The sequence below is a fragment of the Macrobrachium rosenbergii genome, chromosome 6 (assembly GCF_040412425.1).
Source record: "Macrobrachium rosenbergii isolate ZJJX-2024 chromosome 6, ASM4041242v1, whole genome shotgun sequence".
Lineage (NCBI taxonomy): Eukaryota > Metazoa > Arthropoda > Malacostraca > Decapoda > Palaemonidae > Macrobrachium > Macrobrachium rosenbergii.
The window spans coordinates 11047296-11191474 of NC_089746.1; the positions used below are offsets into that span (position 1 = coordinate 11047296).

At 39.0% G+C, this 144179-nt stretch overlaps 4 protein-coding genes across 7 annotated transcripts in view; 1 reads left to right on the forward strand and 3 right to left on the reverse strand.

The window, feature by feature from the left end:
* Positions 1–1043: 1043 nt before the first annotated feature.
* On the reverse strand, positions 1044–80180 carry LOC136839188 (uncharacterized). The gene is made up of 20 exons (XM_067104900.1): positions 80027–80180; positions 78276–78443; positions 74319–74548; positions 71243–71368; positions 70728–70893; positions 67229–67466; positions 63803–63987; positions 62434–62664; positions 27086–27167; positions 26110–26284; positions 25158–25325; positions 22771–23000; positions 17788–17913; positions 17301–17466; positions 14431–14672; positions 8752–8936; positions 4968–5198; positions 3998–4176; positions 2618–2786; positions 1044–1554 (listed from the first exon to the last, which is right to left on the reverse strand). Exons 6-20 carry the CDS (start codon positions 67311–67313, stop codon positions 1417–1419), a joined length of 2592 nt encoding a protein of 863 aa, XP_066961001.1. The 5' UTR covers positions 67314–67466; positions 70728–70893; positions 71243–71368; positions 74319–74548; positions 78276–78443; positions 80027–80180; the 3' UTR covers positions 1044–1416.
* Positions 80181–87086: 6906 nt separating this feature from the next.
* LOC136839798 (uncharacterized) lies at positions 87087–87740 on the reverse strand. The gene has a single exon (XM_067106128.1). It carries the CDS (start codon positions 87738–87740, stop codon positions 87087–87089), a length of 654 nt encoding a protein of 217 aa, XP_066962229.1.
* Positions 87741–114646: 26906 nt separating this feature from the next.
* Positions 114647–124659, reverse strand: LOC136839189 (U6 snRNA-associated Sm-like protein LSm5). The gene is made up of 3 exons (XM_067104901.1): positions 124534–124659; positions 118782–118978; positions 114647–115064 (listed from the first exon to the last, which is right to left on the reverse strand). The coding sequence occupies exons 1-3, from the start codon at positions 124568–124570 to the stop codon at positions 115032–115034; spliced, it is 267 nt and encodes an 88-aa protein (XP_066961002.1). The 5' UTR covers positions 124571–124659; the 3' UTR covers positions 114647–115031.
* A 4616-nt stretch (positions 124660–129275) lies between these two features.
* The window catches only part of trio (trio Rho guanine nucleotide exchange factor), a 1217727-nt gene continuing 1202823 nt past the window's right edge, over positions 129276–144179 (forward strand). For 2 of the 4 annotated variants that reach the window (XM_067104902.1, XM_067104910.1), the window contains exon 1: positions 129276–129446. In XM_067104902.1, coding sequence (XP_066961003.1) covers positions 129389–129446 — 58 coding nt within the window. In that variant the 5' untranslated portion in view covers positions 129276–129388. The remainder of the gene's footprint in view (positions 129447–144179) is intronic. The other 2 variants (XM_067104903.1, XM_067104904.1) reach the window with 1 other exon arrangement.

Consider the following 144179-nt stretch of genomic DNA (forward strand, 5'->3'; position numbering starts at 1 on the left):
CTTTTAAATACTATTCTTAAAAAAAATTTTTTTTTTCTTTGGTGCCGACAAAGCCTTGGGTTGTTGCATGATTATCGTTACCAGCACTTTAACAGCTAGAAATGAAAGATTTTTCCTTTTTAAGATCTTTGGAAGTTCGCCATTTGATGCATATGAATATAAACATATATAAATGGAACTATTGGTGAGTATTGTGGTGGCGGACAGGGGCCAGAGAAACAAACCCTTGAAAGCAGGCCTTCCAAGATATCTGCCTTTTTCATCAAACAATGACGGTAAATTATACATCTCCCAATAAATGCACCTCCGGCAGCTCAGAATATAGATGTCTCCCAATAACTCAATCCTGAATTGTTCAGAATATCAAATGTTGCAAATGACAAAATACTAAAGAGAAGCCGAAATGATACAGGAATTATGATTTTCAGTTTTTTTCAGGTGCTAAAGTTCACAGACAAAACTCATATAGCAATTCTGCGTAGCATTTCAATCTCTGTCATTTATAGCCTCTTGAAAACCTGCCTGTTAATTTTCCTTTTTGAAATTCTTGATGAATGCATTCAGTTGTGTTGACGCTTTCATGTGTTAATGGAAAATAGCCAAAATATTTTTTCATCGCCTTCAACCTCCAAACGTGTTTTATTATCGTTGTTTTGAACGATGCTATCAAGGTCTTTTAAATATACTCTGAGTATATTTAAAAGACCTTGGATGCTATATACTGCCACTTCTTCTTCTTCTTCTTCTTCTTCTTCTTCTTCGTTTGATGAAATAAATGGTGTTCCTTTTGCGTTGTTATTTATCACTTTTTATGTTTATTATTTCATCTTAATCACTTCAATTTATTAACTCACTGACAAATATATAAAAAATATCATTCATTTACATAACTACTAGAGTGAAAACAGTCACTTATGTATACAGTGCAGATGATTTTTCATATGACGCTTTAGACGCAGTTAGCACTGTATCTTGTTTTGCAGACTACCACACAAAGGCCCCATTTTCGAATGGAAAATGAAAACCTGCGTGATGCACGACAACATTTATTGCCCAGACAACAACAGTTGAACATAAGGTTTAAATTCATGTAAGAAATGGACAATCAAAATTTAACCAAACTTAACTCACGGCTCTATATTACCTGCTCACTTCATCGGTTCGTGTTAATAAACTAATCTCATAGCACTACATAAGAACAAAAGTATATCAGTACACTCAGTCCTCGAATGGTTCAGTTCTATATTCATGATATCAGTCTAATCAATTACAGTACATTTCATCTCGAAATGTCTCTCCGGAGAATGAGCAAAGTCCTACCTACCTACAAACATACATGGCTGAATGTGCGTACAGGTATTTGTGTTCAGGTATGACACGTTCACTCTGTCTTAACTCAGACTAAACCCCCGGCGCTTATTGGTTCTTTTCCTGGTACACGCTGTAGACGTGTTCGCCGATGAAAGCCAGAGTAGCAACGACACATCCCAGTAGAAGCACGAAGAAAATGCTTTGGAGGTGGTGTAGGCCTAAGACAACTCTGTCCTCTTTGTTCTGAAGAATGAAGGATAAAAGAATATAATTCTCAGAATAAAAAAAAAATGGTGACTAGGTTTCGAGTGAGACAGATACTCGGTTAACAAAATGTTTCCCTGAATACTATTCAGAATATACTATATTTCTCAGAATAAAACAAATGGTGACTAGGTTTCGAGTGAGACAGATACTCGGTTAACAAATGTTTCCCTGAATACTATTCAGAATATAATATATTTCTCAGAATAAAAAAAATGGTGACTAGGTTTCGAGTGAGACAGATACTCGGTTAACAAATGTTTCCCTGAATACTATTCAGAATATAATATATTTCTCAGAATAAAAAAAATGGTGACTAGGTTTCGAGTGAGACTGATACTCGGTTAACAAAATTTTTCCTTGAATACTATTCAGAATATATCTTTACAAAGCTCTTTGTATTTCAAAGACTAATTGATGGTCTTCTTTTAATTGTAATTTTGCAAATAGCAGTAAAAAGAAAATGACGAATACAAGCAGTAGTAGAATTACGAAAAAAAAAAACCCGCTCGAATACACAAAGGTGTCAAGCCAAAGTTATGTGAAGGGGCCAATTAGACAGCATTTATGATGAATTAGAAGCGGTGTCTGAGATGACAATTGCTCCATCGTCTACATTTTCAAAAGCAGTGAAGTTTTCAAGGGTTTTCTGTAAAAACAACTGGAATCTCCAACGGTTTTTCTGTGGCGAATATAACCTCTAAAACCCACATTTCAATGAAATCGTATATATCAAATAGTAAATGTTAATGAATTTTTTATTATTTTGACTGCCAAAAAAATTAATAATGAACTATCACGGTCTTTCTATCACGGTCTTTCAGTCAAAATAATACATTTAGTTTCACGTGATTTTACATCTTGTATTCGTGCGTTTAACCTCCATTATTACTTGACACCTGCGCGTGGAAAACAAAAGCCTATCCCAAACAATGAGGCACCACAAACATCAACACTAGTGTGTTTATGAGAACCTATGCACAAATTTAAGCACCAGACCCCTTCTTCTTCTTCTTCTTCCGCTTCCTCTTCTTCTTCTTACCTCCACATCACCGAGGAAAGGCTTCTCAGCCTTCTTATGGCAGTCGCCCCCTTGACAAGGCTCTACCTTCGGTTTCCCGAGCATTTCCTGCACCCACTGCTTTATGAGTCCAGCCTCTATCAGTCGCTGTTTCATCAGGTCGATGGCAGGCCGAAAAGGAGCGTTTTTCCTGCAGACAGATATTTTTCAAGTTTGTGAAAGCCAAAGCCACGGACCAGTTATATTTTTTTCCTCACAAATCTACGAGGAATTTGAAATCATCGACAGAAATTATTCCTTGCTGCCGGTAGACAATTTTCGAATGGATTTTCGTAATTTAGCAAAATAAAAAAGGTGCGGAAAACGCCACAGAAAAAAACTTAATTTAAACAAACTTGGAAATGTTTGCAAATGAGTCAGACAAGTTATACTGTAAAATTCTGATGATGAAAGACACTTGTGCAAAGAATTGACTGCATTTCATGAGAGCATTGTTACTAGTAGACTTGCCTTCACGCAATGCAGTATATCAATGAAAGTTTCCCAGCGTGTGTCGCAAAGCAAATTCAGTCAGATAAAGAGATTATTCAAATTGCTACAAAAAGAAACGATATATAATATATTGTTTATGTACTGAATACGACTGCATATACACATTACAATTCCAAGAACATTAATTAACCTAAAAAGGATTCACTATTGTGTGTACATGCAAATTAAGAGTCATATAAGCTTATTCACTCATTGGTGGTGTAACACCTTTTAACGGTTTTGTAGAAATAACCAGAATTCTTCCTATAATCATGCACATAAATAACGGGACTTATTATACAAATAAACGGCATTACTGAATGACTGAGGTGTTTACGCAGTCTGGCGGAGCAACTACTATGACAATCGACGCCGTAAAACTACAGAACATTATGCATGTTATGAACAAGAATATATTTTTTTTATGTGAATGAAACTAAAGTAGTTTCAATTGAATTGAACTGAAAATAGAATTTAGGCCCAAGGTCAAGCACTGGGGCATATGAGGCCATTAAGCGCTGAAACGGAAATTGACAATGAAAGGTTTGAAAGGTGTAACAGGAGGAAAACCTCGCAGTTGAACTAATGAATCAATTGTTAGGAGAGGGTGGAAAGTAAAATGGAACAAAGAGAATATGAAAGGAGGTACAGTAAAAGGAACGAAAAGGGTTGCAGCTAGGGGCAGAAGGCACGCTGTAAAGAATCTTAAGTAATGCTTACAGTGCACCGCATGAGGTGCACTAACCCCCCTACGGGATAAAGTAGTTTTAGCCAAACGAAATTCAGTTGTAAAATTCAACTCTGGCGCGGCGTTTGGCTCCAAAATGAGAAAGAGTCCAACACTTTTCTCAGTCCTGTCCGAACTCATACCTGAATGCCCATCCATAACCTCCATAGTTGAAGTACTCCGTCTTTCCGAAGTAAGTAGGAGCGTAACCGAACTTGTTTGTGTAGGACGTTGCTATGATGGACATGATCCGATACTTCCAAATGATGAGGACGTGGTTGCTGGTCAGCACACGTTTCATCTGCTCCTCGTAGCCTTGGATCTGGAAGAATGGAATATCTAATTTAGGCCGAAAGCCAAGCGCTGGGACCTATGGGGTCATACAGAGCTGAAGGGGAAACTGAGAGTAAAATGTTTCAAAGGTGTAACAGGAGGAAGACCTCGCAGTTGCTCTATAAAACAATTGTTAGAAGAGGGTGAAAAGTACAATGGAAGAAAGAATGTGAATGGAAGTACAGTAAAAAGAATGAAAGGGGTTGCAGCTAGGGGCCGAAAGGAAGCTGCAAAGAACCTTAAGTAATGCCTACAGTGCACCGCGTGAGGTGCACTGATGGCACTACCCATCTACGGAATGGATCTGGAAGAGGTTTAACGCTGTCATCATAATGCTGACGAAATGCATATGCGATAATCTTACAAACAGGGGTGAACTTTCAGTTACGACAATTAAATCACACTTATAAAAAATACTGGCCTAAACTCAAGGAAACACGACCAGATATCAAAGTGAGGAGATTTAGAATTCTTTTTGTAATGTTAGTCCTATCCTTTGAAATTGTCGTGAATGGAAAGACCGTCCAGTATCCACCAATTTCTGTCTTTAATCTGATATTCAGTTCTTCTGTTGAGTTTGTTAGAAATATAATGTCAACCTTTATTTTCCATTTATATTTTGTATATTGAAACTTCTGGTATCTATTGTCATGCAGATGACATAATTAAATTTAAGATAACTTCTATCATATATGTTCAGAGAGAGAGAGAGAGAGAGAGAGAGAGAGAGAGAGAGAGAGAGAGAGAGAGAGAGAGAGAGAGAGAGAGTTCAAAACTCACCTCCATTTTTTCATAGATTCTCTTTACTGTGGGATTCTCGTTCGTTTTGAACCACTCCCAAGCCGCATCGTGGGGATTCTCAAATCCCCACGTCCAACCGTCCTTCTGCAACAGTTCCTCGAAGGAGTCGATGGCACTCGACTTCCCAGGGACGGAAAGGTGAGCAATGAGGGCGGATTTGTACAACGTGGTAATGAGCGTGCAGTATATCCACCACCAGCTTACAAACACCTGGAAAACATCACTTATGGAAACGCTGGTCTACACACCGATGTACTTCCAAATGTATTGCAAGACCCTTGCCATTACTTTAACCGAATACCACAACTCGTTGTAGGAAGAGAATAAAATATGGAATTCAGACCAAAGGCCACGCGCTGGTGCTTGTGAGGTCATTCAGCGCTGTAAGGGAAATTGGCAGTAAAAAAGGGGTTGAAAGGTGTAACAGGAGGAAAACCTCGAGGCTGCAGTATGAAACAATTGTTAGGAGAAAGTGGGAAGTAAGATGGAAACGGAGAATATGAACGGAGGTACAGTAAAAAGGAATGAAAGGGGTTGCAGCTTAGGGCCGAAGGGGCGTTGCAAAGAAGCTTAAGTAATGCCTACAGTGCACCGCATGAGGTGCACTGCCGGTACTTTCCCCCTACGTGGTATAACAAAACAGAACGTTCAAAATGACTAGCAGGAATCTTTCATTAAATTTTCAGAAACAAGGACGGAAAAGCAATCTATTTCTTTATGAACTTGATGTTCGGCTTAGCTCACTTATGTAACTCAAATAATAGGATGTCTCTCATCAGAATCATGGCAGGCTTTGGGAATTCCTAAATTTTTTATGCAATGGTTGTTTATTGTTAAAAACTTTATAAAGATTTTTCGAAATGTGTTCTGCAATAATAATAATAATAATAATAATAATAATAATAATAATAATAATAATAATAATAATAATAGTATGGACGCCGTGGCAGAGAGGTTTAGATCATCTAGGAACTGGTTAAGCAACATTGGGGCTGGTCAGTCGTTGGATGGGTGACCGCTCTCCTCGGCGTTGATTCCTTGGGAAAGGATCTTTACCATAATTTCCTCAGTCTGCTCGGCTGTACATGAGTACCTATTCCCACCAGTATCACAGAAACAAATAACCTGGCACACGCAGGAGCATATGTAGAACTCATGGGGATACAAACACCAACACCACCATCACAACCAACCCAACAGAAATTAAAACAGCAACCGCCTTGGAAAAGGCGCCTGGAAAAACAAATCATGACGATGAGATCTGACTTGAGTAAACTGAAAGAGATGACAGAAAAGAGGCTAAGAAGCGAGAAAACTAGATAGGAACTGAATGAGAAATACAAAATACAGGAGAAGGGACTATCACCTGCCTACCAATAATGTGGAAGTTACTAACAGGTATCATCAGCGAAAGGCTATACAACTACCTAGAGGATACAAACACCATTCCCCACCAACAGAAAGGCTGCAGAAGGAAGTGTAGGGGCACAAAAGACCAGCTCCTGATAGACAAAATGGCAATGAGGAATAGTAAGAGAAGAACCAACCTAAGCATGGCATGGATTGACTACAAGAAAGCCTTTGACATGATACAACACACGTGGCTAATAGAATGTCTGAAAAATACAATGCACAGCTGGAATACAGTACTTACAAGCTCTGGGATAAGGCTAGCAAAGGTTAGCATCAGGAGAGGGACCTTTCAAGGGGACTCACTGTCCCCACTACTCTTCATAGTAGCTATGATTCTCATGACAAAAGTAACTGTAGAAGATGGATGTTGGGTACCAATTCAAGAAAGGAAGCAACAGAATTAACCATCTGATGTTCATGGACGACATCAAGCTGTATGGTAAGAGCATCAAGGAAATAGATACCCTAATCCAGAGTGTAAGAATTGTATCTGGGGACATCAGCATGGAGTTTAGAATACAAAAATGCGCCTTGGTCAACATACAAAAAGGCAGAGTAACAAGGACTGAAGGGATAAAGCTACCAGAAGGGAATAGCATCAATCACATATGTCAGACAGGATATAAATACCTGAGAATAACAGAAGATCATATAAAACACCAAGAGATGAAGGACACGATCAGGAAAGAATATACACAGAGACTTAAGGCGATACTCAAGTCAAAACTCAAAGCTGGAAACATGACGAAAGCCATAAACACAAGAACAATACCAGTAATCAGATACAGCGCAGGAGTAGTGGAGTGGACAAAGGCTGAACTCTGCAGCATAGCCAAGAAAACTAGGAAGCACATGACAATACACAAAGCACTACACCCAAGAGCAAATACAGACAGACTATGCTTAACAAGAAAGGAAGTGGGGAGAGGGCTACTAAGCATAGAGGACTGCGTCAACATCGAGAGCAGAGCACTGGGGCAATATCTGAAAACCAGTGAAGACGAGTGGCTAAAGAGTGCATGGGAAGAAGGACTCATAAAAGTAGACGGAGGCCCAGAAATATGCAGAGACAGGAGAATGAAAAACATAACAGACAAACCAATGCACGGACAGTACGTAAGGCAGACTAAAGAACTGGCTAGCGATGAAACATGGCAATGGCTACAGAGGGGAGAACTCAAGAAAGAAACAGAAGGAATGCTAACAGCAGCACAAGATCAGGCCCTAAGAACCAGATATGTTCTAAGAACAATAGATGGAAATAACATCTCACCCATAATCAGGATAAGTTAAGTATACCTTAGTTTTACCAGACCACTGAGCTGATTAACAGCTCTCCTAGGGCTGGCCCAAAAGATTAGACTTATTTTACGTGGCTAAGAACCAATTGGTTACTTAGCAACGGGACCTACAGCTTATTGTGGAATCCGAACCACATTATAACGAGAAATGAATTTCTATCACCAGAAATAAATTCCTCTAACTCGAGACCATAAACCACATAGCAAGCGAATGTCCGGCTCTTGCACAGAACAAGTACAAAAAGAGGCATGATTCAGTAGCAAAAGCCCTCCACTAGAGCCTGGGCAAGAAACACCAGCTAGCTTGCAGTGATAAACGGTCCGAACACTAGCCTGAGGGAGTGATACAAAACGATCAGGCAAAGATCCTCTGGGATTATGGTATCAGAACAGATAGGGTGATACGTGCCAATAGACCAGACGTGACGTTGATTGACAAAATCAAGAAGAAAGTATCACTCATTGATGTCGCAATACCATGGGACACCAGAGTAGATGAGAAAGGAAGAGAAAAAATTGATAAGTATCAAGACCTGAAAATCGAAATAAGAAGGATATGGGATATGCCAGTAGAAATTATACCCACAATCATAGGAACACTGGGCACGATCCCAAGATCCCTGAAAAGGAATCTGAAAAAAACTAGATGCCGAAGTAGCTCCAGGACTCATGCAGAAGAGTGTGCTACTAGAAACAGCGCACATAGTGAGAAAAGTGATGGACTCCTAAGGAGGCAGGGTGCAACCCGGAACCCCGCACTATAAAAACCACCCAGTCTAATGGGATGACTGACAGAACAAAAAAAAAAAAGAATTATAATAATAATAAGAATTAAAGGCCACAGTACCGTTAAAAATATTTATGCACAGAGTTAAATGTGAAAGTCTCTCCTTATTATTTTTAACTATGTGCATAAATATTTTTAACACTACTATGGTTTTTAATTTTCGACATTGTAGCCTCTTTACAGGGGTTCCTTGGTTCAATAATTAATAATAATAATGTCGTCAGTTCTTGGAACTGACATCAAATTTGGACAGGCAACTCACCTGTCCTGAGATGTTTTCAGGCACCATGGGAGGCGGTTCCTCAAACAGAATGCTCCAGGTGTCGAAGATATACGTTTCGAAGCTCCTGGCTTTCCCTCCGGATAATTTCTTCCAGCCTAGATGCAGACCCCAGTACACAAAACCAGCTGTTATGCTCGAGACCAGAACGGCAGCCCATAGGGATCCTGTGCCATTAAATACAGTGTATGATTTTATAATATTTTATATATATATATATATATATATATATATATATATATATATATATATATATATATATATATATATATATATATATATATATATATATATATATATATATACTGGTGTTTTGAAATTAGAGGCCCCCTCCACAGAACAAATGGAAAGTTGTGAAGTTTTCTGCTATAGCCTATCTCCAAGTACATTATTTTAAGTTTCTATTAACCTATTTTTCATTTTACATTTCTTGTATTTCCAGACTGAGTGACGGAGTTAGATACAGCCATGGCTAACGACTCGGAGGAAATCAGATGGATTGACCGAATCCGGGTTATAACCTTCAGAGAGCCCAGGGATGCTGGTGCATCCTTCATTTCACGTTCCTGGATAGCTAAATACATTAAAAGAGATGAATACTTTGTTAAAAGAAACTGGAACAAAACTCCATATGACTGTCATCGCGAAAAGAGTGAGAATCTTGGAAGGCCTGAAGTCCTTTCTCAGGAGTCAAAAGACGTCATAGCTAAGGCAGTGGGTAGACCAAGAAAGTCTTTACGTAAATTGGCGCTTGAACTAGAAGCAAAAAGGGGGAAAGAAGAGAAGTTATAGTGCTGTATATCGTGAGTTGAAAAAAATCTGGTATCAAGCCATTTCATGTTATCAGCAAGCCCAACATCACTCAGCAACAGAGAGAAGACCGTGCATGGTTTTGTGATTCATTTCTTAAAGATCGGGATGAAGCAGACTTTCTCCATGTTCCCGCATCAGATGAACTCTTCATTTACACAGTCAAGAAGCCAAATCATAAAAATGACATCATTTGGGATGCAAAGTTGGATGATATCAGCCATGATGTATGCTATCGCCAAGTTGTGAAATTTCCTGAATGTTTGGGAATTTTTCTCTGTTTCACAGCCATACGGTTAATGTCGATCATCAAAGAAAAAGGACAGTCATGGAATGGCAAATACTTCAGAGAAACTGTGCTTACTGGTGGAGTATTTCCTTTCCTCAAAGATCCTGAAAATGTCTTATCTGTTGAAGAAGTCACATTTTTGCATGATAAGGCACCATGTTTCAAGGCTCTTCAGACACAGGAGCTGCTTCGAAACAGTGGTATCGATTTCTTCTCGTCAAGTGAATTTCCAGGTAGCTCCCCTGACCTTAATGTGTGTGAAAACATTGGTAGTATCTTAAAGGATTGTGGTGAAGTGCGCACAGTGAACTATGATGGTATACTAAGCCTCGACGACCAGACACATATCCAAAAAAAAAGCGCGAAGAATTCGAGAAGTTAAGAGGGCATTGTGGCTATTAGAATTACATATGTGTCTGGTAAAAGTGACCAGTAGATTCTACATATATATTTCAGTCTAAAAAGCAATAAAAACGATTGCCCACTTGGCTACGATGGTGAGGATGGGTCTATTCCAGCTCTAATAAATATATCTGAAAACGACAGGTATATATATGAACGAGATGTAATAGACTTTTATCCTTCTCGTGGTCAGGTCGGCAACGTGACCTCCTTGTGGTTAAGGTGACCTGGGTTAGTCTCCCGCGACCGGCAAATCACAAGTCTCTTCAATTTCTTGTGTTTGGATGTCACAGCTTCGTAGTTACAAGCATATCCAAAAAAGCGCGAAGAATTCGAGAAGTTAAGAGGGCATTGTAGCTATTAGAATAACATATGTGTCTGGTAAAAGTGACCAGTAGATTCTACATATATATTTCAGCCTAAAAAGCAATAAAAACGATTGCCCACTTGGCTACGATGGTGAGGATGGGTCTATTCCAGCTCTAATAAATATATCTGAAAACGACAGGTATATACTCGTATATGTACGAGATGTAATAGACTTTTATCCTTCTCGTGGTCAGGTCGGCAACGTGACCTCCTTGTCGTTAAGGTGACCCGGGTTCGTCTCCAGCAAATCACAAGTCTCTTCAATTTCTTGTGTTTGGATGTCACGGCTTCGTAGTTACAAGCATATCAAAAAAAAAAAAAAAAGCGAAGAATTCGAGAAGTTAAGAGGGCATTGTGGCTATTAGAATTACGTATATATATATATATATATATATATATATATATATATATATATATATATATATATATATATATATATATATATATATATATATATATATATATATATATATATATATATATATATATATATATATATGTATATATATATATATATATATATATATATATATATATATATATATATATATATATATATATATATATATATATATATATATATATATATATATATATATATATATATATATATATATATATATATATATATATATATATATATATATATATATATATATATATATATATATATATATAATATATATATATATATATATATATATATATATATATATATATATATATATATATATATATATATATATATATATATATATATATATATATATATATATATTTACAATCATGAAGCTACAAATGTCGTTTAATATCAAATTCACGCTACCTCGAGAGTATCTCCGATGGAGAATTATCACCGAAGGGAATTTATATAAGTGATAAATGAACAGGTACCACTGGGACGCGAACCCTTGACATGGACCCATTCAACGACTCCAGTGGACGTTACCACCGCGCCACTGGAGTCGTTGAATGGGTCCATGTCAAGGGTTCGCGTCCCAGTGGTACCTGTTCATTTATCACTTATATAAATTCCCCTTCGGTGATAATTCCCCACCGGAGATACTCTCGAGGTAGCGTGAATTTGATATTAAACGACATTTGTAGCTTCATGATTGTATATAAATCACGGTGTGATAAAAAATTTCATATATATATATTTACATATACCAGTTAACTTAAATATGTAACGAAGTACTGTACTGACCAATATAGAAAAATATAGCGTAGAAAATTGCACTCTATTGCATGTGCCTGCACAAGCCCTCACCCTACGTGTGGTCAGGCGTTGAAGAGGTTGAGAGGCCCGATGTGGACCTCTGGACTACACAACCAACTGAGACAAGATAACTGTCTGACGGTAAAAGCTATACATACAAAGGGACAGTAGAGAAAAGGGTCAACTGACAGGGTCTTAACACTGTATTACGGTTGCATGGAATGGAATACAGAAATTAGGCCAAAGGACAAGTGCTGAGACCTATGAGGTCATTCAGCGCTGAAAGGGAAATTGAGAGTACAAAGGTCTGAAAAGTGTAACAGGAGGAAAACCTCGCAACTGCACTATGAAACAATTGTGAGGAGAAGGTGGACAGCAAGATGGAAGAAAGAGAATAAGCGTGGAGGTGTATGTAAAAGGAATAAAAGGAGTTGAAGCTAGGGGCCGAGGGGACGCCGCAAAGATCCTTAGGTAATGCCTACAGTGCGCTGCGTGAGGTGCACTGACGGCATCAGTCCCACACGGGGGTATTATGGTTGATATTTACATTATTCCATAGTTTCTCATTGAACGGGTTGGTATCGTTCTCGGATATCACTCTGCTGGGCCCGCGTTCGATTCTCCGACCGGCCAATGAAGAATTAGAGAAATTTACTTCTGGTGATAGAAATTCATTTCTCGTCATAATGTGGTTCGGATTCCACAGTCAGCTGTAGGTCCTGTTGCTAGGTAACCAATTGGTTCTTAGCCACGTAAAATAAATCTAATCCTTCGGGCCAGCCCTAGGAGAGCTGTTAATCAGCTCAGTGGTCTGGTTAAACTAAGATATACTTAACTTTACATTATTCCATATTCTCGCCCTGAATGAAGCAGTTTTGTATCACCCTTCAGGCAGTGTATTTGTGAAGGCAAATTGTGTGCTGTATCACCTGGACAGGGTGTCAGGGTGTCGAGGGAGGCAGCGATGTAGTTCATGGTCTGACGTAAAGATCCCGCCGGGCGCTGCCGATTCGTTCATGAAGAAATATGCTGAACGGTGAACGGTACCCTAAGTGAACTTTCAAAGCGGAAAACCGCAACGCTGATATGCTTACTAGGGATGAAAGATGTGACGTTTTTTAAATCTTTTTAAAAGTCTAAAGTCATCGCTGGTTCATGGCGTCAAATTTTAATCTGAACGGATGACTGTATACAAGTTACCAAACAATAAGGGATTTAAATTATTTCAATTTTACATCAAATAGAAAGCTAACGTTCTCATCCTAATACATTTACTTTTTTTAACCTACCGCGACGATAATGTATAAATAGCGGTGGCCTGAAACGTTGTCCTGAGAGAAATTTACATATGTTACAAGAGTTTCGTAGCCAACGCCTATCTCAACCGTTACGCCTTGATATCGTCTTTAAGGTCGTTAAAAAAAAGGCTAATGCCTTCTACTTAGGGCAACAACGCAAACAACCATCCCATCCTAACAACAATACAGTGTTACCATACACAGGGGGTGTAAAAAGGCCAAGGAGCATCTCAGTGAAAAAGTTTCTTTTCGTTTTATAAGCAAAGACCACAGGACTTCCCTTACAAACTTATACCAAAACAAGAGGGAACTGTGTTTATAACATCTCTTAGCATGGTTATATAAAACCCGATGCAAAGTGAGCAAGAAAGTCTAGGTCGCATAAACAGCCCGTTAATCGCCCCAATGTTTATTGGTACGCAAGAGAATTGGTTAGAAGAAACATTGGGAATTTTCATCCCTCTCTTCAAAGGCTCCTGACAGTACAAAGAAACAAACAAAAATTATAAAAGCAGCAGTCATTAATAAAGTATAATAAGAATTTATTCTCAGGCTAATGGAAGATGGATTAAGTGGATGACATCCTCCTGCAAAGAAAGTAAGACTTCCATCGCCCATTTATGAACCGGTAAACCATTCGTTCCCAAAAACGCACAGGCACAAGCAACCCCTCTCCCCCGGGACCGCTTCCACTCATAATAATATTATCATACTAACCGACTCCTCCCTCCGCTATTATTTTTGTATTCTTAGACTGCCTTGTACGGTCATTTTCGTTCATTCTAACCCGAAAAGAGATGTGGTATAACATGAGAGGTAGTGCAATTTTCCACACGTGTATCCTTCGTGCATGGTTGCATATGTGTGCGTGCACGCGAGATATAACACACACACATATATATATATATATAGATAGTATGTAAATATATATATATATATATATATATATATATATATATATATATATATATATATATATATATATATATATATATATATTATACTGTATATATTCTATATCAAAGTACTTCACCTTCTGTAGAGTGAAAATTAATGATGATATTAATAATGAATCTCGAAGGACGAAAATTAAACGTTACAAAGTATTTTATGAATTATGTAAAAAAAATGATTCACATATCAAAATTTTCAAGGAATTATTTAAAAATCGTATATATCAATCACAGCATAATTTAAAGAGATTAGTGTAACATTTACCATCTCTAATCGAGCCCTAACGCCAAGGGTCAATCGGCCCCTGGCCTCTATACTACCTTTGAGAGGCTGAATAAGTGCCAAGTAAGGCGGCCGAGGCCGTGCCTTGGCCATCACCATGACGATGGGCTCGGAAACGTAAATCCTGGAATAATCCACCACCTTCATACGGCCCGTCAAGTAACTGACTGACATGGCGAAGTCGGCCTTATGGTGCTGCAGAGTTCCGATCATTCCTGTCCAGTTTCCAGACTGGGTTGATGTCCCCCACTGCTCGTCCCAAGGCACCCGAATCTGGAATCTGTTTCGCGAGCAAGAAGTAAGATAATATCGAGTTATGCGATAGAATACTTATGAGGGGAAACAATACAATAAGACAATAGTGAAAGGCCTGTACAAGGTCTCTATATTGAGTTTTCTTACAGGTGGGGAGGACCTAAACTTACCTGACAACCTAACCTCATCTAGCCTTGTTTTGTGATCATGCATCCCACGGCGCAGTGGTTAAGACACTTATCACATTATTGAGAGAACTCTATACAAAACAATAAGGACACCCTCCATTAATCTCACTATGCCTCTCTTGACCTAAGGTGAAAATAATGTACTTAGTAGTTACTTGAATATTGTGGCTGCAGCTATGGTGGCAAAAGGCTCTCGGCTAGCTGCCTCATCCCTGGGAACTGGCATATAAACTGAAGGATAAGCGACTTCCAGAGGCTTCCCATATATATATGTATCTATAATTATATATATATATATATATATATATATATATATATATATATATATATATATATATATATATATATATATATATATATATATATAATATAAATGACTACCTTTCCCATTTAAAATGGTAACATCCTCAAGAACCAAAGTTATGGGGTTTTCATTTCACATATTATTCCTCTTCGCCACGCTTGCGTGGAATATCACAGTTTTGTTAATGAATAGAGTAATTATGAAACTTAAAACAAAAACAGGAAAAGAATACAATGAAAACTAATTGTTATAAAACATCCGGAATTGAGCAGCTAGTATTCAATGTATACAGTATACAGTATTGCAGTTAACAAAATTCATTAGTGCTGTTGGTGCTATCAATCAATGTGTATTCATAGTCCTAAAAAGGTTTATATAATGATAAATGCACTTTGTCAGATTTAAATACCACGTCACTTAGAACATAATTTCCAGATCAAATTGGGAGACATTCCCTTGCTTATGGAGAAGTCCAAATTTTTTGTCATTCTCTAAAATGTCTTAAGCCAACGATTACCAACCAAGGTTCTGCAGACCAAAATATTATCATGAGATCCGCAACAAATCGTTAAATAAATACGTACAGTATTACGAATGGCGGTGATCTGAATGTACGCAGCACGATTAGCAGTGGCCCGAATTTTATTCTCAGCTAACATTAAAGATTAAGACTTTCCTATTTTAGAGATTTCTCTGTTCTTTCTTCACAACAAGATCTATAATTCTCACAATTTTCCTTGGTATTTCAACATTTATACCCATGGTAACCGTAACAGGTCTTGCAAGGATTTTGCTTTTATTTAAATTTAACCTCTTCCTCTGTGTTTCGTTTCCTCTCTAAGGAAGAACGTCAGCTGTGTCCCTTTACACACGTATGCGCGCGCGCATAGGTTATTCGCCTCGGTATTAAACATGAACGTGACGTCATAAAGGCGTGACAAGGAGTGTGCAAACAATGATTCATGACATACGAAGGGGGTGGGTGGCGCGAGTTATCGATGTGGATAAGGAGATAAGGTTAATCTGTCTGGGAGAGATGACTGTTGTCCGCCAAAGTATTAATCTGTTTGGGAGAGATAACTGTTGTCCGCCGAAGTAAATATGACACAAATATTAGTTGAATTGAATAATGAACGTAGAATTTACGCCAAAGGCCAAGCACTGGGACTTATGAGGTCATTCAGTGCTGAAATGGAAACTGACAGTAAAAGGTTTGAAAGGTGTAACAAGAGGAATACCTCGCAGTTGCACTATGAAATAATTGTGAGGAGAGGATGGATAGCAAGATGGAAGAATATATCAATGGAGGTACAGTAAAAGGAACGACAGGGGTTGCAGCTAGGAGTCGAAGGCACGCTGCAAAGAACCTTAAGTTATGTCTACAGTGCACCGCATGAGGTGCACTAATGGCACTACCCCACCTACGGGGGCAAATACTAGTTGATTTCCGGGGTTAAGATCAATACTAAAGTGAAGTACCTTTCAGTAACTTTGTTACTTATCTTTATTTACAGCCTTTGGCTGAGCAAATATACTTTGACATTAATGCAGCCATATGAGAAATCTGGCATTTTTAGGTGTGCTTATCGAAATGATATTGACGCCTTTCATATTTCAGTTCGCTATCTGAATTTTTTTTATTTCGTTTACATAAACTGCAGACCAAAAGGCTGCATGAATGTGGAGTTTCTCTAAAAATTTACAATGGCTAAAGCTAAAACTGATGAATCTTTTAAAACTATCCACTCACATTCATTATAGCAGATTTATGCGAATGGTTAGCCAACAAAGCATTATTCAACTGATATTGAAACAGATAAGTGCTATCAATAATCAGTTCGTCCCTTCTTTGACAGAGTGTCGAATGTGCATTTTTTCAATTATTTGAGGTAACTGCATCGACGGTGATTTTGTCACCGGCTTCTTGTTTCAACGAAATTTTAAGTCTCTCTCTCTCTCACCATATTCTGAATGGTGAGAGGGTCAGACTTGATACCTTGCTGAAACAAGAAGTCGATGATGAAATCACCGTCGATGTAGTTACCTCAAACAACTGAAAAAATGCATACTCGACACTGCCAAAAACGGACGGACTAATATAGCGAATTTTCAATAAATAAGCATCGAACAAGGCAGATATCTCAAAAAGTTTTCTACCTACGTGAAATTTAAAGCCTTGGAGATGGCTAGGAGCATGCGCACATCAACCGAGTCCAAGGGCGTGACAGTAGTGGAACTTTCATTAGAATCCCTGACGAAGTCGACGAAGGGGTACCAGTCAAGGTTCACGATGTTTAGTCTGTGGCCCAACATGTTCTTGAAAGGTTCTGAGGAGAGAGAGAGAGAGAGGCGGAAATCACACCTAACTATCTCTTTTTGTCCCTTTTTAATTTAAAATTTATCCTTTTATACGTCTCAAATTTATAGAAATACTTTCTGGTCGAATATAAGTGATGTATTTTGAGCTTGTGTCGATAACCTCAAAGCTATTTTGATGTAGACCGATAATCACGATAAAATACGAATTTTTCATTTAGATAAATTAAGGATTTTTCATCACGATAAATAAGGTATTTTTAATCACGATAAACTAAAGATCTTTTTTCAGTGAACGCATGGGACTTAGGGATTTATCTTCAGATGCTTACCATCAAATAACCGATGCAATTTGAGCAGCCCCCTTGCGGGATTCCATTCCTGGACGGGGTAGATTCCCACCTCTCCACTGTTGCACAAGAAGCATCGTTTATAGACGGTTATCTCCTTCATCATCTCTGAAATGGAAAAGGGCGTATGACATCACATTGTCTTTTATTTGGCTTAATACTACTAATCGCTAGTTCACTCTTGGCTCTGTTCTTAAGAAGGCATTAATAGCTTCAATCCCTATGTTTTCTTTTGTTACATTAGCACCTCAACTTAACAGACACTTTGGGGGCATGTCCTTTCTGATAAGTAAACTTAACAGACACTTTGGGGGCATGTCCTTTCTGATAAGTCAACTTAACAGATACTTTATGGGCATGTCCTTTCTGATAAGTCAACTTAACAGATACTTTATGGGCATGTCCTTTCTGATAAGTAAACTTAACAGACACTTTGGGGCATGTACTTTCTGATAAGTAAACTTAACAGACACTTTAGGGGCAAGTCCTCTCTGATAAGTAAACTTAACAGACGCTTTGGGGGCATGTCCTTTCCGATAAGTAAACTTAACAGACACTTTCGGGGCAAGTCCTTTCTGATAAGTAAACTTAACAGACACTTTGAGGGCATGTCCTTTCTGATAAGTAAACTTAACAGACACTTTGGGGGCAAGTCCTTTCTGATAAGTAAACTTAACAGCCACTTTGGGGCAAATCCTTTCTGATAAGTTAACTAAACAGACACTTTGAGAGCATGTCCTTTCTGATAAGTAAACCTTAACAGACACTTTAGAGACATGTCCTTTCTGATAAGTAAACACTTAACAGTCACTTTGGGGGCATGTCCTTTCTGATAAGTAAACTTAACAGACACTTTGGGGGCACGTCCTTTCCGATAAGTAAACTTAACAGACGCTTTGGGGGCACGTCCTTTCGGATGAGTAAACTTAACAGACACTTTGGGGGCATGTACTTCCTGATAAGTAAATCTAACAGACACTTTGGGGGCATGTCTTTTCTGATAAGTAAATTTAACAGACACTTTGGGGGCATGTCTTTTCTGATAAGTAAACTTAACAGACACTTAGGGGGCATGTCTTTTCTGATAAGTAAACTTAACAGACACTTTGGGGGCATGTCCTTTCTGATAAGTAAACTTAACAGGCACTTTGGGGGCATGTCCTTTCCGATAAGTAAACTTAACAGACACTTTGGGGGCATGTGCTTTCTGATAAGTAAACTTAACAGACACTTTGGGGGCATGTACTTTCTGATAAGTAAACTTAACAGACACTTTGGGGGCATGTACTTTCTGATAAGTAAACTTAACAGACACCTTGGGGGCACGTCCTTTCTGATAAGTAAACTTAACAGACACTTTGGGGCACGTCCTTTCTGATAAGTAAACTTAAAAGACACTTTGGGGACATGTACTTTCTGATAAGTAAACTTAACAGACACTTTGGGGCATGTACTTTCTAAAAAGTAAACTTAACAGACACTTTGGGGCATGTACTTTCTGATAAGTAAACTTCACAGACACTTTGGGGCATGTACTTTCTGATAAGTAAACTTCACAGACACTTTGGGGGCATGTACTTTCTGATAAGTAAACTTCACAGACACTTTGGGGGCATGTACATTCTGATAAGTAAACTTAACAGACATTTTGGGGGCATGTATTTTCTGATATGTAAACTTCACAGACACTTTGGGGGCATGTACTTTCTGATAAGTAAACTTAGCAGACACTTTGGGGGCATGTACTTTCTGATAGGTAAACTTAACTAACAGACACTTTGGGGGCATGTACTTTCTGATAAGTAAACTTCACAGACACTTTGAGGGCATGTACTTTCTGATAAGAAAACTTAACAGACACTTTGGGGGCAAGTCCTTTCTGATAAGTAAACGTATTGAGGGCATGTACTTTCTGATAAGTAAATTTAACAGACACTTTGGGGGCATGTCCTCTCTGATGAGTAAACTTAACAGACACTTTGGAGACATGTCCTTTCTGATAAGTACTTAACAGACACTTTGGGGACACGTCCTTTCCGATAACTAAACTTAACAGACACTTTGGGGACACGTCCTTTCTGATAAGTAAACTTAACAGACACTCTGAGGGCATGTACTTTCTGATAAGTAAACTTCACAGACACTTTGGGGGCGCATGTATTTTCTGATAAGTAAACTTAACAGACACTTTGGGGGCATGTACTTTCCGATAAGTAAACTTGAAACAAAGACTTTGAGGGCATGTGCTTTCTGATAAGTAAACTTCACAGACACTTTGAGGGCATGTCCTTTCTGATAAGTACACTTAACAGACACTTTGGGGGCAAGTCCTTTCTGAGAAGTAAACTTCACAGACACTTTGAGGGCATGTCCTTTCTGATAAGTAAACTTAACAGACACTTTCGGGGCAAGTCCTTTCTGACAAGTAAACTTAACAGACACTTTGAGGGCATGTCCTTTCTGTTAAGTAAACTTAACAGACACTTTGGGGGCAAGTCCTTTCTGATAAGAAAACTTAACAGACACTTTGAGGGCATGTCCTTTCTGATAAGTAAACTTAACAGACACTTTGGGGGCAAGTCCTTTCTGATAAGTAAACTTAACAGCCACTTTGGGGCAAATCCTTTCTGATAAGTTAACTAAACAGACACTTTGAGAGCATGTCCTTTCTGATAAGTAAACTTAACAGACACTTTAGAGACATGTCCTTTCTGATAAGTAAACACTTAACAGTCACTTTGGGGGCATGTCCTTTCTGATAAGTAAACTTAACAGATACTTTGGGGGCATGTCCTTTCTGATAAGTAAACTTAACAGACACTTTGGGGGCACGTCCTTTCTGATAAGCAAACTTAACAAACACTTTGGGGGCACGTCCTTTCCGATAACTAAACTTAGACACTTTGGGGGCACGTCCTTTCTGATAAGTAAACTTAACAGAGACTTTGAAGGCATGTACTTTCTGATAAGTAAACTTAACAGACACTTTGGGGGCGCATGTACTTTCTGATAAGTAAACTTAACAGACACTTTGGGGCATGTCCTTTCTGATAAGTAAACTTAAAACAGACACTTTGAGGGCATGTGCTTTCTGATAAGTAAACTTCACAGACACTTTGAGGGCATGTCCTTTCTGATAAGTACACTTAACAGACACTTTGGGGGCAAGTCCTTTCTGATAAGTAAACCTAACAGACACTTTGAGGGCATGGCCTTTCTGATAAGTAAACTTAACAGACACTTTGGGGGCAAGTCCTTTCTGATAAGTAAACTTCACAGACACTTTGAGTGCATGTCCTTTCTGATAAATAAACTTAACAGACACTTTGGGGGCAAGTCCTTTCTGATAAGTAAACTTAACAGACTCTTTGAGGGCATGTCCTTTCTGATAAGTAAACTTAACAGACACTTTGGGGGCAATTCCTTTCTGATAAGTAAACTTAACAGACACTTTGAGGGCATGTCCTTTCTGATAAGTAAACTTAACAGACACTTTGGAGGCAAGTCCTTTCTGACAAGTAAACTTAACAGACACTTTGGGGGCATGTCTTTTCTGATAAGTAAACTTAACAGACACTTTGGGGGCAAGTCCTTTCTGATAAGTAAACTTAACAGACACTTTGAGGGCATGTACTTTCTGATAAGTAAACTTAACAGACACTTTGAGGGCATGTACTTTCTGATAAGTAAACTTAACAGACACTTTGGGGGCAAGTCCTTTCTGATAAGTAAACTTAACAGACACTTTGAGGGCATGTACTTTCTGATAAGTAAACTTAACAGACACTTTGGGGGCAAGTCCTTTCTGATAAGTAAACTTAACAGACACTTTGAGGGCATGTACTTTCTGATAAGTAAACTTAACAGACACTTTGAGGGCATGTCCTTTCTGATAAGTAAACTTAACAGACACTTGAGAGCATGTGCTTTCTGATGAGCAAACTTAACAGACACTTTGGGGGGCGTTTTCTTTCTGATGGGCAAACTTAACAGACACTTTGGGGGCATGTCCTTTCTGATAAGTAACACAGCCCCTTAAATAAGTAACAAAGAACCTACACTATAGCCTGCAGCTGAATATCTTCTAGATATCTTACTGCAAACAACAATTCCACGCAGTTCCTAACCCAAACTATTCTCTACTTTACATTTGGCATTCAATGCAAGAGAGATATCTAAACAAGTAAAAAATGCGCAGAAGTTTCTTCGGAGCAATCGAGTTTTCTCTACAGCGTATCAAGGCCACCGAAAATAGATCTATCTTTCGGTGGTCTATGTATAATGCTGTATGAGCCGCGGCCCATCAAACTTTAACTAGGGCCGGTGGTGGGCTTGTCTATATCGTTGCCAGATGCATGATTGTGGCTAACTTTAACCTTATATAAAAAAAAAACTATTGAGGCTAGAGGGCTGCAATTTGGTATGTTTAATAACTGAAGGGTGGATGATCAACATGCCAATTCGTAGCCCTCTAGCCTCAGTAGTTTTTAAGTGATGAGAACAATTTTAGGAGGCTGAAAAATTTTAACCCTGATCAGAAAATCACAGGGAGCTCCTCTGGCTCTTGCTACAGCACAATCCAGGCTTAGACAGTTCACTATGTAAAAAATAACAAAGGATCAAGTCGATTAACCATGTTACTACGACACAGCAAAATGGGTGGTATCAAGAAGTATGCAGGGAAAAAGCAAAAAAGAAAATTAGCCAAAATAAACTGTATTTACGAGCTGCTTCTCTTCTCTCTCTCTCTCTCTCTCTCTCTCTCTCTCTCTCTCTCTCTCTCTCTCTCTCTCTCTCTCTCTCTCTCTCCAAGACAAGGACGACAAGCAGTTGCTCTTCTGTACAAACATAAGCTGAACAATATGAAAACGGCCAGAATTTCTCATCTAAAGTAAATTGCCGTAAACACTCAGCATAAGAAAAGAAATCCACAGGTCGAAAAAGAACACTCAATATTCACTTTACCATTATCTTCAGGTGTCAGAGACAAAGGGCCGCGTTTGCCTACGACCAAGCTTTGCTTCTTGGTGGGATTATCACTGGCGCTCTCGTCGTCTTCCTGCAAAGCCAGGTAAAATGCTTGCACGGTGTTCCAAAGGGCCTTGTTCTTCAGGGTCTCCTGGACGAATTCTCTGGGGCCAATGAACAAGAGATGAGTATGCGGAATCAGAAACAGACGAATGCTCTCCAAGAATCTGGAACATGAAAAATCAACCAATAGCAACTTATACTTGTTACTGTTTCAAAAATATTCTAATTTAAAACTCGAAAATTGGGATTGTTTACCTTGCTTTCTTGGCCACACTGAATCAACTGTATCTTGCGTGCCCGACAAGTCGTAAACACTGATGAAACCAGTGATACATAGGCAGCCCTATAGTACAGAAACGACTGTAAAGAGGAGACTGAAAGAGCTAAAATACCCAAAATATTTTAGGACAACGATTACACGCCACTAAAACTAATAAATAGCACCTAGATGGACTTTGTCAATATACTTCTGCCTTAACTGCTAGAGTGTTTTTATTGTACATTCGTTGATAAATCCCAGATGATTTTATCAAGGATTGAGGCAATTCAAAAGTAATCTTACCATGTAATGATCTGACTTGAATGTTAAAGAATCTTTTATAATTCAAAGAGAAGCACAAATTGTTCTAAATATTAATCGGGGAATATATAAACTGGCCACCCTTTGTTGTTAAAAAGATATGCAAGTTTTAAAATATGACTTAGATCATTAGTAAGATATTCGTTTTATATATATATATATATATATATATATATATATATATATATATATATATATATATTATATTATATTTATATCATATATACATACATTATATATATACAAACGCACATTTGTGTGGATAAAACGTGTGCAATGGTAAAGAAAAAGTAAGCGCAGATGAAACTATAAAAATTAACTGGTTGCTTCCTTTTATAAAATCTAATAGATATAACAAATGATAAAAAATTCCACAAACATTTCCTTCATTGCACATCTAGACTCTTCCTAATTCCAGAATAAAGAACATGGCTTAAAAAAAATTAAATTTCAAGATAATTTACAAAAGAATAAAATTCAGTGAAGAAAAAAGGAATGAATACCTAAATTAAGATATTCTCTCTCTCTCTCTCTCTCTCTCTCTCTCTCTCTCTCTCTCTCTCTCTCTCATCTGCATCACTACATGAAAAATTATAAATTCATAAAACATTTTTTAGTAGCTGAACCAGAATATGATGCAACTGGTTAAGTTGCTTATCTGAGCAAAAGTCACAGCCTTGTCTACTAGTGGCACTTTTGAATTAACTTCAGTGTCAGTTCCATGAATTACGAAACTCACTGAACAGAACACACTAACGAAAGTAGCCTTTTCTATAATCTCCTTGGTATGGTAATCTCTAAAACCCCGGATGCATTTTCCCGAGATGTGAGCGAGTACCGGGACCTTTCCCAGAAAAAAGTGGGACACCATATCTTAAGAACCAACTACAGAATTTTCTTGAAAGTAGTCTCATTATGTTTCCCACACTCAAACTACAATGGAGCTACTAATGTAACCTAGCCTAACCCAACCTAACCTAGGGGCATGGCAAAAAATCGGGCTGGTGCAATACTAGCATACATCTCAGAAATTTGCGCACGGAATGAAGCTGAACTTCACATGATCAAAATTATTTCTACATGAATCCTACTCTATATTAGCATTACATTTAGGCATTTACTGCAACTGATACGTTCTGGAAAAGCTATACGTACTGAAATACATTCTGAAAAGCTGTACGTTCTGAAAAAGCTCTACTCTGTCATGATGAAATAAGCTTGATATAATCGAAGTTATTTCTACAGAAGCCTGCTTAGTTTCATTGCTAAATATATGCTGCAACCGATACATGTGAAAAAGATCTGTTTTTTAACGTAATAATAAAATTATTATTATTATTATTATCATTATTATTATTATTCAGAACCTGAACCCTATTCATATGGGACAAGCCCACAATGGCCACTGACTAAAAATTCAAACTTCCAAAGAATATGGCGATCATTAGAAAGAAGTAACAGGAGGTAAAGCGAAATACAGAAAGAAGAGGTGAGTTTTTGGAAAAGAAAAATTAATCAACAAATTAATAAATAAATAGATAAAAATGCAAGTAAATTATTAAAATGCAAGGAGAACTATCTGGGTAGAAATGCACTGCATCTTCGCAGGAACTTTTGAAGTTCCAATTGCACGACATCCTCAGTGTGAGGAATGAAGGACCTCTGGAACATACATCTGAAAAACTTTTGTCTCACGAGAAGAATATCATATCAGTACAGAATTTAAGTCCGTCGACCGTACCGTATAACCTGTGAAATGTTGGAGTTGCTGGTCATATCGATAACGAAAACACGACACAGGGCCTCCTTTTCACCTCGCTTGAGATCGAGCAAGAGTTCGTTCGTGGGGTCAAGGCTGACCAGCCGTAGGTCCAGAATTGCTTCGGGTATGTAAGCATCTCGGAGTGATCTAGAGAAGAAAGTGATATTTATCAGTAGAATAGAATAAAATACAATATAGAATTTAGGCCAAAGGCCAAGCATTGGGACCTCTGAGGTCATTCAGCCCTGAAAGGGAAATTGACAGTAAGAAAGTTTGAAAGGTGCAGCAGAAGGAAAACCTCGCGGTTCTACTATGAAACAATTGTTAGAGAAGGTAGTAAGGCAGATGGAAGCAAGAAAATATAAACGGAGGTACAGTAAAAGGAGAGCTTTATCAATTTCAAACACACAGCCAAGAGGAGCTTTAAATTCCTAAACGTATTGATATTTTTTTTTATAAATTATGGTGTTGCCAGTATTCATATCATTGGTGCGATTCTTTAACTTCATTGTAGATAAATTATCATTTTTAATGAAAGTACAAATGTATATCCCGGGAGACGTCACAAACATCAATCTAGTTAGAGTGATGTTTGTGACGTCTCACAAACATCACTCTAACTAGAATGATGTTTGTGACGTCTCACAAACACCACAAACATCATTCTAGTTAGAGTCACCAACGCATGACCGGGCCATCGGTGGACGCTCAATCCGCAACGTTGCAAATGTCTTCAGTCAGTATCTACTATATGGCAAAATATTCGACATCAGAGATACCTTTTATTACATAAACAGATCATATTATGTGTCAGTTGCTCTTTAGCTTCATGATTCCATTTAATAAAATAGTATGCTATCAGCTGCTTCACTTCACTCTGACGTTATTATTCGAGAAAATATAATTTCATAAAATGTTCTGTTACCTTTACCTTAAAACAGAATAAACAATGCTGTTGTCTCCTTCCTTCACAAGCAGGGTGTGACAACCATCCATGTACGTTTGATAAATCTCTCGCACCAGGAAGCCCAGATGGAATTCACCGCCGTTACTAACTCGAGGGAGCGGTCCTCCGGCCTCAAGTCTTCCTCCCGTTTCGAAGAAAACTGAGAGAAGAAGAAAAGTGCTCGGTCAGGCTGATGTTGATTCCCTCTGCGGACTAAATGACCGGTTTTTGGGGAAAGCCCATGAATGTTGATTGAAATGAGCGCTGTTTCTTGCTTATCGAGAATAGAATAGAATATAGAATTTTGGCCAAAGGCCAAGTGCTGGGACCTGCGAGAACATTCAGCGCTGAAAGTGAAATTGAAAGTAAGAAAGTTACAAAGGCGTAACAGGAGGAAAACCTGGCAGTTGCACTCTGAAACAACTGTTAGGAGAAGGTGGAAAGTAAGAGGGAAGAAAGACAATATGAACGGAGGTGCAGTAAAAGGAACGAAATGGGTTGCAACTAGGGGCGTGAGGAACGCTGCGAAGAACCTTAAGTAATGCCTACCGCACACCGCATGAGGTGCAATGACGGCACTACCCCCCACCCTATGGGGAGAGATGCTCTGGAAAGCCGATGAATGTTTATTGAAATGAACGCCGCTTCTTACTTATCGTACTGGAAAGAGCATCTACTCGCTCAAAGCTAACGATTATTCTTGATAATTAAGGAAAGACTGAAGAGTTGTATAGCTGCACTCTTATCGTGAAAAGGTTTTACTATTTCGTGAAGATAGTAAGCAATTAACTAATAACGTATTTTAACGCGTTTTCCTTTCATCTATTAGTACACAGAAACAGGGAAACAGAGATAGAAATTCACAGTTTCCAGTGTTAAGTTAGCACATCTATCTAACAGATTATACATATTTCAAGTATACTCATCAAGTCCGCCTCTATTCACGCATAATCTGTCTTACCTTTTCCCCGTGTTGCCAATTCGAGATGCCAAACACCTCTGTCCATTGAGCGACTGCGAAAATCAGCCCCATGCACAAGAGTCTGCAATATAAGAAGGCAAGAAATCAATTTACCTCAGAATAATAATAATAATAATAATAATAATAATAATAATAATAATAATAATAATGGTGAAGAAATCCACAGTGGTGTAAGTGTAAATATATATAGGAAATATATATGCAAAGTTTTTATTTAATTTCCAATATATATATTTACAACTACATCACTGTGGATTTCGTCACCTTATTAATGAATCATGATAACAAAGAAAGACTATGTTTTACATGACAAAATACGCTTTTTGTCGCCACACATTTTTTTCTCATAGAAGACTTCCGGTTCTCTGCATGCGTCCTTCTCCACCCTCGTTGTCACATACCACAATCAACTAACCACCAGGTCAAGCTCAACAGAGTCCGGGACCTTTCGCTTGTGAGGGGAACGACCTAACCACTGGATCATCAGTACCCAAGCTCTTATATATTAAGGAATATTTCTAAGTTACTTTACCATACATATAATATGTAAAGACCTGCAGGATAAGTTTGCTCAAAGATTTACCTTACAGCGGAATCTTAAGGAGCACATTCATGAGCAACATCTATGAACTGAACTGAATATAGAATTTAGGCCAGAGGCCAAGCGCTGGGACCTATGAGGTCATTCAGCGCTGAAAAGGAAACTGGCAGTAAGAAGGTTTGAAAGATACAACAGGAGGATGACCTCGCAGTTCCACAGGGTGGAAAGTCAGATGGAAGAAAGAATATGGACGGAGGTGCAGTAAAGGGAATGAAAGGGGTTGCAGCTAGGGGCCGATAGCACGCTGCAAAGACTTAAGTAATGCCTACAGTGCACCAAATGAGGTGCAATGACGGCACTACCCCTCTACGAGGAACATCTATGGTTAGATGTCAAAATTAAGTTATTATGACTACATACCATTCAGGCACTTAAAAATCATTAAAATTCTAATTCAAGTTGTAGTGCGTATGTATGGAAAAGAATTCTATGGGCAGTAAATACAGAAAACTGAGCATTATGTGCTTCACATGTGGGTATGTACGTACAAAAATTCATATCCCTTTAAGAAGAATGAAGTTCACATTTGTATATGACACAGATATGTAATATCTCGGTTGGCAATCGTATACATTTGAAATGAAGCTTCAGACTCTTTCCAGTCTTTTATTTTGATATTCAAACGAATCACTTGCACTTCCCGAATTCCAATGAAACTCCGCGCAGGACAAATATGTTTGGTTATTTCAACTGGCGCCACAAACCTTACCTTACCCTATATATTTCAGAATAAACAGTTTAACAATTTTACTCTAACGCTTTCCTTTAACGTCTCCAAAAAGTGAAGACTTCGAGCGGTACCGAGGCACTGCGCCTGATACAATTGCATACCCTTCTTGTAAAAAGTGACGAACAGATTCTGTATATTTATGTATGTATGTATGTATGTATGTATGTATGTATGTATGTATGTATGTATGTATATATATATATATATATATATATATATATATATATATATATATATATATATATATATATATATATATATATATATATATATATATATATATATATATATATATATATATATATATATATATATATATGTATATACAGAATCTATTCGTCACTTTTTTACCAGAAGGGTATGCAATTGCAACAGCTGCAGTTGTACGAGTACCTTTGCAATGGTCGGCAGTTATGGAAATACAAGGTAAGTTTGTAGCGCCTATTGAAATAACCAACATATTTGTCCGGCGCGGTGTTTCAGTGTACATATATATATATATATATATATATATATATATATATATATATATATATATATATATATATATATATATAGAGAGAGAGAGAGAGAGAGAGAGAGAGAGAGAGAGAGAGAGAGAGAGAGAATAATACATACAGTACAGTACAGCACACACACACGCACACACATACACGCACGCACGCACGCACTCACACACGCACATATTTTTTTAAGGCATATTTCTAATAGATAATGACAAAAAATACTGAATAAATTATTATTTACCTAATGATTTATTCAGTCTTTTACAGAAGATTTTGCTTGTTGTGATTAATATTAAATACTTTCTTTTCTGTTCTTTAGTAATAACGTAATTTCCTCAGATGTTAACTTACGGTTTTTGTGTTAATGTTCCGGTTTCCTTTTTGTCCCTCATTATGCTTATTAGCTTTGCTCTTTGCTGTTAGTTTCGTGTTTAATTATTTTCCATTATGCTTTCATCTACAATTTAAAGCTCATTGCTGTACTGATAATTATTATTTACAGATATATATTTTTTAAAGTATACTTTGCTACCGCGCTCCATTTTAGTCTGATTCTTGGCGTCTGGACTTTTCATCTCTGTTTTTAGCCCTGAAGATGGGATTTGCATCCAGAAACGTAGGTGATGGACATAAATAAAATTATAACTGAAAATGCTGCAGTTTCTGCTGGCCAAAGACTGTTCCTATTAAAGATTCGACTTTCTAGAAGCGACAATGCCAGCGTCATGGACATGGAGGTGGTTCGAAGGGGGAGGGGGAGGGGAAGGCCAAAATTCAGATGGAATACGCAAGATAGAAGATGGAGAAGGCTTACACGGAACAGCGACCCCATATAGAGGTGGGCAAAGGCTGATGACAAAGAAGGAGAAGATAACAACTAGATTGAAATCAAGGAGTGGGTGGATATAATTTTAGGATTACTTCAAGATTTCCGTACAGGTAGACAGCAGCGCGTTACCGTGAACGGGATCTTTCACGCTGTGCCTAGTTCTCCTAGAAAAATTGGAGTAGATTTGAATCCCCTTGAAGCTCCACGACTGTTGCGGTTACGGGCCTCGAAAGAGCGACGGAGAAAACCGGAACGATTTGAAGCTCTTCAAGGAAGCCAGAAGGCTTCACAGTTCCTGAACTTTCTTCACGGGAGCCAGAGGGCTTCACTGTTCCTGAACTTTTGCCACTGAGGACTCCCCGGGATTCCGGAGACAATATTCTGAAGACGAATAATAAGGAAAACTGTAGACACCCGAGGACTCTGAAGACCTACGCTTCTTTTTTGAGACACCTGAGGACTCTGAAGACTCACCCTGCTTTTTTTAAAACTAAAGCTAAGCTGTGTGTCTCTTAGTAAGCAAAATGTACACAGCAATTATGAATGGTTTGTGTAAATTTGATTTTGGGCTGTTGCACCCGAATATCGTTGCTTTATTAGGAGCTCTTATGGTGACTGTGATGTCACATTTGAACGTTGGAAAATGGATAAACAAATTTTATAAGGAATCTACTCTACAAGTGGACGAATTCATTCCCATGGAAACACATAACCAGAGGATCAAGGACCTCGCAACAAGATATGAAAAGAAACTGCAGGCACTCGAGGGAAAATTACGCCAAGACGAACATCATAAGAAACAAACGTCAACTTCATTCTCTTGTAGCCGCTCTAGTCAAGAAAACTCCAAGTTAATAGCTGACCTTAGGAGAGAAATTCATCAACTACAGAAGGAGAACGGAAATTTAAAGAAAGACTTGTCTGCAGCGGAGGAGATTGTGGAGGGAGTTATGCGAATCATGAAGTGCAGCATTTTCACCATGGGCGGGATGATGAACCCCTTCGCCATGCAGGAAAAATTGATACGTACCATCTGCGGATTCGTCCTCGGAAAAAGAAAGGAAATGAAAGACAAGAAAGAGGCGGGAGGCGCTGCAATAGCCTCTCCCTATGGCGATTATATGGGTCCATACGGGGCATATGACCCATTTCCCCGATATGATAACTATGGAAACTTAGTAGGTGGCCCTTCGTTCAACCCTTACATGCAATTTGGACCATCTGAAGGCTGGTGGCCTGGCCCTCAGGGCATGCGTCCTCCAGGTCCTCCATTTGGAGGGCCACCAATGGGAGGCCAAGGACCTCCACCACCCGGAGGGCCACCAATGGGAGGCCAAGGACCTCCACCACCCGGAGGGCCACCAATGGGAGGCCAAGGACCTCCACCACCCGGAGAACCGCCAATTAGAGGCCAAGAACCTCCACCACCCGGAGGGCCACCAATGGGAGGCCAAGGACCTCCACCACCCGGAGAACCGCCAATTAGAGGCCAAGGACCTCCACCACCTCAAGGACCACCACCTCGAGGACCACCGATGGGATACCAAGGCCCTCCAACACGTCAAGGACCGCCGATGGGATACCCAGGCCCTCCACCACCTGCAAGACCACCTTTCAGAAGCCAAGGACCTCCACTAAATGGAGAGCAACCAGTGAGAAGCTCAGGCCCGCCACAAAATGGTTGGCCACCACCAAGATATTAATAATGTCCTGATGAGACCTGCAGAACCACTATTAAAAACCCAAGGCCCTCCACCACCACCTGCAGGGTGTTTACCTAGGGAAGCAACTGTTGGTGGGACAGTTGCTTCTACTGGGTAAATACTACTGGCCGAACACCTAAATCTTCTCCAAAAAATGCTTCTGGAGAAGATATGTGAGCAGCCCTTGGGCGACAGCTGCATGGTCAAAGGTGTTTACCTAGGGAAGCAACTGTTGGTGGGACAGTTGCTTCTACTGGGTAAATACTACTGGCCGAACATCTGGATCTTCGCCAAAGCCTGTTTCTGGAGAAGATATGTGAGCAGCCCTTGGGCGACAGCTGCATGGTCAAAGGTGTTTACCTAGGGAAGCAACTGTTGGTGGGACAGTTGCTTCTACTGGGTAAATACTACTGGCCGAACATCTGGATCTTCTCCAAAGACTGTTTCTGGAGAAGATATGTGAGCAGCCCTTGGGCGACAGCTGCATGGTCAAGGTGTTTACCTAGGAAGCAACTGTTGGTGGGACAGTTGCTTCTACTGGGTAAATACTACTGGCCGAACACCTAAATCTTCTCCAAAAATGCTTCTGGAGAAGACATGTGAGCAGCCCTTGGGCGACAGCTGCATGGTCAAGGTGTTTACCTAGGAAGCAACTGTTGGTGGGACAGTTGCTTCTACTGGGTAAATACTACTGGCCGAACACCTAAATCTTCTCCAAAAATGCTTCTGGAGAAGATATGTGAGCAGCCCTTGGGCGACAGCTGCATGGTCAAAGGTGTTTACCTAGGGAAGCAACTGTTGGTGGGACAGTTGCTTCTACTGGGTAAATACTGCTGGCCGAACATTTGGATCTTCGCCAAAGACTGTTTCTGGAGAAGATATGTGAGCAGCCCTTGGGCGACAGTTGCATGGTCAAAGGTGTTTACCTAGGGAAGCAATTGTTGGTGGGACAGTTGCTTCTACTGGGTAAATACTACTGGCCGAACATCTGGATCTTCTCCAAAGACTGCTTCTGGAGAAGATACGTGAGCAGCCCTTGGGCGACAGCTGCATGGTCAAAGGTGTTTACCTAGGGAAGCAACTGTTGGTGGGACAGTTGCTTCTACTGGGTAAATACTACTGGCCGAACATCTGGATCTTCGCCAAAGCCTGTTTCTGGAGAAGATATGTGAGCAGCCCTTGGGCGACAGCTGCATGGTCAAAGGTGTTTACCTAGGGAAGCAACTGTTGGTGGGACAGTTGCTTCTACTGGGTAAATACTACTGGCCGAACATCTGCATCTTCTCCAAAGACTGCTTCTGGAGAAGATACGTGAGCAGCCCTTGGGAAACAGCTGCATGGTCAAAGGTGTTTACCTAGGGAAGCAACTGTTGGTGGGACAGTTGCTTCTACTGGGTAAATACTACTGGCCGAACACCTAAATCTTCTCCAAAAAATGCTTCTGGAGAAGATATGTGAGCAGCCCTTGGGCGACAGCTGCATGGTCAAAGGTGTTTACCTAGGGAAGCAACTGTTGGTGGGACAGTTGCTTCTACTGGGTAAATACTACTGGCCGAACATTTGGATCTTCGCCAAAGACTGTTTCTGGAGAAGATATGTGAGCAGCCCTTGGGCGACAGCTGCATGGTCAAAGGTGTTTTACCTAGGAAGCAACTGTTGGTGGGACAGTTGCTTCTACTGGGTAAATACTACTGGCCGAACATTTGGATCTTCGCCAAAGACTGTTTCTGGAGAAGATATGTGAGCAGCCCTTGGGCGACAGTTGCATGGTCAAAGGTGTTTACCTAGGGAAGCAATTGTTGGTGGGACAGTTGCTTCTACTGGGTAAATACTACTGGCCGAACATCTGGATCTTCTCCAAAGACTGCTTCTGGAGAAGATACGTGAGCAACCAACTGGGCGACAGCTGCATGGTCAAAGGTGTTTACCTAGGGAAGCAACTGTTGGTGGGACAGTTGCTTCTACTGGGTAAATACTACTGGCCGAACATCTGGATCTTCGCCAAAGCCTGTTTCTGGAGAAGATATGTGAGCAGCCCTTGGGCGACAGCTGCATGGTCAAAGGTGTTTACCTAGGGAAGCAACTGTTGGTGGGACAATTGCTTCTATTGGGTAAATACTACTGGCCGAACATCTGCATCTTCTCCAAAGACTGCTTCTGGAGAAGATACGTGAGCAGCCCTTGGGAAACAGCTGCATGGTCAAAGGTGTTTACCTAGGGAAGCAACTGTCCCACCAACAGTTGCTTCCCAGGTAAACACCTTTGACCATGCAGCTGTTTCCCAAGGGTGCCTCACGTATCTTCCAGAAGCAGTCTTGGAGAAGATGCAGATGTTCGGCCAGTAGTATTTACTTAGGTAAACAGCCCCACCAACAGTTGAAGCAACTGTCCCACCAACAGCTGCTTCCTAGGTAAACACCTTTGACCATGAGGCTGTCGCCTGCTGGCTGCTCACGTGCATCTTCTCCAGAAGCAGTCTTTGGAGAAGATCCAGATGTTCGACTGCCAGTAGTATTTACCTGCAGTAGAAGCAACTGTCCCACCAACAATTGCTTCCCTAGGTAAACACCTTGACCATGCAACTGTCGCCCAAGGGCTGCCTCACATATCTTCCCAGAAACAGTCTTTGGCGAAGATCCAAATGTTCGGCCAGTAGTATTTACTCCAGTAGAAGCAACTGTCCCACCAACAGTTGCTTCCCCTAGGTAAACACCTTTGACCATGCAGCTGTCGCCCAAGGGCTGCTCACATATCTTCTCCAGAAACAGTCTTTTGGCGCGAAGATCCAAATGTTCGGAAGTAGTCAGAAGCAACTGTTGGTGGGACAGTAGTATTTACCCAGTAGAAGCAACTGTCCCACCAACAGTTGCTTCCCTAGGTAAACACCTTGACCATGCAGCTGTCGCCCAAGGGCTGCTCATGGTCATATCTTCTCCAGAAGCATTTTTGGAGAAGATTTAGGTGTTCGGCCAGTAGTATTTACTTCCAGTAGAAGCAACTGTCCCACCAACAGTTGCTTCCCCTAGGTAACAGCCCTTGGCGACAGTTGCATGGTCAAAGGTGTTTACCTAGGGAAGCAATTGTTGGTGGGACAGTTACTTCTACTGGGTAAATACTACTGGCCGAACATTTGGATCTTCTCCAAAGACTGCTTCTGGAGAAGATACGTGAGCAGCCCTTGGGCGACAGCTGCATGGTCAAAGGTGTTTACGTAGGGAAGCAACTGTTGGTGGGACAGTTGCTTCTACTGGGTAAATACTACTGGCCGAACATCTGGATCTTCTCCAAAGACTGCTTCTGGAGAAGATATGTGAGCAGCCCTTGGGCGACAGCTGCATGGTCAAAGGTGTTTACCTAGGGAAGCAACTGTTGGTGGGACAGTTGCTTCTACTGGGTAAATACTACTGGCCGAACATCTGGATCTTCTCCAAAGACTGTTTCTGGAGAAGATATGTGAGCAGCCCTTGGGCGACAGCTGCATGGTCAAAGGTGTTTACGTAGGGAAGCAACTGTTGGTGGGACAGTTGCTTCTACTGGGTAAATACTACTGGCCGAACACCTAAATCTTCTCCAAAAAATGCTTCTGGAGAAGATATGTGAGCAGCCCTTGGGCGACAGCTGCATGGTCAAAGGTGTTTACCTAGGGAAGCAACTGTTGGTGGGACAGTTGCTTCTACTGGGTAAATACTACTGGCCGAACATTTGGATCTTCGCCAAAGACTGTTTCTGGAGAATATATGTGAGCAGCCCTTGGGCGACAGCTGCATGGTCAAAGGTGTTTACCTAGGGAAGCAACTGTTGGTGGGACAGTTGCTTCTGCGATAAATACTACTGGCCGAACATTTGGATCTTCGCCAAAGACTGTTTCTGGAGAAGATATGTGAGCAGCCCTTGGGCGACAGTTGCATGGTCAAAGGTGTTTACCTAGGAAGCAATTGTTGGTGGGACAGTTGCTTCTACTGGGTAAATACTACTGGCCGAACATCTGGATCTTCTCCAAAGACTGCTTCTGGAGAAGATACGTGAGCAGCCAGCCCTTGGGCGACAGCTGCATGGTCAAAGGTGTTTACCTAGGGAAGCAACTGTTGGTGGGACAGTTGCTTCTACTGGGTAAATACTACTGGCCGAACATCTGGATCTTCGCCAAAGCCTGTTTCTGGAGAAGATATGTGAGCAGCCCTTGGGCGACAGCTGCATGGTCAAAGGTGTTTACCTAGGGAAGCAACTGTCCCACCAACAGTTGCTTCCCTAGGTAAACACCTTTGACCATGCAGCTGTTTCCCAAGGGCTGCTCACGTATCTTCTCCAGAAGCAGTCTTTGGAGAAGATGCAGATGTTCGGCCAGTAGTATTTACCCAGTAGAAGCAACTGTCCCACCAACAGTTGCTTCCCTAGGTAAACACCTTTGACCATGCAGCTGTCGCCCAAGGGTTGCTCACACGTCTTCTCCAGAAGCAGTCTTTGGAGAAGATCCAGATGTTCGGCCAGTAGTATTTACCCAGTAGAAGCAACTGTCCCACCAACAATTGCTTCCCTAGGTAAACAGCCCTTGGGCGACAGTTGCATGGTCAAAGGTGTTTACCTAGGGAAGCAATTGTTGGTGGGACAGTTACTTCTACTGGGTAAATACTACTGGCCGAACATTTGGATCTTCTCCAAAGACTGCTTCTGGAGAAGATATGAGCAGCCCTTTGGGCGACAGCTGCATGGTCAAAGGTGTTTACGTAGGGAAGCAACTGTTGGTGGGACAGTTGCTTCTACTGAGTAAATACTACTGGCCGAACATCTGGATCTTCTCAAAAGACTGCTTCTGGAGAAGATATGTGAGCAGCCCTTGGGCGACAGCTGCATGGTCACAGGTGTTTACCTAGGGAAGCAACTGTTGGTGGGACAGTTGCTTCTACTGGGTAAATACTACTGGCCGAACATTTGGATCTTCGCCAAAGACTGTTTCTGGAGAAGATATGTGAGCAGCCCTTGGGCGACAGCTGCATGGTCAAAGGTGTTTACCTAGGGAAACAACTGTTGGTGGGACAGTTGCTTCTACTGGGTAAATACTACTGGCCGAACATCTGGATCTTCTCCAAAGACTGCTTCTGGAGAAGATATGTGAGCAGCCCTTGGGCGACAGCTGCATAGTCAAAGGTGTTTACCTAGGGAAGCAACTGTTGGTGGGACAGTTGCTTCTACTAGGTGAATACTACTGGCCGAGCATCTGAATCTTCTCCAAAGACTGCTTCTGGAGAAGATATGTGAGCAGCCCTTAGGCGACAGCTGCATGGTCAAAGGTGTTTACCTAGGGAAGCAACTGTTGGTGGGACAGTTGCTTCTACTGGGTGAATACTACTAGCCGAGCATCTGGATCTTCTCCAAAGACTGCTTCTGGAGAAGATATGTGAGCAGCCCCTTGGGCGACAGCTGCATGGTCAAGGTGTTTACCTAGGGGAAGCAACTGTTGGTGGGACAGTTGCTTCTAATGGAGTAAATACTACTGGCCGAACATCTGGATCTTCTCCAAGACTGCTTCTGGAGAAGATATGTGAGCAACCTTTAGGCGACAGCTGCATGGTCAAAGGTGTTTATTTAGGGAAGCAACTGTTGGTGGGACAGTTGCTTCTACTGGGTAAATACTACTGGCCGAACATCTGGATCTTCTCCAAAGACTGCTTCTGGAGAAATACGTGAGCAGCCCTTGGGCGACAACTGCATGGTCAAAGGTGTTTCTCTAGGGAAGCAACTGTTGGTGGGACAGTTGCTTCTACTGGGTAAATACTACTGGCCGAACATCTGGATCTTCTCCAAAGACTGTTTCTGGAGAAGATATGTGAGCAGCCCTTGGGCGACAGCTGCATGGTCAAAGGTGTTTACCTTGGGAAGCAACTGTTGGTGGGACAGTTGCTTCTACTGGATAAATACTACTGGCCGAACATCTAGATCTTCTCCAAAGACAGCTTAGGGAGAAGATACGTGAGCAGCCCTTGGGCGACAGCTGCATGGTCAAAGGTGTTTACCTAGGGAAACAACTGTTGGTGGGACAGTTGCTTCTACTGGGTAAATACTACTGGCCGAACATCTGGATCTTCACCAAAGACTGTTTCTGGAGAAGATATGTGAGCAGCCCTTGGGCGACAGCTGCATGGTCAAAGGTGTTTACCTAGGGAAGCAACTGTTGGTGGGACAGTTGCTTCTACTGGGTAAATACTACTGGCCGAACATCTGGATCTTCTCCAAAGACTGCTTCTGGAGAAGATATGTGCACAGCCCTTGGGCGACAGCTGCATGGACAAAGGTGTTTACCTAGGGAAGCAACTGTTGGTGGGACACATATCTTCTCTAGAAGCAGTCTTTGGAGAAGATTCAGATGTTTGGCCAGTAGTATTTACCCAGTAAGAGCAACTGTCCCACCAACAGTTGCTTCCCTACGTAAATACCTTTGGCCATGCAGCTGTCGCCCAAGGGCTGTGCACATATCTTCTCCAGAAGCAGTCTTTGGAGAAGATTCAGGTGTTTGGCCAGTAGTATTTACCCAGTAGAAGCAACTGTCCCACCAACAGTTGCTTCCCTAGAGAAACACCTTTCTCCATGCAGCTGTCGCCCAAGGGCTGTGCACATATCTTCTCCAGAAGCAGTCTTTGGAGAAGATTCAGGTGTTTGGTCAGTAGTATTTACCCAGTAGAAGCAACTGTCCCACCAACAGTTGCTTCCCTAGAGAAACACCTTTCTCCTTGCAGCTGTCGCCCAAGCGCTGTGCACATATCTTCTCCAGAAGCAGTCTTTGGAGAAGATTTAGGTGTTCGGCCAGTAGTATTTACCCAGTAGAAGCAACTGTCCTACCAACAGTTGCTTCCCTAGGTAAACACCTTTGGCCATGCAGCTGTTACCCAAGGGCTGCTCACATACCTTCTCCAGAAGCAGCCTTTTGAGAAGATTTAGGTGTTCGGCCAGTAGTATTTACCTAGTAGAAGCAACTGTCCCACCAACAGTTGCTTCTGTAGGTAAACACCCTTGGCCATGCAGCTGTCGCCCAAAGGCTGCTCACATACCTTCTCCAGAAGCAGCCTTTTGAGAAGATTCAGGTGTTCGGTCAGTAGTATTTACCCAGTAGAAGCAACTATCCCATCAACAGCTGCTTCTGTAGTTAAACACCTTTGGCCATGCAGCTGTCGCCCAAAGGCTGCTCACTTATCTTCTCCAGAAGCAGTCTTTGGAGAAGATCCAGGAGTTTGGCCAGTAGTATTTACCCAGTAAAAGCAACTGTCCCACTAACAGTTGCTTCCCTAGGTAAGCACCTTTGGCCATGCAGCTGCCGCCCAAAGGCTGCGCACATATATTCTCCAGAAGCAGTCTTTGGAGAAGATCTAGGTGTTCGGTAAACACCCTTGGCCATGCACCTGTCGCCAAAAGGGCTGCACACACATCTTCTCCAGAAGCAGTCTTTAGAGAAGATTCAAATGCTTGGCCAGTAGTATTTACCCAATAGAAGCAACTGTCCCACGAACAGTTGCTTCCCTAGGTAAACACCTTTGAACATGCAGCTGTCTCCAAATGGCTGCTCACTTACGAGTATCTTCTCCAGAAGCAGTCTTTGGAGAAGATCCAAGTGTTCGGCCAGTAGTATTTGCCAGTAGAAGCAACTGTCCCACCAACAGTTGCTTCCCTAGGGAAACACCATTGGCCATGCAGATGTCGCCCAAGGGCTGCTCACACATCTTCTGCAGAAGCAGTCTTTGGAGAAGATCCATGTGTTCGGCCAGTAGTATTTACCCATTAGAAGCAACTGTCCCATCAACAGTTGCTTCTGTAAGTAAACATCTTTGGCCATACAGCTGTCCCCAAAAGGGCTGCGCATATATCTTCTCCAGAAGCAGTCTTTGGAGAAGATTCAGGTGTTTGGCCAGCAGTATATACCCAGTAGAAGCAACTGTCCCAGTAGCAGTTGCTTCCTTAGGTAAACACCCTAGGCCATGCAGCTGTCACCAAAAGGGCTGCGCACACATCTTCTCCAGAAGTAGTCTTTGGAGAAGATTCAGATGTTTGGCCAGTTGTATTTACCCAGTAGAAGCAACTGTCCCACCAACAGTTGCTTCCCTAGAGAAACACCTTTGGCCATGCAGCTGTCGCTCAAGGGCTGTGCACATATCTTCTCCAGAAGCAGTCTCTGGAGAAGATTCAGGTGTTTGGCCAGTAGTATATACCCAGTAGAAGCAACTGTCCCACTAACATTTGCTTCTGTACGTAAATACCCTTGGCCATGCAGCTGTCGCCAAAAGGGCTGCACGAACATCCTCTCCAGAAGCATTCTTTGGAGAAGATCCAGGTTTTCAGCCAGTAGTATTTACCCAGTAGAAACAACTGTCCCACCAACAGTTGCTTCCCTAGGTATATACCCTTGGCCATTCAGCTGTCGCCAAAAGGGCTGCGCACACATCTTCTCCAGAAGCAGTCATTGGAGAAGATCCATGTGTTCGGCCAGTAGTATTTACCCAGTAGAAGCAACTGTCCCACCAACAGTTGCTTCCCTAGGTAAACACCTTTGACCATGCAGCTGTCGCCCAAGGGCTGCTCACATATCTTCTCCAGAAGCAGTCATTGGAGAAGATCCATGTGTTCGGCCAGTAGTATTTACCCAGTAGAAGCAACTGTCCCACCAACAATTGCTTCCCTAGGTAAAAACCCTTGGTCATGCAGCTGTCGCAAAAAGGGCTGCTCACACATCTTCTCCAGAAGCAGTCTTCTGAGAAGATTCAGGTGTTCAACCAGTAGTATTTACCCAGTAGAAGCAACTGTCCCACCAACAGTTGCTTCCCTAGGTAAATATTTGCCATGCAGCTGTCGCCAAAAGGGTCGCGCACACATCTTCTCCAGAAGCAGTCTTTGGAGAAGATTCAGGTGTTCGGCCAGTAATATTTACCCAGTAGAAGCAACTGTCCCACCAACAGTTGCTTCTGTAGGTAAACACCTTTGGCCATGCAGCTGTCGCCCAAGGGCTGCGCACATATCTTCTCCAGAAGCAGTCTTTGGAGAAGATCAAGGTGTTCAGCCAGTAGTATCCACCCAGTAGAAGCAACTGTCACACCAACAGTTGCTTCCCTAGGTAAACACCTTTGGCCATGCAGCTGTCGCCAAAAGGGCTGCGCACATATCTTCTCCAAAAGCAGTCTTTAGAGAAGATTCAGGTGTTTGGCCAATAGTAATTACCAAGTAGAAGCAACTGTCCCACCAACAGTTGCTTCCCTAGGTAAACACCTTTGGCCATGCAGCTGTCGCCCAAGGGCTACTCACATATCTTCTCCAGAAGCAGTCTTTGGAGAAGATCCATGTGTTCGGCCAGTAGTATTTACCCAGTAGAAGCAACTGTCCCACCAACAGTTGCCTTCCTAGGTAAACACCTTTGGCCATACAGCTGTCGCAAAGTGCTGCGCACATATTTTCTCCAGAAGCAGTCTTTGGAGAAGATTCAGGTGTTCGGCCAGTAGTATTTACCCAGTAGAAACAACTGTCCCACCAACAGTTGCTTCCCTAGGTAAACACCTTTGAACATGCAGCTTTTGCCCAAGGGCTGCGCACATATCTTCTCCAGAAACAGTCTTTGGAGAAGATTCAGGTGTTCGGCTAGTAGTATTTACCCAGTAGAAGCAACTGTCCCACCAACAGTTGCTTCCCTAGGTAAACACCTTTGACCATGCAGCTTTCGCCCAAGGGCTGCTCACATATCTTCTCCAGAAACAGTCTTTGGAGAAGATTCAGGTGTTTGGCTAGTAGTATTTACCCAGTAGAAGCAACTGTCCCACCAACAGTTGCTTCCCTAGGTAAACACCATTGAACATGCAGCTTTCGCCCAAGGGCTGCTCACGTATCTTCTCCAGAAGCAGTCTTTGGAGAAGATGCAGATGTTCGGCCAGTAGTATTTACCCAGTAGAAGCAACTGTCCCACCAACAGTTGCTTCCCTAGGTAAACACCTTTGACCATGCAGCTGTCGCCTAAGGGCTGCTCATGTATCTTCTCCAGAAGCAGTCTTTGGAGAAGATCCAGATGTTCGGTCAGTAGTATTTACCCAGTAGAAGCAACTGTCCCACCAACAGTTGCTTCCCTAGGTAAACACCTTTGACCATGCAGCTGTCGCCCAAGGGCTGCTCACATATCTTCTCCAGAAGCAGTCTTTTGAGAAGATCCAGATGTTCAGCCAGTAGTATTTACCCAGTAGAAGCAACTGTCCCACCAACAGTTGCTTCCCTAGGTAAACACCTTTGACCATGCAGCTGTCGCCCACGGGCTGCTCACATATCTTCTCCAGAAGCAGTCGTTGGAGAAGATCCAGATGCTCGGCCAGTAGTATTCACCTAGTAGAAGCAACTGTCCCACTAACAATTGCTTCCCTAGGTAAACACCTTTGACCATGCAGCTGTCGCCCAAGGGCTGCTCACATATCTTCTCCAGAAGCAGTCTTTGGAGAAGATCCAGATGTTCGGCCAGTAGTATTTACCCAGTAGAAGCAACTGTCCCACCAACAGTTGCTTCCTAGGTAAACACCTTGACCATGCAGCTGTCGCCCAAGGGCTGCTCACATATCTTCTCCAGAAGCAGTCTTTGGAGAAGATCCAGATGTTCGGCCAGTAGTATTTACCCAGTAGAAGCAACTGTCCCACCAACAGTTGCTTCCCTACGTAAACACCTTTGACCATGCAGCTGTCGCCCAAGGGGCTGCTCACATATCTTCTCCAGAAGCAGTCTTTGGAGAAGATCCAGATGTTCGGCCAGTAGTATTTACCCAGTAGAAGCAACTGTCCCACCAACAGTTGCTTCCCTAGGTAAACACCTTTGACCATGCAACTGTCGCCCAAGGGCTGCTCACATATCTTCTCCAGAAACAGTCTTAGGAGATGATCCAGATGTTCGGCCAGTAGTATTTACCCAGTAGAAGCAACTGTCCCACCAACAGTTGCTTCCCTAGGTAAACACCTTTGACCATGCAACTGTCGCCCAAGGGCTGCTCATATATCTTCTCCAGAAGCATTTTTTGGAGAAGATTTAGGTGTTCGGCCAGTAGTATTTACCCAGTAGAAGCAACTGTCCCATCAACAGTTGCTTCCCTAGGTAAACACCTTTGACCATGCAGCTGTCGCCCAAGGGCTGCTCACATATCTTCTCCAGAAGCAGTCTTTGGAGAAGATCCAGATGTTCGGCCAGTAGTATTTACCCAGTAGAAGCAACTGTCTCACCGACAGTCGCTTCCCTAGGAAACACCCTTGGCCACGCTGCTGTCGCTCAAGGGCTGCACATATATCTTCTCCAGAAGCAGTCTTTGGAGAAGATTCAGGTGTTCGGCCAGTTGTATTTACCCAGTAGAAGCAACTTTCCCATCAACAGTTGCTTCTGTAGGTAAACATCCTTGGCCATGCAGCTGTTGCCCAAGGGCTGCTCACATATCTTCTCCAGAAGCAGCCGTTAGAGAAGATTTAGGTGTTCGGCCAGTAGTATTTACCCTGTAGAAGCAAATGTCCCACCAACACTTGCTTCTGTAGGTAAACACCCTTACCCACGCAGCTGTCGGCCAAGGGCTGCGCACATATCTTCTCCCAAAGCAGTCTTTGGAGAAGATCCATGTGTTTGTCCAGTAGTATTTACCCAGTAGAAGCAACTGCCCACCAACAGTTGCTTCCCTAGGGAAACACCTTTGGCCATGCAGATGTCGCCCAAAGGCTGCGCACATATCTTCTCCAGAAGCAGTCTTTGGAGAAGATCCAGGTGTTCGGCCAGTAGTATTTACCCAGTAGAAGCAACTTTCCCATCAACAGTTGCTTCTGTAGGTAAACATCCTTGGCCATGCAGCTGTTGCCCAAGGGCTGCTCACATATCTTCTCCAGAAGCAACCTTTAGAGAAGATTTAGGTGTTCGGCCATTAGTATTTACCCTGTAGAAGCAAATGTCCCACCAACACTTGCTTCCCTAGGTAAACACCCTTGGCCACGCAGCTGTCGGCCAAGGGCTGCACACATATCTTCTCCAGAAGCAGTCTTTGGAGAAGATCCATGTGTTTTTCTAGTAGTATTTACCCAGTAGAAGCAACTGTCCCACCAACAGTTGCTTCCCTAGGGAAACACCTTTGGCCATGCAGATGTCGCCCAAGGGCTGCTCATATATCTTCTCCAGAAGCAGTCTTTGGAGAAGATTCAGGTGTTTGGCCAGTAGTATTTACCCAGTAGAAGTAACTGTCCCACCAACGTTGCATCTGTAGGTAAACACCCTTCGCCATGCAGCTGTTGCCCAAGCTCTGCGCACATATCTTCTCCAGAAGCAGTTTTTGATAAGATTCAGGTGTTCGGCCAGTAGTATTTACCCAGCAGAAGCAACTGTCCCACCAACAATTGCTTCCCTAGGTAAACACCTTTGGCCATGCAGCTGTCGCCCAAGGGTTGCTCACATATCTTCTCCAGAAGCAGTCTTTGGAGAAGATTCAGGTGTTTGGCCAGTAGTATTTACCAAGTCGAAGCAACTGTCCCACCAACAGTTGCTTCCCTAGGCAAACACCTTTGGCCATGCAGCTGTCGCCCAAGGGCTGCTCATATATCTTTTCCAGAAGCAGTCTTTGGAGAAGATTCAGGTGTTCGGCCAGTAGTATGAACCCAGTAGAAGCAACTGTCCCACCAACAGTTGCTTCCCTAGGTAAGCACCTTTGGCCATGCAGCTGTCGCCCAAAGGCTGCGCACATATCTTCTCCAGAAGCAGTCTTTGGAGAAGATTTAGGTGTTCGGCCAGTAGTATTTACCCAGTAGAAGCAACTGTCCCACCAACAGTTGCTTCCCTAGGCAAACACCTTTGGCCATGCAGCTGTCGCCCAAAGGCTGCGCACATATCTTCTCCAGAAGCAGTCTTTGGAGAAGATTCAGGTGTTCGGCTAGTAGTATTTACCCAGTAGAAGCAACTGTCCCACCAACTGTTGCTTCTGTAGGTAAACACCCATGGCCATGCACCTGTTGCCCAAAGGCTGCTCACATATGTTCTCCAGAAGCAGTCTTTGGTGAAGATTCGGGTTTATGGCCAGTAGTATTTACCCAGTAGAAGCAACTGTCCCACCAACAGTTGCTTCTATAGGTAAACACCCTTGGCCATGCAGCTTTCGCCAAAAGGGCTGCACACGTATCTTCTCCAAAAGCAGCCTTTGGAGGCGATTCAGGTGTTTGGCCAGACGTATTTACCCAGTAGAAGCAACTGTCCCACCAACAGTTGTTTCCCTAGGTAAGCACCCTTGACCATGCAGCTGGTACCCAAGGGCTGCTCACATATCTTCTCCAGAAGCAGTCTTTGGAGAAGATTCAGGTGTTTGGCCAGTAGTATTTACCCAGTAGAAGCAACTGTCCCACCAACAGTTGCTTCTGTAGGTAAACACCCTAGGCCATGCACCTGTCACCCAAGGGCTGCGCACTTATACTCTCCAGAAGCATTCTTTGGAGAAGATTCAGGTGTTTGGCCAGTAGTATTTGCCCAGTAGAAGCAACTGTCCCATCAACAGTTGCTCCTATAGGTGAACACCTTTGGCCATGCAGCTGCTTCCCAAGGGCTGCTCACATATCTTCTCCAGAAGCAGTCTTTGGAGAAAATTCAGGTATTTGGCCAGATGTATTTACCCAGTAAAAGCAACTGTCCCACTAACGTTGCAGCTGTAGGTAAACACCCTTGCCCATGCAGCTGTTGCCCAAGGGCTGCGCACATTTCTTCTCCAGAAGCAGTCTTTGGAGAAGATTCAGGTATTTGGCCAGTAGTATTTACCCAGTAGAAGCAACTGTCACACCAACAGTTGCTTCCCTAGGTAAACACTCTTGGCCATGCAGCTGTCGCCCAGGGGCTGTGCACATATATTCTCCAGAAGCAGTCATTGGAGAAGATTCAGGTGTTCAGCCAGTAGTATTTACCCAGTAGAAGCAACTGTCCCACCTACAGTTGCTTCCCTGTTTACAGTTTGTTGCGGTAACTAAATCTATAGGGGACTGGGGTATAAAACCATGACAAAATAATCTAGTATAAGTTTGCAGATTTTTCAAGAGGAACATATTCCTTCTTTATCATGTGGAAACGTATTACTACCTAATTACGTAATGCTTTATTTTGTATATTTGGGACGGTAATCACGCGAAGCAGTCCCAACAGAGTGTATGTTTTGAACAAGTTTGCAGCTGGTTTTGAACAGGAAGTGTTTGTGATGAGTGACTGCAGCCCGTGTGGGGTACCGTCCACTGTGTCGTGTTATATAAGATCTTATTCTATGAGAAAATTCTTATTCATTTAGTTCATGTTATAAATATAGAATGCATACTTTTAATTTTTCTTCATTTATGTTTACTACATTTTCTGTCATTAAGTACTCTTTTCATTTCACTGAGTATAAACGAAAGCAAATGTATTTTTTGTATCAATGATAATGAACTATAATTTACATTTTCATTCGCACTGGAATTTGGAAGCAGAACAAAAACAAAGTAGTAAACGAAGCATATTTTAGCTCTTGTTCTTATTCCTCTTACTTTGTTGACACACAAAGTGTATGCTGTAATTAAACTTTAGGTGGAATTAATAAGACACTCAATCTACAGTAATATTTCTGCATATCTAGTCATGCTGAGCACATCAAAAACCTGAAAGGGAAACAAGGTACAATGTGTAATTTTAGACAATTGAAAATCCCGGGAATTTCCGGGATCCCGGGATTACGACTAATTTTATCCCGGGACGAAGAAAAGGCTCCAAAACGACAATCCGTGGCGTTTAGTACGTATATATCGTGTATATATATCTATGTTATAAATACAATATATATATATAGACACGATATATACCTACTTAATGCCACGGTCAACATATCTGCTCTCCATATATACGAGTATATGTACTAAACGGCTGGGGTAGATTTAGCACGCTATATATATATATATATATATATATATATATATATATATATATATATATATATATATATATATATATATATATATATATATATATATATATATATATATATATATATATATATATATATATATATATATATATATATATATATATATATATATAGTCTCAGTAATTGGGCGGCTACTTGGAAATCTTAGCTTAATGATAAATAGTATCGCCAAGACCAGGAAGAACATTCTTTATTATACGAGCTTTCGAGGTATAAAACCCTCATCATCAGGCTGAAAAAACCGACAAGGATGAGAATCAATAAATTACAATAAAATGAATTGTCATAATAAATCTTCAGCAAAAATACTAACCAAATATATAAAATCAACAAGTAAATACAAACTAAAAGGATGAGACGTAAAATAACGAAAAATTAAAAGCGAACACAAATATAAAAATATGAAAATAAAAATAAGGCGAAATGTAAACAAACTGCCACTCACAAAGTAAAATATTTAACGACCTAACTGAGTACCTACTATGAAATTACACGATAGCTAGTTGAATACCAGACGAGTTGTTGTTCAATTCCGGCTTCATCTTTTTAATAGTCAGCGACTCTGAAATCAAAAGGTCCAGTCTCTTTGAACAAAAAGACAGTACCCGAAAATCCAGGTCAGTGAAAGGATGGTCCTGTGCTAAACTGTGTTCTCTAATGGCAGAAAAGGGTGGTTTGGAAAGGGGAAACCTAGTTCTAATAGAAAGACCTCTGTGTTCCAAAATTCTGTGTCTGAGCCAGCGGGAACTGGATCCCACGTATCGCAGACCACACTGCGAACAAGTGAACTAGTAAACGACACAGGAATTAAGGTCCACAGCAGAGTAGGCTTCGCTCTCAAAAGTGATCTTATTGTAAAAGGATTACAGAAAACAACCCGGAAACTAATTTGAGGGATACAATGCTTAAGTATTTCTTGTAACTTTTTTCGGACCATATAGCTACTATGACCAAGGTAAGGCAATTTAATGTACTTTACATCTTTACTAGCAGTATTGTACACCGGTCTGGGACAAAACTTTTTATTTAAAAAATTTTCCAGATCTTTGTAAAATACAAAAATGGGATATGAGTTTTCAGAAAAATAATGCTGGAGGAAAACCATATCTTGATGAAATAAATTAAAATCACAACAAACATTGTAGGCTCTATTTATCAAAGTGCGTATTGAGTTCCTCTTATACAACTTTGGCGAAAAACTGAGGTAATTCAATCCCAAGCCAGTAAAATTACTTGTCCTATAAACAGAGGTCTCAAATTTGCCACTATTTCTGTATACCTGTACATCTAAAAATGACAACTCATTATCCTGTTCCGTCTCACAAGTAAAAGAAATGTTAGGGTGACGAGAATTAAAATATTCAAAAAACAAATCAAAATGTGATAAGTCCTTAAACACAAGGAAAGTATCATCTACATACCTACGGTAATACAAAGGTTTGAAAGCACTAGGGCATTCAGACATCCAAATCCTTTCACAATAACCCATGAAGCAATCCGCATATACAGGTCCAAGGGAATTTCCCATAGCTACTCTATCTATTTGATTATATAATTTACCATAAAAAGTAAAAATGCCATCAGCATTTGCTAAATGTAATAATTTTTGCAAGTCTATTTTATTAAGTCGAAACACTGATAAGTGGTTTTCACATATATTATTAAGAATAATGTCGCATGTTTCTTTTAGTGGGATATTGGTGAAAAGAGAGGTTACATCGAAACTAGCCATTACAACATCTTGGTTAAAATTGAAAGAGCATAATTCTTTAACAAATTTGGAAGAATTAGAGATGTTAAGTTCACTTAAAGTTAGAGGGTTTAAAACTGGAACTAAAAACTTAGACAGGTTATAACTAATAGTACCAATTGAGGAAATAATAGGTCTTAAAGGGTTTCCTATTTTTTGTACCTTAGGTAGACCGTACAAATAACCAGGCTTTAGACCCTGAAGCAGATAAAGAGCTATATGTAACTTCCCCAATCTTATCTCTCAGACCTCTAAGCAACCTATTTAGTTTGTCTTCTAATTTCAAAATGTGACTCGCAATATCCATATTTAAAATCCTAAAATTTGTATTGTCAGAGTATTTCATTAATTTTATCTAAATAATCAGACCTATTCATTAATACAACGCCCCTACCTTTATCTGGCTTGGTAATAACTATACTATTATCGTTCTCAAGGTTGCGTAAAATATTGATCCTGTCTTTATTTAACTGATTGTCACCCTCCTTTTTTCGATTAAAATTTTTGAAAGTATCGTTTGCAATTACGGAAATTTTGCTAAAAGGTGAAGAAAGGGTTTCACTGCCAAAAATGTCACAGCCTCTCAAAGTTGAACATAGTTTTTCAAAACTTAAAAAATACTTAAAGAAATTGAATTTCATGGGGATCAAAGCAAAATCAAGACCAAGAGAAAGAACTTCCTTTTCATCTGTTGTTAAATTTCTGTTAGAAAAATTAAAAATAACTTTACTACTATCTGTTTTCTTATTAACGTCAACACCGAGATTTCTTAACTTTCTACTGTGTGTAAGCCTAACATCAGCCAATTTTTTCTCAACATTGGAATCTAAAATCGACGACAAACACTTAAAATCCAAAAAAGAAAGGTTGTTCTTTAAATCCCTATCTAGTAAAGACAAATCTGTTAAAACTACCTCTTTCTTTCGTTTTTGTGCTCTAACCTCAAAGTCTAATAGTTTAAACTGCCATGAGAGAGAAGTTTTCGTATTGTTGAAATCCCTGGAATAAACCTTAAATTTAATGAAATTGGCAATATTATTTATCATCAAGCTATATATATATATATATATATATATATATATATATATATATATATATATATATATATATATATATATATATATATATATATATATATATATAATATATATTTATATTAAATTATATTATTTATATTATATATATATATATATATATATATATATATATATATATATATATATATATATATATATATATATATATATATATCACGAAATCAAGTATTAGGAAAGGCATCCTCATCATCTATAGTTCATTTCCAATGCCGACGTTTCATGACGCATTTTCAAGGCTATAAAATATAATTTGCGAACATCAATAACAAATTAATGCAATATTTAAAACAAAACACCTCATTCCTAAATACACACTTGCCTAATGCACAGTGAGATTAGCATATTTCTTTTCATACACAATTATTTGAAAGCAGAGCTTAGTAATACAAAAATTAATCTGGTTATATCCGATCGTTAAGGCATCGAAAGTGTCGTAGACATAAAGCAGAATTAATTTTTTTTGATCGCACACGGACAAAGTCACTCACACCCTTATGATCAAAACTCAATCGCCGACCTCCTCCTCCTCCTCCTCCTCCTCCTTTTCTTCTTCTTCTCCTCAGCTTTATCCCTATTATTACCTCTGGCTGTCATTATCAAGTGACTTCTCACACAGCAACAGGAAGGTAAAACTAACCTGATATTAATATTAAGTGGGAACCAGGACTCGAATTTGGAAAATGAGTTAATGACAGCAGAACGACAATGACTTTCTAATGTGAACACCGACAACTGCATAAAATCACTTTAATATTACCTACAAACCAACAGTTTCAGCTGGAATTGGGGACGACATGATAATTTTAGTAGAGAGAGAAAAAATAGAATATAGGATTTGGGCCAAAGGACAAGCGCTGGGACCTATGAGGTCATTCAGCGCTGAAAGGGAAACATAGTAAGAAGGTTTGAGAGGTGTAACAGGAGGAAAACCTCGCAGTTGCACTATGGAACAATTGTTGGCAGGGGAGGAAAGACAGATGGAAGAGAGAATATGAACGGAGATACAGTAAAACGAATGAAAGAAGTTGCAGCTAGGGGCCGAAGGGAAGCTGCCAAGACCCTAAAGTAATGCCTACAGTACACCACGTGAGGTGCGCTGACGGCACTACCCTCCCACAGGGGTCATTTTAGTAAGCCATAAAAGAAATTCTCCATATGACTGGTTGCTTTCTATTAACCTGGCGTTACAGCAGTACGGGCCCTTGCCTTAGGATGGCCCGCGGGTGCGGCAGTGTTAAAGTGCGTAAGAGGCCTGGCGCCGATTTCTTGACCCACCCATCCAACTCATACAAAAAATATATGAATAAATGGTCTCCTGTTTGATGCGCGTACCTACGTGTAAAGCTTACCAAGGCTCATTCCCACCTTGTGCTAACTTGCTTTATGACAGCCACGTCAGACCGTATTAAGAAGCGAGAATCAAGCATTAATTTAAACAGAACCTATTCCTATAGAAACACGACGCCGATCGATCCCCTGGCTGACTCATGACAAGAAACATAACATTGATAAATTACCTCTTCTAAACGGTGAGTCTAGCATCGACCTGGGATATAGGGCGTCGCCACTTACACGTAATGAGACGAGTAAATGAACAAGGAAGTTTCTTCTGCGCAATCGAGTTTTCTGTACAGCCGCTACAGCGTATAATCAAGGCCACCGAAAATAGATCTATCTTTCGGTGGTCTCGGTATAATGCTGTGTGAGCCGCGCCCCATGAAACTTTAGCCACGGCCCGGTGGTGGCCTAATCTATATCGTTGCCAGACCCACGATTATGGAAAACTTTAACCTTAAATAAAATAAAAACTACTAAAGGGCTGCGATTTGGTATGTTTGATGATTAGAGGGTGGATGATCAACATTCCAATTTGCAGCCCTCCGGCCTCAGTAGTTTTTGAGCTCTGAGGGCGGGCAGAAAAAGTGCGGACGTACAGACAAAGCAGGCACAGTAGTTTTCTTTTACAGAAAACTAAAATGTACCTGTAACGGGGATGAATACCAAAAGCTTCATTTCATTATCATTTACAAGGTTTTCACGTTATGCTAACGTGAGTCTTAATATTACATTGCTAAAACCAAAATAAAACAGCCACAAATAATTAAAAGAGCAATATTATCAATTTTGAATTTGAATCGTCATTACAAGCTTTCATGTTATGCTAGAGGAAATCTATGATATCTTATTACTTAAATATAATAATAAAAAGCCACAATTTATTACAGGAACAATATTATCAACTTTGCACATAAAATTGTCTACGAGAAGCTTCCTTAAAAAAAAAGACCCCAGTTTACTGATAAGCTTTTTAACAGATACCAGCAAAAAGATGATACGGCCAACAGAACTGTTTTTAATAAGCCGTGTCAATTACAATAGCTGCTTCGGAATGGAAAGGATTCTGAATCTGGAACACCCGAGTCTTACCTAAAGCCTGTGCTCGGTACCCACAATGTTGGAATGGAATGGAATACAGAGTTTAGGCCAAAGGCCCAGCACTGGGACCTATGAGGTCATTCAGCGCTGAAACGGAAATTGACAGTAAAAGGTCTGAAAGATGTAACGGGAGGAAAACCTCGCAGTTGCACCACGAAATAATTGTTAGGAGAGGGTGGATAGCAAGATGGAAGAAAGATAATGTGAATGGAGGTATAGCAAAAGAAATGAAAGAGGGTTGCAGCTAGGGGCCGAAGGGACGCTGCAAAGAACCTTTAGTAATGCCTACAGTGCACCCCGTGAGGTGCAATGACGACACTAACCCCCTACAGGCCCCATAATGTTGGACCTCGGGTCTCAGTATGACCCATCACCACATACAGTAAATTGAAGCGGTTTGATTCAAATTTCATTAACACTTAGGTTCCTGTCTTCAGGGGGCGGGGGTGATAACCCAATGGAATGGAATATATAATAAGATTTAGGCCACAGACCAAGCACTGGGACTCCTTGAGGTCATTCAGCGCTGAGATAAATGGAGAAAAAGTTTAAAACATATTCACACATATTTACATATACATTTACACAGGTTTACCCACATACATTAAATACATTTACACAGGTTTACGCGCACACAGTCAATAAATTTACACTCAAATACTAATAAGAGTTGACATAGCTTTCAATAACTCTCTTGTCCTGCCCTGGGACAAGCATGACTGAGCATATTCCCATGGTAGCATTATGCAATCATATGAAAATCATTAATTTGCATATGCAAAATATAATTATTTTAATGTATGCATACGAACTTCGAGCGCTGTATAAATGAATTCTGTTTTAATATCTGTTGAATATTAAGATTTACGAGTAGTAGTGACAGTGTTAAATTACCTGCGAAGAAAAAAAAAACGACCTGAAACTATTCAATTTAATGTGACGATAGTGATTATCACTAGGATGAAAGGAGCCGATGGAACATTAAATACAACTTTCACCATTCTTTTACATCGCATAAAAAGCCTGCTACAAATTTCCTTAGAGTTGAAATTTCACACATCTCCTCTTTGTCAATTCTTGCAGATCCTAGCTCTTCGTTGGGCGAGTCGGTAGAGCCGTGGACTAGCACTCGTTAGGCCCGAGTTCGAGTCTCCGGCCGGCCGATGAAGAGTTAGAGGAATTTATTTCTGGTGACAGAAATTCATTTCTCGCTGTAATGTGGTCCGGATTCCACATAAGCTGTAGGTCCCGTTGCTAAGTAACCAATTGGTTCTTAGCCACGTAAAATAAGTCTAATCCTTCGGGCCAGCCCTAGGAGAGCTGTTAATCAGCTCAGTGGTCTGGTAAAACTAAGGTAAACTTAACTTTTTCTTGCAGATCCTACCAGCTGATGAATGGAAAGTCCTTATTGGAATGGAATATAGAGTTTAGGCCAAAGGACAAGCACTGGGACCTATTGAGTAGGTGGGTTTGAAAGGTGTAACAGGAGGAAAACCTCAAAGCAGTTGCACTTTGAAATAATTGTTTCGAGCGGGTGGATAGCAAGATGGAAGAAATACTGTATAATATCAATGGAGGTACAGTAAAAGGAATGAAAGGGGTTGCAGCTAGGGGCCGAAGGGACGCTGCAAAGAACCTTTAGTAATGCCTACAGTGCACCCTGTGAGGGGAAAGTCCTTATTGTTTTCATGTCCTCCGTAGGAAAGAGAATCATTACTCCCACATGAAAGTTGACAGTATCTCTTAAGCAACTCAAGAGACAGAGCTCACATAAATGACAAGGGTTAAGGATAAGGTCAATGCCCCTACTTAGTGAAAGTTCAGTCAAAAGTGAACACCATAATTACAAGCAGTTCGAAATTCTTTTGTTATTTAAATTGTTTGAGAGAGTAAAACTAATCCAACCTTCTCGCGTTTTGTTTTGTTTAAGCATTGTTTAATAAGTTTCAAAATGTAAGTATTAACAATTTTGTAAGCCCAGTATCAAGCAAAACTAGAATCTCCAGTAGATAATTTCTATTTTTTGCCCTCTGAGGAAATATAAACCTGAAAGCACAGTCACAGATAATCTGTATTGTCTAACCACCGTAACTTGCACTACAATAATTTCCTTTGTGGCAATACATGGAGAAAATCGAAGTAATGTTTTATTGCAGATACAGGTACGGAAAATTTGAAATAGTATTATCATCTGTGACACCTACAATGAAGGAGACGACGGTCTCCAATTAAAAAAAAAAAAAAGTAAAGTCAATGAACAACCTCATTATTTGGAAACAAGAAAAGTGAGTAACTTGAAAAGTGCATTACTTTCTTCCTTGGGTGCCGACTCGTTAAATCTCACTAACCTCATCTTGACAGGCTAGACTGGAGGGCTAAGAGAGAGGAGCCTTCACCTACGCAGGCTGTTGGTCAATTGACCACAAAACACATCGGCGAGTAAGCAGGCAATCGTTACCTTACGGCATGTGTCTGGCGTCCCTCCCATTTGTCAAAATGCTAACCAATCTCGAGAGAGTATTTCAAAGGTCTTTTTTTTTCTTTTTTTTTCCGGTTAAAAGGCGTTGTTTTCTGTTTTTAATTCCTGCTCTTTTGCATATGGACAGATGACAATGATGGTCGGCAAGGTTGCTATTCTTGGAACTGAATGAGCGCTTGTAAGATTATAATACCTTTCACTATATAAGGAAATAAGTAGGACTTCAATATGTTTGTACTGAACACAAAATATTAATTAACTCATGTCTTTATGAAAAATTTTAGACACTAGGGAATATCGAGAGCGTAGCTTATTGGCTGTTTCTTTTGAATGTCCAAAACACATCTGTCTCAAAAAGCGAAGACTGAGTAATAATTAAACAAGTATCTTTATCTACCACAATGTACTTCACATATATTTTCATTTTCATTATAGCTAATGGCTGGCTTATCTCCGAGAATTTTCCTTTCCCAACGAGCCCTTCAGTGAACTTTTCTCATCATTTCTTACTTTGACTGCCCTTACCCACTAATTTCCTTTATCCTAAAAAAACGGGGGGGGGGGAGAAGAAGAGACGGCTTCAGTAAATAGTTCGTTCTTTCATGTCAACTCAATTTTTTTTTTTTTTGTAACGGATTAATGTTGTATGTCACCTTACTGGTCTACCTTCTCACCTTTGAGAGGGGTTCTCTATATCTTCCTGAGTAAAAAAATCCCTCACTTTCATCCAAATCTTTGTCTCGTATTTCTCGTCTAAATACCACGACTGACTAAGCGTTTCTCCCTCCCTCCCTTTCTTTCTGCTTCTCACATCATTCAGTGTTTTTTTTTTTCTGTATCGTGTCATTTGAAGCTCAGCATTTCTTTGTTCTCCCAATTGTTCTTAACTTTTTACTCTGCAGTCCTCCACAGCTCCTTCTAGTATTCAACGTCTCATGTAACAGTTTCATAATAAAAAACTGACAGACATCCCTGCCTAGTTAAATTCCACACTTCTCCTCTCCTACATCACCTTCCGTTATCTGTCTCAATTTTAGGATGACTAAAACTCTTTCATACACTCATTAAATATATATATATATATATATATATATATATATATAAATATATATATATATATATATATATATATATATATATATATATATATATATATATATATATATATATATATATATATATATATATATATATATATATATATATATAAATGAGTCCATGGAAGAATTTTCGTGATCCTAAAATTGAGATATATATATATATATCATATATATCATAAATATATATATATATATATATATATATATATATATATATATATATACTGTATATTCCACATTTCTTTCTTCTACAACACCTGTTATCTGTATTATATATATATATATATATATATATATATATATATATATATATATATATATATATATATATATATATATATATATATATATATATAATGTATATATCATAGACACACAACGTTCCACAAAATTATAAATGTTCTCCTTTCCACTAATCTTGATGCATTTTATCGCATCAAAAGCATCCTAAATGTCACGCTTCTCCTGTCATTCTAAAACTGCCAACGGTTTATATGAAAGTGAAACAAATTAAAAAACTTCGTGAAAATGAATGACATTCGTGATGCAAGTGCCATGCGAGATATTCGCTTCAAAACCTTCGTTAAATTTTGATGCTGCGTTCTGTCATTCTAGTGAATCTGGATTTGTTCTGTCTATGTGTAAGATATTTGCTGTTTAACTACAGGTACTCATAAAAATATGCATAAACATGCATACACACAAACGTGTATATCTCTCTATATATACATATATACACACATGTATATGTAATATATATATATATATATATATATATATATATATATATATATATATATATATATATATATATGTATATATATATATGTATATATATATATATATATATATATATCTATATATATATATATATATATATATATATATATATATATATATATTTATAGATACAGATATATATTTATGTATATATAGATATAGATAGATATGTATATATACATATGTACATATATATACAGACATATACGTGTATACATATATATATATATATACACACACACACACATATATATATATATATATATATATATATATATATATATATATATATATATATATATATATATATATATATATATATATATATATATATATATATATATAAACAGAGGGTGAAATTCAAGCTGGTTTTCATAATCTAATCTCTCACATTCTTCCCTCCTTTCCCTTCAGAATAAAAGAGGGGAGGACGAAAAATGGGAAAATCCGTCCCGTCTGTGCCTGTCTCTCCAATAATATACATTAGTGACCACGAATGACCGGACTATTTATAAGCAGGCGCACTCCGGTATGAGGAAACCATTGCAACGCCCAGGAAGACACTTGGCTGGAATCCTTATAACTCCTGCCTCAGCGTTAAGAATTACCCGAGTGCGCCTTCGTGTTTACTCTCGGTCTCCGTCGCTAGATTACGAAACTACTCCGGGCGATTTCTGCGTTCCCGAGCATGGAATGTTTTCGAGGGAACAGACCTATAAAATAACCTGGCTGAGAAATGTTATAAAATTGATTTTGTTCCCCATATAGTTATCAGCGATACTGTCAATGAAATTAAACTCAATAAACGTAATGTTCCCGTTATACATTACTTATTTATTTAAGAACATTCACAGAAAAATTATATAAGAATATTTCAACATCTCAGACCATTCTTTTATACTACATTCCCATGAAATTTCATAATTTTAAATGTATTTCTATACATTTAATCAATCAAGAAAATACTAGGTCAAGTAGCAACAACTTGATAAAAAATTTAGCTGTAAAGATATAGGAGTCCGGTGCGGGAGGAAACGGACATGTGCCAATCCCCCCACCCCAATTCCCACCAAGTAATCACTCCTCCTAGGTGGGAATACCCATTTAAAAGTTTTAACAGAAAAAAAAGACTGCGTCAGGTTATACACCAAATTCAGCAAGAAGACTTTGATCGACTTCAACTTTTGATCGAGATATGATAATAAGGAGCCAGTAATTGGTAAATGATGTAATTATAATTACCATTATTATTCTTTCGAATATTGCCGCCCGCAGTCCCCAACCCCAAGTTAATCACCAAGTTTCGCTTTGCATTCAGTACATGTCATAAATGCATGATACGTATGTATATCAGTTAAAGTTAAAGTCCTCCTGGGCCTCTGTAGGCTCATAGGGCAGGCGCTGATCTCCTGTTCCTTAGGCCGACAGACAGTGGGGGACAGGCCCCAATGCCCATGACACGTGGCCAGTTACACAAAGAAAAATATTCCCTCAAACAAAGATAAAAACATATGCAATTATACGTCAAATATCCACATTCAACTCGAGTGAAGGAACAAGCGCATACACTTACACTAAGGAACATACATATAATTCATACATATGACAAGATATATACATAAATTTCCTAAAGCCCACAAGCGTTTAACGTAACACAATCAACTATATACATAAATTTCCATACAGTAATTTCATATCCATGTAAAGGCATATATTCATAAAATTAATTTATACAGATTCTCCTTCCAAAACAGATAAAGAAACAAACTGAAGAAACAAGTAAAGAAATACAGTATAAGTCGAACCTGTATAGAAAAAAAGCGAGTGACGAAGCGTCAGGCTGGGACTCAGACGCACTCACATTCATGAAAGATGACGACCATTGACGCTGGCCTACGTACGAAAGCACTCGTCACACGTTCACACACAAAAAAGTAGCCGCATATTTTCAATCCCGTAGAGGGGTAGTGCCTTCAGTGCACCTCACGCGGTGCACTGTAGGCATTACTTAAGGTTCTTTGCAGCGTGCCTTCGGCCCCTAGCTGCAACCCCTTTCACTCCATTCACTGTACCTCTGTTCATATTCTCTCTCTCTTCCATCTTGCTATCCACCCTCTCCTAACACTTGTTTCTTAGTGCAACTGCGAGGTTTTCCTCCTGTTACACCTGTCAGGCCTTTCTATTCGCAATTTCAGTTTCAGCGCTTAATGACCTCGTATGTCCCATTGCTTGGCCTTCGGCATAAATTCTATATTACATTCCCATATTTTCACGATACGGGAACGAACGCCACTTTCAGCAAACCCCTCTATCCTATCCATACAAATTAGGGTAGGTATGGAATTTACTGACTCTATCTAAAACCAAGAAAAGTGCAGATGGAATAAGAGATTCATTCCCCCCTCGAACCAGCTCCCTCGTGAGATATATGGAATGTCGTTGAACTGGCCTTTATGGTAAAGCTCCCCTGAGTGATTTTCGGTGAATAATGAATTTGGCCATAAGTCAATCACGTGTCAGACCATCAGGAAAGTCTCCAAGAATCAGAAATTTCTACCGAAAGTGATAGACACATGACCACGGGAAATGTTATGAATTATTCTCTCCTCGTTGGACTAACTGTCGTTACTGTGGTGTCTTTATGTGGCCACCAAGTTAAACTTCGACGGTCTCTATTTACTTCTTCTTTCACTCTGCCACATCACATTTCTTTGCGCCTTGGTCGGCCTGTTCGTGTTCTTATCAAAAATAGACCATCTCTATATATACACCCAACTCCAAAAATGTCAACCAAAATTGATAATTATTGTCTCGGGACAAAATCCTCTTGTTTCTACAACAGGATACATGCTTCCATTCTTTTCTAAATATCAGGTGCAATGCCAAAAATAGCTCTAAGGTACACAGGTACCTTTTTGACATCAAGTAAAATTATTATAGATTGATATTTGATCCCCCAAAACTGGATTCTTTTTACCCGACAGGTATTAATTTCAAGAATATTTTTTCATCCCAGAACTAAGTGTTGCCACCACTACATTGTCACTACTAATATTAATAATAATAAGAATAATAATGAGTGTCCAGTATAATACACTAACAAAAATGAGAGATGACATAATATTATCATTACTACTACTATTATTAATAGTACTGCTATTACTACTGATACATAATGAGAAAAATTCATAATGAATGCATACTTCATATCCCGTTTTCCTAAACAAAAAATTTGAAGCCTAGAAAACCTTTGGAAAGTTAATTCTCCAACATTCTCTGTTCTTTACAAATCAATTTTTTCTACACCAGTTTTTAATTTACTACAGGTATAAGCAACAACGTAATATTTTCTGTTCTAAAATTAAAAACTGAATCGCCGATTAGCAAGGCACCACAAAGATTTATACGGCTCACTGTATTTTCAGTTTACCTAATGGCAAATGGCAAAATACAGACAATCACTCCATACATATTTCAGAACAAAAAATAGATTAAAAGAACAGCACAGTACTTTGAATAGTTAAGATTTTAACATACTGTTAAATTCCAATATGCAAATAATTGAAAAATGTATACTTCAAACTATTTTCAAGAAATAAAACCATTAATCCAGCTGAATCAATAGAAGGCGTATAACTTTCAATTTTGTCTAAACTCTGTGTAAAAGTGTTTCCTCTGACCTCAAGACAGTAAATCATCATCCATATCACTGTTATTTCAATGCTTTCACGCTAATCCATTATCCATTTGGTTACATCAGCCACATGTAGTGGTTGGAGAAATACGGGATTTTTTTAAATTACTCGATTAACTGAAACTTGCACATACTTTAAATCCATTCTTTGATGGCTAGTTCATATAACCTAGTCATCTACGAAGTGATGAAGCTGGTTTTCTGTGAGACAAAACAATATAGAGGTACGGGACAATGGCAGTCTTAAGGTCATGGCTTCCCCCTGTGTGTCAAGTGCTGAAAAAGGGACTAAGTGTAGTTGATGTGATCAAGTTATCCTTCTGTGCAAATTATTCTCTCTTCTCTCTGGCTATGTTAAAACAAGGGACTTTCAAATAAAGTCTACTAAGGTCCTCAAGAGTTGAAGGAATACTGGGTGTACTGTTGATGTGATCATGTTACCCTTCTTTGCAAGTTAATCTTTCTTCTTCCTGGTAATGTTTAAACAAGGGACCTTCATATAGAGTCTAGTATGGTCCTCAAGAGTCACGTGTCTATTTGGAGGCCATAATGAGGGGCAGCTTAACAAGGACTTGTAAAAACAATTTGTCCCTCAGGTCTCACTCCAATAAGTTAACATGAAGGAAGTCTCAGCTTTGCATTAGAGGTACTTCCAAAAAACTTGCATAATCCTGCTCTTGACTTGGATGCCCACTACTCACAAGCCTATTTGCAATTTCAAGTTATTCATTTTGCATAAAATCGCTTGAACTTTATCACCGTTTGGAATAGAAACAGCAATATAAACCCACCGGCATCTAGACGGTCACTCTGAATAATAATAATAATAATAATAATAATAATAATAATAATAATAATAATAATAATAATAATAATATCGACGTTAAGTCTAGGAATATTCAACCGTGAACTTTAAATCCTCTCGAGTTGAGAGCACCGATGGCCGCGCATGACACTCACCTCACTAGCCTATTTGCCATTTCAAGTTATTCATTTTGCATAAAATCGCTTGAACTTTATCACCGTCTGGAATAGAAACAGCAATGTAAACCCAACGGCATCTAGACGGTCATTCTGTATAATAATAATAATAATAATAATAATAATAATAATAATAATAATAATAATATCGACTTTAAGTCTAGGGATATTCAACCATGAACTTTAAACCCTCTCGAGTTGGGAGCACCGATGGCCGCGCATGACACTCACCTCTTGGGTATTCCCCTCCTGTGCTTGTTGCTCAAGGCGACAGCTGCACGTGGTATTCGTGATATCAAGAGCTGCATTACCTTAACGAGTCAGGTAAAAAAAAAATATGGGACTATTTTGAATCCGGTTTCCTAATGAGCTGTTACCAACAGAGAGCATCTGTGATTTAATTCGAATAGTTGCGATGACCAGATCTCTCTTTGCGAGAGAGAGAGAGAGAGAGAGAGAGAGAGAGAGAGAGAGAGAGAGAGAGAGAGAGAGAGAGACTCTTAATAGTACCTCGACTTTTACATTATGTATTAGAAAAGTAAAAGAGGTCATTTTGTGGTGCGATTTGAATTTTTGAGAGATGCAACATCAAGGCTAAGGCTCTCTCTCTCTCTCTCTCTCTCTCTCTCTCTCTCTCTCTCAGTGAATACCTTAATAAATCTCTGAGACAACAGGAACCAGGCACACCTTTACCAGCTGAAGTTTCACGCTGAAAATTACTGTCCAAAGAACAAGAGTGGCTACTGTATCTTGCAAGCTCACGAAGAGGGATACAATGAAGCTATAACTGGCGGAACTGAATAACAGCAACGTGACTCCAGTAACAGTAATGAAATGGGTCGCAGCTAGAAGCCGAAGGGACGCTGCAAAGGACTTTAAATAAAGCCTACGCCCTACAGTGTACCACGTGAGGTGCACTGACGGCACTACCCTCATACGGGGTTGGCTCTGGAAGATGTTTAACTGTCATCTTGAATACTGACGAATTCCATACCAGATAGTTTTACAAACAGGGGTGTTTGTGGAACTTTCAGTTACGAAAAAAAAAAATCAGATTTATAAAAAAAAAATGCCCCAAACTGAAGGAAAGACGACCTCTTTCGCCAAAAAATGAGGAGATTTAAAATTCTCTGTGCATTGTTGGTCCTAGCCTTTGAAACTGTCGTGAATGGAAATATCGGACAATATCCATCAATTTCGGTCTCTAGTCTGATATTTAATTCTTCTGTTGCGTTTGTTACAAATAATATGTATGCTTTGTATATTCAAACTTCTAGTTCGTACGATCATGTAGAGATAGCATAATTAAATTTTGAGATGACTTCTACCATATATATATATATATATATATATATATATATATATATATATATATATATATATATATATATATATATATATTATATATATATACAGTGTATATATATATATATATATATATATATATATATATATGTATATATATATATATATATATATATATATATATATATATTATATATATATATATATATATATATATATATATATATATACAGTATATATATATATATATATATATATATATATATATATATATATATATATATATATATATATATATATAGAGAGAGAGAGAGAGAGAGAGAGAGAGAGAGAGAGAGAGAGAGAGAGAGAGAGAGAGAGAGAGAGTGTGTTCAAAACTCACCTCCATTTTTTCAAAGATCCGCTTTATTGTGGGATTCTCGTTCGTTTTGAACCATTCCCAACCCGCCTCGTGGGAATTCTCAAATCCCCACGTCCAACCGTCCTTCTGCAACAGTTCCTCGAAGGAGTCGATGGCACTCGACTTCCCAGGGACGGAAAGGTGAGCAATGAGGGCGGATTTGTACAACGTGGTAATGAGCGTGCAGTATATCCACCACCAGCTTACAAACACCTGGAAAACATCACTTATGGAATCGCAGGCCTACACACCGATGTACTTACAGATGTACTGCAAGATCCTTGTCATTACTTTAACCGAATACAACTCGTTGTAGGAATAGATTAAAATATGGAATTCAGACCAAAGGCCACGCGCTGGTATTTGTGAGGTTATTCAGGGCTGGAAGGGAAATTGGCAGTAAAAAAAATGGTTGAAGGGTGTAACAGGAGGAAAACCTCGCAGTTGCATTATGAAACAATTGTTAGGAGAAGGTGGGAAGTAAGATGGAAAAGGAGAATATGAACGGAGGTACAGTAAAATGGAATGAAAGGGGTTACAGCTTGGGGCCAAAGAGACGCTGAAAGAACTTTAAGTAATGCCTACAGTGCACCGCGTGAGGTGCACTAACAGCACTAACCCCCTACGGAGACAACTCCATGCTGAAGTTTTATGCTCTGTTCATAAAGCACCTTGATATACTTAATACGAAAATCACACTAAAGTCATCGTAAATTTACTGTTGCCGAGATATTTTACCGTCTTTTGCTCATGTTTTAGCATTCGTTCCCTTGGGCTGGTACTGAACACGGCGCACATGGGAGTGGTTGTGATATTAAAGTAAAAACACACAATATCCTTTTACATAGATGACAATACCATTTACTGAGCTGCACGATCATTTAATGAATACCTTGGTCATCTGTTCCTTTGAGTAAATCGTCTCATTTAAGAATTAAATGGCGAATATCGACAACCATGACTACCGTTATATTTTCATCCATGATGACATTTCAAGCTAATATTGTGTAATAAACAGAGCATTCAAGATGCCTAGCAGGAATTTTTCATTAAGTCTCCTGAAACATGGACGGAAAAGTAATCTGTTTCTTTATGAACTTGATGTTCTGGTTAGCTCAGTTACGTAACTCAAACAGTAGGATGTCTCTAATCAAAATCATGGCAGGCTTTGTGAACTCCTAAATTTTCTTATGCGATGGTTGTTTATTATTGGAAACATTGTGACTTTTGGAAATCTGCAGTAATAATAATAATAATAATAATAATAATAATAATAATAATAATAATAATAATAATAATAATAATATTATGAGTTCGTAGACCTGTCATCAAATCTGGATAGGCAACTCACCTGTCCTGAGATGTTTTCAGGCACCATGGGAGGCGGTTCTTCAAACAGAATGCTCCAGGTGTCGAAGATATGCGTTTCGAAGCTCCTGGCTTTCCCTCCGGATAATTTCTTCCAGCCTAGATGCAGACCCCAGTACACAAAACCAGCTGTTATGCTCGAGACCAGAACGGCAGCCCATAGGGATCCTGTGCCATTAAATACAGTGTATGTCAAGATTTTATAATATATATATATATATATATATATATATATATATATATATATATATATATATATATATATATATATATATACATATTGATATATATATACATATATATATTATATATACATATATAAATTAAGTATACCTTAGTTTTACCAGACCACTGAGCTGATTAACAGCTCTCCTAGAAAGGGCTGACCCGAAGGATTAGACTTATTTTACGTGGCTAAGAACCAATTGGTTACTTAGCAACGGGACCTACAGCTTATTGTGGAATCCGAACCACGTTATAGCGAGGAATGAATTTCTGTCACCAGAAATAAATTCCTCTAACACTTCATCAGCTGGCTGGAGACTCGAACTCGGGCCTAGCGAGTACTAGTCCACAGCTCTGCCGACTCGTTATATAATATATATATATATATATATATATATATATATATATATATATATATATATATATATATATACTCTATATATATATATATATATATATAATTTATATATGTATATATATATACTGTATATATATATATATATATATATATATATATATATATATATATATATATATATATATATATATATATATATATATATATATATATATATATATATATATATATAGGGATCCTGTGCCATTAAATACAGTGTATGTCAAGATTTTATTATATATATACATATAATTATACATATACATATATCTATATCTACATATATATACATATATAGATATATACCAATTAACTTAAATATGTAACGAAGTACTGTAATGACCAAAAAAGAAAAATATAGTATAGAAAACTGACCTCTCTTACATGTGCCTGCACAAACCGTCACCCCACGTGTGGTCAGGCGTTGAAGGGGTTGAGAGGCCCGATGTGGACCTCTGGACTACCCAACCAACTGAGACAATATAACTATCTAACGGTAAAAGCTATACATACAAAGGTACAGCAGAGAAAAGGGTCAAGTGACAGGGTCTTAACACTGTATTATGGTTGAATGGCTACAGAATTTAAGCCGAAGGCCAAACGCTGAAACCTATGAGGTCATTCAGCGCTGAAAGGGAAATTGAGAGTAGCCTAAAAATGTCTGAAAAGCGTAACGGGAGGAATACCTGGCAGTTGCACTATGAAGCAACTGTGAGGAGAGGGTGGAAAGTAAGATGGAAGGAAGAGAATATAAGTGGAGGTATATAAAAGGGATAAAAGGAGTTAAAGAAGCTAGGGGCCGAGGGGACGGCGCAAAGAACCCTATGCCTACAGTGTACCGCGTGAGGTGCACTGACGGCATTATTCCCATACGGGGGTATTATGGTTGATATTTATTTTATTCCATATTATTACCCTGAATGAAGCAGTTCTATATCACCCTTCAGATAGTGTATTTGTGAAGGCAAATTGTGTGCTGTATCATCTGGACAGGGTGTCGAGGGAGGCACCGATGTAGTTCATGGTCCGACGTCTGACGTAAAGATCCGGCCGGACGCTGCCGATTCGTTCATGAAGAAAATATGCTGAACGGTGAACGGTATCCTAAGTGAATTTTCAATGCGGAAAACCACAACGTTGATAAGCTCACTAAGATGAAAGATGAGGAGATTCTGAAATCCTTTTAATAGTTTAAAATCACCGCTGGTTCCTGGCGTCGAATTTAAATCAGACCGGGAGATTGTTGATTGGTTGTATAATAATAAAGGATTTCAACTAATACAGTTTTACACCAAACAGAAAGCTAACGTTCTCGTCCTAATACATTCATTTACTAACCCACCGTGGCAATAATGTATAAATAGCGGTGGCCTGCAATGTTTTCCCCGAGAGAAATTTACATATGCTACAGGAGTTTCGTAGCCAACGCCTATTTCAACCGTCACGCCTTGACATCATCTGTAAGGTCCGTAACAAAGCTAATGCCTTCTACTGGAGGCAACAAGGTCAGTAACCATCCAATCTTAGCAACGATGCAGTGTTACCGTACACAGAGGGTATAAAAAGGCCACGAAATACTTGGGCGAAAAAAACTCCTCCTTATTTTAGATGCCTTCCATTACAAACTTATACTAAAATAAGAAGGAACTTTTAACAGGCTTTTAAAAAATCCCACTGAAGCGAGCAAAAAAATCTACGTCACAAGAACAACCTGTTAATCGAATGTTTATTCCAATGTTTAATCCAATGTTTATTGGCACGCAGGAGAATTGGTTAGATTAAACCTTGAGAATTTTAGTCTGTCTCTCTAAAGGTTCTTGATTGTGCAAAAAAAAAAAAATAAAAAATAAAAGCAGTAGTCATTAATAAAATACAATATGAATTTATTCGCAGGGCAATGGAAACTGGATTAAGTGGATGACATCCTCTTGCAACCAACTCCAAAGAAAGTAAGACTTCGATCGCCCACTTATGGACCAGATAACTCTCAGTCCCCCCTCCCCCGAGACGCAAACTCCTGGGATGTATGCTAGTGTTGCACCAGCCCGGTTTTTTCCCATGCCGCTAGGTTAGGTTAGGTCAAGTTAAATTAGTACCCCACCATTAATTTGGGTGAGGGAAACATAATGAGATTATTTTTAAGAAAATTCTATGGTTAGTTTTTAAATATGGCATCCCGCTTTTTTCAGGGAAAGGTCCCGGTACCTGGTTACATCTCGGGAAAATGCCCCCGGGACCACTTCCACTCATAATAATATTATCACACTAACCGGTTCCTCCCTCCGCTGTTATTTCTGTATTCTTAGACTGCCTTGTACGGTCATTTTCGTTCATTCTAACCCGAAAGGAGATGTAGCATTACATGACAGGTAGTGGAATTTTCCACACGTGTATCTTTCTTGCATGGTTGCATATACAGTATATGAGTGGACGCGAGACACACACACACACACACATATATATATATATATATATATATATATATATATATATATATATATATATATATATATATATATATATATATATTCTATATCAAAGTACTTCACCCCCTATAGAATAAAAATTAATGATGTTATTAATCATGAATCTGGAAAGACAATAACTAAACGTTACAAAGTATTTTATGAATTATGTAAAAAAAATTATTTACATACAAAAATTTTCAAAGAATTCTTTAAAAATCGTATATATCAATCAAAGCACAATTAAAAGAGATGATAACATTTACTATCTTCAACCGAGGGCTAACGCCAAGGATCAATCGGCCCCTAACCTCTATACTACCTTTGAGAGGCTGAATAAGTGCCAAGTAAGGCGGCCGTGGCCGTGACTTGGCCATCTCCATAACAATGGGCTCGGTAACGTACATCCTGGAGTACTGTATTCCACCACTTTCAAACGGCCCGTCAAGTAACTGACCGACATGGCCTTGTAGTACCACAGCATTCCGATCAATCCTGTCCAGTTTCCAGACTTCGATGATGTCCCCCACTGCTCGTCCCAAGGCACCCGAATCTGGAATCTGTTTCGCAAGCAAGAAGTAAGATAATATCCAGTTATGCGATAGAATACTTATGAGGGGAAACAATACAATAAGACAATAGTGAAAGGACTGTACAAGGTCTCTATATTGAGTTTTCTTACAGGTGGGGAGGACCTAAACTTACCTGACAACCTAACCTCATCTAGCCTTGTTTTGTGATCATGCATCCCAAGGTCCAGTGGTTAAGACACTTATCACATTATTGAGAGAACTCTATACAAAACAATACGGACACCCTCCATTAATCTCACTATGCCTCTTTTGACTTACGATGAAAATTTATGTACTCGGCAGTTACTTAAGTATTGTGGTTGCAGCTATGGTGGAAAAAGGCTCTTGGCTAGCTGCCCCACCCCCGGGAACTGGCATATAAACTGAAGGATAAGCGACTTCCAGAGGCGCCCTTATAAGAAAGTATACCTTAGTTTAACCAGACCACTGAGCTGATTAACAGCTCTAATTATATATACATACACACATACACACACACACACACACACACATATATATATATATATATATATATATATATATATATATATATATATATATATATATATATATATATATATATATATATATATACATATATATTTATATATATACATATGTGTGTATATATATGCGTGTATGTGTGTGTATGTGTAATTCAAATTAAAATGACTACCTTTCCCACTTAAAATGTTAACATCCTAAAAGATCAAAGTTGTGGGGTTTTTATTTCACAGATTATTCCTCTTCGCCACGGTTGCATGGAATATCACAGTTTTGTTAATGAACAGAGTAATTTATGAATCTTATACAAAGATAGGAAAAGAATACAATGAAAACTTACTGTGATAAAACATCCGGAATTGAGCAACTAGTATTCAATGTATACAGTATTGCAGTTAATGCAATTTATGAGTGCTGTTGGTGCTATCTATTAGTTTTGAATGTGTATTCATAGTCCTAAAGAGGTTTATAAAATGACAAATGCATTTGGTCAGATTTAAATACCACGTCACTTCGAACATAATTCCAAGATCAAATTGGAGGACATTCCCTTGCTCAAGGAGAAGACGAAATTTTATATCATTCTCTGAACTGTCTTAAGCCAACGATTACCAACCAGGGTTCTGCAGACCAAAATATTATCAAGGGATCCGCAACAAATCGTTAAATAAATATATATAGTATAGTATGCAGCTCGATTAGCCATGGCCAAAATTTAATTCTCAGCTAACATATATATATATATATATATATATATATATATATATATATATATATATATATATATATATATATATATATATATATATATATATATATATATATATATATATATATATATATATATATATATATACATACATATATATATATATATATATATATATATATATATATATATATATATATATGTATATATAATATGTGTGTGTGTGTGTACTGTAGACAAAGCTTCCTGGGATATGGAAAAGTGCTTCAGGGTTTCCTTGAAGGTATAAAGGTTGGGAATCATTGTCTTGACCAAATAACAACTCATTTTCTTAATGCGGATACAAAATAATATTAATAAAAGAAAAGTGCTACTGCTATATTATGACTTCCAGAGTAAAAGGTTAAGACTTTCCTATTTTAGAGATTTCTCTGTTCTTTCTTCGCAACAATATCTAAAATTCTCACAATTTTCCTTGGTATTTCCGCATTTATATCCACGGTCTCCGTAACTGGTCTTACAATGATTTTACCTTTATTGAAATATATATATATATATATATATATATATATATATATATATATATATATATATATATATATATATATATATATAAATATATATATATATATATATAAATATATATATATATATATATATATATATATATATATATATATATATATATATTTCACTTCCTCTCTAAGGAAGAACCTCGGCTGTGTCCCTTTACACACGTATGCGCGCGCGCATAGGTTATTCGCCTCGGTATTAAACATGAACGTGACGTCATAAAGGCGTGACAAGGAGTGTGCAAACAATGATTCATGACATACGAAGGGGGTGGGTGGCGCGAGTTATCGATGTGGATAAGGAGATAAGGTTAATCTGTTTGGGAGAGATGACTGTTGTCCGCCGAAGTATTAACCTGTTTGGGAGAGATAACTGTTGTCCGCCGAAGTAAATATGACACAAATATTAGTTGAATTGAATAATGAATATAGAATTTACGCCAAAGGCCAAGCACTGGGACCTATAAGGTCATTCAGTGCTGAAATGGAAATTGACAGTAAAAGATTTGAAACGTGTAACAGGAGGAAAACCTCGTAGTTGCACTATGAAATAATTGTGAGGAGAGGATGGATAGCAAGATGGAAGAATGTATCAATGGAGGTACAGTAAAAGGAACGACAGGGGTTGCAGCTAGAGGCCTAAGCCACAGTGCAAAGAACCTTAAGTAATGCCAACAGCGCAGCGCGCGAGGTGCACTAACGGCACTAGCCCCCTACGGGGACAAATATTAGTTGATTTCCCGGGTTAAGAGCAATATTAAAGTTAAGTACCTTTCAGCAACTTTGTTACTTATCTTTATTTACAGCCTTTGGCTGAACAAATATACTTTGACATTAATGCAGCCATATGAGAAATCTGGCATTTTTAGGTGTGCTTATCGAAATGATATTGACGCCTTTCGTTTTTCAGTTCGCTATCTGAATTTTTTATTGCGTTTATTTGAACTATAGAACAAAAGGCCACATGAATGTGGTTTCTCTAAAAATTTACAGTGGCTAAAACCAAAACTGACGTATCTTTTAAAACTATCCAGTCACATTCTTTATAGCAAATGTATGCGAATGGTTAGCCAACAAAGCATTATACAACTGATATTGAAACAGATACAGTGCTACCAATAATCAGTTCGTCCCTTCTTTGACAAAGTGTCGAATATGCATTTTTTTCAATTATTTGAGGTAACTGCATCGGCGGTGATTTTGTCACTGGCTTCTTGTTTCCACACAATTTCAAGTCTCTCTCTCTCTCTCTCTCTCTCCATATTCTGAATGGTGAGAGGGTCAGACTTGATACCTTGATGAAACAAGAAGTCGATGATGAAATCACCGTCGATGCAGTTACCTCAAACAATTGAAAAAAAACTGCATACTCGACACTTTGCCAAAAAGGGAAGGACTGATATGGCGAATTTTCAATAAATAAGCATTGAACGAGGCAGATATCTCAAAAATTTTTCTACCTACGTGAAATTTAAAGCCTTGGAGATAGCTAGGAGCATGCGCACACCAACCGAATCCAAGGGCGTGACAGTAGTGGAACTTTCATTAGAATCCCTGACGAAGTCGACGAAGGGGTACCAGTCAAGGTTCACGATGTTTAGTCTGTGGCCCAACATGTTCCTGAAAGGTTCTGAGGAGAGAGAGAGAGAGAGAGTGAGGTGGGTATCACACATAACTACCTATTTTTATCCTTTTTAATTCAATATTTATCCTTTTATATGTCTCAAATTTATAGAAATACTTTCTGGTCGAATGTAATAAATGTATTTTGAGCTTGTGTCGGTAACCTAAAAGCTATTTTGATGTAGACCGATAATCAGGATAAATTACGAATTTTTCATAAAGATAAATTAAGGATTCTTCATTACGATAAATTAAAAACTTTTTAACCATGATAAATATGGGGTTTTTTAATCACGATAAACTAGGGATCTTTTTTCAAAGGCATGGGATTTAGGGATTTATCTTCATATGTTTACCATCAAATAACCGATGTAATTTGAGCAGCCCCCTTGCGGGATTTCATTCCTGGACGGGGTAGATTCCCACCTCTCCATTGTTGCACAAGAAGCATAGTTTATAGATGGTTACTTTCTTCATCATCCCTGAAATGTAAAAGATTGTAAGAGATCATATTATCTTTTATTTAGCTTAATCTAATCGCTAGTTCACTCTTGGCTCTGTTCTTAAGAGTACATTAATCGTTTCAATCCCCATATTTTCTTTTGATACATTAGCACCTCAACTTAACAGACACTGGCGGCATGTCCTTACTGATAAGTAAACTTAACAGACACTTTGGGGGGACGTCCTTTCTGATGAATAAACTTAACAGACACTTTGGAGACATGTCCTTTCTGATGAGTAAACTTAACAGACACTTTGGGGGCATGTCCTTTCTGATGAGTAAACTTAATAGACACTTTGGAGACATGTCCTTTCTGGCAAGCAAACTTAACAGACACTATGGGGGCATGTCCTTGCTGATAAGTAAACTTAACAGACACTTTGGGGGCATGTCCTTTCTGATGAGTAAACTTAATAGACACTTTGGAGACATGTCCTTTCTGGCAAGCAAACTTAACAGACACTTTGGGGGCACGTCCTTGCTGATAAGTAAACTTAACAGACACTTTGGGGGCATGTCCTTTCTGATGAGTAAACTTAATAGACACTTTGGAGACATGTCCTTTCTGGCAAGCAAACTTAACAGACACTTTGGGGGCATGTCCTTGCTGATAAGTAAACTTAACAGACACTTTGGGGGCATGTCCTTTCTGATGAATAAACTTAATAGACACTTTGGAGCCATGTCCTTTCTGGCAAGCAAACTTAACAGACACTTTGGGGGCATGTCCTTGCTGATAAGTAAACTTAACAGACACTTTGGGGGCACGTCCTTTCTGATGAGTAAACTTAACAGACACTTCGGAGACATGTCCTCTCTGATAAGTAAACTTAACAGACACTTCGGAGACATGTCCTTTCTGATGAGTAAACTTAACAGACACTTTGGAGACATGTCCTTTCTGACAAGTAAACTTAACAGACACTTTGGGGGCATGTCCTTTCTGATAAGTAAACTTAACAGACACTTTGGAGACATGTCCTTTCTGACAAGTAAACTGAACAGACACTTTGGGGGCATGTCCTTTCTGATAAGTAAACATGACACTTTGGGGGCATGTCCTTTCTGATGAGTAAACTTAACAGACACTTTGCGGGCATGTCCTTTCTGATGAGTAAACTTAACAGACACTTTGGGGGCATGTCCTTTCTGATGAATAAACTTAACAGACACTTTGGGGGCATGTCCTTTCTGATGAGTAAACTTAACAGACACTTTGGGGGCACGTCCTTTCTGATAAATAAACTTAACAGGCACTTTGGAGAAATGTCCTTTCTGATAAGTAAACTTAACAGACGCTTTGGGGGCATGTACTTTCTGATACGTAAACTTAACAGACACTTGAGGGCATGTCCTTTCTGATAAGTAAACTTAGCAGACACTTTGGGGGGCATGTCCTTTCTGATGAGTAAACTTAACAGACACTTTGGAGACATGTCCTTTCTGATAAGTAAACTTAACAGACACTTTGGGGGCATGTCCTCTCTGATAAGTAAACTTAACAGACACTTAGGGGCATGTACTTTCTGATACGTAAGTTTAACAGACAATTGAGGGCATGTCCTTTCTGATAAGTAAATTTAACAGACGCTTTGGGGGCATGTCCTTTCTGATGAGTAAACTTAACAGACAATTGAGAGCATGTCCTTTCTGATGAGTAAACTTAACAGAACTTGAGGGCATGTCCTTTCTGATAGGTAAATTTAACAGATGCTTTGGGGATCATGTCCTTTCTGATGAGTAAACTTATCAGACACTTTGGGGGCATGTCCTGTCTGATAAGTAAACTTAACAGACACTTTGGGGGCATGTCCTTTCTGATATGTAAATTAACAGACACTTTGAAGACATGTCCTTTCTGACAAACATGGCACAATAGCTTTCTTTTCAGAGAACTAAAAATATATCACATATAACTGGTAGCATAGGGGAAAAACAATCACGATATGGTACCTGTAAAGTACGGAAATCCGCGTTATATATTTTATTTCCTTCTTTGTCGTAATTCGCTCTGTAATCTCTTTTCGTAATATATGCAAATCACTATTTAGTAAATCCAAGAAAAGTCCCTTTATATATACTAATGTGTTCAGTCTGTAGTTTCTAAGATTTTTAAAAAGTGTATTTTCACATAATCAAGTTGTGAAAATAACACTGCAACCGAAAAATAAAACGGAAAAAAAGTCATTCCTTTCTGCCTTGTACTGAGTGAAGATTAGTTTTAAAAGTACCACATTCCTATAGCAATATCATAAAACAGCATAATAATAGAGGGGAGTATGACACTGCTTATATTGACTATAGCAATAATGAAGGGCGTCCTTTTGTGCATTTTGACTGTTATACAAACGCCTGTAGTTCCTGTACTTCTATTTGCCATCATTAGCAACATTTCTTGGTTAATATGATGATAATACATATTTTGCGAATGCATATTTATTTGAGAGCGATAAACCATCTAAACCGTCTAAGTGAGTTCAAAGTGAAGACAGCAAGTTTTAACGAGGTTTGAAGTGCAGAGAAAAATTTTTGGAGGCTGAAAAATTTTAACCATGATCACAATTACAGGAAGCTCCTCTGGCTCTTACTACAGCACAATCCAGGCTTAGACAGTTCACTATGTAAAGCAACAGGAGATTCAGTTGGATGACACACGTTAATACGAGACAGCAAAAGAGCTGCTTCTTCTTCTCTCTCTCTCTCTCTCTCTCTCTCTCTCTCTCTCTCTCTCTCTCTCTCTCTCTCTCTCTTTCTCTCTCTCTCTCTCCAAGACAAGGATGACCTGCGGTTGTTCTTTTGTGCAAACACACGCTGAACAATATGAAAACGGGCAGAATTTCTCATCTAAGTAAATTACAGTTTAGGAAACTCTCAGCATAAGGACAGAAACCTACAGGTCGAAAAAGAACACTCAATATTCACTTTACCATTATTTTCAGATGTCATAGACAAAGGGCCTCGTTTGCCTACGACCAAACTTTGCTTGTTGGTGGGATTATCACCGGCGCTCTCGTAGTCTTCCTGCAAGGCCAGGTAAAATGCTTGCACGGTGTTCCAAAGGGCCTTGTTCTTCAGGGTCTCCTGGACGAATTCTCTGGGGCCAATGAACAAGAGATGAGTGTGCGGAATCAGAAACAGACGAATGCTCTCCAAGAATCTGGAACATGAAAAATCAACCAATAGCAACTTATACTTGTTACTATTTCTAAAATATTCTAATTTAAAACTCGGAAATTGGGACTGTTTACTTTGTTTGGTGGCCACAACGAATCAACTGTGTCTTGCGTGCCCGACAAGTCGTAAACACTGATGAAATCAGGCGTTGCAAACCCGACAGTCGGTGATACATAGGCAGCCCTATAATATCTAAACGACTGTAAGGAGAAGACTGAAAAATCTAACCTACTCAAAATATTTTAGGACAAGGATTACGCATAATTAAATCTAATAAATAGCACCAAGATGGACTTTGTCAAAATACATCTACCTCAACTGCTAGAGTGGTTTTATTGTACATTCGTTGATAAATCCCTCATGATTCATCAGGGACTGAGGAAATTCAAAAGTAATCTTATCATGTAATGGTTTCACTTGAATGTTAAGAAACATTTTTTCTAAATATTAGTCAGGGAGTATATAAACTGGTCACCCTTTGTTGTTAAAAAGATATGCGAGTTTTACAATATGACTTAAATCATTAGTAAGATATTCGTTATATATATATATATATATATATATATATATATATATATATATATATATATATATATATATATATATATATATATATATATATATATATATATATATATATATATATATATATATATATATATATATATATATAAATTTCTGACTCACGTCAGGATCAACCCAGGTCTCTCAGGTGAAAGGCAAGTGGATAGCGCCCTTGCCTTTCACCTGAGAGACCTGGTTCGATCCCGACGTGAGTCAGAAATTTATTTCTGTTCCACACGTGAGTGTGTGTTGATTATTTATACATACATATATATATATATATATATATATATATATATATATATATATATATATATATATATATATATATATATATATATATATTGTAAAAGAGTAGCGCCAAAATACGCTATGGAACTGTTCTCCTTTCCTGCTTTGGGTTGGTTTGAACCAGTGAAAGTCTGGGGTATAAGGGCTCAGATATAATAGTTGGGGGACAGTAATCTGGCTTTGCACCATTTTCTTTGGTACAGGGAAGTAAGATCGTTTTCTATGATATAGCCGCGTCGGCGACCTGGGTCAGGACATCGCCCCCCCCCACCCCTGTCCAGAAACAATAAATGGTCAGGGCCAGGACAGCTCTTTCTCACACGCGTCGCTAGTTTAAGCCGAGCAGTCACGCCTCTGCAGGCCTTGCCCCTGCCCTCCTTTTCCTTTTCCGCCGCGCCACGTGGAGCCCATCGCCGCCCTTTGTGCCCCGTGTTCCATTCCACGTGGCCTTAGGAGACTGCAAGGGGGATTGCAAGTCTCCCAAACGCGAGCTGACATTAAACGGCGGCCTTTTCATCATCCCAAGGGCGCCCTTTTCCGCCCCAATCTACGACTTGAAGCAGTACCTTGGTGAGGGAGGCCCTTTTGTCGACGCAACCACGTGTACCTCTGGCAGAAGACGAAGCTGGAAGCCGACGACAGCCCTACGCCCCTACAAATGTGGTAATGTACCCAAAACGAGTTGCTAGTCACGATTACTTAGCCCTTTTGCATTTATTAATTTCTGGGCCTATAACTTTGTGTTCCCTGATATTCCTTGGTTCAAGCCAGGCCCACGTGTTCACAGCTCCTTTCCTCTGAGTCACAAGTAACGCCTCGGGGAGTCCTTTGGCGCCTTCAGTGCACCCCCGAGCAATTCAATCCCCAAATTCCAGCATTTGATGTGTAACGGGGGTCCTAATATCGTTTCAGGAAGACGCATGCAGCAGAATTATCCTTGGTCCGTGTTCCTGGCATTCCCAAGCTCCCCCCCCCCCTTCGGGAGGACTTCTACGGCAGTAATTTACCGTGTTTTCAGTTAATTTTCCCTTTGACCTTGTGTGCTATCAAATATAACTATTTTTATATCCACGTGTTTCACGCACTTCCCCTATGAAGAGCCCTCCGCTCCGTGTACTTCTTTTTTTTGTTTGTGTTTTATATGTCCTGGGTATCTTACAAGGACATTTTCGAGTAAAGTAATAATTGTGGAGTCATAAGATCCACCTGCACCAGGAAACATAAAAATATATATATATATATACATATATACACGAAGGCAGAAGCAAACACTCAGACAGTAGACGTAATGGAGCAGTGGAATGGCATTCTGTTTTCTATCAAGCGATACGAAACGTCGGCTTCTTAATAAATGGATAGAGAACAGAATGCCATAACTCCATTATCCATATAATATATATATTATATATATATATATATATATATATATATATATATATATATATATATATATATATATATATATATATATATATATATATATATATATATATATATATATATATATACAGTATATAACTCCAGAATAAAGAATATGGCTTAAAAAAATTTAATTTCAAAATAATTTACAAAAGAATAAAACATCAGTGAAGAAAAAAAGGAACGAATATCTACATCAAAATATTCTCTCTCTCTCTCTCTCTCTCTCTCTCTCTCTCTCTCTCTCTCTCTCTCTCTCTCTCTCTCTCTCTCTCAGCTGCATCACTACAAGTAATCGAATATATGACTCGAAAATGAAAAATCATAAATTCCATAAAACATTTTTTAGTAGCTGAACCAGAATATGATGCAATTGGTTAAGTTGCCGATCTGAACACACGTCACAGCCTTGTCTACTAGTGGCACTTTTGAATTAACTTCAAAGTCAGTTCCATGAATTACGAAACTCACTGAACAGTACACACTAACGAGAGTAGCATTTTATATAATCTCCTTGATATGGTAATCTCTAAAGCCCCGGATGCATTTTCCCGAGATGTAACTGTACTGGAACCTTTCCCTGAAAAAAGTGGGACGCCATATCTTAAGAACTAATCATAGAATATTCTTGAAAATAATCTCAATATGTTTCCCACACCCAAATTACTCTTGCATTACTATCCTAACCTAACCTAGGGGGATGGCCAAAAAAAAAAAAGAAACCGGGGCTGGTACAATACTAGCATACGTCTCAGGAATTTGCGCCCGGGATGAAGCTGAACTTCACATAATCAAAATTATTTCCACATGAATCCTACTCTAGGTATTAGTATTAATTTTAGGCATTTGCTGCAACTGATAAGTTCCGAAAAAGCTATACATACTGAAAAGACTATACATTCTGAAAAGCTGTACGTTCTGAAAAAGCTCTATTCTGTCAGGATGAAATGAACTTGAAATAATCGAAGTTATTTCTACAAGGAGCCTAATTAGTATAATTTCTAAATGTATGCTGCAACCGAGACATGTGAGAAAGATGTTTTTTTAACGTAATAAAATTATTATTATCATTATTATTATTATTCAGAACCTGAACCCTCTTCATATGGGACAAGCCCACAAGGGCCATTGACCAGAAATTCAAATTTCCAAAGAATATGGTGTTCATTAGAAAGAAGAGATGAGTTAGTAGAAAAGAAAAATTAATCAACAAATTAATAAATAAACAGATAAAATGCAAGGAGAACTATCTGGGTAGCAATGCACTGCATCTTCGTTGGAACTTCTGAAGTTTCAATTGCACGACATCCTCAGGGAGACTGTTCCACAGTTCCACGGTGTGAGGAATGAAGAACCTCTGGAACATGCATCTGAAAAACTTTTGTCTCACGAGAAGAATATCATATCAGTACAGAATTTAAGTCCGTCGACCGTACCGTATAACCTGTGAAATGTTGGAGTTGCTGGTCATATCGATAACGAAAACACGACACAGGACCTCCTTTTCACCTCGCTTGAGATCGAGCAAGAGTTCATTTGTGGGGTCAAGGCTGACCAGCCGTAGGTCCAGAATTGCTTCGGGTATGTAAGCATCTCGGAGTGATCTAGAGAAGACAGTGATATTTATCAGTAGAATAGAATAAAATACAATATAGAATTTAGGCCAAAGGCCAAGACTGGGACCTTTGGGGTCATTCAGCCCTGAAAGGGAAATTGACAGTAAGAAGGTTTGAGAGGTGTAACAGAAGGAAAATCTTGCGATTTCACTATGAAACAATTGTTAGAGAGGGTGGCAAGGCAGATGGAAGAGAATATAAACGGATGTACAGTAAAAGGAGGGCTTTATCAATTTCAAACACATAGTCAAGAGGACCTTTATATTCATTCTTAAACGTATCAATTTTTTTTTCTTCAAATTAGTGTCGTCAGGATGCATATAATTGGTGCGATTCTTTAACTTTATTGCTGATAAATTATCACTTTTAATAAAAGTATAAATTTATCCCGGCAGACGCACAAAAATTTTCCCTTATATGGCGAACAAAGCTGTGCTTAAGCAGACTGAAATTCCTCATTATATATAATGCCTTCCTTCTGGATTGTTACAGCATTTTTTTCCGTAGATACCGTTCATTTGTCCGTCTCTAGATATAGATACGAAACTGACTAACCTCACATCTGAAATTTTTTAATAAATATTTTAGTCGCTACCAAATTACCATTTGGTTTTGTAAAACCGAAATTATTTTAGTTAGAGTCATCAATGCATGACCCGGCCATCGGTGGACGCTCAATCCGCAACGTTGCATATGTCTTCACTCAGTACCTACTATATCGCAAAATATTAAACATCAGAGATACCTTTCATTACATAAACGGATCATCTTCCACGCTCTGTGGCTTTTAAACATACTTGTCCTGTCAGCCAACTGGAAAATTAACTTTCTAACATCACCCGTTAATATTTCTGCGACCTATTGCTCAGTAGTTTTTTTTTTGGTCTGTTGCACTCAAGCGGTCTAATGTCAGAAGCTAATAAAAAAAAATAAAAGACAAGTACGTCTGAGCCACATGACATGAGAATTCAGCGACACATATAAAGGTTTGAGAAAGATGGTCGCGTTTAGTGAAGGTTGCATGGTGAAAGACTAGAAACAACGACCCCGACTACGGATTAAGCTGAGAAGAGGAAGAGGCAGGAGGAAAGACTGCATAGCTATTTACAATATTTGGAATTCTCACCATCCCAGCCTTCAAGAATCTATAAACTATCACAGCAATTTCTGTGGAAATACGGTGGGTGATGATAGAAATAGTTCTTGTAAAATAAGTAACATGACCGTGCCAAGATTCTTGACGAAAAATTGGATAATTGCAGAAAATTGGTAAAAAAAATAAAAAAACTGAAGGGATGGAAAATTGTTGTTATTAGTCCTACAAAAGACAGATAACTGGAATGTCAATGTCAAAATATTTACTATTCTTTGCATTCCCCATGTTACAGATAATTCAGATTACTTTAGTTATGCTACGTGTGTATTTGTTATGAAGTACAAGGAAAATATTTCAGTTGCTCTTTAGCTTAATGATTTCATTTAACAAATTAATATCCTATCAGCTGCTTCACTTCACTCTAGCGTTATTATTCGAGAAAATATAATTTCCTAAAATGCTCTGTTACCTTTACCTTAAAACAGAATAAACAATCCCGTTGTCTCCCTCCTTGACAAGCAGGGTGTGGCAACCATCCATGTACGTTTGATAAATCTCTCGCACCAGGAAGCCCAGATGGAATTCACCGCCGTTCCTAACTCGAGGGAGCGCTCCTCCGACCGCAAGTCTTCCTCCCCCTTCGAAGAAAACTGAGAGAAGAAGAAGAAAAGTGCTCGGTCAGGCTAATGTTCATTCCCTTGGCGGACTAAATGACCGGTTTTTGGGGAAAGCCCATGAATGTTGATTGAAATGAGCGCTGTTTCTCATTTATCGAGAATAGAATAGAATATAGAATTTTGGCCAAAGGTCAAGTGCTGGGACCTGTGAGGTCATTCAGCGCTGAAACGGAAATTGAAAGTAAGAAAGTTGCAAAGGTGTAACAGGAGGAAAATCTGGCAGTTGCACTCTGAAACAACTGTTAGGAGAGGGTGGAAAGTAAGAGGGAAGAAAGACAATATGAACGGAGGTGCAGTAAAAGGAACGAAATGGGTTGCAACTAGGGGCGTAAGGAACGCTGCGAAGAACCTTAAGTAGTGCCTACCGCACACCGCATGAGGTGCACTGACGGCACTACCCCCCACCCTACGGGGAGAGATGCTCTGGAAAGCCGATGAATGTTTATTGAAATGAACGCCGCTTCTTACTTATCGTACTGGAAAGAGCATCTACTCGCTCAAAGCTAACGATTATTCTTGATAATTAAGGAACGACTGAAGAGTTGCATAGCTGCACTCTTATCGTGAAAAGGTTTTACTATTTCGTGAAGATAGTAAGCAATTAACTAATAACGTATTTGAACGTGTTTTCTTTTCATCTATTAGAACACATAAACAAGGAAACAAATATAGAAATTCATAGTTTCCAATGTTAAGTTAGCACATCTATATAACAGATTATACATATTTCAAGTATACTCATCAAGTCCGCCTCTATTCACGCATAATCTGTCTTACCTTTTCCCTGTGTTGCCAATTCGGAGATGCCAGACACCTCTGTCCATTGAGCGATTGCGAAAATCAGCCCCATGCACAAGAGTGCAATACACGAAGACAAGAAATCGATTTACTTCATAATAATAATAATAATAATGTGAGTAATAAAAATCCAAAATTATATAGTAAATACATTACTATGTAAAAAAAACCAAAGACTTTCGAACACCTGAACGGTGTTCCTCATCAGTGTTAACGTTAACACTGATGAGGAACACCGTTCAGGTGTTCGAAAGTCTTTGGTTTTTTTACATAGTAATATATTTACTATATAATTGTGGATTTTTATTACTCATTGTTTTTCACGAAATTGTGAATCTATTAATAATAATAATAATAATAATAATAATAATAATAATAATAATAATGAAGGAATCCACAGTGGTGTGGTAAATATTTACAGTATATTGGAAATATATATATATATACAAACGTTTTTATATATAATTCTAATATACACAACCACACACACACACACACACACACACACACATATATATATATATATATATATATATATATATATATATATATATATATATATATATATATATATATATATATATATATATATATATATATATATATTTACATTTACATTCACTGTAGATTTGTTCACCATTTTAGTGACTCATGATGTTAATGAATAATAATAATAATAATAATAATAATAATAATAATAATAATAATAATAATAACCTGGCGACGATATAACGAAGAGATATGTTTTACATAATAAAATACGCTTTTTGTCACCACGCACATTCTCCCTCCTACAGGAGGACGGGGCGGGATTCTACCAGATACATGACTTCAGGTTCTCTGCATGTGTCACTCTCCACCCTGGTTGTGACATACAACAGCCGACTAACCACCAGGTACATGATTTAATGCCAGTCTCAACAGGGTTCGGGACCTTTCGCTTGCGAGAGGAACGACCTAACCACTGGATCATCAGTACCAAGCTCTCATATAAAGGAATATTTCTAAGTTATTTCACCATATAATATGTAAAGACCTACGAGATCATTTTGCTCAAAGTTCTACCTCGCAACGGATTCTTAAGGAGCACATTTATGAACATGTATGGAATAGAGGAAAATATAGAATTTAGGCCAAAGGCCAAGCACTGGGACCAATAAGGTCATTCAGCGCTGAAACGGAATTTGACATAAAAAGGTTTGAAAGGTGTAACAGGAGGAAAACCTCGCAGTTGCTTTGTGAAACATTTGCTAAAGAGGGTGGAAAGTCAGATGGAAGAAAGAGAGCGGAGGTACAGTAAAAGAAATGAAAGAGGTTGCAGCTAGGGGCCAAATGGACACTGCAAAAGAACGTTGAATCTGGAACATTTGATTCAAACCTAAACGTCTGATTGGTAATCCTTATGTAGGACCTTGGGTCTCAGTATGACCCATCACCACATACAATAAACTGCAACGATTTTATTCAAATTTCATTAACATTTAAGTTCCTCTCTTTAGGAAGCAAGGGCGATAATCCAATGGAATGGAATAAGATTTAGGCCACAGACCAAGCACTGGGACTCATGAGGTCATTCAGCACTGAGATAAATGGAGAAAAAGCTAGAAACTTACACATATATATAAATTTACGCAGGTTTACACACACACACATTAAATACATTTACACAGGTTTACATACACAGCCAATAAATTTACGCTAAAATTCTAATAAGAGTTAAGACAACTCTCATGTACTCTCTGTTGTCCTGCCCTTGGCCTGGCATGACTGTGCATATTCTAATGGTAACAGTATGCAATCATTTAAGAAAATCGTTAATTTGCATACTGAGTTTAATACAGAATTTAGGCCAAAGGTGATTCACCGCTGAAACGGAAATTGACAATAAAAGGTTTGAAACGTGTAACTGGAGGTAAACCTCGCAGTTGCACTATGAATCAGTTGTTAGGAGAGGGTGGAAAGTAAGATGGAAGAAAGAGAATATGAAAGGAGGTACAGTAAAAGAAACGACAGGGATTGCAGCTAGGGGCAAGGATCCTTAAGTAATACCAACAGTGTTCCGCATGAGGTGCACTGACGGGACTAACCCCCATGGGGATTTTTTAATTTGCATGCGCAAAATATGATTATCTTAATGTATGGATACGACGTTCAATCGCTGTAAATTTTCATTCTTTTTTAATATATGTTGATGATTAAGTTTTACGAACAGTAGTGACAGTATCTGATTCACTGCAAAAATGGGGAAGAAACAGAAACTTAATAAAAAAAAAAGCTTGAAATGATTTAGCCTAATGTGACGATGGTGATTATGATCAGGTCACGAAGAGTTCATGAAAAAATAAAAATTCCATTCTTCTTTTATATCGTTTAAAAAGCCTGCTACTAATTTCAGACTTCATCTTAAATGTCATTTCTTCTTGCAAATCCTACCAGCTGATGAATGGAAAGTCCTTATTGTTTTCATATCGTCAGTAGAACAGAGAATCATCAATTCCAAGAGTCTACTGTATAACTCCCATGCAAGTCACAAGTTCAGATAAAAGACTGGGGGTCGGGATATGACCAAAGCCTTTACTCAGTAAAAATTCAGTCAAAGGTGAACGCCTTAATGACAAACTGTTAGACATTCTTTTGTTATTCAGTTTGTTTGAGAGTAAAACCAACTCAACTTTCTCGCGTTTTGTTTTGTTTCAGCATTGTTAAATAACTTTAAAAAAGCAAGTATTAACGATTTTATAAGCCCTATATCATGCAAAACTAGAATCTCCAGCAGATATTTTCTATTTTTTGCCCTCTGAGAAAACATAAACCTGAAAGCACAGTCACGGATAATCTATATTGTCTAACCACCGTAACTGGCACTACAATAATTTCCTCTTTGTGGCAATACATGGAAAAAATCAGTCATGTTTTATTGCATATACAGGTACGGAAAAGTTGAAATAGTATTATCATCTGTGACACCTACAATGAAGGAGACGACGGTCTCCAATTAAAAAAAAAAAAAAAAAAAGTAAAGTCACTGAACAACCTCATTATTTGGAAAACGACTCGTCAAAATATCTCACTAACCTCATCTTGACAGGCTAGACCAGAGGGCTATGTGAGAGGAGCCTTCACCTACGCAGGCTGTTGGTCAATTGACCACAAAACACATCGGCGAGTAAGCATGTAATCGTTACCCTACGGCATGTGTCTGGCGTCCCTCCCATTTGTTAAAATGCTAACCAATCTCGAGGGAGTATTTCAAAGGTATTTTTTTTTTTTTTTTTTTGCTTGCGGTTAAGATGCGTTGTTTTCTGTTTTTAGTTCTTGCTCTTTTGCAAATGGACAGATGATAGTGGTGATCGGTAAGGTTGCTATTCTTGGAATTAAATGAGTGCGTGGAAGAATATAATACGTTTCATTATATAGGGAAATAAGTAAAACTTCAATATGTTTGTTCTGAATCCTAAATATTGATTAGCTCATGTCTTCAAGCAAAATTTTAGATGGCATAGAGATTATTTGCATTGAAAAAATATCTAAGACACAGCAATAAGTAGAAACAAAAGTATCTTTACCTACCAAAATATGCTTCACATACACTTTCATTTTCATTACTGCTATAGACATAATGGGAGATTTAACCCCCGGGGCACTGTCTCTTGCTTACCTCCTTGCATTTTTATTTCCCCGACAGATCTCTTCTCAGTTTGTCATAGCAGCGAACAAGGTACTTTTTCATCTTCCTCTGCTTTTACTATCTTCTCATGCTAATTTCCTTTATCCTAAAAAGGGGGCTTCGGTAAACAGTTCTTTCATGTGAACTTAGTCTTCTTTTTTTTCGGTAACGAATTAACGTATTTGTCACCTTAAACCCCGTCTACCTTCTCACCTTCGAGTAGGGTTCTCTATTATCTTCCTAGTAAATCCCTCACTTCAACCATATCTTTGTCTCGTGTTTCTTATCTAAGTACGGTGGCCGATTAACCGCTTTCCGTTTCCTTCCTTTCTGCTTCTCACATCATTCAGTTGTTTTTATTCATTTTTTATCCATTTCTGTACCGCATATTTCTTTGTTCTTCCAATTCTTAACTTTTTGCTCTCCAATCCTTCCCAGTTCCTTCTAGTACTCAACTTCTCATGTAACAGTTTCATAATAAAAAACTGACAGACGTCCCTGCCTTGTTAAATTCCACACTTCTCTTCTCCTACAACACCTTCTGTTATCTGTCTCAATTTTAGGATCACTAAAATTCTTCCATGCACTCATTATATAAATTTATATATATATATATATATATATATATATATATATATATATATATATATATATATATATATATATATATATATATATATATATATATATATATATATTGAGGCCAGTTGGAACAATGAAACTGGGTTTTTTTTTGTCAACTGCCTTAAGGGCCAACACCTAGCGCTCAGAATATAAGCCATAAATGCAATGAATAGACCGACTTACCTTGATATCAAATCTAAGTAAACAGAGAAGTGGAGGGCGCCTTTAAAAAAACAGTCAATGACTTTAAATTGAATTTATTTACAAAATGAGCAATCAGGAAACTACCATGAAATGGCTGACTGAACAGTAAGCAAGGCACATACAATGTGCAATAAAAGCTAGAAAATGCGTAGCAAATAACTGAATCTGCAAGGGCTACAGCCCTGAAATAGTTTGACTTGCAAATGAAACTCTTTGCAGTTGAGACTGGTTGAATGATTTTGGGTGGTTAACGCAATGGGATTTGCAAAGGGGGAACTGTGTCCAGCAGCCATGGACCACTGAATCAGAAGACTCTTGCACGTAGCAAGATGACAGTTAAATGTCTAGGGCTATTTGGCTCACAAGGGCAGGGGCAGACCACTCGAAGAGCCAGATAACAGGATTCTTATTGCATCTGTGCACGGGGCTCGCTTGCAAAAGACGAATTTCGGCCACAGAGGTCTCAACACCTTGCCAGTGTGAATAGCAGCAGTACCGCACTAATAATGTGTGCACTCGGTCCTTTCGGAAGAGTGTGTGTGTCCAGGCAAGGCACGATGCGTCTCCCATTCGGTTTCAAGCGTGGGGCCCCAGTACATCGGTCGATCTGAAATGCAATTTCAGCCAGTGGAAAGGTCAAATGGAAATAGGTCTTATTGCTAAGGCTACTAGGGTCAGCATAGCAGCCCAATTATGGTCCTAGATAGCCTTCTGTCCTTAATGGCTTTCTCCCCCCCCAAAAAATCATACGACGCTCTGGCTAAGAGGTCGGCATGGTCCTCCAAAATCAGGTGATATGGGGTAGGCCTACATAGGTTCACCCCCCTTAGTGGAGTCTCCTGCAGCCACCATTAAATTTCATTTACTAGCTAACGGGCTGAAGGGACGAATTTTCTAAATACGTGAAAACTATCCCCCTTTAAGAAGGCATTCACTCTCTTTTGGGCTTGAAGGCCTTGGCTAAGTAAGTTATTTGTCTTGAATAGTCAGTTAGCTTCCCTAAATGAGTTATGCTTTTGCACTGCAGCTAGCTAAAAGGACCTACCTAACTGCTAGGAGGGGATACTGGTTTTGCCAGCTTACTTACTACACCAGAGTCTAACGCCTATGCAAAGGTATCTACAGACTTCTACTGGCTACCTCTGATGACAGGGGAACTCTACTCCTAAGCAACAGGTACATGGTATATGTGTCTAGTTGACATGGTCTACTATCCTATGGCCCTGGCACTAAATTAAATGACACTGACCTAAATAAATGCAATTAATTACAGATTACACAATTCCTCATGGAATAACACAAGCAATAACTTTGGACATGAGCAACCTGAAGGGTTAATTACGGTAAGCGGTCAGGGGTGTACCAGCTTGAGTATTGGACAGTTTTATCATAAGGTTATTAACAAGGTTAGTACTACAAGATGCCTAGGGTGTTAGATGTTAGTCTACTTGGGCAGAGATCACGCAGGCTACCTCCTCTGGGTAGGAGCCAGGATCACTCTGAGATGGAAAAGGCACTGTGCCAATGGGACACGAGTGCCAAAGAGAGCTTGTGGCTCTTATGGGTTAATTGGATCTCTTCCGCCCCTTCTTCTTCTTCTTCGGGTTCCTCCAAGGTCTGGCTACAACATTCCTAGGAGTTGGCAAGGGCACCGACTCTGGGGAAAGGCCAGAAGTGCCGTCAGGAGCAGGATCAGAGGTAGCTCTAGGAGCTATGGGAAGGCTCTCTACTTCGGCTGCTGTAACAACCATTGTAAGGATAGAACCAGCATCTGCGTCCCAGCCGGACAGTTCCTGGTCGACCAGAGAAGGTGTAGTGTTAAGGTCTGCCAGAGGTTCATCCTCGGCAGATGAAGGTGATTGAGAAGAAGAAATGGCGGGGGATGGAGGCTCACAATTTGCAATGATCAATTCCGTGAGGTTTGGAGGATCTCCCATAGGAGGATCCGTGACATGATTTGGATCCGGCAATGGCACTAACTCAGGGCCAGGCACAGTGGTTAAGGTTAGTAGAGGTGCTACGTCCGAGACAGACGAAGCTTGGCACTGCTCAGGGCTCTGAAGTGGTACTGGCAGAGAATTGGAGTCAGGCGTGGGTGACGAGGGACCCAGGGGTGCAAAACCCCTTGGTGTTCCTGAGGTAGGGTGAGACAGAGATTCCTGTCTTAGGTGGAGGGCAGAGCTTCTTGAAATGGTTCTGGGGGGTGGTGTCCGCTGCATTTTGCTTGCTAGGGCGCTTCGCCCAATTCATAGAATGTCCTCTTACATTACAGGTCTTGCAGCGGTACCTGGCAATTTCCCTTCGTGGTGAGGGAGGAAACTTTGGGTGGCCATCATTTTGTGAGGATCGAGGACAGGGCCTGGAGTTGCATGAAGAGTGCCCCTTCCATCGGACACCTTGGTGAGTGGAAGGTAGGGCTGACAGTGGCACATCTGTCATGGTGGCAGTGTCCTGGTCAGGTGGTTTTGGAGTCGAGTCCTCCCTGGTGGAGGTAGTTAAGCAACAGAGTGGCATTGGGGAAGGACATCCCCAGAGGAGGTCTCATCCCAACAGGAACTCCACTCTGTGCCTGATTTTGTTCACCATGCCAAGGCAGTGAGGTTGCATGCCCCAAGTTGTCACCTGAGGTTTGACTGTGGGAATGGTCTTGGTCTGCTCCTCTATCCAAGTCATCATCCACCTGGTCTTTTAGTCAACAGTGGCACTGGGTGGCACTTGGGCCTGGTCAATCAGGCTAATATCTGAGCCAGTGTCTACCGTAACCGGCAGGTTCACTGGTAAGCTAGCGCCATCCAGGGGTGCCACTGAGACAGACTGAGTCCACACCCGCTCAGGGTGAGACATATTTGGCGACACGGCCATGGAGGTCATGGTACTAATCAGGTTGACGTGCTTGTTAGAGGGGATATGCTTTGGGCAACCAGGATATCCAGCAGTATAGTGCCCTGGAGTTCTACAGTCTCGGCAGGGTCCCTTTGAATGGGCTGATTTCCCTTGGGTGACTGTCAGTGGATTAGACTGAAAGGACATAGAGGGGGAGTTCTGGTTGTTGGTAGTAGGCTGCCTACTGTTGCCCAACTTGTAACAGCAATGAAATTCAGTGTGCCCCAACTTCTTACAGTGGTTGCATGTAGGCTTGCTAGGCAGTCCATTCTTCGGGTGAGTCAAGCCTGAGAGGTACCTGGGTGGCACTATGTGCTGTGGGACTGGTTGTAAATGTGGTGGGCTGCTTATCACTGAGATACACAGCAAGGGTCCTAGGCAAACATTGGAAAAGGTCCTCCAGCATGGTCTGATTGAATAAGTCCTCGAAGGTAGTGCATGACAGGGAGTTGAACCAGTGGGTACCAGACTGGGTCTTGTGACAGGCCCATTCCGTCCAGAACCAGCCGACTTCCTTGGCAAGACCTAAGAACTGTTGTCTCCATTTCTCTGGGGTTGTTTTGTAGGCTTTTGTGATGACCCTACGAACTTCTACCATGTCACCTCTTTGACTCTTCTCCAGTGAGCAGAGGACTGCCATAGCTTTTCCTTCCTGTGCTTGGCAAGCATTAAGGCCCTCTCTGTTTCAGTGGTGTTGTAGTTTTCAAAGAGCGCCTCTATTTCCTCCAACCATGCTTCTGGCTCTTCCTGTCCACCTGGGGACTAGGGAATTAATGCTTGTGATCAGAGCATTTGGTGCAGCAGGTTTGGGGTTGGAGGCTTGTTGGATCGCCATAGCTTCAGCACTTTCCTTTCGAGCCTTCTCCAGCTCCAGCTCCTTTTCTTTGAGAGCTAGCTCACTCTCCTTGACAGCTAGGTCTCTTGCTGTCTTAGCCTCCTCGTACTTCCTCTGAGCTTCTCTTTCTTCTCGTTCCAGCTGGAATATTTCATCCAGCTGTTCTTTCACCCACTGGGTGAGTTCCCGTCCCGTGTAACCTGCGTCCTCGCCCATGTTCATGAGGGCTTGGCGCTGTTCTAATGACAAGGTCATACTCTATTAGTATGACTAGGGGAAACGGTCTGTGACAGTGGGGAAGTGTCCCGTAATTCAGTGGCACTTCAGTGGTGTGGCACCTTTTCAATAAGGTGGCACTGTGGTTGAGTGTGCCATGCAAAGGTCACACTGATGGAGCGATCCTGAAGGAAATATGATCCTTATGGGAGGATACACTGGTAAAGTGGAAGTGATCCTTAAGGAGCTAAGGTCCTTATGGGTGGATACACTGTCCTTGGCATTCTGTATCTCAGGTACAGGTGCAGTGGCTTATATGTGAGGACTATGTCTTGGTGGCACTAGGGTGCCGGTGTGTTCCGGGGAACAACACTTAGAGGCAGTGCAACCAAACTGTACTGAAGGAAATGGCACTCTGTCCAAGGCAGAATGTGAGTAATGAGTAAAAGGGAAAGTGAAAAGGTAAACGCTTCAGTAACTTAAGTCGTTGGCAGCACCTCAGATTAGTGGCACTGTGGAAGGGGAAACCCTCGGGGTTGCACTTGTGGGTGGCTAGTTCTAGGAACTAGTGGCTGCATCCTGACATGAGGAAAGGAAGGTTTTGGGGTTTGCACTCAATGTGCAATTTGGTGCTTGCGGTATAAGCAAGTCTTGGATAATGAGACCCACTTGTGCACAACAGTTGATAACTGTTATTAAATGGTTGTACGTTTGTTCTGTGGAACGCACGAGAGTTCACTCTGCTAGCTGAAGCACTCAATGTGAAAAATAGATATGGGAGACAATTCAATGGGCACGGGCGCGTATGTAAATTTGTGCACTATGTGTGAATGAGTAAAAGGAATAATTGATGGGGGATCTAAGGGATCAAAGTTTTGGGTAAGAATAAAAAAAATTTATTGTACTTTGTTTTATGAATTAGTGAATTTATTTTCCAATACTCACCATTTAATTTTAGTATTCCCCTTGTTATGATGGAAGGATATTAGAGTTCTTTCTCTCTCTCTGAGAAAGTATTTGTATAGGAACGTATTCGTTGCATGATTTAATTTACAGTACTCTAATTCCTTCCTATGATAAATTACATTTTGAAAAATTACACTGAGTTATATTTTTTTCAAAAACTGTACCTTTGGTGTTTACGTAATTTAATACCTAGCTCCTGTCATGATAAGTTATTGGTGGAAAGGGCTTTCAAATTGCTATCAAGATATTTCGTTAGGTTTTACATTAGGGGCGAAAAGAAATGGAATTTCGTTCGACGAGTGAACGATGAGAAATGGAACTGGGTGCGCGGATGGATACTGGTGTCGTTGATCAAGTGGTACAACAATCGATGATTTAAAATTTAAGAAAAAGGACACTCAACTTTTCTGACTGAATTATTGGTGCTGATATGCAGAATCGAATTATTTAACTTAAAACATCAATAATGCCTTTACTTTGCCTAAAACATTAAATGTAAATCTGAACTGGATAGGACGGTCTGTGAATTGTGGGAGTGAGACGATGGAAGGCGCATGCACTGAGCTGCTAGAGGTTGTCATATGTATTTTAACCAGCAAGAATTTTCGAACTACACTTCACTAACACAGGAATTGTACACTTCCTCTGCCATAACTGTTTTCGAACAACACACTTAGCTAACTGTTCACGGCTAACACATGCAACAAATCTCTGGCAAAGCACTTCCTAATTCCTAACTATCAGTCTTCTGGCATCACAACACAGCTGCCATTCTTCTCAAAATTCTTCTCAAAAATTCGCGGGGAGTCATTCTGCATCGCTAACTTAAGAACTTTTTTGGTGCTCTGGCTTTATCCTATATGATATTATAACTAAGGGACCACATGGCGGTCCTATGGGCGCACGTGTGTGTGAGTCATCCATCAGACAAAACAAGACAAAGGATCCTGCTTTCTCTCTCTTCCTCCCGTGCGTCAGCTGGAGGGAGTGCTCGAAGGAACCAGTTTCTACCATACAATACCTTCCTTACACTGGTGACCCCGGAGTGACCCGAAGGAGCCGATGGTAGACATCCGACCCATGATGACGACCGACGCGCCAACGAACCAGTAAGAGATTTGCTACTAATCACTTCTTTTTTAAAACACTTCTTCCCTGTGTGTTCCTAACATATCCTTAATTGCACAACAATTATAAAAATAACCCTTACCTTGTTATCTTTAGCTTCAGTTCTGTCATCCTTATATTTTTGCCTTGTGAATGGAATTAAATTATTTATGAATTATATCATTCCTCGGTTAGTCTTCCTTCCTAGTCTAGTAATAGCAAAGCTAATTCCCGTTACTAATTGACTAGGAACCTGGCGACATCAACACTGTTACATTTCTGAGGCCGGTTGGAAGAAGGAAACTGGTTTTTTTTTGTCAACTGCCTTAAGGGCCAACAATTAGCACTCAGAATATAAGCCATAAATGCAATGAATAGACCGACTTACCTTGATATCACATCTAAATAAACACAGAAGTGGAGGTCGCCTTTAAAAAACCAGTCAATGACTTTAAATTGAATTTATTTACAAAATGAGCAATCAGGAAACTACCATGAAATGGCTGACTGAGCAGCAAGCAAGGCACATACAATGCGCAATAAGAGCTAGAAAATGCGTAGCAAATAACTGAATCTGAAAGGGCTACAGCCCTGAAATAGTTTGACTTGCAAATGAAACTCTTTGCAGTTGAGACTGGTTGAATGATTTTGGGTGGTTAGCGCAACGGGATTTGCAAAGGGGGAACTGTGTCCAGCAGTCCTGGACCACTGAATCAGAAGACTCTTGCACGTAGCAAGATGGCAGTTAAATGTCTAGGGCTATTTGGCTCACAAGGGCAGGGGCAGACCACTCGAAGAGCCAGATAACAAGATTCTTATTGCATCTGTGCATGGAGCTCGCTTGCAAAAGACAAATTTCGGCCGTAGAGGTCTCAACACCTTGCCAGTGTGAATAGCAGCAGGACCGCACTAACGATGTGTACACTTGGTCCCTTCAGAAGAGTGTGTATGTCCAGGGAGGGTGCGGTGCATCTCCCATTCGGTTTCAAATGTGGGGCCCCTAGTACATCAGTCTGAAATGCAATTTCAGCCAGCAGAAAGGTCGGATGGAAATAGCCCTTATGACTAAGGCTACTAGGGTCAGCATAGCAGCCCAATCAAGGTCCTAGCTAGCCCTTCTGTCCCCAACGGCTTTCTCCCACCCAAAAATCATACAATGCTGGGGCTAAGAGGTCGGCATGGTCCCCAAAATCAGGCGATATGGGGTAGGCCTACATAGGTTCACCCCCCTTAGTGGTGTCTCCTCCAGCCGCCATTAAATTTGATTTCCTAGCCAACAGTCTGAAGGGACGAATTTTCTAAATACGTGAGAAAAAAAAAAAAATATATATATATACATATATATATATATATATATATATATATATATATATATATATATATATATACATATATATATTAAACACACCACGTTCCACAAAATTATAAAAGTTCTCCTTTCGACTAATCTTGATGCATTTTATCGCATCAAAAGTATCCTAAATGTCACACTTCTCCATGTCTTTTCTAAAACTGCCAAGGGTTTATATGGAAGTGAAACAAATTAAAAAACTTCGTGAAAATGAATGACATTTGTGATGCAACTGCCATGCGAGATATTCGCTTCAAAACCTTCGTTAAATTTTGATGCTGCGCTCCGTCAGTCTGATGGATCTGGATTTGTTATCTGTATATGTGTAAGATATTTGCAGTTTAACTACATATAAATATGCATAAACATACATACACACAAACGTGTATCCACACACACATATATTTATATAAATATAATTTACTGTACATTTTTACATATAGGCTATATACTGTATACGTACCCTCTCTCTCTCTCTCTCTCTCTCTCTCTCTCTCTCTCTCTCTCTCTATATATATATATATATATATATATATATATATATATATATATATATATATATATATATATATATATACATACATATATACAATTATATATATAGTATATATATACACATGACGTGTACTTGAGCATGGTGTACAACTTATATAATTATACGTTAACCTACATATATATAAATACGATAAATCATTCCAGATTTGACATTGAAAACACGCTTGTTTACTACGGTGATTCTTGTTTTTCACGTATGCCACCTTACAAAATATACGTATACAGTACATATATACAAGGTCTGTAGACCTTGTGTGTATATGTGTATGTGTGTGTGTGTATATATATATATATATATATATATATATATATATATATATATATATATATATCTATATATATCTATATCTATATATATATATATATATATATATATATATATATATATATATATATATATATATATATAATTCAACATGACAGTAAGGCTTTTCCTTAGCAGTACAAAACCAGAAGGCGTGGAAGTAGACAGCATGAAACATAATTCACTTTATTCCTACAGCGACGTTTCGAGACCAGTGTCTCATCATCCAGGCTAAAATGAAAGATAAAAAACTGATAAGCAATACAGCATAAATTATTTTTTGTTGACACGCAAAACACATTGAATAAAGCAAGGCAAAGTAAGATACATCATTGAAATAAAAATTACGCTACAAGAAAAGAAACATATTTAAAGCTAAGAGTAGTTAAAAAGACAACAAAAAATAATTTGTTATGCTGTATTGCTTATCAGTTTTTTATCTTTCATTTTAGCCTGGATGATGAGACATTGGTCTCGAAACGTAAAGTGAATCAAGTTTCATGCTGTCTACTTCACGCTTTCTGGTTATATATATATATATATATATATATATATATATATATATATATATATATATATATATATATATATATATATATATATATATATATATATATATATATATATATATATATATATATATATATGTATATATATATATAATATATATATATATATATATATATATATATATATATATATATATGTATATGTATATATATATATATATATATATATATATATATATATATATATATATATATATATATAAACAGAGGGACAGATAGAGAGTCAATGCATGTGTGCTATTGTCTGAATCACTTAACAGTAAACATTTGTAAGGGTTATGAAAACCCGACACAGATTCTGTATCAGTCTTGGTGTAACGTATCGTTCAGGGAATCCTATTTCCCTGTGGACTGTTATTTGCACAAGAGGCTTCTATCCACTGCTCATCTGAAACAGCTAACTGTAAAATCTGTCTAAATTCAAGTTGTTAGAATAAACAAGAATATAAAATTTAGGCCAAAGGCCCAGAGCTGGGATCTATAAGGTCACTCAGCGCTGAAACTGAAATTGACAGTAAAGAGGTCTGAAAGGTGTAACAGGAGGAAAACCTCACAGTTGCACTATGAATCAACTGTTAGGAGAGGGTGGAAGGTAAGAAGGAAGAAAGAGAATATGAAAGGAGGTACAGTAATAGGAATGAAAGGGGTGGCAGCTAGGGCCCGAAGGGACACTGCAAACCTCAAGTCATGCCTACAGTACACCTCGTAATTTCATAATTCAATCTCACACAGTCGTCCCTCCTATCCCCTCAGAAAAAAAGGGGGAAGGACGTAAATAGGAAAATCCGTACCGTCTGTACCCATGCCTCTTATAATATAAATTAGTGACCACGAATGACCGGACTATTTACAAGCAGGCGCACTCCGGTATGAGGAAACCATTGCAACGCCCAGGAAGACACTTGGCTGGAATCCTTACAACTCCTGCCTCAGCGTTAAGAATTACCCGAGTGCGCCTTCGTGTTTACTCTCGGTCTCCGTCGCTAGATTACGAAACTATTCAGGGAGATTTCCGCGTTCCCGAGCACTGAATGTTTTCGATGGAGCAGACCTATAGAATAAGTCATCGACCCCACATAGAAGTGGGAAAAGATGCAGAGAAAGAAGAAGAGACCTATAAAATAGGTAGGAGGACAAATGGATTAAAATTGATTTTGCCTCATCATGAAGTTATCAGCGGAACTGTCAATGAAAACAAAATAAATAAACATGTTCCTGGTATACTCTAGACCTATAAAATTGTTCGGCGGAGAACTGGATTAAAGTTGATTTTGCTTCTTTATATAGTCACCAGTGGATACTGTCAATGAAATTAAACAAAATACAAAGGTAATATTCCAGTTAAACATTAAGCACATTCACAGAAAAGTGATATATAAGAATATTTCAGTATCTCAGATGATTCCTTTGTATTACATTCCCATGATAAATCATTATATATTTGAAATATCATTATATATTTGAAATATATTTCCATACATTTAATTAATCAAGAAAATACTAGTTCAAGTAGCAACAACTTAATACAAATTTTAGCTTGAAAGATATATGCGTCTTCGGCAAGAGTAAAAAGGACATGGCCCCCCCTCCCCACGTTCCCACCCAGGAATCCCTCTTCCCCGGTGGGAATACCCATTTAAAAGTTTTAATAAAAAAAAACTGCCTCAGGTTAAGTATATACCAAATTTAGCAAGACGCCTTTGATCGGCTTCAACTTTTAATCCAGGTATGATAATATGGAAACCAGTAATTGGTAAATTATATAATTAAAATTATCATTATTATTCTTTCGAATATTGCCGCCCGCAGTCTCCAACCCCAAATTAATCATCAAGTTTCGCTTTGCATTCAGTAAATGTCATAAATGCATGATAAGTATGTGTACAGTAGGCTATATACAAAGAAAAATATTCCCTGAAACAGTTAAAAACATTTGCAATTATACGTCAAATATCCACATTCAACTCGAGTGAAGGAACAAGCGCATACACTTACACTAAGGAACATACATATAATTCATACATATGACAAGATATATACATAAATTTCCTAAAGCCCACAAGCGTTTAACGTAATACAATCAACTATATACATAAATTTCCATACAGTAATTTCATATCCATGTAGAGGCATATATTAAAAAAAAAATTAATTTATACAGATTCTCCTTCCAAAACAGATAAAGAAACAAACTGAAGAAACAAGTAAAGAAATACAGTAAAAGTCGAACGTGTACAGAAAAAAAATGAGCAGAAAAACCAAAGCCTTGCAAAGCGAGTGACGCAGCGTCAGGCTGTGACTCAGAGGCACTTACATTCATAAAAGATAATGGCCATTTACCCTGGCATACGTACGAAAGCACTCGACACACGTTCACAAAAAACAGAAGTCGCATATTTTCACGAGGGGGTAACGAAGGCCGCTTTCACCAAACCCCCTCTATCCTATCTACACAAATAAGGGTGGGTATGGAAGTTACTGACTCTATCTAAAACCAAGAAAAGTGCAGATGGAATACGAGAGAGATTCATTCCCCCCTCGAACCAGCTCCTTCGTGAGAGATGTGGAATGTCGTTGGATTGGCCTTTATGGTAAAGCTCCCCTGAGTGATTTTCGGTGAATAATGAATTTAGCCGTAAGTCAATCACGTGTCAGACCATCAGGAAAGTCTCCAAGAATCCGAAATTTCTACCGAAAGTGACTGACACATGACCACGGGAAATGTTATGAAGTATTCTCTCCTCGTTGGACTAACTGTCGTTATTGTGGTGTCTTTATGTGGCCACCAAGTTAAACTTCGACGGTTTCTATTTATTTCTTCTTTCACTCTGCCACATCACATTTCTTTGCGCCTTGGTCGGCCTGTTCCTGTTCTTATTAAAAACTGACAACATCTCTATATATATACACCCAACTCCAAAAATGTCAGCCAATATTGATAATCACTGTCTCAGGACAAAATCCTCTAGTTTTTACAACAGGATACATGCTTCCATTCTTTGCTATGTATCAGGTGCAATGCCAAAAATAGCTCTAGGGTACAAAGCCACCTTTTTGACATACAGTAAAATTATTATAGATTGATATTTGATCTCCAAAACTGGATTCTTTTTACCCAACAGTTATTAATTTCAAGAATATTTTTCCATCCCAGAACCAAGTGTTGCCACCACTACATTGTCACTACTAATATTAATAATAATAAAAATAACATTAAGTGTCCAATGAAATGCACTAACTAAAATGAGATGACATAATATTATCATTACTACTACTATTATTAATAGTACCGATATTACTACAGATAAACAATGAGAAAAATTCTTAAGAAATGCATGCTTCATATCCCGTTTTCCTACACAAAAGATTTGAAGCTTGGAAAACCTTTGGAAAGTTAATTCTCCAACATTCTCTGTTCTTTACAAATCAATTTTTTCTAAATCAGTTTTTAATATACTATAGGTATAAGCAACAATGTAATATTTTTTGTTCTGAAGTTAAAAACTGAATTGCTGATTAGCAAGGCACCACAAAGATTTATACGGCTCACTGTATTTTCAGTTTACCTAATGGCAAATGGCAAAATACAGATAATCACTCCATACATATTTCAGAACAAAAAATAAATAAAATAGATTAAAAGAACAGCACAGTCCTCTGAATAGTTAAGATTCTGACATACTGCTAAATTCCAATATGCAGATGACGGGGATTGAAAAATTTATATTTCAAACTATTTTTAAGAAATAAAACCATTAAACCAGCTGAATCAATAGAAGGTGTACAATTTTCAATTTTGTCTAAATTCTGTGTAAAAGTATTTTCTCTGACCTCAACACAGTAAATCATCATCCATATCACTGTTACTTCAATGCTTTCCCGCTAATCCACTATCCATTTGGTTACATCAGCCACATGTAGTGGTTGGAGAAATACCGGATTTTCTGAGTCCAGTCCCGTGTCAGCCGGTGAAATTCCATTACAGCACGAATTTCTAGGTATAACAATGCTAGATATACCAGAGAAAAAGAGCTTTCAGGAAAGCTGGGGTTACTACCCCCAGTCGATCGTCTTTTAGAAGACGTCGGTATAATGAAGGGTGAGTGAAATACCACTACCATGGAAATATACTCGAAAGATCTCTCCTTATCAAAACCCCGTAAAAGAGCGGTGAGCTGTTACAGCTCCCACACACTCAACACTCCGCCAGGACGGCGACACCAGCGCCACCTACTACATTCCATTTTCTAGCACGTGATACGTTTGCTTTTTTGTGTGCTCGTCCCCTTTTGGATTGTTTTTTACATCACCTACAATGGCTTCGAGCACCTTTTCCATCTCTAAGTTAAGTACCATCTTCTTGTGGGGTTTTTGATCTGTTTATGGCTGTTTTGGTCTCGTATTTTCATAAATATGGGGATCTTCTTATGACGCCACGGCGTCCCCGTTCAGCCATGTCGACCGCGAGGCGACTCCTTCTGTTCTTTCGGTTGGAGTTTTCTCCTAGTCGCTATATATATAGATTTTAGCCCTTGAATTCCTTCCTGGTGGTTCCGTGCGGTGGCTCCCCCTCCAATTTTAGTTTTTGTTTTGCATTTTTGGCCTGTCGGCCTCTCTTAGGGTGTTGCTCCGTCCAAGTACCCCCCCCCACCAGGTTGGGTTCTTTTTCATTTAGTCTCATAGGCTATTATGTTATACTTGAAGATGGTGCTCTTCTTTTAGTTTTAGTATTTTTAATTTATTTGTTTATTGTTTTTGGTTGTGTGGTTTACCTCTGGTGGGCCTCCCCCCCGAGGTAGGCTACGCTTCCTGTGAACGTAATTTTATTTTGATTGTTTTTATATGATGGTTGTAGTGTGGGCTCCATCCCTTGCCCTGGGTGCGGAGATCAGGTTGAGGGAGTTTTGGTTGCTGTTTCCACCGGGATCGTTTTAGGGTCAGAGTGAGCCCCTTAGTCCTCTTCCTCCAATTTCGGGGGAATCGAGTTCTTTGGATGTGTTTCCTCTAGGCTAGTCGCCTACTTATCCCCTACTCGTTCCTGGTTGGCTCTCGGCACAAAAAATTTCTCTCCCTGTTGGTTCCTCCTCTCCTTTTACACCCCTTTCTCCTTCCTAACCTATACTAGGTTAGGTTTATATTAGGCTACGCCTAGGAGGAGTTGGGCTTTGGGCTGTGTAGCTCCCTGGAGTAGGCTACCCTTCCAAGTTCATTTGGAAGGAAGGATGCAGTTGAGCGGGTGTCATGTTCTCCTTGTCTCCTCTCCCCTTCCGGTAGCCTACTCCTCTTCACTACCCCCCCCCCCCTCAGCTTTGCGACTCGTGCGGGTGACGCTAGATGGCGTTTTCTCCGAGTCAGGGACTCCTCCTATTGGTAGAGGGATTCGCTCCCTCCCATACCATCCCCAGCTTCGCTGTGGTGGGGTGGGTGGTTCGTTTGCTCGAGCGTGTTCGAATCCTGTCTCATACCTCTCATCTCCCCATCGAGCTACGAAGTTAGGGTTTAGGTGTGGCCCCGCCGTATGTTATGAACATAGATCCTTTACCCATTTGTTTCTCCGGCGGGGAGGTGAATGTGGGATGATTCTATGTCACGCTAGCGTAACGGACTCCTCCAGTCTCCGGAGTGTTACCATCATTGTTATTTTTGATTATTGTTATTATTATTATTTTGTTTTACCATATACGTGATTCGGTCCCACACCCGGGCTCCGCCGTTAATTTTCTGGCAGCCCTTATGGTTGGTTCCTGGTTTCCCGTTCCTTCATTCCCCGGAGTCTTCCGGGGTCTGAATCCTTACCTTCCACTCTGTGCATTTAAAGCTTATTGGCCCAGTTTATGTTGGTAGTTCTTCTACGCCGGAGTATTCCGGTTGTAGTTGAGTTTCCCGGCCTTGCCGACTTTATTTTGCTTAGAGTGTGAGGTTCATGTACTTTTACCTTTACAGACTGTTCGCTGTGAGGAGCCGGGGTGTACCGCCTCCCTTCAACAACCCTATGGGCACGTAGTGTGCCGGACCCACGCTGGTTGTGCGGTCCGACTGGACGACCTGGTTGTTTGGCACCCCGATGGCTGTGAGGTTTGCTTTGCTCTCTCCTCAACCATCCAAGACGAGTCGGTAAGTGAAAGTCTTCTTTCCTCCGGTCCATGCTCCTCATGCGATACGTTGTTTATATTCTCCGTCTGACTTTTCATTCCTGACTAACTGCAGGTTTCCTTGCAGGCGGATGAAGCTTCCAAGAAGTCTGCCTTTGAATCCCTCCGGGCCTGGGTGGCTGGGTTCGGCAGGAATGTTCCGTCGGGGAAGCCCTACGTCCTCGACGCCAGGTTGAGGGACTTGCTTTACCCCGGCGCACGGGTGGCGGCTGCAGTGCCAGAAGAACTTGCCACCCCTATCATTCAACAGATCCGTGATGCGACCCAGCCACCTCAAGTGGACATCATGTACGCCGAGGTCTCGGAGGATGTTGCCGCCCTAAATCTCGACTTGGAACCAATGAATACGGAGCAGGACCAGGTGGTAAGTGGTGAGGTAAGTGAGGATATTGGGGCGGGCCCCCCTTTGTTTGACTCCCCTGCTTCATCTGTATCTTCATTCGCAGGTTTTGTGAAGTCTTCTTCTTTGGGTGATAGAGCTCCGTCTGCTATCCCCAAGTTGAAGACTTCATGGAAGGCGAAGGGCTACAAGTCCTCGACTTCCAAGAAGGCATTGCCCTTCCCCGTCGAAGGCTAAGGTTTCAGGACCGGTAGCCTCCGGGAGTAAATCTAGTTCCTCCAGCAAGGGCGCGAGTAAGAGGGCGGCAAAACCAAGCCCTCCTCGCCAGCCTCTTTTGATGCTGCAAGCCCTGGCCACTGAACTATACAAAAGTTCACGGAGGACCTAGATTCTAGGTTTGAGAAGATCTCAGATAAGTTTGCCAACTATGACAATAGACTGGCAGGTTTGGCTCGCCAACCTAAGGCAGAACCGCAGTATTCTATCCCCGACACTGCGGACCTCCCGCCGTTTGATGTCAGAAACCCTTGGCGGTTCGCACTCCGGGCCATCCAACATGATGGCAAACTTACCTTAGACGGTCTGGGCACGAGACGGTTGGAGGAGTTGGAGTTCTTCCCCGATTTCTTGCCCCCTTATCCTGGCTTCGTGAGGCTTACTGAAGAAGCCTGGATTCGGTCAGACAAGGTACCTAGGAGACTGTCATCATCCCTAGAGACCAAGCCCAGTCGGCTCTCCTGCGCACTCTGACGGAGTGGCAGGCAGTGAACACAAAATTGACCCCTTTCAAGGGCAATTTCACGATGTTCACCCTGGGAGAAGATCTTCCCACTCCTTGCATGGACAAAGTTGCTCTGGCTACGGCCCGAGCATGCTTTGACGGGAATCCTTTCCTCAATTAAGGGAAACAGACCCTACTTCTCTGGTATTCCCAGGAAGTAATGAGTTCTGGGTGGACGCCCGTCCACTTTCACTGTAGGCAAGCTGGACCCTCTTTGCGCTTCCACGCAGTTTAGCGAACAACTCCTAAGCTGCCGGAATCTTTGTTGAAGGCGGAGTTTGAGACCCGGACTAAGTTAGCCCGGTCCTTGAGCTCTGGCTGTCTTACTGAGGCTACTGCCGCTCCGCTCGGACGAACCCTTTTTCCAGGTCCTAGCTAAGTCTTTCCTGGCGAGCTTCCAGTTAGACTTGCATGAGTTTATTATGGCTAGGCTGGAGTGCAGAAAATTTATTTTTGCTGACGCTACAATCCGCCACGAGCCTAACAAGCTCATTAAAAGCTCAATCTGGGGACCTAACCTCTTCCCTGAAGAAGAGGTTACATCCGTCATGTCTGAGGCTACACGGGCCAATCAGAGTCTGCGCGCCGGTGGGGAATTCCCACTTATAAGCGCAAGACCCCAGAATCGGCCGGCCCCAGACGAGAGGAGGAAAAAAGGTTCAGGAGACATAAGAGGCCCCATCAGGTGGTGGTTCAAGCCGTCCCGGTCTCGGCAGTGGCCCAGCCATCTACCTCTAAGTCCCAACCCCAACAGTACGTGTTGGTCCAACCAGCGGCGCCCCTATGTATCCTCACCAGCATACAACCCTACATATGAAGGCCGTGGATTTTTTCACGGCCTCAATAGGGTTGCAAGGGGAGGAAGGGGCAAGGCCCCCACAGAGGAAGATCTAACACCACCCCAAGGGGAGAGGACGTGGTAGAGGGAACAAACCCGCTCCCTCCCACTGAGAGAACGCAGGTAGGCGGTCGCCTGTATTGGTTCAGGGACCAATGGACCTTCAGCCCTTGGGCACACAGCATTGTGTCCAAGGGACTAGGTGGAGCTGGATCAAGAATCCTCCCCTCTAAAAACAGATTTTACCAGCCACCCACATCAATCCTACAGGATTATGTAACAGAATTGCTCAACAAACGGGCAATAAAGAAAGCAAGGCACCTAAAGTTTCAAGGCAGGCTATTCACTGTTCCCAAAAAAGACTCCGATCAGCAAAGAGTGATCCTGGATCTGTCGCGTCTAAATCTCTACATAAAATGCGACAAGTTTCGCATGCTTACGGTAGCTCAGGTTCGGACTCTACTTCCGCGTGGAGCCGTCACCACCTCTATCGATCTTTCAGACGCTTATTATCACGTCCCGGTTGCGCGGAACTTCTCTCAGTTCCTCGGTTTCAGACTCGGGAATCAAGCCTACTCCTTCAGGGTCATGCCCTTCGGTCTGAACATTGCACCCAGGATATTCACCAAGCTGGCGGATACGGTAGTACAGCAGCTCCGGTCCCAAGGAATTTCCCTAGCAGCGTACCTGGACGACTGGATAATCTGGGCTCCAACTGTTCCGGAGTGTCAAGAAGCCACGTCCATAGTCACCAATTTCCTAGAGTCATTGGGTTTTCAGCTGAACAGGGAGAAGTCCCGCCTGACTCCGGAGTCTCGGTTTCAGTGGCTGGGTCTTCAGTGGGACCTGTCCTCCCACACGTTATCTCTCCTTCCTTCCAAGAGGAAAGAGATAGCATCTCTCACCAAGAGGTTTCTCAAAAATCCATCAGCATCCCGTCGGTCCCAGGAAAGGGTCCTCGGGTCTCTCCAATTTGCCTCAGTGACAGACCTGCTCTTGAAAGCCAAATTAAAAGACATAAACAGAGTGTGGCGGAGTCGAGCAAACACCAAGCTCAGGGACAAGGTCTCCTCTATCCCTCGGATCTTAAAGACAAGACTGCGGCCTTGGACCACAGTCAAGGGCCTGTCCAAAACAGTTCCACTTCAGTTTCCCCCTCCGGCACTAGTTATCCACACAGACGCTTCTCTAAGCGGCTGGGGGGGATATTCACCAAAACAGAAAGTACAGGGAACGTGGTCCACAATGTTTCAGCAGTTCCATATAAACACCCTGGAAGCCATGGCGGTCTTTCTAACGCTGAAGAAAATCCGCCCTCCCAATCGGATTCATATCAGGTTGGTGTTAGACAGCGCAGTGGTAGTTCATTGCATCAACAGGGGCGGCTCCAAATCAGGTCGAGTAAACCAAGTGATGGTAGCTATCTTCTCCTGGCGAACAAGCACGGTTGGCACCTGTCAGCCACCCACCTAGCAGGTGTCCGAACGTGGTGGCGGATTCCCTGTCCAGGACTACCCCATTGGAGACGGAGTGGTCCCTGGATGCGGAATCTTTCCAATGGATTTGCCGCCAGGTTCCGGGACTCCAAGTGGATCTGTTCGCAACGGAGAGCAACTTCAAGCTCCTCTGTTACGTGGCCCCAACCTGGACCCTCAGGCGTTAGCCACAGACGCAGTGACAGTAGATTGGAACAATTGGGAGAGAATTTATCTGTTCCCTCCAATAAATTTGCTGCTGAAAGTTTTACACAAACTAAGGACATTCAAAGGTCAACCAGCTCTAGTAGCCCCCTATTGGCCGAAGAGCAGTTGGTTCCCTCTCCTTCAGGAACTGGGCTTGCGGAGTCTTCGGATTCCCAAGCCCATTCTGACCCAGACAGTACAAACCAAGACTGTGTCAGCTTCCTCAAGGATTCAAGATGCCCTAGCTTTATGGACTTTATAAAGTTTGCAGCTCAAAAGGAGCAAACATTGACCCTGTCAACACTCTGTTTTTAGAATCAGATAAAAGAGATTCTACTATTAGACAATATGACTCAGCAGTCAAAAAATTAGCCTCCTTCCTGAAAGCATCTGAAGCCAAAATTATGACGACTAATTTAGGAGTTTCCTTCTTTAGGTCACTGTTTGAGAAAGGTCTGGCTCCGCCACTATTACCACAGTCAAGTCGGCATTGAAGAAAGTATTTCTTTACGGCTTTAAAATCGACCTTACAGATTCCTATTTTTCATCCATCCCCAGAGCATGCGCTCGTCTGAGACCAGTATCACGTCCACATTCGGTTACTTGGTTTCTCAATGACGTCCTTAAGTTAGCATCAGAGTTGGATAACTTCCATTGCTCTTATCAGGATCTGTTAAGGAAAACCTTATTTTTACTTAGTTTGGCTTCAGGTGCTAGAATTTCAGAGCTGTCAGCTCTCACTAGAGGTGATAATTTTGTTAACTTCCTCCTATCCGGAGAAGTCCTCCTCTCCCCTGACCCTAGGTTTTTAGCTAAGAACGAAGACCCACAGGACAGGTGGTCTCCTTGGAAGGTGGTGCCCCTTCCTCAAGATCAATCTTTATGTCCAGTCCATACACTTAAATCTTACCTCTCAAGAACTCCACAGAGTAAGTCGGGTCCTCTTTTTATCAGGGAGAAAGGTGGTACTCTTTCTCTTAATGGTATAAGGCAACAAATTCTGTATTTCATTAAACAAGCCAACCCAGACTCAGTTCCTAAAGTTCATGATATTCGAGCAGTGGCTACTTCTATTAATTATTTTCATAATATGGACTTTTCAGAGTTATCAAAATATACGGGTTGGAAATCACCTCTAGTGTTTAAACGCCACTATTTAAAAATCACTCAAGCCCTGAAATATTCTACTATAGCAGTGGGAAGTGTCATCTCCCCACCTTAAATAATTATATCCTTTCCTTTTCCCCCCCCCGCCTACCTCATTTGCTTCTCTGCTTATTCTCCTGGTTGTTTATGCCTCACTGCCTAGCTCTTCATATTGATATATTTGTATTTGATGATGGAAAACTGTAATCTGACTAGCCATAATTGTTTCGCTTGTGGGGTACTGGACAGTTTTTGTTTGGCTCCACGTACCCCGGATAATTGTGTGTGTTATTTTCATTAGTCTTGTCTCTTACATGTTTAAGCCTAAGTTTACATATATAGTTTTAAGGTTGTTTTTCTTGTTCTGTGCACATTTCATGTTTCACTACTTTTAAGTAATTTTAAGATTTTGAGGTTTTTTCCCCATCAGACCGGGGACCTCCAGTGTTTTGTAGTGTTAAGTTTATTGGTGTGCCTTAAAATTAAGTTGCCTTACTTTTAAGTATTCTTGCTTCATGGAAGAGATTCCTTAATTAAAGTTATTTTCGTTACAATTTTGCTTTTTCTTCAGGTTACCCCCCTTTTTTTCCAGTAGTAGCAGTCTCGGCATGATTCTCTATCACTATTTCACCGGCTGACACGGGACTGGACTCAGAAAAAGGATTTTGACAGAGGAAAAATCTATTTCTGAGGAAGGTCCCGTGTCACCCGGTGACCCTCCCTGTCTAGTCTAGTACTTCCCCCCCTACTTGCACATGCCAAGTCTGGGGTTAGTGCTAGCATGGAATGAAGTAGGTGGCGCTGGCGTCGCCGTCCTAGCGGGTGTTGAGTGTGGGAGCTGTAACGGCTCACCGCTCTTTTACGGGGGTTTTGATAAGGAGAGATCTTTCAAGTATATTTCCGTGGTAGTGGTATTTCACTCACCCTTCATTATACCGACGTCTTCTAAAAGACGATCGACTGGGGGTAGTAACCCCAGCTTTCCTGAAAGCTCTTTTTCTCTGGTATATCTAGCATTGTTGTACCTAGAAATTCGTGCTGTAATGGAATTTCACCGGGTGACACGGGACCTTCCTCAGAAATAGATTTTTCCTCTGTCAAAATCCCTTTTTTAAAATTACTCAATTACAGTACTGTACCTGCCAATTAACTGAAACTTGCACATACAATAAATCCATTCTTTGATGGCTAGTTCATATAACCTAGTCATCTACAAAGTGATGAAGCTGGTTTTCTGTGAGACAACAAAACAATGCAGAGGTACAGGACAATGGCAGTCTTAAGGTCATGGCCTCCCCCTGTGTGTCAAGTGCTGAAAAAGGGACTAGGTGTAGTTGATGTGATCATGTTATCCTTCTGTGCAAATCATTCTCTCTTCTCTCTGGCTATTTTATAGCAAGGGACTTTCAAATAAAGTCTAGTAAGGTCCTCAAGAGTTAAAGGAATACTGGGTGTACTGTTGATGTGATCATGTTATCCTTCTGTGCAAATTATTCTTTTTTCTTCCTGGTAATGTTAAAACAAGGGACTTTCATATAAAGTCTAGTATGGTCATCAAGAGTCGCATGTCTATTTGGGGGCCATAATGAGTGGCAGCTTAACAATGACTTGTAAAAACAATTTGTCCCTCAGGTCTCACTCCAATAAGTTAACATGAAGGAAGTCTGAGCTTTGCATTAGAGGTACTTCTAAAAAACTTGTGTAATCCTGCTCTTGACTTGGATGCCCACTACTCATAATCCTATTTGTAATTTCAGGTTATTCATTTTGCATAAAATCGCTTGAACATTATTACTTAATTGAAGGATAAGATGTGGTATTCCTTAATCTTAAGGTATGCAAGAACTTATACTGAAGAAAATGTTGAAGTTCAATCAATTTAATGATGTGGCATACTTCAATTATTGTAATTAATATTAGGCATCCTATGAAAGCTAATTTTATGGCGTCTGGAAGATGCTGATGTCAAAAGGTAGCCACCCAAAACTAAGCTGGATCTTCTTTGTCACTGAGTAGAACACTGTATGTACAGATTCCAAAACGGCAACATATATGGTTTGCAGAAAATTAACACCATTAAGAAGGGTTCAAAGATAAATTTCAGGAGTGGACCTATGAGCATTCAAGTGGGAAGTTGATCCTAATGTGAGAAGTCAGACACAACCTAGGATAGATAACAAGTGGTGAAAGGCACATAAAAGGCAATTAGACTGGCGAGTGAACTATTAATTCAGCACATGCAAGACAGGTAGAACGGAAGAAGTCACTAGCATGTGTGAATCCCTTAAAAGAAAATAGTAATTCCTTTATTGCAGAGGGGTATCAGTGCAAAGGAAATCACAAAATACTAGCAAACTAAATAAAAATGGAGCATTTTCCCGCTTGGGCATGACAAGTATACAGTACACAATGTAGTTAGTTAGTTATAAATGATTTGTTTAACCAGACCTCTGAACTCTTTTAAGGTTCTTCTCGGGCTGGGAAAAGAATGGGGGAAAGAGTACATAAAAAAATTAAGTAGTTAACTAAATAAATAAATAATAACAAAGGGAGGGAGTTAGAAAAAACAATCGAAAGAAAAAAAAAAAAAAAAAAAAAGGGGGGGGGAAGATTATATTTTACTTATCAATCTAATTTTGTTTAGGAAAAGAACGATATTATTAATTGAAAAGTTACTACCTTCCGCTAGAACATCCTTTATTGATCCATTTTGCAAATAAGTCCCTCCTTCATGATGCCATCTGGGACAGTCAATCAAGATGCGTTCGATTGCTACTGGGATGTTACATCTTTCACAAGTTACTGGGTTTGTGTGCGGAGCCGACATCAGATGACCACGCGTGAGTCTGGAGTGTCCCACTCTGAGTCTTGTTAAAATAACCTCACTGATTCCTTGCTTTTTGGGTAGAAAAATGCCACTTTTTAACTTCGTTCCCAATTTGTTTCAGTTTGTTTTGTGGGGGCACATTTGTCCAATCATTCTGCCAATCCCCACAAATTAAGGGTTTAACTGATGCTAGCCAGTCCGATATGGGTGCTTTCACAGTAGTTGGGGGGACTGTACAAGCCAACTTTGCAGCCTCATCCGCTCTCTCACCACCCCCAATACCTACATGGGCCGGGACCCAACAAATTTGAATTTGAAGGCCGCCCGCAACTAACTGATGTATCTCCCGTTGTATATTTTGGAGAAGGGATGCAAGTAGACATGTTAAGGTGGTCAAAATAAAATTTACAAACCGGGAACTGCCACGAAAAGTGAAAGTTCTGGGACTGAATAGAGAGATTCGCCCCTTTGTCCCTGGACCTCTCCAGTGCTCTGACTGTCAAAAATATGGCCGTTCAACCAAGGGATGTAGAAGTAACGCTATATGCGCTGTGTGTTCTGGAAACCACGCAACAAATTGGAAATGCAAAACCTTCAAATGTGTAAATTGCAAATTGGATCATCATGCTAAATCTAAAGACTGTGTATTTTATCAATGTTGTACAGAGTTGCAAATGTTGATGGACAGAACTGGTGTGCCCGTTGGCGGGGCCAAGCTCGAACTGAAGGTGAGAGGAATCAATGACCCAGTACACAATGTAAGAGTGACACTTTTCTGTTTCATGCAATGTCAAAATGGAAGTGAAAACATTGGACCATTCTTCTTAAATGAGGCTTTATATATAAAGAAACAGTTGCAAACCCTCTCACTGCACTCCGGCCATAAATCTACCACGCTACAGTCACACATTATCAAAATCTTCCATTTTCTTGGTCAGCGCTTATGGCTCTACTACATTGAGAAGTTTGGGCCTTATGCCTGCAAAGTTAGTTTTTGCTCCACATTCCTCATTTCTAATGAGCTTGCTTTAATTTTATCTTCCCAGATATTCTTTGCAATTGTCACCTACTTAATGGCTGATGGGTACCGAGAGCCATTTTGCTTAGAGAACTTTTTAATTTAAGTTCCATAGCCTATGCCATTACTGGTAAACTCAACTCACCCAATTTTCTCTGAGCTTGGAACCAACAATTTATTAGCCATTAACTCATTTGAGTTTTATAACCCAACCTGGGAATTCTGATGAAGAGGGAAAATAAAAAGGAAATAAGTGGTATATTCAGTCTGTCAGATTAGTAGAGAAACAAAAGGCATGAGGAGAATATGCCAGAATATTCAGTGAATGTGAGCAGAAGGAAAGTGCCGAACTTTTATAAGGGGTCCTATATCACTGTCCAGCCTGTCTTAGAAGGGCCATATTTCCTCTAGTGGTAGATTTTCATTGGTGCCTTGGCCGACCTACTACCTACATAAAGTTCTGGTACTGTATTGTGACTTCAGTTCTAAAATACAGCTTCATGGAACAGAGCAGTTTAAACTCAAGAGATTTGATAGTCATTGATGGAGTGAATTAATTCACTTTTGCAGTAAGGCTCCAGTTAACTCAGTCATCCAGTTGATGTAACCTGTGTTCATCATTCAATTGAGTTTTCTTACATCACAAGTGGCTAACAAGAGACTTCACGCAATAGAATCAAAATTTGGAAAAGAATTCCAGTGCCAAAGCTATATATTTGGGCATTCAAATGTGTACAAAACTATTCTAATGATAAGCTGCAACAGTATAAACAAGACAAAACGGATTATTGGAAACTTGAGAAGACACTGGGCTGTAATAATTCATCATAAGCATCACTAGAACCTTGTAGCCACAAAGATGTAAAATTGACCTCTGATGAAACTGCTACATGAATGTATGAAACTTGGTCCATATGGTCTGGTGCTGGGGCCAGGAAGGCCAACCAGCACCATAATGGAACTGTTAGCATAAACTTTAAGGTTTCTGGATGCACTCAGTGCCTGTAGTTTGCTTGACAGATTTATTAATATTGAACGAAAAATCTCACCAGTAACTTTGGTGCATTACAGGAACATGTTACCTTTACTCAACTGAGAGGAGACCACATCAATTAAAACCTTAAGATAACAGAAAGGAGGAAAAGCATATACATTAAGGATTGCATCTTGCAACAACATATATTCCATTGCTGCTTTCAAACTAACAAAATATTATAAGAATGTGGAAGGTTTGCTCTAGAGACGATTTTCCTATGGTGCCTCCCTGACTGTGGAGGTAGTCCTTCACTACATCCCTGAAGACTCGTATCCAGAACACATGCATTTTATTGTGATAAATAATCAGGTTAAACCAGCCATGAAATTAATATTCTTACTTTCTCAGAGCTGACCTGAAGGGTTGTTCTTAATGACTGCCAGTATATTACGGCTTATTCAATGCCAATTTTTTAAAAAATGTGATACTCTTGAGCCTTTCTCACTATTTCTTCATACTTCTGCCATTGCTTGAACTGTTTCCCATTCTGCAACATTCCCCAGTGTTGAACTGTTCTTATCGTTATAATTTAGTTTAAGAAGACAGCAGAGTTAAATTAACTCTCATACAGCTTGCCCAGAGGATTTATTCTTTAATGAGAGATGAAAATTGAAAGGAAGTACCATTGAAAATGTTGGACAGCTAGGTAAATAGAAACCAAAGTGAGCAGATAATAGTAAAAGGCAAGAAACAATACAACAAAGGTGTGGAAGGGATACTGCAAAGAAACTCTTGTCTAATCCAATTTCCTTGGACTGTTAGTTACTCATCAATGACTCCCTAAATTCTCCAGTAAACATGACCTTTTATCATAACTACATACTTCATTCTCTAAACTTTCTTTCTATTACATGACTGTCTCATTTCAAGTCATCTGATATGGCTGAAAAATGTTAAAAGTCAAAGGCTCTATCAGTAAATCTAAGCCTGTGGTCTTTCACTTTTCTTTTCTTACTGATCTCTACTTGCTCAATTATCATGTGTTTACCCTTTTCTTTCAGTGACACCTACAACCAAGAAAATAGTTCTAAGTTCATGACTTAATTTCAAATTATGTCCCTCACTCTACTTTCTAGACAAACCATAAAATTTCGGTCTAGTTAATGCTTAATAACAATTATCTTCCATTTCCAAACTCTATCTATCCATTATAGGTGTGAATTATTAAGTATTTTTCATTGAGATTTACCATGCTTGTAAAAGTTTGGCTGTTGATATAGGGTGATTCTTAAGACCACTTTGGTCATATCTAGGGGAGGGGCAAAGGTCACATTCCATTGGGGGGTGGGGGAGCGCCCCCTTTTCCAGTATGGGGTAGCCTTCGTAATTCCACTAGTTTTTGGTGTAGAGTGCTGATTTTGGGCTCAAATGTCTCAGAATAAGGTGGCGAGAAGGTATTTTATTCTTTTGTGCTCAATAATGTATACAAGTGGCTCCCAACCTGGGGTCCGTAGATCAAATTGAAAATTTCATATATCATTTTCCTTCATCATGCTTTTTCTTTTCATATCAGCTTCCATTATACACACACATATATATATAATATATATATATATATATATATCTATATATGTGTGTGTGTGTATGTATGTATATGCAGACGAGAATAAGCACGAGAGAAAAAGATATTGTAGTTACATACAGGCGGTCCGTAGGGAAACTCATTTAAATGAAAGGGGTCCTTGGTAGCGAAAATGTTGGGAACCTCCGATGTACATAATAGCCTACAGCGAATATAGATGTCATTAGGATTTTCAATCCCTTTTCATAATATTACAGTGATTTTTTTCTTTGTCTACAGTTCCAGTTGTCTAACGTCGCATAATGGACTGGTCGAAATGTATGATATGTCAACAGGTAACCAAGGAGTAATTGGTCTGTCCCTCAGGAAACAAAGGTTTGGTCGACAAACATGAGACCTATGCAAATTTTGTAGCAATGGTTGATACTTTTCGGGATGCTGGGTATCCACTGAACTTAACAACTGACCCAACTGTTGAAGAGTTAGTTCAAAATCAAGCAAAGTGGCATAAGAACTGTAGAAGGGAGATCCAAAGGGACCATCTTGACCGCCTTATTCAGAGAGGCACAAAATCTAGTTTTATACCAGAACCCATCATAACGACTCCTGTCTCATCGCCAGCTATTCGAATCAGCAGAGAGTCAGGAAAAGATTGGGCAAAAGCAATACAGTGAATTTGTTCAAAAAGTAATTGTTGAGAGGACTGTGCCAGTGGACCATCCCATAAAAAAAACAATATTCTCATCTTTAAAATCAAAGTATGTCGGAAACCTGTCAAAGAAACTGCAGTTCTTCAGGTCTAGTGCATTCCTCTTTAGCAGAATGTATACTGCCTCAGACAAACGAGGAGGAGACCTTGAAACCTTTTTTGCACATGAAGCACATTGCTTTCCACCTTCAGTGGCCTACAGCGAGGAGAAAATGTACCACTCAAATAAGTCAGCCATTGTGGACTGCATCCTCCCTGAAGTATGTGATGATGAAAACGACTCCAATTCTTTGTATCGGTATGATGCAGTTATTCATGATGGAGGGGCCCTCGTTCATTCTCTCACTCCTCGTGGAATTCACACCTTCCAGGATTACGGTTTAAACCAAATGCTCAAACTCATTCAAATGAAATTGCGCAAAGCTTGCCGAGTGGATGTTGTTTGGGACTGTTACTGGAAACATTCAATCAAGGAACAAATTTGCAGTGACAGAGGTAAGGGGTCAAGGCTAAAAGTTTCTCCCAAGATTCTGATCCCTAAGAACTGGGGTGAGTTTTTACGGGACAGTAAGAACAAAACCGAGCTGTTTCGCTTTCTTACAGAAACTGTGATGCAAGGAGATAGTGGTATGGGAGATGTTTACATAACTGATGTTGATTCAGACCTGTATGGATGACAGTTCCCGAAGCATCTCACGTTTGCCGGGAACTTGTGAGGTGTACTTGCCGTAAAGTTTGTTCTCATATGTGTTCATGTGTAAAAGTGCATCTTAAATGCACAGATTTATGCAAATGTACATGCTAGTGGAGAATTACAGAATGGTTTCCTTCATGGTAGAAATAAGTACTATATGCAGCAAATACTTATAGACACCTTCATGTTTGTTCTGTATTCGATGTCTGCCTTAGAAAATTGGTAATTTTGTTTTTATTTTAATCATACATAAAGGAAAATTATCATTATTTTTCATGATGTGTTATATTATGATCTGTTTTCTGTTTAAATCAGTGTATCATTCCCAAGAATGTGTCTACTGTATCTGGTGTCTGCCTTACAAAATTGGTATGTTTTTTTTTAAATCATACATAAAGGAGAATTATAATTATTTTCCTTGATATATTATATTATGATCTGTTTCCTGTGTGTAAATCAGGATATCACTCCCAAGAATACGTCTGCTTAAGGCTATTAAATTCTGTGTAATAAATTTATATTTTGCATTATATGTATATATAAAAATCACATTTATATGCTTTTGAAGGTAAATTTTGTGTTTTATTGATTAGGGGTGCCCCAGAGATCAAAATTACTTTGTGATAAGACATAATAAACAATATTCTGGGTCATTTGAGCCCAAAATCAGCCTTCTACCAAAAAAACTAACAAAATTATGAAGGCTACCCCATGCTGAAAAAGGGGGCTCCCCCCAACCCCCCTAATGGAATGTGACCTCGGCCCCTTCCCTAGAGATGACCCCAGTGATCTTAAGAATCACCCTATATCAACAGCCAAACTTTTACATACATGGTAAATCTCAACAGTGTATTCACACCTACTATTAGGTTTCCAGTGATTAATATCCATATTCTCTCCATTTATGTCTTACGATCAGTTATGCATTTTCTACGTACTTTGAATGCCACCAGCACCTGTTCAATTCTTCCTTCAGTCTTACCTCTTGATAAACATTTTTCAAAATTCCTGGCAGTTTATTCATAATCTCCATTTTCTAAATACAGTACTTACATACCTGAGTTTTATGCACAGTACATTATCATAAAAAACTAACCATAAAAGAAAGCCTTCAAGTACTTACACTTCTCTTATATCTTTTCTAAAATGCTATCTCAGTAAACTCTTAAGATGCTCATCTCTTCATAACTTAATTTTTTCATGATCACCTTTCTGAGCTTCTGTAATCAAATGGAAATCCTCCGTTTACTTGAATCTATCAGCTTCCATTCTACTACTTCTTTGACCAAAAAAATTCTTAAGGATTATTCCACTATTTTCCTCTCCAAATCTACTGTACTTCAGTTACTAATTAGTTGTAGATTAATACTTTGCTGATTAAAAATATATCTGTACTACAGAATCAATAGGTTCAACCAATACAAAACATGAATTGTACCAATACTTTAGTAAGGGGTTAAGGTGCAGCTTGATGTTAATACAGTATATCTGTACTACAAATTCCAAAGGTTCAACCACTGTGAAACATGAATTATATCTACATTTTTGTGTTAAGGTGCAGCATGATGCTAATACTACAAGTGAAACCATAATGTAATCATTTAAAATTTTTATTACAAATTTTGTACTAGATACAGTATTTGAGTCATTAAATATCTAGATATTAAATAATACTAATTGACTATTATTAGAATAAACCAACTTAACAACCGTGTGGTAAGAAATATCACAAATGAACACCCTACAGCAATAATAAATGACATTCAAAACATATATAAAAACATATATGGGATGGGACTGAACTGATTGAGCTAATTTTCAACAGATGAAATTACTCCCTAAGAACTGACACATGAAAACGTGAACTGAAACCATTATTTTCTAATAAAGGAAAAACAATTTTTATTTACCTCAAGAAATATTGATAAATATTACTATACTAGGAAATAGCAGAAAACTGGAGCTGACTGAAGACCATGTCAATCTACAATCTCTGCACCACCAGGGACAAGCTGAAAAAATTAAGCACATTAAAATATTTATCTCATTACCTACTTATATTAACAAAAATACACAAAACTTGTCAATATGCACTGGAAAACCTTTAAAAACCTACAGCAGGTTTTTGTCATGTACCATTCTCAATATAAAGAAATGGATCACAATTATGTTCTCATCATCTACCATCTTTTACCAGCTGCAAAGTAAAACATCCAAAATCACACCACATTCTTCAAGAATCAAGATTTTTATTTCAGTTTTTTATATAAAAAACTGAACACACGACATTAGCCACATTTATGCTTCATAAAAATGAAAAGAACATCCTTCCTTACAGTGCTATGTAAGGCACACTGTAAATGTTAGCACCATCGAGATCAGATACAGAAGAATACTTAAGAGACAAAAAAACCATAACAATTGGACATCCAGACCTTTTCAGATATCTATTTAAGTGTGAACATGCAACATAGATGGATGTCTTTAGCGTAATATCTGTGTAGATGGTTGGAAAAGAAACATACAAGGATTTGCATCATTCCTGAATTCAGGAGGCTGATGAAATCCAAAGCAGAAGACAAAGTCACTAAACTTTAATTTTGGAGTTAGTAACAGCTAGAGTACAGTGCTGTATAAACAATACATGATGATCAATAACATTTTGTTAGGGAAACCACCAAGCAAGGTAACAGTCCTGAAAGCATATACTGTAATTTTCAAGGGCTTCTGAGTAGACTCCCAAAACTGAAACTCATCAACTTAGGTTCCTACTTTAGAAAGTCATCACAGGTGAAGAGATCCCTTATAGAAATATCACTTGCAATGTGTCTTGCCCAGCATGCTGTAGACAACTAAAGGATCTTTACTGAGGCCCTTCACACCCAGGCACATTACCTTCTACCTATAACTTTCTGTCCACTATTTTACTAATAAATCATTAAAACTAGAAAAGAGAGAGTATCTTCAAGCTCTGTATGAGTTCTGAGTCTACTTGAATTAGGGATATCGATTCCTTAAAAGATTAGTTTATTTTTCATTTTTTTTCCAACAAAGCAGGAAAAGACCAAAGTAAAAGGCAGAAAGAATGCAGTTTGGACTGAGGGGATGTTGAAAAGAACCTTTAATACTATCTACAGCATGCTTAGTGTGTTACACTGTAATTGGTACCCTATAGGGTTGACTAGGTACAGATTCCACATAGAGTGATGTCAAACTGGGTCTGGATATTCTCTAAAAGGCCTCTCTTAAGGAAATGCTAAATAACTTCTGAGTATCTGGATTATGACCCCCACTTCCAGGTTCGCCCCTCATGATAACAGGTTTAATCTTTCCAAGAGATCTATCTAATAATTAAAAGACAAACATCACACAGGTTGTGCCCAGGTATGTATCAAATGGTACTTATGACCTATGTATTACATTTCCCATGACTGCTTCTAGATGTCTGGATGAAGGTTCTGTTTACCAGAATGATGATATTCCCTGCAAAAAGCACTTATCACAACACTGTGATAACAAAGGAAGTGTCTATGGGCTTGATAGCAGTTACAGTTATTTGGCTTGAAGATGATCTATTAAACCACATAACAAAATGTACGAATTCTGGGTTAATTCCAAGTTATGAAGGTGGGTGTTGTTGGACATGACTGCTACTCGAGATCTCGTAAGACGGTTTTGAAATGTTTAATTCCAATGATTATTATTCAAAAAGATGAGACCTCAAATATTTTGACAATTGCATTTTTGATAAGTTCTTAAGAATAAGCAAGCAGAATACTGCAAATCCATGCCCTCCCTTTATCAAAGGTCTCCTAGTTATTCTCAAGTTTGAGTGATATCTCTCCAATTCTAATAAATTAGGAACACAGACTGAAATTGAAAACTCATAATTTGGCATTTTTTTGTACAAACCTACATAAGGACATAAGCTCAAAGGAAAACAAACTACCATTCCCTGGGAGGAGAGCTGTCTTTGGCTAAGAATTTGTTCAAAACCTTTGGTCAACCCTTTCTTAATTTGTTGGGAAAGGCTTTCTAAAATGAACAACCCCTGTAAAGAATCTGGGTTAGTGACAAGAGTTCATAATTCCTAACACATCTTCAAATGTCAACATTCTTGACAGGTACCAACATTAGCCAGTAGTCACAGATAATTTCTGAAGAAATCCTTTAGGATGAACATAAATTATTACAGACACAACACTGTTCATGGATATCTAAGGTACAACTGATATACTGAAACTGAGGAACCAGAACTTAAAATCTGCTGCTCCAAAGCAACTGAAGGTATCTCTCTGACAAGGCTGAATGGGTACAATACCAAGAAAAATTCACCCTAGTTGAAGGTCCCACTTCTTGATAGATTGACTGATTTATTACGAGATAGCAAAAGGCTGGAACTTACCTCAGTTAGCAAGCACCTTTTTTTTTATTTAGATTTTCCCCAAAGCATCATGAAACTTAAACTTTTCCTTGTCAGCTCTATCTTGAAGTTTTTCAACTGCACAATGCAGTTAAGGGAAACAGAAAAATCTGACCTTCATATTTCATTTAATTTCTGGATTATAGTGCAGGCACCTAAAGATTCTAATATTTCCTTAATGCACTACTTTCTAACATGCAAGATAACCAGACAACATGAAATACCAACAGGTGAAGAGGTACAAATGCTAGACAATGTAATTAGTAAAATAAATGACAAAAGTTAAAGCTTTCAGAACTTAATGTGCACTACAGGGCTAACAAGTCATTTTACTTCTCTTGTGGTCTGTCCAATCTCCACTCGAAAGACAAGACATATGTAAAAGTTAATGCCTACACCTGTCCAGAAGTATCTAACATGATTTCAGTGTCTGTAACAATTTTTAAGTCATTTACAGTCCATAAGTTTAATTTTACTTAATGTAGCAAATAAAAGATCAAGGCACAAGGTCATTCTTGGTTTCAATTTATTACAAAATTTTCAATGAAAAACTTTAAAAATACACTGTACATATAATTGTGTACAGTATGCAATAAAATCACTGTAAAGCAAGCAGTTTGGATTTATTGTTTATTATTGCAGTGCCATGTTTCTTTTTTGTTATACATTTTCATTTAAAATTCATAGACAACTCATTCAACCTTAACATACTACATGTTAAAAACCTTATCATATTTGAAATGAATCTGATTAGTATCTGACTCACAGTTCAATCTTCTGAGACATTTCAGGTGTGGATAATAAAAAATTTCTTCACTATTACTGTAATGTAAATGTTCACCATTATAGTGCATATATTATTTTACTAGTCATTTCATTTCAAAGTACTTATATGTTATATCACATCATAATACTTTGTCAAAATCTTTTATTATTTAAACTATTGTTAGATGAGTGATGTTCACTCATATTTCTCCCATGTTTGTTGTTCATCAGTACAATACATTTCTTCATTTTTCTTTTATTAATGATACCTAAATACTGTACATATATAGGGTAAGTTATAGCCTTTATAGGATTTTATATGTTGAAAGCTTATATCAATAAACTTTGACATAGGTAGTGTGGCCTATGTTCTAATGCATAATACAGTATAGCCTAAGTGTGATGTTGAAAAATCTGGACTCAAACTTTACAGATTATACAATAAACTCATTACGTAGGGTGCTAAACATAACAGGAATTTGAATATTACAAGCATATACAATATACGACATTTGAAAGAAAAATATGTAGATTTTCTTACCATGGTTATATGATTTCCATTAAGCAGAATCTGATCTAATTGTGTAATTCGTCTCCCTTCTGGAGTCGACTCATATTCTGTGACGTCTTCTAAAACCATATTGACAAAATCATCGAAGCCAAGTAGGGTACCTATAATTTCCTTATCACTCTTCATAATTATATGGATACGGGAACCAATGCACTTATCCACCAATTCTGAAAAACATTCAATAATGAAAGATTACGAAATTCATAACATCCGTATCCTAACTTTTTTTTAAGTACAGTAGTATATGGCTACTCTTTGTACAATGTATGCTGCTGAAAGTTTAATGGCCTTTTAAGATCTTTTTCTTTAATCCATTTTAAAAAAAATGAGATTTGGATCCATCTTGGTAATCACATCAATGACTAAAAACAATGTGGAGAAAATATGAAAAGTATACTTCCTGAAATGAGGCTTAATTTCTTGAAACAGGATAATTTTACATCAAGATTTAGTAAATCTCCTGGAGAAAAACAGTGAGATCCTAAAGACTATTTGGAAGCTAATTTTACTAAATAAATAGTATCAGAGATTTAAACACAACAGCTCTAGCCACCAATGAAAAATCTCAGGCTATATATGCACTAAAAGTTGAGGAAACTCATCAACAAGAAAAAATTTAATCAAACTCCTCTGCTGCTTAAATGTATGCTATAGGACATTCTCCAGGTACCACACCTGATATACACTGGGTGCTGTGGGTCATTTTAAAGTGAACTGCCAAAACAGTATATTTAGCCTATCCCTCTAAATCTTGTAAGTAGGCTAATTCAAAGTTACGACTAAAAGTACAGGAGAGTTGCACAGTAGTTTGTAAAACGACAGGAGCAGGCTCTAACACTACCTCTAAGCGGAAGAAGTTCATTCCACGTTTATAATGTTTAGGGTTACTGGGGGAGTACCCCTGGCCAAGTCAGGGCACAGCACTCTTTGTCAGGTTAGGAGGGTAAGGTCTCATTAGATAAGGGCATGGCATTCTAAGAAAGGTTAGGTTTTTACGTCAGTAAAACCAGTGTCCATCTTTCTCAACTCGGCCTGAGTTGCACGTTACACCTATTTCTGCAGGTCACAACCTGCTTAAAAGCAGATTACAAATATTTCAACAGGGATGAATCCAAGTTAACCTTCTCTTGACCTACCCTAGGGCACTGTGCCCTGACCTGGGTGGGCTGGCTATCCTGTCTAGATAAGAGAGAGAGAGAGAGAGAGAGAGAGAGAGAGAGAGAGAGAGAGAGAGAGAGAGAGAGAGAGAGAGAGCCACATGACGATATCTATCAATATACTTTTTTCTCCAATGAATACATTAAAGGGTGTCTGTATGCAGTAAAAGTGTTTCTACTTTCATCCCCAAGAGATGGGTACCAGTCTAAACAAGGCACCCCATGGAGCTTTTGTTATGTTTAGTTCCAGCCCTATGGAGACGAACATAAACATAAAACAAAACATGGTAAATTTATCATTATCTTGGTAGCTTTCTCAGATTATCTCACCTGCACTGCATTACATACACCATTTTCTATAATTTAGCCATAAAATTACATTAATGAACGATATCTTCATGTGGCCACTTCTTTTACATTTACCATTAAATTTTAAAGTATAGCTCCAGTGTTAAGTATATCTTAGTTTTACCACACCACTGAGCTGATTAACAGCTCTCCTAGGGCTGGCCCGAAGGATTAGACTTATTTTACGTGGCTAAGAACCAATTGGTTACTTAGCAACGGGACCTACAGCTTATTGTGGAATTTTATTTTCATTATGCTGCTTGTTCCAACTGTTATTGTTAGCCTGCATATAACAAAGTGGAAAGCAAGGTTTTCAAGTGACATGGTCGTATGCTAAAATCCCAATGTCAGATGGACTTAAGGACATCTTACCCCTCCATGTGCATTAAAAGGAAGGGGTAGTTTGCAGAGCAATGGGATCGGACCTTATGGGGTCCAGGGGAGTGACAACCCCCAGCCAAGTCAGGGCACGGCACCCTAAGTGAAGTTAGGAAGACAAGACCTGGTTAGGTCAGGACATGGCGTTCTAGGAAAGGTTAGCTTTGTTTTCATCTTCCAAATCTGTTTCCAACTTTCCGTAGTTTTACCCTCGCCCCACTACTAACTAGTCTAGCCTGCACAATACCTACTAGCCTAGTCCTAGCCTATAATACAATAGCTACTACGTACTACCTATTCTGCACAATACTGACTAGCCTAGCCTAAGGAATGGGTACTAACTATCCTGCACAATACTAAGTAGCCTAGCCTACGGAATAGCTCTAACCATCCTGCACAATACTGACTAAGTAGCCTAGCCTAAGGAATAGCTACCTATCCTGCACAATACCAACTAGCCTTGACTAAGGAAGAGCTACTACCTATTCTGCACAATACCGGCTAGCCAACCCTACGGAATACTGTAGCTACTACCTATCCTGCACAATACCGACCTAAAGAATGGCTACTAACTATCCTGCACAATAACTAAAAGCCTAGCCTAAGGAACAGCTACTACCTATTCTGCACAATAACGACTAGCCCAGCATTATGGGATAGCTACTACCTATCCTGCACAATACTGACCTAAGGAATAGCTACTAACTATTCTGCACAATACCAACTAGATAGCCTAGCCTACGGAATAGCTACTACCTATCCTGAACAATACAGACCTAAGGAATAGCTACTGGCTATTCTGCGACCTAAGGAATAGCTACTAACTATCCTGCACAATACCGACTAGGTAGCCTAGTCTAAGGAATTGCTACTACCTATACTGCACAATACTGACCTAAGGAATAGCTACTAACTATCCTGCACAATACCGACTAGATAGCCTAGCCTAAGGAATAGCCACTACCTATCCTGCACAATACCGACCTAAAAAATAGCTACTGCCTATCCTGCACAATACTGACTAGGGAGCCTAGCCTACGGAATAGCTACTACTTATACCGCAAAATACCAACCTAAGGAATAACTACTACCTACCCTGCACAATACTGGCTAGGTAGCCTAGCCTACGGAATAGTTACTACGTATCCTGCACAATACTGACCTAAGGAATAGCTAGCCTACTACCTACCTGCACAATACTGACTAGGTAGCCTAGCCTACGGAATAGTTACTACCTATCCCGCACAATATTGACCTACGGAATAGCTACTGCCTATCCTGCACAATACCCACTAGGTAGCCTAGCCTATGGAACAGCTACTACCTACCCCACACAATACCGACCTAAGGAATTGCTACTGCCTATCCTGCACAATACCAACCTAAGGAATAGCTACTAACTATCCTGCACAATACCAACCTAAGGAATAGCTACTAACTATCCTGCACAATACTGACTAGGTAGCCTAGCCTACAGAATAGCTACTACCTATCCTGCACAATACAACCTAAGGAATAGCTACTAACTATCCTGCACAGTACCAACTAGGTAGCCTAGCCTACGGAATAGTTACTACCTGCCCTGCACAATACTGGCTACCCTAGTCTAAGGAATAGCTACTAACTATCCTGCACAATACCCACTAGGTAGCCTAGCCTACGGAATAGCTATCCTGCACAATACTGACCTAAGGAATAGCTACTGCCTATCCTGCACAATGCCGACTAGGTAGCCTAGCCTGCGGAATAGCTACTACCTATCCTGCACAATACTGACGTAAGGAATAGCTACTGCCTATCCTGCACAATACCAACCTAAAGAATAGCTACTGAATATTCTTCACAATACTGACTAGGTAGCCTAGCCTACAGAATAGCTACTGCCTATCCTGCACAATACTGACCTAAGGAATAGCTATTGCCTACCCTGCACAATACCCACTAGGTAGCCTACCCTGCGGAATAGCTACTACCTATCCTGCACAACACCAACTAGAGGAATAGCTACTGCCTATCCCACACAATACCCACTAGGTAGCCTAGCCTGCAGAATAGCTACTACCTATCCTGCACTAGACTGACTTGAGGAATAGCTACTGCCTATCCTGCAAAATATCAACTAGGTAGCCTAGCTTACAGAATAGTTACTACCTATCCTGCACATTACCAACCTAATTAATAGCTACTGCCTATCCTGCACAATACCGACCTAAGGAATAGCTACTAGTTATTCTGCACAATACTGACTAAGTAGCCTAGCCTACAGAAGAGCTACTACCTATCGTGCACAGTAGTGACCTAAGGAATAGCTACTGCCTATCCTGCACAATACCCACTAGGTAGCCTAGCCTGCAGAATAGCTATTGCCTATCCTGCACAATACCAACCTAAGGAATAGCTACTAACTATCCTGCACAATACTGACTAGTTATCCTAGCCAACAGAATAGTTACTCCCTATCCTGCACAATACTGACCTAAGGAATAGCTACTGCCCATACTGCACAATATCGACTAGGTAGCCTAGCCAATGGAACAGCTACTACCTATCCTGCACAATACCAACATAAGGAATAGCTACTGCCTATCCTGCACAATACCAACCTAAAGAATAGCTACTAACTATTCTTCACAATACTGACTGGGTAGCCTAGCCTATGGAATAGCTACTGCCTATCCTGCACAATACCGACCTAAAGAATAGCTACTAACTATTCTTCACAATACTGACTAGGTAGCCTAGCCTACGGAATAGCTACTGCCTATCCTGCACAATACTGACATAAGGAATAGCTACTGCCTATCCTGCACAATACTGACATAAGGAATAGCTACTGCCTATCCTGCACAATACTGACATAGGGAATAGCTACTGCCTATCCTGCACAATACTGACATAAGGAATAGCTACTGCCTATCCTGCACAATACTGACATAAGGAATAGCTACTGCCTATCCTGCACAATACCAACTAGGTAGCCTACCCTGTGGAATAAGTACTGCCTATCCTGCACAATACCGACTTGAGGAATAGCTACTGCCTATCCTGCGCAATATCAACTAGGTAGCCTAGCTTACAGATTAGTTACTACCTATCCTGCACAATACCAACCTAAGGAATAGCTACTGCCTATCCTACATAATACCCACGTAAGTAATAGCTACTGCCTATCCTGCACAATACCAACCTAAGGAATAGCTACTAATTATTCTGCACAATACTGACTAGGTAGCCAAGCCTACGGAAGAGCTACTACCTATCCTGCACAATATTGGCCTAAGGAATAGCTACTGCCTATCCTGCACACTACCCACTAGGTAGCCTAGCCTGCAGAATAGCTACTACCTATCCTGCACAATACTGACCTAAGGAATAGCTACTGCCTATCCTGCACACTACCCACTAGGTAGCCTAGCCTGCAAAACAGCTACTACCTATCCTGCACAATACCGACCTAAGGAATAGCTACTAACTATCCTGTACAGTACCGACTAGGTTGCCAAGCCTACGGAATAGCTACTACCTATCCTGCACAATACCGACTACCCAAGTCTAAGGAATAGCTACTACCTATCCTGCACAATACCGACTACCCTAGTCTAAGGAATAGCTACTAGTCTACGAAATAGCGACTAACCTGGCCAACGCAATAGGCCTAGCTAACCTAGTAGCATTACCTAGCCTACGCAGTATTCAAGTCGAGAAACTTGTCACAACTTTACAGACATTTGGCCATATTTCTCCTATCAATTTCTCCCTTGGTACGTTCTTCACCAAAGTATATTCAATTTATCGACATAATCATTTACCATCATGGACCAAGGAGGCATTTTATTTACCAAGAGGCAGAAGAGTTGACGGATTCGAAGCGGCCATGGTGAGGAATGATTTTAAGATGCAGCCTTTCTGAAGATAGTTGGAAACGTTTTCTTTTAGTAATGATTCTTACATATGCTATGTCATGCTCTCTCTCTCTCTCTCTCTCTCTCTCTCTCTCTCTCTCTCTCTCTCTCTCTCTCTCTCTCTCTTGCTATATTATATATATATATATATATATATATATATATATATATATATATATATATATATATATATATATATCTATATATATATATATATATATATATATATATATATATATATATATATATATATATATATATATATATATACACACATATTATATATACAGCATATGTATATCGAAGGCAAATGGAAACGACCCCTTTGTCACTACTAGTTTATTATGCCAACGTTTCACGACAGTTGCTATCGTCGCTTTTTCAAAATTCAATTAAAAACCCTTCTTACGAAAAGTCACATTAAAACATTAAAGAAAGTCGCATTAAAACATCGATATATACATATGAATTATAAGAATAGGCACAGGACATACCTAAACAGCAGAAGTAATAACACTGAAAATTTAAGTTTTCTCAAGAACCCAGCAAAACCAAGAAAGGACGAGTGAAGGAAAACAAAACAAAAGGTAAGGGATAAACAACTGAACAGAGGTTGTTTGAGTATTTAGTGCTGGGACTGGCTTCTTTAAAATAATGGATTCAAGTATATTGAGGTCATTTTCGTTTTGGGCTTGTCCTATTATAGAAAAATCTCTATAATCTATATCGGTTTTGCACATTTTTTACATGATTTCTTACATTTGAATGCTCTGGATTAGTTAGTTCACATCCAGTTCTGTAACTTACACCTTTATAAGAATCTATGCGAATCCGTAGTAGCCTCCTCATGCATCCGACGTAAATCCCACGATCACATCCTGGGCACACATTTGTAAATTAGCTAAATTTTTGGTACCACTTCTAGAACCTCTACTTGATGTAAATTGACTAATCCAGAGCACTCAAATATAAGAAATCATGTAAAAATGTGCAAAACGGATATTACTGTAATTATAAAGATTTTTCTATAATAGGACAGACCCAAAACGAAAATGACCTCAATATACTTGAATCCATTATTATAATAAAGAAGACGGTCCCAACACTAAATACTCAAACAACCTCTGCTCAGTTGTTTATCCCTTACCCTTTTGCTTATGTTTTCTTTCACTCGTCCTTTCTTGGATTTGTTGGGATCTTGAGAAAGTTACATTTTAGTCTTATTACTTGTGGGGGTTAGGTATGTCCTGTGCCTATTCCTTTGCTTTTATTTCTTTAATTTATGTGTATATATTGATGTTTTAATGTGAATTTTTGTAATGTTTTAATGACTTTTTGTAAGAAGGGTTTTTTAATCATTGCAGGAATTTGCAGCCTTGAAAATGCGACGATAGCAACTGTCGTGAAACGTCGGCATAATAAACTAGTAATAACAATGGTGCCTTTTCCTTTAACTTTCGAGACTGTAACCTGAGTCGAGACTCATCATTTTTGGATATATATATATATATATATATATATATATATATATATATGTGTGTGTGTGTGTGTGTGTGTGTATGTATGTATGTGTGTGTGTGGGTGCGTGTGTATGTATGTGTGTGTGTTTGTGTGTGTATATGTGATTGTGTTGGAAAGGTACTGGAAAGGAAGGGAAAATAGAGACTATGTGTGTGGTTTGTTGGGGGAGGATAAGCTGCGAATGATCATCTCGTGTAGGTCTATGAAGATGCTAATTTTGCGGAAGTTTTCGGCACTTCCACTTCCACTTCCACTTCCAAACTAGTAACATCTAAGAAGATCAAATGTGACACAGAACAAACAGAATAACTGAGAACCAAGGGAGGGTGACTGAGAATAGAGAGAGCAAAAAGATCTATGTACGCATGGATAAGGCAATGAGATACCATCAAAAAGGCCATTGATAAAGGGGAGGAGAAGTTCGCGAGAGACACACAAAGAGGGAAATGAATTGGTGCAGTCCATAAAAAAAAAAAAAAAAAAAAAAAAAAACAGAAAATAGGGCTGTCAATCAAGAAACCGGAAATCAGTTTACAAGCAGGAGTGGATCCATGATCAGGCGTTTTACTACATAACTCATACAAATTGTTTTCAATTATTATCCTGTAATTTAAGAAATTTCTAACTCTGTCTTATTATCTAAAGAAAAAAAAATTGTGGAACCCATTGGTGACTTCTTCCGTGCCGGATGTCTATTTATATCTTTGCTCTTCGAGAGGCTCAAGGTTTTTAAGATTATTTCAATGAAATGACTTTTGTTACAAAGCGATAAAACTGCGAAAAGAAGAGAATGTTTAAGACCACTGTTAAAATGTTTATTTTTCTTCGCCCTAAAAGGTGTTTAGTGTTTTATATTACAAATCGGATTCTCATAAGAATCTAACTCTTGAAAGCTTGAGTCCCAACAACAGAAAGAAAACTTAACACTTAGGTATTTCCTTTCCTCCCTTAAAGAATTTTGTAGAGAAGGAAACATTGTAATCAAGTCTTAATTTTTCTTTTTATTCTCACTTGACTAGATTATCTTAAAATCTTGAACCTTTCGACGGGCAAAGATGAAAACAGACATTTTTGCAAGATAAATGCAGTTTTATCCGGCAGAGAAAAGGTTCAAATCTGTCACTCATGATACTTATCTTTTTTTTTTTATTCTATTTTTAAGACGTGAATGTATCTTCCTAGGGGAATTTCTTTCATCCTCAATAATATTTTCCAGTAGACTTTGGGAACCCCTCACCATTTGCATTTACGAACATTCTTCCTAAAAGAAAGTGACTGGTAACTCTTAGGATGGGGTTATAAGTCGAACACTGCTTGGATACATTGAACATCAATGCGAGTCGGAAGAGAACGCTTATTATTTATGATTCTCTAATCGTTACTTATAGAAATCCTTGTATGAAATGGTACATTCTCAGTAATAATAAGACACAAATAGAGCTTTATCATGAGTCAAAATGAAGCAAAGATACAGGAACGAAGGAAAACCATGAAAAAAAAAATTAGCCCACACTACTTACTATTTACCATGCGTTAAAGGTACAAAGATGATTTTATCGATTCCAAAGCAAACGTAGATCAGGAAGGTTTAACCTCGCCCTGTGTTAATGAAGGGTCATAAGGACAGCTTCATAAAAGTATTGAACAGAATTTCGAGTTCCAAGCAACACGTCATGAGGCATAGCAGAAAAAAAAAATTTTAATTTGAAGTTAATGAACTGTGAGATGACAGATTAACATCGAAACACGAACAGCAGGTCAACTATTTGTGTTCATATAAATTAAAAATTAAGAAAAATCATATTTCCATAATGAGATGGTAACTTTCAGAATAATTTTGAGAACTTTGTCATTGTTAGATATTACAAGGAACTTTTGTTTCTTCTCAGACTTATGGTTTAGACTTTAACCTTTCTACATCCTGAAGTGTGTCATCTCATTTTTTATCATCATTAATGTTGGCACATCCACGGGCACTGGGGCCAAAGGAATAAAAGTCTATCATCCTGTTTCATGTAATGTAACCGTGCGTGAATTCCCATTCATTTGTCAGATGTAACCTGAGCATCCTGCGTCAAAACTGATCTGTATGGTTAGGGCAAGTTTGATCGCTAAAACCATTGTTCAATGAGGATATCCTGCAAGAGAAATGGTCTGTTTATCATTTTATTCGTGATCTCATTATTCATTAAAATGCGTCTTTAAAGTATGACTTGCTCTATTTCTTTTTCAGGATCAAACGTGCTGGGTATAATAAAATTCTGGCTTTTCCAGTACTTCTGAAACGAGCCTTTTATCCTGAATGGCTGTCAGTTGTCAAGGGATTGCCATATAATGCATATTGCAATCTGATCATGGTCCATAAATGCATGAATCATAGAAATGCTTTATGCTACGCTTCTTAGATGTAGCAAGCGTCTTATGAAGAATTCATTGGGTAAAATGGCGGATTAGTGAGCAAGATAGTTTCAAAAGGAATAACTCCATTCTTTCTATACCGGATGTGAAGGTTTCATTAATTGACAAAACAGTATAGTGACCTCTGACCACTCAATGAGGGTGTAATGGCATTAAATGTTTGAATCGTAAACTTTATTCCGTGTAATATTGTCAAAAAGTTTTATTCGTGAAAAGACAAATACTAAAATATACAAATATATATAATATATATATATATATATATATATATATATATATATATATATATATATAGAGAGAGAGAGAGAGAGAGAGAGAGAGAGAGAGAGAGAGAGAGAGAGAGAGAGAGAATCACTACCAAAAGTAAAAGCAGTGATCCTTTCATGGGTATCTTGCAACATTCAAAATAAACACAATGGAGTACTGAGGTGGTACGTCATCTTTCAATTTTAGGTAAACAATTACTTGGTTTTCCATAATTTGGAAAATTTAGTTAAGTAAATTATATTTTTTATTTCCAAAATAAATTTGATATAATACTGGATAATCACACGGAAAATTGAAATTGCTGGATTATTTTTCCATTTCTTACTTGTGTTAACAAATAAATTTGTAGAAAATACATACCTTTTGTATAATCCTTACGAAGAAGTATACTATTGATAAGTAAAATATTCAGCGAAAATTCAATAATTACAACAGCAAAAATCACAAGGAAAATAAAATAAAATTCTAAAGATGTGTTACCCAATCGGCATCTGTCATGGCGTTTTGTTTTGTCAGTGATCGAATCGGGGTGTAACCATGTAACGTTCGTTCGGTTTAAAGCTAACAAATACAGAAACGCTTCAACATGGAGCATTTTAGCGACGATTCCTCGGACCCAGACACCCCAGAGGTGTTTAAAACTGGTGAGTGTTGTAGATAAGCGGGTATGAGCAGAGGTTCCGCGCCTTTTGTGTCGGGGAGAGGTCTCGAGTAGTTTTTGTTATGTTTTGGGGAATAGCTCAAATTACAAGCCATGTAAGGGTTGTCTTCCTTTAAAGAATTATCATTTTGAGATGCAAGGATACATAATTTTTATGTGTTATGCTGTTACAGGAGCGGATAATAAGCATGAAGGATTTTGTTTGTTTACGGTTTAACCTTGGTAGTAGTTTTACGTTATGCAGTCTCGCCTGTCTCACGGGAAGCCAGTTCAATGGCCCTACAGTAGTGTACTGACAGCCATGGCCCAGGCTACACGAGGCCACGTGTAAATGCTGTTCTGTTTTGCACGTATCCTTTCAGTCTTGTTGATACATTAGACAGGGGAAGAATGTTAATGTTATGATGAATGTTGTAGGCTTGTACCTTTTGAATATCACCCTGACTTTTAACAGATTCCTCATGATTGGGTATAGCAAAGCCTAGGTTATGTAGGCTTTGGCCAAGTAGTGCATTCATATATATATATATATATATATATATATATATATATATATATATATATATATATATATATGTGTGTGTGTGTGTGTGTGTTTGTGTATAGCCTATAATATATACACATACAGTGTATATATAATAAATAATATATATACAATATATACAATATATATTTCTTTATCTAATGTATGTTGTATTTCTTTCATGTTATGTGGTGGCATCATAGCACTTACTGTACATTTCATTATGAAACATTGTTTAGTCAGGGTTGCGATTGGTTGTTATGACAGCAGTACAGGTGTTTGGTCCCTGAAGCCAAGAAACAGCTAAGTTTATTCATTTTAATGAAATGATTTTCAAAAGTTTTCAGTTTTAGTGTCCAATTTAAAACTAGTGAAATATGGTTTGTATGATAGTTTTAAGAAATTAGTCTGATACTTGATATTCAGCTGTATTGTAAATGCTGGGTTGAACTATTACAACTTCCCCCTGTCTAGCAAAGGTGAACCCCCCTTCCCCAATAAAGAGTCATATATACCCTTATGATCATATTTAATAAAGTGCCAGTCCCCCTCCTTTTAGAATGAATGGAAACTGTGTAAATATTTACTGGCCAACTTATGTTTTCAAGGAGGAAATGTCTGGTAAAGAGCTGTTAACATAGGGTATTGTAGCCTGCTCTTCAGTGTCAGGTTGTTGGAGCGATTGCAGACAATGTTTTTGTGAAAAATGCAGCTAAGTGGTGGAATGTAAATGAATGCAGTGGAAGTAGTTGTACCATGCAGGCTTAGTCTTGTGAATAAAGCTTGATGTGAGCTCAGTGTCCATTCAAAGATTCAGTGATGGTGAATTCCGAAGGGTCCCAGGTAGGCTCTGTTACAGAGAAAACAAGGCCAAACCAACCAAAATATATATTCAATAAGATATTCCATGTCCTGCCCTTTGAGCTGTTATCTGTAATTTAGATTACATTATTTTAAATCTTTTTAGGTACTGGAGAATTATAGACATACTTCATTTTGATGTTAGCACATTTCCCCATGTTTTTAGCCCACTAGTGTCATATATGGTAACAACGTTTTTTTGTTGACTTACCATAAACATGTAATAAGAAAGTCGTCATGCATTCCTCATTATGAGATAGTTATTTTTTAAATCTCTTTTTTCTTGGTTTCTCAAAAATTTCCTAACCAGAATAAATAAAGGCTACTAGCTTAGGTCATGACTCCTTAGAATGCTTGTGCTAGAACACAGCACTCTAGGCTTGGAATCAAACTTAAATAGCATCTTAAAAATATAAAATTCCATATTGAAAATTGGTGAAGTGTGAAGAGCTCTCTTGAATGGATTGTTCCTAACATTACCACATGCAAAATTTTCTTAGGGCTAGTGGGGGGCATACAGTTCACTAAACCCTCACCCCTAACCTATGCCTTATAGAGTGACATTAAAAAATGTTTAAACTAGCCAGTTGAAGGTAGCAAACTTATTTTAGATAAGTTTCAATATTTTAGTTAACAAACTTACCAATAACTGTGAACAAAAAGAATCTCTAAATGAAATTGGAAATGTCTTACCAACTATTATACATTGCTGTAATTTCTTTAAAACACAGTTGTAAAGAAAAAGATTAGAAATAAATACCAGCATTGGTATATATAGCAGTGTAACTGAAAAATTAAAACAATTTGTAACAGAAACATGGCAACAAAAAATTAGATAAAATATAATAGCTGAAGGCTAAGTAGAGGCATTATATATATATATATATATATATATATATATATATATATATATATATATATATATATATATATATATATATATATATATATATATATATATATATATATTAACTAGGGTGTTGGCTGTTTGTCCATTTGTCTTAAGTTCTGTAAATAGAAATGCTTAATTGGGTTTGCCCATGAGAAAGTTATGGTACAAGATGATATATCTCTCTCTCTCTCTCTCTCTCTCTCTCTCTCTCTCTCTCTCTCTCTCTCTCTCTCTCTCTCTCTCTCTTCTGTAAGTGTAATCATGGAGGAAATTCTTAAATATCTCTAGATATTTTTGTCCTAAAAGTACAGCAGTCAGATTTGCTTAGTAACCCAATGTAATCTGTAGGGCTCTGATCGAATAACCATTGTGGTGCAGCTTGAAGATTTGTTCAGTTCAGTGATTCTTGATCTAATAGTATGCCTTTTTTGTAACAGATGCTTAATGAATTATTGTTTAGTGTCGTTATTTTCAGTTCTTGTTTTGCATGAAACCATGTAAATTATTGTTGTTAATTTATGAATTTTACTATGCAGGTTATGAAAAAAGCAGAAAATGAATTAGCCTGAAAATGTTTTCAGCTCAATATATTTCAGTTTTTATTTCTTTCTTTATGATACATCTCTGATAGAATACAATGCCTTAGTATCTAGGAAGCTCAAGAGTGTATGGAAAATAGATGTAAGTGGCTGAATGCTTATGTAAAAGTATATGAAGCTGGTGGTGGTGTGAATGTTTTCTCCATTCCATTGTGGTTCCTCATTTATTATATATATATATATATATATATATATATATATATATATATATATATATATATATATATATATATATATATATATATATATATATATATATATATATATATATATGTATATAAAGAATGTGTCTAGAAAGGAAGAAACTTTTCTTTTTTTTTTCAAAATATTGCTTGTCACTTTGCCAGTCTTGCTTGGTTTTGTTTATTTGTTTATTAATTTGCTTTTTCAAGTCACTTGAAAATTAGTGTATGAGCGATGATGAAACGATTAATTTTTTTTTTTTTTGAGGAAAAACAACCATAGTGTCATAACTGATTGCTCAGTAAGTTATGACTTGGTAAATTTTTCTCCCTGAAATAAAAAAAAAGTTGTGGTGAAAAAGAAATGATAATAAAAATCATCTATCTCAGGAACCATTGCAGCCCGAAGGAAGGTTGCTTCCACTTCCCCCTTCATGGAGAGTTGCCTCCTCCTCCTCCTCCCCCCCACTCCTCCCCTTATCCCCTACCCTACCCTCGGCTTCCCCGCGCTCCTATTTGAGGAAATGAAAATTTATGGGAGCCGCATTTATTCCGATGAAAGTGCTTTAGCAAAAGTTGGTTGGGAAATGACACGACATGTCCTTTTCTGTGCCATATTTTGCTTGTAAAACGGGAGGGAGATTACGTAAATACCGTTGATATCTTCAGTGCTTTAACTTCGATAAATTAATGTCGTGCAATGGTCTCTAAATTATACATTTTTAATGTTGAAGGCATCAAGCTTTTTATGTTTCGAATTAGCAGGTATTGTACTATATCGCTAAATAGGATTATTGTTCTTTGATAAGTATCAGTTGGTATGTTTGTTTATAGGATAACTGATTGATTGTGACTTTTGGTTTTATAATTGTTATGCTATTTTTAGTTTGGGACAAAACTGTGAATGAACATAATTATCAAAAAAAGATGTAAAATATATTAAATATATCACTAGCAAAATTCAGTAGCTATCTCATAAACGGACCCAACTTCCGTAAAAGATTTTTTTTTATTGCTTTCGGACTAATAATGTGGGAGTTTCTCAAACTAACCTCATTTTCTCATTAGAACAGAACAATAGTGATACAGCCTATGCATCATTTGTCTGCGAAAGCAGTAATGAAGTTTGACAGATGACTGACAGGGTGGAAATACTCGTTTTGCCACTTAGATATCGGCGGTTATTTTCTTGTGCATTTAACGCGGCGTTAAGTGGTTCTTTGAAATCACATTTTGTGGGGGGGATGTTCGGGGGCGGTGGGCTGGGGAACATTTGGCCAATGTGGACAGTCGAAATTTTCCGTACCACTAACACAGCAGCCCGCAGTTACGCCAACGATCCCTTGTGTAATTTGGCATTTGTTGGGCTGGGATGTGAACGAACGAACGGGAGTCATTATTGAAACCGTCCCACGCTGCCAGTCATTCTCTTGTGTGTGTGTGTGTGTGTGTGTGTGTGTGTGTGAGAGAGAGAGAGAGTGTGTGTTTGTATGTGTGTGTTTGTGTGTCTGTGACGCTGCCTCTCATGCTTGTGGCGCGCCCCGGCTTCCCTTGGTCGATTGTTGCTCGTGATAGGAATGGGATGCTGATGAAGGCACTGCTTCTGGTGCCTCACTTGCTTCTGCCTCTCCTGCCTGCCTGCCTGCTTGCCTGTCTGCCTGCCACGATTTTTTCATGAATAAATGAGGGAACCGTTTTCGAGTAGAATGAGGATTTTTTTTTTTTACCCATTTTACGCATTGTTGAGTAGAATGAGGATTTTTTTTACCCATTTTACGTATTGCGTGGATTGATTTTTTTTTAATGTTGTGATATATCCTGTTTCCTAGATTTATGTTTTTGAGGTTCCTTTTGCGTACGTGTTTTGCCGTAGTATGTCATGGGAATTATTCAATAAGTTATTTTTACTGTCCTTAAGCGATTCTCCTTGTATTTTATGATTAACTTACATTTTTGTCTATCTATTTATTAATTTGTTATTTTGTTTTATTATTTTCTAATAAGTGATCCCTTCTATCTTTATTTCCTATGACCTGTTATTTCTTTCAAATGAACACCATATTCTTAGGAAGCTTCAGTCTCAAGTCAGTGTCCCTGTGGGCTGGTTCCATATAAATAGGATTCATCTTCTGAAGAATAATAATAATAATAATAATAATAATAATAATAATAATAATAATTTAATCATAAACTGTTTTGCGTTGAATAAAATCATTCGGCACTCGGGGGTATTTCGTATGAATTTCCATACGTGTTTTAAATAACTCCATTAGAATTTGATCCTCATTTTCTGTGATGGTATTGCCATGGCTATTCCTAAGTGTTGTGTTTTATCATACCATATGGGGAACTTATCTGGTACCCTTGTTAACTTTGCTAATCAAACGAGCAGCGCTGTAGCGAATTTATGCCTAAGTTTGCGATCCAACTTCTGACCCGCGTGTTATTTAATTTGCAGTTGTAATGCCTGTTGTATATTCAGATTTGTATTCACACGGTATTTAGAAGTGTGTATTAGTTTTTTGGTACGTGATTTTATTTGTCAGATATTACGAGCATATTATCGCTTTCATTCATTTGCGACTTCTCAATCCCTTAGTTCGTTTGCGACATACAGAGAAATGTTTTAAATTTATATATATGGAGCTTTGGGAGCATGCTTTCACGTGTGTGTTTGTGAGAGAGAGAGAGAGAGAGAGAGAGAGAGAGAGAGAGAGAGAGAGAGAGAGAGAGAGAGAGAGAGAGAGAGAGAGAGAGAGCAGAATATCTTCAAACAAAAGGGTGAATTTGTGTAGGTGGCCTTATATGAAAAAAATTAACCTCTCTAGGTACTCACCTATAGGTGTACATCCATTGAGATTTTATGAATCGCCATGATAGAAATCATCTCGCCCATTATTCATTCACATTCACTACCCCTGCGATTCAAAAGTGCTGGGTTATAAGCAGGAAAGGCAGATGTTGAATGGAGGAACTCTCGTAAATTAGCTGTTGAATCCTTTGTGTGGTGATACGGTTGTGGCGAGGTGTCATATTTCAGTAAGTTTTTCGTATTGTGATCAGAATGAAGCCAGACATTCTAGTTTCTGGGGAATATAAAAAAGCTGTAGACAGTTCTTTTGTGTTGATGTTCTGTGCTATGTGTTTGATACTCTCTGTTATCAAGCAGGTGTTGCATAAGTAGAATTACAGGGTTTGATTAATGCTTGTAACTTTGACGGTTAAAAAGGAAGTTAAATTGTGTCAAGATGTCTGGAGTCATTTACAGAATAATGTAATTAATGCTTGTAAACCTTTTGACAAGGCTGTGTTTGCTTGACGAAATGATTCGTCATTTACTCTCTACTTTTCACGTCCGTTTGAGAAAGCTCTGAGTAAGAGCAAGAAATATGGAAGAGGCCTCTTTTAAATTAATACTTCAGGTGGCGGTTGAACTTTTGGGGAAGTTCGTTTACACACCCAATTTCCGTCATTTTTTTTTTTTTTTCTCATAGGGGGATTCATTTTGTACACCATCATCCAAAATAAACACGTAAAAAATGCGCCGAAGTTTCTTAGGCGCAATCGATTTTTCTGTACAGCATAAAATCAAGGCCACCGAAAATAGACTTATCTTTCGTCGGTCTAGGTATAATTCGGTATGAGCCGATGCCCATGATACTTTAACCACGGGCCGGTGGTGGCCTGTCCTATATCGTTACCAGATGCACGATTACGGCTAAGTTTAACCTTAAATAAAATAAAAACTACTGAGGCTAGCGGGCTCCAATTTGGTATGTTTGATCACTGGAAGGAGGATGACCAACATGCCATTTGCAGCCGTGTAGCCTCTATAGTTTTAAGATCTGAGGGAGGACAGAAAAAAGTGCGGATGGACAGACAAAGCCGGCACATTAGTTTTGTTTTACCGAAAACTAAAAGTGCAATAAATTGATATCAGATCGGCAAGTCTGGGCTTCGGGTGTGCTGTCCCTTCTTAAGGTTGTTTTTGGAGGGGGCGGGCGGCGGTTAGAGGCTCTCAGCCATAATTCTTCTGTATCCGGAAATTTACTGAAAGTGAAACAGGAAATTGTCTATTTTAGGGACCTTAAATAACGCTTACCATCGCGTACGTGTACTTCACGACGATATTTTTTTTTACCCTCGTAGGGAGTTAGTGCCGTCAGTGCACCTCATGCGGTGTACTGTAGGCATTACTTGAGGTTCTTTGCAGTGTGCCTTCGGCCCCTTGCTGCAATCCCTTTCGTTCCTTTTACAGTACCTCCTTTCATATTCTTTTTCTCCCATCTTATTTTCCACCCTCTCCTAACAACTAATTCACAGTGCATCTGCGAGGTGTTCCTCCTGTTACACCTTTCAAACCTTTTACTGTCAATATCCGTTTCAGCACTGAATGACCTCATTGGTCTCAATGCTTGGTCGTTGGCCTAAATTCTATTTTCAGTTCGATATTTTATTATGGACAGCTTTAGAAATTTTACTCGTCACTGAAGTTCAAGTTCTCTCCGGATGAGTAGTTGTCACAAAGGTTTATTTCAAGGTCGGGAACAGGTTCTCAAAGTTTTTTTTTTTTTTTTTTTTCTCGAAGCTCTCGTTATCCAGCCCTTTGGTCATCCTTCAGCGTAATGGGCTTCCTGAAGCCACTCGAATTCAAAGACGTTCTTTGCCTTCGCAAATCACGAAGGGCATCGATTTTCGAACAACTTGGCTTTGCAGCGAGTCATTTTTAGTCACTGTTTTGTTAGCGGATTTATGTCTTGTGGCGTAAATGTTACTGATAAAAGTTTTACAAGTTTTAGGCTTGCCTCAGTTAATAATATATTTGTCAAGAGGAAGTTGTTTCTAATGCTTTTGTTTTAGGAACAATAAGGAATGAGGTCACATTAATTCTCGAAATTAGAGAAACTTTTCATCTCGGATTTTGTTGATATGGGAAATCACTAAAATAAGTCGATGCTCAGTAAAAAGTAGTTGTAAGAGGATAGATCATTGTGAATGACCGAACAAACCCGCATGAAAAATTGCCGAGGGAGAATTTTTTATTCGGGATGGAGTGGTTGGCTTGCAAAGGAAACGGAGTGCAGAACAAAAGGATATACAAAAATAGCAGAGTTGTGGTTTGTGTAATCAGTCTAGAAATGAAATCTCTTTAACTAGAGATGACGTAAAACACTGAGATGAAAGTCATGAGTAGAGAGACGTAATAAATGAAAGTCAAATGGTAGACAGGAATAGTGAAAGAAGACAAGACATGAAGATGAAAGTCGTAGTTATGAGAAGAAGGATATAAATGAAAGTCAGAGTAGAGAGAATCAGAGGAAGAAGACCAAAAGTACTAAGAAGTGAGATAACCTGCGAAGATGATTAAGGGGAGAGAAGAGGGCAGAGTGAGGGGTAGGGGGTTGAGGGGAGGCTGGTTATAGTGGTAACAGTTTAATTGCAAAGCGCGTTTTCTCCTGAGACGTGGGAAAATTTAATGTGAAGCTGTGTAGCCCCACTTAGATTGAATGGGTGTAATTACAACACCTAATGGTTTGTGTAAGAGGGGGGAAAAAAGAGATGAGTTGGTTTTTGTTTATCTTTTTTATGAAGGAGGTTCGAAGTGAAGTTGTCGAAAATGAGCATTTTATTCCAGAATATTCGTAGGTGGTTTTTATTACAAGGAACCATTCGATGGAATGCTATGTCTGATGGTAACTTGCGAGTTCCAGCATCCGTCTCTTGAACGCAAGAATTCATGTCTGCATAGATTATTGCTCGAACGGTTAGGTGAACTTACTTGAACTCTAACCACTTTGGTTAGTTGAAAGAACTTAGCCTACGTGAACTCTAACCACTTTGGTTAGTTGAAATTACTGGAACGTATAATGACAGTGAGATTGGACTGAGCGTTAATAGACTCGTTTTATGTAAACATTGTGATTTCCATTTTGCTCGTTATATATATATATATATATATATATATATATATATATATATATATATATATATATATATATATATATATATATATATATATATATATATATATATATATATATATATATATATATATTTGAAAGACATTATTTTACTGCCGATTTTTTGACATCCCCGTGATATTTGATTTAGGTGGACTGTAGGTTCTTATGCACATGTTCAGTTCCTGTTAGGTCTGATTGCTGTTACTTCTAGGAATGTGTGAATCATCGGTACATTCATGTGCTCTTTAGAGGTTGAAATTTCCAATTGTTTCAAGATGAATTCTCCTCTCTCTCTCTCTCTCTCTCTCTCTCTCTCTCTCTCTCTCTCTCTCTCTCTCTCTCTCTCTCTCTCTCTCTCTCTCTCTCTATATATATATATATATATATATATATATATATATATATATATATATATGTGTGTGTAACAAATTGAATACATATACATTTGTAAAACGAAATATTCCTAAAGCTTAGTTAAAGAAAGCAGTTCCTGAGCTGAATAATCAGGCCAGATCGTGTGAATATCTAATAATCCCACACGGAGCAGCGTGTCACACTCTCCTATCTTGAATGCTAATCTCCAATAATTTTGTAAGCTCTGTTTAAGAAAAATGAGTATGTGAATATTAGAACCTCTCTCTCTCTCTCTCTCTCTCTCTCTCTCTCTCTCTCTCTCTCTCTCTCTCTCTCTCTCTCTCTCGTGCACAAACTCACACAGACGCTTATATGCGAGTGTCAGTTTTAAACAAAGATATATAAATAAATTTAAGGTGACTGAATTTAATATTTTGTTATTTCTCTTCCTTGAAAATAATGGAGAAATGTCAAAATATTGAATAAAAGGTAACGAAACAGAAACTTTGCCTGTTATTTTCCGTTTTTATAACATTGTTTTGATTTCTGTTCATTTAAAGGGGGTGTCCGGAGTTTGTTTGCGGTGACTGTAATTCTGATGTCATAATGAAACTCACACGTACCGCAGTGTCTTAACGATTGAGTAAATGGCTGTGTTCGTTATAGTACCGTTATCAACAAGAGGATTTATGTGAATGATTAGTAGAGAGGCACTATTGCTAGGTAGGGGATTCCCAAGAAGTATTTGTTTTACCCTTGACGCGTTCGACGGTGATTGGGTAGAAATAGAGTATGTTTGCCAGTGCGCGAATTGAAAGGGCAGTGGGAAAACAATACGGTGATAATTAGTCAAGTTAGATTTTGTACCATGAAGGAGTGAATTTCATGACGTCACTGTTGGCAAAAAAAAAAAAGAAAACCCTGCCCATCGTGTATGTACTTTTCAAATCGGGTATCGCCATTGACATGCCGATGAATAGCCATATGAATGACGAAATGAATGGACGAACGATACCCCTTCCGCCCCCCCCCACCCCTTCCAGTCGAATCTGCTGAGGCCTCACCGAAACAATACAATTTAATTAACATCGATCTCTTGAATGATAATGGGGGTGAGCGGCACATCTTTTGTGAGGCCAGGTTTGATCTCCTAATTGGATTGAAATGAAGTTCAAAGCTGGTTGGCCGAGACCTCCTCCTCCTCCTCATCATCATCATTTTCCTCCTCCTCCTCCTCCTCCTCCTCCTCCTCCTCCTCAGTATGCTTAGCTGAGGTCTCTCTTGAAAGAGGTTTTGCTTTGGTTATATGCCGTTGCTCATGCGGCGACCTCGTCTGAGGTGGGCTCAGTGACTCTTGGCTTTTCCTGATGGTACTAATCCAACCAACTCTCAGGTTGATGATCTTTTGCCCTCTTGTCTCTGGGGAGACTTCGTTCTTTGCTGATTCTTGGGGTAATGTGGTTGATTGAGAGAGTAGATGTGCATATACAGTATATATATATATATATATATATATATATATATATATATATATATATATATATGTGTGTGTGTATATGTGAGTGTGTGTGTGTGTGTGTACACATATAGCCTATATAATATACAGTATATATATATATATATATATATATATATATATATATATATATATATATATATATATATATATATATATATATATATATATATATATATATATATATATATGTATGTATACAGATTTAAATGATTTTTGGGTGTTGCAGTTTCATAAATTTTCTAATGACTTTTCGTTCACCTTCTGTTAAGACGAGGAATGACTACTGTGACTTTCAGGATTTTTTTTTTTTCATTGGCAGAGTTTCATTTATATAATTATACAATCCATAATTACGGCTACTTAACTATTTCATAATTTCATTAAGAAATATGATGATGGTCTTTTGCTTAAGTGCTGGCACATTAGAGAGCAAGTAATTCAGATATTTTTAGGTAAATGATGGATTACAAACTTGCTTTGGAAGTTATTGTGTGTAACCTGGACGACTAAATTGTAGTCGTTTGAAAATCAGAATAACTCAGTTTGGGTTTTCTGTAAAACAAAACTGTTGAGATGGCTTTGTCTGTCCACCCACACTTTTTCTGTCCGCCCTCAGACTGTAAAAACTACTGAGGCTAGTGGGCTGCAAATTGTTATGTTGATCATCCACCCTCCAATCATCAAACATACCAAATCGTAGCCCTCTAGCCTCAGTAGTTTTTATTTTTTATTTAAGGTTAAAGTTAGCCATGATCGTGCGGCTGGCAACGCTGTAGAACAGGCCAAAACAGAGCCGTGGCTGAAGGTTTCATGGGCCGCGGCTCATACAACGTTATACCAAGAATACCGAAAGATAGATCTGTTTTCGGTGGCCTTGATTACAGTATACGCTATACAGAAAACTCGATTACGCTGAAGAACCTTCGGCGCATGGTTTACTTGTTGTTTGTGCCCTGCGTGATTGCCCTGCCCTCCATTTCGCAGGATAAATTTAATATTACCGAAGGTTACCAGCTGACGAGACGTCGTTTGTCCCTATTGTATACATAGGCCGCCTCTCCTCACAACTTCTGAGTGGCTTCCGAAAGTTTCTATCTTCTTACTGCAGCTGTGAGAAGGGAGGAGACGGGGATTGGGTTGTAAGTGAGGTCTCTCTCTCTCTCTCTCTCTCTCTCTCTCTCTCTCTCTCTCTCTCTGTGTGTGTGTGTGCTCTATTTTTCAAGTAAGAAGAGTGAACATTCTTTGCAAATCATCTGTAAATGTTCCAGTAAAAGAAAATTTCTCTCTCTCTCTCTCTCTCTCTCTCTCTCTCTCTCTCTCTCTCTCTCTCTCTCTCTGTGTGTGTGTGTGTGTGTGCGCGCGTGCTTTTTTTCCAGTAAGGAGACTGAACATTCTTCGCAGATTGTCGGTAAAGGAGATGATGCCTTAAGTAAATTTTCCAACAAAAACAAATTCTCTCTCTCTCTCTCTCTCTCTCTCTCTCTCTCTCTCTCTCTCTCTCTCTCTTAGAGTTTTTTTTTAAGTAAAAAGAGACTGAACATTCTTCGAAAATTATCTGTAAAGGAGATTAAGCCCCAAGTAAATGTTCCAACAAAAACATTCTCTCTCTCTCTCTCTCTCTCTCTCTCTCTCTCTCTCTCTCTCTCTCTCTCTCTCTCTCCTTGTAGGGTTTCTAATGTAAATTTAGTTGGTATTTTTAAATGCATCTTGTCGAGATTCTCCTTTTGGCACCTCGTGGGAAAAAGCCCATTCGAAAACCATTTGACATGTGTCAATCGGTCACAGCTTCCTTGTTTGATGATATTTCTTCCCTTGTGTTCGACAGGGGAGTTTAAACTTTGATAAAAACCTTTTTATGGAGTAGTCTATATATATATATATATATATATATATATATATATATATATATATATATATATATATTTATTTATTTATTTTATTAACGTATGTATATGTGTATTATGTATATATATGTACTTATATATTTATATGTGTGTGTGTGTTCTTGTGTATAAACTTTATAGAAACCCGCGAGTTAACTTTCATATCTTTGATACTACTCTTGATAGCCTAAACCTAGTTATCAGGATGATTGAAAAATCTTTAAATGTTTTATTTTTCCTTTTTTTATTAACTTACAGATAATTAATTATTATATGACTGTTACAGATAGTTAACAAAATACTAACGACATGCGTCCTTCTCTCAGTTATAGTTTTCAAAAGTTGGACTTCTTTTCATTAAAGATTTAAAAACCAGGGGGAACAACTCTCCCGCCTTCACCTAAGCTACTTGAGAAGAGAGGTCTGTCTGCAACGAGTGTGACATGATTTTGTTGGTGATTTTTTCTTTTTGGGCTGAGATTTTATTTGGGTTGATGTTGATGGATGTCAGGTAAGACTAAGAAAATTGTGGAGCGAAAAAAATCAGTGTGGTTTTAATCTCGAAAGAAAAGTCATTTGGTAAATATTGGTTTTATGAACACGAGTGTTAAATTGTTCTGGCCTTCTGTTTTACAACAGCTCCAGTTTCAGAAAATTTTCAGTCATACTACAAAAAACTAGAGAAAATATATTAATGAAAAGGCATGCCTTCAAATGACATTACCTCTTTTGCAACTAACGAAATTAGATTCGTTTTTTTTTCCTCTAGGTTTTTTTTGTGCAGCTCTCAATCGTCTGTTGACGCACCTTATAATGTAATTTTCTTCAATGACTGTATGTACGTAATATATATATATATATATATATATATATATATATATATATATATATATATATATATATATATATATATATATATACATATATATATATATGTATATACATATATATATATATATATATATATATATATATATATTTATATATATATATATATATATATATATATATATATATATATATATATATATATATACATACATATATACATACATACATACATTTCTTGACTAAAATATAACATGCCAAGAATTAAAAATAATTCTATTGCTGTGTGAACTTCCTGTACTGGTTGTAACATTTTCACTTTCCATGGATTACATTTCTTCCTACTGCAGCCATTTCAGCAGTGAAAGAGCGCGTAAACTATATTGTTTATAATCCAGCAAATAAAAAAAAAAATTCCTTAAAATCCAGCAAGTTGCCAAACCATGTGATTCGTCCATGCAATTTATGTCACTACGTTTGACGTGAATGTATGCTTTCCCATCCGTGCACATACACATAAATACCATGAATGTATGGGGGAGCATTGCCTTGGTTTTTAAGTGATAAAATCATTGCTTTTTTTATGTTCGTAATTGCGGCCATGTTATCAAGGGAGGTAAAAGTTGGATGATAAAGCCTGCCATTCTCTCTCTCTCTCTCTCTCTCTCTCTCTCTCTCTCTCTCTCTCTCTCTCTCTCTCTCTCTCTTTGAAAACTTCTAGTGATTTTCCAAAAATACAGAATTAATTAAAAATCATATTAATTTATGGTCGTTTCTCATCTCCTCGCCAGGAAATTGAATAAAGATGTTCGAGCAGCATGAGATATTAATAAAAATACTGACAGTAATTGAAATTAACAGACTGTGATTGTGATTGCATTTCGCATGACTGCTCTTGTTATTAGTAAGTTGAAAATCCTCATTGATATGTTTATAAAACACCGTTAATCACTCGTGAAGCACAACACACAGTTGTAGTCTTTTCCAAGCATTACAATAATAATGGAAATGAAAACAAACAAGGAAAAGGTGCGCCAAAGTTTCTTTGGTGCAAGCGAGTTTTCTGTACAGCGTATAATCAAGGCCAGAGCAAGTAGATCTATCTTTCGGTG

Excerpts from the sequence above, each read along its gene's own strand:
- LOC136839188 (XM_067104900.1), bottom strand. The coding sequence starts at position 67,313 with ATGTACGTTACCGAGCCCATTGTTATGGAGATGGCCAAGTCACGGCCA. Across the intron at positions 25,326-26,109 it reads ATTGTTTATTCTGTTTTAAG|ATCACTCCGAGATGCTTACA; the intron begins GTAAAGGTAACA and ends TTTCTTCTCTAG. Across the intron at positions 4,177-4,967 it reads GAATCTATGAAAAAATGGAG|ATCCAAGGCTACGAGGAGCA; the intron begins GTGAGTTTTGAA and ends CCATTCTTCCAG.
- LOC136839798 (XM_067106128.1), bottom strand. The coding sequence starts at position 87,740 with ATGCAGCGGACACCACCCCCCAGAACCATTTCAAGAAGCTCTGCCCTC.
- LOC136839189 (XM_067104901.1), bottom strand. The coding sequence starts at position 124,570 with ATGGCCGCTTCGAATCCGTCAACTCTTCTGCCTCTTG. Across the intron at positions 118,979-124,533 it reads GTCAACTCTTCTGCCTCTTG|AATTGGTGGATAAGTGCATT; the intron begins GTAAATAAAATG and ends AATGTTTTTCAG. Across the intron at positions 115,065-118,781 it reads ATGGAAATCATATAACCATG|CTTGTCCCTGGTGGTGCAGA; the intron begins GTAAGAAAATCT and ends TAATTTTTTCAG.